Consider the following 144,179-nt stretch of genomic DNA (forward strand, 5'->3'; position numbering starts at 1 on the left):
TGACCCAGCGTGGGGCAGGAGTGGTGGCTGCAGGTAGGGTGGGGGCATGAGTCACACGGTTGGACACTCACCCAAGCCCCAGCAGTTGCTCAGGTGAGGTTCAGACTCCATCTCTCGGACCCCCCCTCAGCATCATTTCCCAGTGGGTGTGGAGGAGGGGAGGGCTGGCAATCATATGTGTGCTTCCCTCCACTCCTCCCTCTGCAAATGCACCAGCCAGTGCTGCTCTTGTGTTGTAGGCAGCAGCGGCTGGTGGTGGCAGTGGCAAGGGGATGCTCTGGGGCCCAGGCCAGGTGCATGGAGGCGACAGACAGGGGCCGGGGGATGCTCTGGAAGAGACATGGGAGAGGGGCAGCAGGCAGGACTGGGGGAGAGACCTGTCTCCAAACGTTGGTGGAGTTGGGCTCCTGGGCCCTGAAAATTCCTGGAGCCCGGGCACCACGGGCCTATACAACTTGCCACCCCTAGGAAAAGCTATATAATGTGGGAAGTGACATCATCTGCTGTTCTTCACTCCCCCACAACTAAATACCTAAGAGAAGCTCCGGAAGAAAAGGACTTGGAATGGGGGTGGGGAGTCCAAGCTGCAAAGCAAGTGCAGCTTGTGCCTTGAGACTCTGCAAGCCTGCTTGTATCATCAGTCAGGGTGAGAAACTGCTAATTCATAAACAATCTATCTAGTATGTTAGGCTTAGTTTGAGATTTTGTTTATTTGCTAGGTAATCTGCTTTGATCTGTTTGCTATCACTTAAAAATCACTTAAAATCTATCTTTTGTAGTTAATAAGCTAGTTTTTGCTTTATTTAAACCACTGTGCCTTTGAGCGAAGTATCCGGGGACAAATCTCAGATTGGTTAACACAAGCATATTGTGCATATCTTTCTCACATTGAGGGGTGGGCAAACTTTATGAGCTTACTTTGTACCGATCTTTGTACAGTGTAAGATGGTACAATTTTGGGTTTATACTCCAGTGGGGGAAGCGGGGGTGCATGCCTGGGAGCTGGGGGTTATCTTGCTGTAACCTCTCTATTGTTGGTTCGTGCAGTGGCTGGACAGAGAGCCTGCATGTAATTGCAGTTGGGTGTGTTCCTGCCTATGTGAATGCTGGTGGGAGTGTAAGATCAGAAGTGGTCTGCAGCTTGTCACAGCAGCACAGTGAGAGAGGGAGCCCAGGCTGGTGAGTCAGAGGGCTCAGTGGTATCCCAGTTCCAAGTGGCACTCTGGGGGGAACCCATCACATGTACTCCATCCATTTCACCTCCCTCCCCGAACCAAACACCTTTCCCTGTCCCTGTCCAGGAACTCGTCTCACGAGAGCCTATTATGACAATAGACAGACCATCTCCTCAATGTAGGAGCCATAGAACCAGTGCCCCTAAATCTAGGAGGCAAAGGCTTTTACTCTCACTATTCCTGATACCCAAGAAAAAGGGAGGTTGGAGACCCATACTAGATCTCAGAGTGCTCAACAAATTTGGCAAGGCTCAGAGGTTCAAGATAGTCACTTTGGTGAGGACCATTCCAGTGTTAGAAAAAGGAGACTGGTTCACGGCCCTCGACCTCCAAGATGCTTACTTCCACATTTCAGTTATACCGGGTCACAGAAGATACCTCAGATTTACACTTGGCCAGGACCACTACCAGTACAGACACTCCCTTTTGGACTCTCATTGCCCCCCAGAGTATTCTCCAAGGACCTCTCTGTGGTGGAGATCCACCTACGTTCCCAGGGCATTATGATCTACCCTTATCTGCACGATTCACTCCTCAAGGTGTGTTATTCATCAAAATCAGGAAGTCAAGAGCTAATATTTCTCATGTATAAAAACAAGTGGGGGAAAACCCCTAAAAAACAAGTAAAATCCAAAAAAACCTTTCAGATTTTATATATTCTAAAACATCAGAAAAATGGCACAACCCAATTTTTTCCATGTAGGTCTCCTTTAAACAATGTGAAATTAATCCCTTTTGCATAAATTACAAAATAATATCTATAATTTCAGCTTTATAATTACATTTTTATTTATATTAATTAAATTGAGATATCACCAGATTGGTATTGGAGAGAGGCAAATTTGAATGTAGAATAAGAGGTAGTTGACAGGTAGAATGGGGCGGGATAGAAAGGCAGAATGGGTAAATGTCTTTTTATTTTTAAATTTAAACCAAATAAATTGCCCCGTTAGTAAACATTATAAAGGAAATAAAAAAGAAAATAGTTCTAAATGCTAAACACTAAATTTTAGTACATATAAAACTCAAATGTCTATAGCTATTATCTTCATAAGTGTTATTTTTTATAAATATTGAGATCTGATCACTAGAAGTACACCTTATCCACTTTTTATATAAAAGGTATTAAACAAGAGACAGGACAATGCAACTCTGAAATGTTCACATTGTATGTTTCAGGTTGCACTATATGCTTTGTATTGGAAATCTTAGCGCTTGTGTAAAGGACAGCAAAGTACTGTATAAAAGTTAATACTTTGCTCTTTCTCATGCTTCCAAGGTGTGATTGTCTGAGTTGCTGCCAATGATGAATCATATTTTATATAGATAAATGACAAGAAAAGTGACTGTGTGTGTGCAATAAGCTATTCTGAAAAATCACCAGTTCAGCTAGGAAAACCAGGAGACATCCTGGGATGAAAGAGCATCTCAATGGTAAATGTATTCAATGACAATGACCTCATACAAAAAGGTATGTTGAATTTAGACCTTAAAAGGGAAGTTGCTTTTGTTTTGGGAAGACACTAGACTGCCCTTACAAGTTCTGTACTTATGAAGTGTAAATGTTGCATGATCCTTCTGACTAGGAAGGGAGGTAGGTGAACACCTTCCCCCAGAGAGAAATGTAAGAGGAACCAGGACTCCATTCCCCCTTCCCCACATTTACATATGCAAAAATACCTGTCTGGCTGTGTTAGGGGGCCTCCCGGCACAAACTCACCACACCCAGCAAATGCTACAGTGCTGCTGATGGGGAATCTGTGAAGCAGCCAGAGCTGCTACCAAACTCTCTGCCTGCCTGGACTCTGATCTTCCCCAATGACTTTTGCTACATTTTGAGACATTGGCGTCTCTGGCGTTTTGGAGCACCCCAGGAGAGGTGGGAGGCATTGCCTTTTTCTCCCCATCCCACGCCACATTCAATCTAACCCATGTAAAGGCAGAGGGGGTGGAAGGGTGAGGGAGGTTAAAGGAGACTAGTAGCAAGTGGCTCCCTTCCTGTAGTGCTTCAAACGTACAGCCCTATTACAAGGAGCAGAGAACTTCAGGGAAGAGTCCTGCCCCTTTCAAAGGTGACCCTTTGAGGGAACTTAAAGGGCAGGTTGCTCATTCAGAGAAGTAAAATCACTCAGGTCATATACTGGATAAGTAGAGTAGCCAAGTAAAAGTGTCAGCTCTCATTCCTTGATGAGGGTGAGGGGGCATTCCCTGGGGTTGGGGCTCTCCCTTGGCTGGTATGGGGGGAATCTCCCCAGGTCCTGGGTGTGATCCTCTGGGATGAGAGCTCCCTTAGTATGTGGGGGGCAGGTAACCTCTCTGGCTGTATATCTTGCTATAGCAGTGGGTGTTTGCAGGAGTGGGGAGGGCGTTCCCTATAGGGATGGCTCCCTCAAAAGCTGGGTGTATAAGGGGTTCACTGGGGGAAGTGTGGGATGTGTATGGAGGGAAGGACTCCTTGGGGGAAACGGAGGGTTGTATAGGGGGAAGGGCTCCCCGGGGTGGGGTGGTCACTGGGGGGTAAGATGTGTACACGTATGAGACAGGTGATATAGGGGGCAGGGCTCCCCGAGCCTTGCTTGGGGGGGGGGGGTATATAGCGGCAGAGCTCCCGGGGGGCGGAGGGTTATTCCGCTCTCGGCGTTGCCCCGCCCCGAGGAAGGAGGCGGTGGCTGGGGGCGGGCCCGTCCGACGCGGCGGACACTGACCCAGAGCCCGCGCCCCCCGCAGCGGGTAAGGGGGGAAGGGGATGGGGGCAGCCGAGCCCTTCCCCACCTCAACGGGGCCTGCAGCCTGGCGTGGGCCCGGCCCGGGCTCCCCCGCCCGGGTGGCCCGCGTGCCCGCGCTCGTTGCGAGCTGCACCCACCCCCGCCCTGTATGTCCCGCCGGCGGGGACGGGCCCATCTCCGCGCTGCCCCACGCCGAGCGCCTGCGGCCCCCGCGAGCTGCCAGGGGCACCTCTGCGCCGCGGGCCCTGCCTAGGCGGAGGGCTGGTCAGTGTCAGTTCAAAGTAACTTCCCGCCCAGGCCAGGCTCCGTTCCCGGCCACGTGAACGCCGGCGGCTCTGCCCGGCCCAGCACCGCCCTGGAGATCCGCACGCGCACAGCTGGGGGGGGGCTGTTCACAGGCGTTATCCCGCCCCTCCCATGCTTCCCCCGCGGTGGCCTGTCAGTGCTCTCCGTTTTCCTTTGTAAAGCAGGTAATTGCAGCGGCCGTGCTGCGGTTGGCTGTAATCACATGGTGGCGAAGCCTAGTGGGTTGCTCTGTAGGATCCGTGATCAGGTTTTGATTGTTGACCTCGCTGTTTTTCTCGTAGTCTCTGGCACTTGTGTTTTGGTGACGGTTTTGAGAGCTTTGGCCCCTAATTAAAAGGGATTCCTGAACTTAATGTGGCACGTGAGTCGGGGGGGGGGGGTGTCTGGTTTTGACCTCCAAGCCACAGAACATCTAGTGAACACACTGTCCGTGTAAGATCCTTCTTTGGAACTTTGATTCGTTCCTTGTCACCAGAAGAGTGAATGACAAATCTGATTATCTACCTTTAATGTTGCTTTTCAAATTTCCATGTGAAAAAATAAGAAATACTTCCTTTAACTGTCTTTGTGTGCTGTATGGGCCTGTGTTTTATTTTCACAGAGAATACGCAGGGATAACATGTAACATTGTTGGATATGGATTGTGTCAGTTGATCTTTTCCTTCTCCTCTGGCTTAAGCACGGATCTGGCAGGCAGAGAAAGGAGGCTTAGCTCTAGGGGGGGAAAAAGGATGTACACCTCTACCCCGATATAACGCTGCCCTTGGAGCCAAAAAATCTTACTGTGTTATAGGTGAAACCACATTATATGGAACTTGCTTTGATCCGCCGCAGTGCACAGCCCCACCGCACTGGAGCACTGCTTTACCCCATTGTATCTGAATTTGTGTTATAGCGGGTCGCGTTATATCAGGGTAGAGGTGTATGTGTAAGAGCAGGTAAGGGTGTAGTCGGATGAGGGAGTAGGTGTTTGGTCTGTGTTGCTGTTTAAATCTGTTTTGGATTTTTAAATGAAGGAAGATTAATTGAATTCTAGGCACTGTAAGAGGCAACATTTACTATTGCAGTAATTTTTGGCAGTAGTATCAATTTATGCCCACACCAAGATAAATAAACACATGCCTTTAAATTAAATGAGTGTAGAATATATTACATGGAGCTGCAAAATACAGCATAAACATTTTCTTTAAACAGGCACCAAAAATAAAAATCGGGGACTGGCCTGGATAGCTGAGGATGGCTAGATACAGTGTGAAAAAAGTAGGGCTTGGTAGCTGTCGACAAGTGAAGGGAGGGCCAGGGGTGGGGTGGGGTGGGGTGGGGTGGGAGGGGGGGAAACATTGCTCAACTCTTCTGCTTTGATTTTCTTGCAATACTTGGCTGTGCCTCCTTGCCTCCAGCTTTAAGAACGTCTGTTCTGTAATATACAACAACTGCTGCCTAATTTTATCACCAGTACTGATCCAATGCTCAATTGTAGAAGAACATTGAACTGTTTGGAGTTCTGTCTTTTAGTGATTCAATGAGAGACAAAACAGAGACCCTGTTTGCTTGTGGTCACTAAGTCCTCAATTCTCCAAACATGCATATGATTAAAGTTATCAACCTGCCCAAGTGTTTGTTTACAGGACTGGAACCTACAGATCACATGGAACTTTTTATAAAAGTAGAGATTAAGACCTTAGTGTTTGGACCAAACTCCAACTTGGGTAATCACGTTAACACTCAAATTTCCCCTGTAGTTACCACTGTATATCCATTTTTTGCTTAGTGCCCTTTGTGGTTTTGTGTCATTACTGCGTGCTGATAAATGGCTACTACAGTCAAACCAAAGGGTGAGTAAAGTGATCCTTATACACTTGGACTGTAAAATGCTCTGGGATCTTTCAGGATGAAAGGTGTTAATATAATTGTTACTAATTCAGAAATGAACCTGTTAGCAGCTTTTTACTTCTAATTGTTTTATTATTATTATTTGTATTCTGATAGCAGCTGGGAGCCTCATTGGACCAAGACCTTGTTGTTCTAGATGCTGTACAAACACAGAGCTAGCAATGTGACTATTGCCTATCTATAGTTAGGACTGTTTTTAACTTTTTGTTAGGCAGTTGTCTAGGCAGCAAGTAGAACAGATAGTAGAACCCTACTCTGGCTCCTATTTTTGGGGAGCAAGGGTAGTTTGCAAAATGAAGGTAAATGATTACTAAGTACTGTTTTCCCTGCAAACTTTCTTTTTTCTTTCTTCTTTACTTTTCTGACAGTAAGTGGAAAGCAAACACAACCAAGAATCAGAACTGGGAAAGTGAAGAGAGAGTCTGGGATAGACACTTAAAACTTCTTTCACTAAACAAGGGTACTCCACCAGGGAAGTAGATCTCATCATGGAATGGACCACCCAAACACCCCTGAAGGAACCTGCTTTAATACAGAAAAAATAACCCCATTGATCGCACTCCCCTAGTTGTCTCCTTCCACCCCATGCTAGAATCCTTTCAGGGTATCATTATGCAATGAAACAACCTGTCGTGGACTTGATGGTGTCCACATTCTGAAAGAAATCTTTCTCAACCCCTCCCCCCAACCCCCCCGCCATTTCTGCCTTCAAACAACCTCTCTCTCCCAACCTTGCCATGGTCATCGTCAGAAGCAAGCTCTCCACAGGTCAGGACACACTGACTCAACGCGGTGCTAGAACAACAGATGCAAACCATGCAGACATATCTATACTGCTGTGATGATCAGTCCCCCCCATCCGTCCCCCCTCCTTTCTCCGCAACACACCTTTCAAGATCCATGAGTCCTACACTTGCCTATCAGAACATGTGGTGTATCTCATCCAGTACATCAAAAGCCACAACAACTCTGTGGGTGAAGCTAGACAATCACTATGCTCTCAAATGAACTCATGGACAAAATACATCCTATCACCTGTGGGCAAACCATTTCCATGAAGTGATTGCTCCATATCTAACCTCTCAGTTCTCACCTTCAAAGGAAACCTACACAATGCTTTAAAATTATGAGCCTGGAATTTAAATTCATTACGCTACTGGACATTAAAAACCATGGACTTAACAGAGACCGGTTTATAGCTCATTACAACACTCTGTAATATGCCCTACTACCTGCTAACCCTTAATTGCCCACTTCATTTTAAGTGGCCTCCTACAGCATGTGTAGATCCCCTTATGCTTAACAATCTGTCCCACCTTCTATTTAGCTTGGACACTTTGCTTACCTTTTCCAGTCCTGAAGAAGAGCTCTGTGTAGAGCACTGTGCAGTGTTGCCCATTCCACCAATATAAGTTGGTCCAATAAAAGACCTCATCTCACCTATCTTGGTCTCACTGAGGAATCAATCAAAATAATAGGGGGCGGGAGGGAAGGTGGAATTGAAGTTTGCATGACATAACTATATAGCAGGCAGTGGATAGAGAATGCACTGGGACTTGGAAACCTTGGGTTCTGTTCCTGACTTGGCCTCTGGCATGCTAGGTGACCACTCCTTGTCTGTTTCCCCATCTGTAAAATGGTGATAAGGACTCCTTTGGCAAGTGCTTTGAGATCTATTGATGAAAAGTGCTAGATGAGACAATGATATAGTCAAACAGTATTGCATTTTTATAGTTTATATTAATATATATCCCAATTAATGGAAAAAGTTTTAAATATTTAGGTTGGTATTTTCAAAGAAGCTAAGGGAGTTTTAGAATAGAATGGGAGTTGGGAACCTAAATTCCTTAGGCTCTTTTGAAAATCCCAATCTTAATTATTTTAGTCAGCAGTCTGTGTACAAATAAGCACACCTGACAGGCAAGCAAAATATGTTAGAACATAGATATGCCACCAGAGGGAATTTTTTTTATGCCCAGATTGTTTTGAAATCTCTGATTGCTTTGATTATTGTTTACTAGTTGAAATTCTAAACATATAGACTTGTGTGCATGGGGTGGAGGGGAAACAATTTAAACTATTGTTTTGAACAGCAGGCTTGATGTACAAAATACCTAGCCCTAGTGGGAGAACTTTTGCGCGTTTTATGTTTTTGCATGGTGCTCTGATTACCCGAAGTCTTAATCACAAATTTCCTATTAATTGTGATATGTTATTTTCAGGGTCACCTAGGTGTTACTGAATTTTGCAATTTTGTTTAAAATAGCAACAATAATACATACAATAGTAGCTCAGATGCCCAAGTCTGGTATCCTGCCTCTGGCAGCAGCCACAATTTGAAACTTCAGAGAGTGATGAGAAAACCCATAATGCACTTAGCAAATTGTACAGTTCTGTATGTGGGAGAATAATTCCTCCTTGGTAGCTAGTGGTGGTCAGTTTACACCATGGAGCATTAGAATGGTAAACTTTCTTAGATTATTTTTTTCCACTGAAATAAAGAATTCAAATTAAAACGGAAGACACCAATTATTTGACTGGGAGACATTTTTTAATGACTAAATAGTAAATTGTCAAGAGGTAGTTTCTCCCAGCAAAACAGGTGCCTTAGCATTATCTGGTTTTTAAAGGCTGAATCATTAGATGAGTTGATCTCTCGTGTGTGTGTCCCTTGTGTTCCTAGCATCTATAGCGGGGTAGGCAACCTATGGCACGTGTGCTGAAGGCGGCATGCGAGCTGATTTTCAGTGGCATTCACACTGCCCGGGTCCTGGCCGCTGGTCCAGGGGCCTCTGTATTTTAATTTAATTTTAAATTAAGCTTCTTAAACATTTTAAAAAACCTTATTTACTTTACATACAACAATAGTTTAGTTATATATTATAGAAATATAATATATATTTTAGGTCTATTATAGAAAGAGACCTAAAAATGTTAAAATGTATTACTGGCACGCGGAACCTTAAATTAGAGTGAATAAATGAAGACTCGGCACACCACTTCTGAAAGGTTGCCGACCCCTGATCTATAGCATCCCTTTGTTTCCTTTTATTCCCCTGTTGGTCATTTTTTATCCATTTTTTGTCTCTTGTTTTATGCTTAGAATGTAAACTGTTTGGGGTAGCATATAGCACAGAGAGGTACTGGTCCGTGACAGGGGCTTCCAGACATTTCAAAAATAGAAATAATAAATAATATGTATAAGACTTGATTTACTATAATATAGCACTTGGCCTATTTTTTCAGTGCCCCTCATATTACTAATACTTTGCAAAATAATATATTAATGTAATGCTTGCTTTTCCCATACAAGTGTTCGGTTACTACTGGCAATGCAGAGCTAGTTACTATTTTCTTTCTAAGGAAGAAATTAAAAATAATTTTAAACAGGAAACAAGTAATTAGCAATTAAAATGATATCATGCTAATAAAAAACCCGTAAATGTAAAACGTGACCAAACACTTATCACATTTTGAAACTGGAAAGTGAGTGAAGAAAGCATTGGGCTTTTAAACAGTTTCGGAGTATAGTGTCACCTACAAAAATCGGTTGGAAATTCTGTGTGTTACTGTGGGATTTTTGTATTTGCATATGGTTTCTTCCTTGCTGAGTGTTCTACAGTAGAAATTCCTGCTGCTTGCATTAGGTTGCTCCATGCTGTAGCTATATTCACAAGCAAAGCTGGTTTGGGTTAGCTGTTGTGCTTCTTTACCATTTTTTCAAGTCATTATTTGTAAGTAGTTTGTGCTTTCATAACTAATTTTGGTTTCACCAGTGCTTAAAATGGGGGCTGGGAGAGAGGAAGAGGCACAACGCATCACAGGTGTAGCAAAATGAATAAATAAACTCAAACCTGTTACTGAAAGATACTTTAAACTCTGTTTTACCAAAAATGCTGCTTCCAGATTAGGATAACCCCCCCCCCCCACACACACACACACTTTTTTCAGACCACTTTAAGTACTGGCTTTCACCCAGGGGTGCTGGAAAAGGGTGAGCAAAGGGGGAAGGAGATGTAGAGGAGTGAATGGGGGGGGGCAGGGTCTTGAGAGGAAGGGGGAGTGCGGGGAGAAGGGCCAGCACGGGAGGGTGGGGCTACGGTTCGGGTTCATTTTCAGGGAGTTTCCGCCGCTCCTGCTTTCACCCCAAATAAATTTATTTTGCTAATTCTAAAAGAATTACAGGGTAGATAATAGAACTGTTTTATTTCTGAACTGACCATTCTAGTGGAATTGTGGAGGGTTTTTATAATTGAGCCTCTAGTGGTTTGAAAATGAAGATGCTACTTGGCTAAATTGGCTGATCACTTGGCCTGGGAATACTGGTGTCACAGGTTTTAGTCATGCGTGTAACTTTTTCCTTAACATTAATGATTGCTACTTGCAGGGCACTGTTAATCATGTGCAACGAACAAACTTATATTTAGGAGTCAAGACAGATCTCTCATTCAGTACCCTCTGTGGACTTTATTCTTTAGTCTTTGTGCAGGCAAAATTCTAATACTGCAGGATAGGGACCTATGTGGGAAGAATAGAAGCAGCTCTGGTTTAAGTGGGTGGGAATATCAGGAATTGTTGCGTAAGTAATCACGAAGGCTTCCGTGCTGCAAATTGTGCACAAACAGACTCCTAGCACAGTTTGTTTGACTTTTGTGAGGCTTCATGAACAGCACAGGGTCTGCCTATGGGCAATGCATAGTGGGATCCAGGAGTAACCAAACTGCTTACATTGCCCCCCAATAAGTGTAGATCATGGAAAGGCTCTTGTGGCTAGCCTCGATTTGACTCTTTTCGTATGTAATTATGTGAATTTCCTCTACTCTTTGTTAAGTAGATAAATAAAAAAGTGAAACTGTGCAAGTACACAGTAATACATGACGTACTCAAATGATATCTGCAAAAAAAACAGCAGTACTTGTGGCACATTAGAGACTAACATGTATTTGAGCATAAGCTTTTGTGGGCTACAGCCCACTTCATCGGATGCATGTAGTGGAAAATACAGTAGGAATGAACACCCACCCACCAATGGGTGTTACCATACACACTGTAAGGAGAGTGATCAGTTAAGGTGAGCTGTTGTCAGCTGGAGAGAAAAAGAAGTTTGTAGTGGTAATGAAAATGGCCCATTTCCAGCAATTGACAAGGAACTGTGTGTGTGTGGCGGGGGGGTGGGGGCGGAGAAGATTAGCATGGGGAAATAGTTTTACTTTGTGTAATGGCCCATCCACTCCCTATTCAAGCCTAGTTTGATGGTGTACAATTTGCAAATTAATTCCAATTCAGCAGTCTCTCCTTGGAGTCTGTTTTTTTGTTTGTAATATTGTGACTTTTAGATCTGTAATCAAGTGGCCAGGGAGATTGAAGTGTTCTCCAACTGGTTTTTGAATGTTATAATTCTTGATGTCTGATTTGTGTCCATTTATTCTTTTACGTAGAGACTGTCCAGTTTGGCCCTTTTTGCAGATACACACTAACACAGCTGCTACTCTGAAACCTGTCAAATTATATCGTATTTTTATATTTTATATAATTACAGTAAAAGGCATAATTTTAAAAAGTAACAATTTATTAGAGCAAATGCGTGAAGTCCTACTTTACTGAAGAATAAGTAGAAAGACCCTGAGGAGTTCCTTTTTAACCCTGAAAACATAAATAAGTGAATTGAGATAAGGGAAATATGATCTTGACAAAGGCCCTGACATTGCATACACTTTGAAACATGTTTAATTTTATGCACCTAAGTTCCTTGAATTCAGTGGGGCTTCTCTTGTTAATAAAGCTGCCCACGGGCATAAAATTTTGCAGGATCAGGCCCCAAATCAGGAAATTTGTCTGAAGACATTGGCAACCGCAGCACCCTCAATTGAGTGCACCTGTGCAGCCCTATTAATGGGATGCAGGGGTCTGTGCTGCAATATCCCACTGTGGATTTGGTAGTTAATTTTTGGTGAATTATTTAATATGTGAATTTTTGTGAGCGAATACAATATTTATAACATGGATTAGTTTTAGTACACACGTAATGATTTTACAAACCACATGGGCTGTTATGAGATGCTTTGTTGCTGTTTAATATCAATGAAAATTTGCCAGTTTGATGACTTTGTCTATCCTTTTTATGCCATTGCAAAGAACTAAGAACTTAAATTTTTAAAAAATCCAAGTGTGGATTGCATTTCAGAGGAGAAAAGTTTTTTGATAAAAGGACAAAACAAATTTAAGTGACATATTTTTAAATGTTTATTTCAGAGATGTAATAACAGTGAACACTTCCCCAGGATTTAAATTTTCAAACTTAATTCAAGAAATTAATATATTTTTCCTTGTTTTAGAGTTTAGCTAGCCTGGTATTTTTAATTTAAAAGAAAATAATGATGCTGCAACTGAATTGAAATGATGCAAAGAAGGCACATTGATGCACCTGTGGCAGGGAATCTGCCTTTGATATAGCTTGTAATGGAATAATCTGAAGAGCAAAGTACAACATTGTGATTTGAAGGGGCGCCAGCTTGAGGGGAGGAGCAGGCAATTCCAAAGTGGTTTACTCTCTCTGTTAGCACCTCAGGCATTTGAAATTCATGGTAGGGAGACATATTACAGCTTATCTGTAAGGCACCATGCCCATGGATATGCTGCTGCCAGCTGCCGTTTGCTCAGAAAATTACTGCTTAGACCAAGAAAGGACATTTTAAAGCTTAAAGCCAAGAAAAATGGAGGGACCCCCCCCCCAAATAAAGCTCTACTCCCATCTCATGTGCTGAGCAAGAAAACTATTTACGTGACAGATTTATTTTCAAGATGACAAAATCTGCGTGCCTGTCTCTATCACTGTCTGTATTTAAATGCCAGGGTTAGTCTCCACAGTCGAATGTGAAAAAGCCCAGATGATCCCTTGTGTTCTTATATGGTCTAGTCTTCTTCAAATCAGTGGATCTGTCAGAATAACAGGCCCAGAGTTTTATCTGCAGCTAATAAAAATTAGGAACAGACTGTTATGTTTGACTATACACTCAGGAGGTGGGGTCTGCTTTGTATTTTAATAGGCTGTGACTGATAATTGATTATTATATCTTAGGTGTATCTCCAATTATTAAATTATCTCCTAGAACTGGAAGGGACCTTGAAAGGTCATTGAGTCCAGCCCCCTGCCTTCACTAGCAGGACCAAGTACTGATTTTTGGCCCAGATTGCTAAATGGCCCCCTCAAGGATTGAACTCACAACCTTGAGTTTGGCAGGCCAGTGCTCAAACCACTGAGCTATCCCCCCCATCATTTTTAAATAGAAGGCAAATGAAATAAAAATAAATGAGATGCACTTAAGTCACTGGCATTTCACACAACCACGGTCAGTTACGTGGCCCGGACGTGGTTATATGAATGGTATCTTGAGAGTGTCTGTGTCTAATATTTATACCAGCCTTGCAAAATTCTGCTTGGCCGGGGTCAGTATTTCATCGATGAGCAAATAGAATATTCTGTACCACTGAAATAAACTAATGTACCTCATCTATATAATTATTTATATGATGCTAATCACCAAAGTATCTAGGTGTGGATCCACTGGTAAATTTTCATGATAGTTATGGAGTACTGCCCTGGACAAAAATGCATGCTGACAGGAATATATCAGCTTGAATATTTTTTGTTGTGGAGATGTTCCCATAATTTTATGGTGTTAGGATGGGTTGATCACTGATTGGCAGTATTTTTTAAGGGGCTCTTGTATACCAGGATTTTTAGCCAAATTTTCCTGTGAGGTTGTGGGAGGATCAATGAGATTTTATATTCTTTAGCTAACTGTATTGTCTAAAGTGTAGCTTTGGGACATATTACCCGCTGGTGTAAATCAGTGTAATTCTGCTGTCTTCAGTGAAACTGCACTGATCTACACCATCTAAAGATTTGGCCCTTTAAGTTCATGAATTAGGTTGTGATCTCACACCTGTACAAATCTAGTTTTAGTGAAGTTACTCCAGATTTCCCCCAGTGCAATATGATCAGAATCTTGTCCTATATTTCTAGAATTCAGTTTTTTTTTCTGGCTTGTCTAGAAAATGTAATGTAATCTAAGGGTCAAACTGGCCCTCATTGTGCAAGTATCAATGTCTTGTCCTTCAGTTTACTAACTTTACTGCATACTTGAAGGTTCATACATTAAACTGCACTGCTCAGCACTGTATTGTACATTCTAATAATTAATGAGAAATGGCTCAAGTTACTGATGGTTTCAGCAGAATTTACTGTGATCATATGTAACATCATCTATTATTGATGTATTGCAGGAATATAAGCAATACAAGAAGAACTCACAGGGATTCCCTAATGAAAGTTATAATCATTGTTTTATCTTAAAAGTTATTTGATATGGAGAAAGTGTGTCCTCCACATTTTTAAAGGTGTCAGCATGCCTGCTTTGTGCAGCCACATGCTTTACCAGATTCCTCAAAGTGACCCTTTCAACTTGTTCATGCGTAAACTTGACCAGCAGTACCACATCTCTTGAAGGATCCTGATGTGCTTTTTGAACTACGTACAGCCTTGCCTATAGTGTAGCTGCTTTTCGAGTGTAAGGTGGCATTTGGGGACAACTGGCACACAGCGAGAGAGAACAAGAAGTTTTGGCAGAAGACACCAGGGAAAACCCCCTATGCTAAGTGCTGTGGGATTTTTATTGGGAAATAGGACTCTAATTGGCAAGGACTCATTCTAATGAACCATACAGAACTATGGGATGGAACTTAGTCTATCTGCTATAGTCTAGTAAGGTGTGGACCTGTTGTTCAAGACAGTTTTTAGGTATTTCAAGCTTGATTCTTAGAGCACTGAGTCATCCTCTCTGTCATTAAAAACAACACCTGAACTTCAGTTATTTGTTCTGCAGAAGCAAGCTAACAAAATCTCTGACCAGAGCGCTACGCTTACTCTGATTCATGATCCTCGAAGATCAATAACAAAACCAGAAGGATATGTTGGCTTTATCTGATTAGAACCACAGCAAAAGGCAGTGACCTCCCCCCCACCTAAATTGATGGGAAAATTTTAAATATAAAAGTCTAAAGACGATTGCAGAATTATTTTTGTTAAAATCAAGCTTCCTTTTTTTTTTTAAGCTAGAGCTAAGTGAAAAAATTAACAGCTAAAAATGTGGGTAGTGTGCGCTAATCTCTGATGTGATTTATACCAAAAAATTGTTTTCCTTCCTCCGTACAAAATGTGATTTGCTCATGCTGAATAACTGTATTTTTTTATTTCACTTTGTTTTTCTTATGCACACCATCATGGTATGATTGGGCAAGTAGATTTTGTGCCTGGGCTGGTAAATTTTCAGGATGATAAATGTTAATTGTAACCAATTATAACCTTCTATGAAGTGATTTTTTGAATATCAGAATTGGAATACCCTGAAAAGCACATTTTTGAATGAGTATACAAAACCGTTTACTGTGGCGATACTTGAGCCTGTATATAATAATGGTCTCTTAACAATATTGTTACTCTCAAGCTTGCATCCTTATTTTTCTCAGTAGTTAAATATAAAGGTGTTTTCATACTACAGAGCCAAATTATCAAAGCTATAATATCATAGACAATAAAGTACTTTAAAAAATCCTTTTAAATCACAAACCTGACATGCATATCTCTTCCTCTGATCTGTTGCTTTAATTACCCTTAGTTCACAAATACAATAGAAGTATTTTTTTCTAGCATTCCTAAAGCACATTTTTTATTTTATTTTTTTTCTAATGGGATTTCAGGCTCCTAGACTTTGATGTGATGCTTTGAGGCACACATATCTCCTATATATGATGCCTGGGCAGTAAGCAGCTGAATGGGCTTGTGCTCTGCCGTCTTGTAGTTTTTAAGCAATGTAGCAGCAAATAACTTTAAGCATATGAAGACGGTTTTGAAGTCCAGCAGTTATCTGGGAAAAAGAACTACATGGGAATATAACCTTTGTCTTAAATGATTGTCTGCCATTTTTGTCAAGCAGCAGAGCAGACTTGAATGTGGCTTGCTGTGCGGTAATTGCACAATCATAAAATGCTACTATGCAACTTAATATTTCTGTTTCTTGAATAAAATGGTCTGGCTAGCAGATCTGCAAATGCCAGGTTTTCTTGTTCGCATTGCTTCTCACCTTTTAGCACCAGCGGTTTAAAAGAAAAGTTTTTCCAGTGACAAGCCATAATTTAAAAAATGATGGATGCATAATAGGGTATAACAGCTAGAGATTTTTTTTAGGACACATTTGAATAGTTCTATTTCCAAATTTTACTGTAGAAAAATAGTAGAGTGAATCTACAGCTATACACTGCAATTCTGTAGTCATACCACTCTGCTGTGGTCCTATATATTTTAACCAGCTAATTAGGGCCATGCTTGGTTGAATATTTAGATGGAAACTGTGTCATGGAAACTGTTTGGCAGTTCAGCAGTGGGACTCTTCACTTTGTCAGTACTGAATCAGAGCCCGGGTATATTGTTAGGGGCACTGGACTGTTGTATGAGACATAAAACATGAGTTCTGAACCTTTGTGTCCATTAAAATTCACATATTACTTTTTGCAAAAGTAAGGGTGTTTCCTGAGTTCTGATTTCTCCAGGGTAATTAAATTCTACCTACCTGCATCTCTCCTGCAGTTTCAGTTGAATAAAGTATTTTTTTCTTCATTTCTTTTCTTAAATTTCTGTGTAGTGCAACTGTACATTAAGTAGCTACTGCAGAACCGGTTGCATTTAAGTATGGAGTAAAGCATTCTCCTAACTTCCCTTACTTTAAGTGCTCATCCAAACATTCCTGTATGTCTGCACTATGAAATTAGGTTGATTTTATAGAAGTCGATTTTTAGAAACCGATTTTATACAGTCGATTGTGTATGTCCATACTAAGCGCATTAAGTCGACAGAGTGCATCCTCACTACCATGGCTAGCATCGACTTAGCTACCCACAATTCACCGCTCTATCCCACAGTTCCCGCAGTCTCCGCTGCCCACTGGAATTCTTGGTTAAGTTCCCAATGCCTGATGGGGCAAAAACATTGTCACGGGTGGTTTTGGGTACATGTCATCAGGCCCCCCTCCCTTCCTCCCTCTGTGAAAGCAACAGCAAACAATTATTTCTCACCTATTTTCTGGGTTACCTGTGCAGATGCCATACCACGGCAAACATGGAGCCCACTCAGCTCACCATCACCGTACATCTCCTGGGTGCTGCTGGCAGATGCAGTACACCAGTGGTCTCCAACCTTTTTGTGGCCAGTAGCACAGTCATGTTTTCAGAAGAGTGTGGCGGGCGCCAACAATCTTTCTAGGCTTATTTTCTGTTTGTACATTAAATAATACGAAAAACATCATATTTAATATTACATAATATATGAATCTATAAGATAAAAAGGGTAATTTTACATGTAAAAGGTATTAATTAAATTATTCGGCAATTACTCTTTCATCTTACCATGTGAATTTGCTCTTTTTTATCTACAAAATATTTTACAAAATAAATATCATAAACAGTTTTCATCTTATTTATTTTAAAAAAAGTAAAACATTGTTGAACTGCTGGTTCAAACATATTTATTATTCTTACTTTAACATAGAATGAAGCCTGCAGCCCCGGAGTTCTCTGTCCCCGGCAGGGGCGGGGCTGCAGCTTCTCTCCGACTTCGAAGCCGCTGCCCCGCACCTGCCAGAGACAGAGAACGCTGGCGCCTGTAGCCCCGGAGTTCTCTGTCCCCGGCAGGTGTGGGGCCGCAGCTTCTCTCTGGCTTAAGCCGCGGCCCTGCACCTGCTGGGGACAGAGAACACCAGCGCCTGCAGCCCCGGAGAAGCCGAAGAGAAGCCACAGCCCCACGCCTACGAGGGTCAGAGAACGCTGGCGCCTGCAGTCCCGGAGAAGCCAGAGAAAAGCTGCAGCCCCGCGCCTGCCAGGGACATAGAGCACCGGCGCCTGCAGCCTGAGTTCTTGGGGCCGCAGCTTCTCTCCCCTGCTGGGCACTAGGCGGGCACACAAATGCCCCGGCGGGCGCCATGGCACCTGCGGGCACCGCGTTGGGGACCACTGCAGTACAGCATTGCTACACAGCAGCAGCTCCTTGCCTTTGCGGTAGATGGTTCAGTAGGACTGGTAGCCATTGTATGTCTCCTGGGTGCTCCTGGAAGACCTCAGTGAGGTCAGTCGGGGTGCCTAGACAGATATGGCTGTCCTCCTCCTAGAGCACCGAATGGGGAGCCAGAGACTCCAGTCATTCTCTTCTTTAAGTTTCGTCTCATGGAGACTCAGTCCTGCCTGGAATATCATGCCAGCTGGAGGCTTCTGCCTCAGGCTGCTCTCCCAGCTGGCAGCACTGCGCGGTTGCATCTACCCCAGCCTACCCCTTGCTCCCAGGGCTCATGAAGCCTGGATAGTAGTAAGGAGCAATTCAACTATAGGCTGAGCAAGTGCAGAATGGTGGTAATAAAAGTAACTATTGGTTTTTAAACCATGCATTCTTATTAATTAAAAAAATGAGATAATAGCCACACTAAAAATCAAACTGTTTTGAATGACAGCCTCTGTTGCTGGGCATCTGACACTTCATGCATTAAGCTGTGCCTATCAATTCTAATCTGTGATAACCTCAGGGACGGAGATGATGGGCGGGGCGGGTGGAGCGTGGAAACATTCTCTGCTCTATGATTCTGCAGGGACTGCGTGGTCACCTGTGCTGCTGAGTTCGCCATGCTGACCAAACAGGAAATGAAATTCAAAAGTTCCTGGGGCTTTTCCTGTGTACCTGGTTAGTGCATCGGAATTCAAAGTGCTGTCCAAAGCAGTAACAGTGGAGCACTCTGGGATAGCTGTCGGAGGCCAGTACCGTTGATTTGCGTCCACACTACCCCAAATTCGACCCAGCGAGGTCGATTTTAGCGCTACTCCCCTCGCTGGGGAGGAGTACAGAAGTCAATTTTAAGAGCCCTTTAAGTTGATGGAATGGGGCTGGTTATGTGGACGCATTCATATTAAAATAGACCTAACGCGGCTAAATTCGACCTAACCCCATAGTGTAGACCAGGGCTTAGATAATGAAATGTGTTTATAGATCCTTGGATGAAAGAAACTGTATTCTTACATATTTAAGCTTTAGTTTAAACCATAAATAAATGTAGTAGTTTTAAATCTGGGAGAAGGGTATAGTGGGGGACTTTAGAAATAAAATCATTATCTTAGAAACCACATCTTGGACAGCTTTGAGGCCATGTATCGACTAACCCTAACATCACCCCTAGGAGGTAGCTAAATATTATTATCCCCATTTTATAGATAGAGAGATGGATAAGGATGTGAATTTCTGAAGTGCTGAATGACTGATGTTAAAATCAGTCGGAGTATTGCAACCTCATGAAATAAACCCATAAATTATTGTAAGGTTCATGGTCGCATAGGTAGTCTGTAACATAACTAGTGATAGAACCCAGAGCTCCTGACTGTACTCCTCTTTAGCCACAAAGTTATCCTCCTCAACTATTTGTATTATTTCCCATAGAACTGTCTTAGACTGCAACGTATGTGTGACTGGCTGCTAAGTATCTCCTCTTAGACGCCTGCAAAACAAACAAACAAACAAAAAACAGTATCAGCAGTTAAAATTGTTGAATTACTTGTGCACAACTTCCCTCAAAAGAACTTATTCCTTTCTCTCTTTCAATACTAAGATATGGTATGTAGGAGAGAGGGTGCAAATTGTATCTTTTGCTGAAAACCATTAATGGCACACCCATTTAATCAGAGCAGTTGCTGGGGAATAAATTCAGCGTAGTTGATTTCACTGACTAAAAACTGTATAGATGTTTGTACCCGGTGATGTTTGCAAACCTATTTACAGTAACTAACAGGTCCAAGTTGGTGTGTGTTGACCTTATAGTTAAATCGGTGCAGGCTTTTTACTAATTTAATGCTACATCCCTGCCATTAAACAAATGAAGCAATGTACTATTCAGAACTGTTTTAATGGTTTATACCGGGGTTGGCAACCTTTCAGAAGTGGTGTGCTGAGTCTTCATTTATTCACTCTAACTTAAAGTTTCGTGTGTCGGTAATACATTTTAACCTTTTTAGAAGGTCTCTTTCTATAAGTCTATAATATATAACTAAACTGTTGTTGTATGTAAAGTAAATAAGGTTTCAAAATGTTTAAGAGGCTTTATTTAAAATTAAATTTAAAATGCAGAGCCCCCCCCGGACCGGTGGCCAGGACCCAGGCAGTGTGAGTGCAACTGAAAATCAGCTCGTGTGCCACTTTCGGCACCTGTGCCATAGGTTGCCTACCCCTGGTTTATACAATGCTTATTTTTATGTAACACATGAAATAAGTGTCAGCCTCCTGGCACAAAGTGTAAGGATTTGACAGTTGAGATGGTCATTTTATTGACTAGTTTAGTTTATTTCTACTGTGTGACTAGTTAAGGCAGTTCTACTGTATATGCATGTAAGTAAACTAGATGTTTTATATTTATTGAAAGTTTTAAAGGTATTTGAAGCCATATCAACAACAGAACTCAGTAAATTTGAAAAGAACATGTGTCTACATTGGGGTGACATAAGGTTGATTGCTCAAGAGAAAGTTGTGGTATTTAAAGTTCTTTCTCCTGATCTTGGTACTGGAAGATTTTTGCCATTGATGTAAAGAGTCAGAGCTTGGGGTTGGTTTTTTTTTTTTTTCAGGAGAAGGAGGTGTCTAGTCAGTTGCACTGCAGCTTGAACAGCTTTTGTAGAACTTATGATCCATTTCCATTCAGGCCTAGACCCTTCTCAGTAGTTTCTAAAACAAGCACATTTGTTTTTCAATTCTTTAGCTCCATCAGTACAGCTGAAATAGTCCCCGTTGGGGAAAAAGTAAATTGCCCAGCCTTGCCTTGAATCTGGAAGATCAAATCCTTCCTTTTTTATAATAGTAGTTAAAGTTAACATTTCCCTTGTATTTGATTTCTCTCAGGAGCTTAGATGAAAAGGCAGTTAACACTCTTCATTCTGTTCTCTTTGCTAGTACTCTGCTTGATTTTAAGCCTTTAGCTAATTAATGTCATGCAGAAAGTTGTGTGAATGTGTGCCTTGTCTACACCTGAGAATAACCTCATCCAGCAGTCGGTGTAGCTATACAGCGGGTCCCTGGTATACATCTTCCCCTCATCCGTTGTTTTGGGTATCCGTTGCTCATCAATAGGGGAACGTGTTCTAATTTACGTTGGTCCTGATCTGCATATCTGGATAGGAACTGACATGAATTGGAACATGTTCCCCTATTGTACTGTACAGTACTGTACTTGCCTGTACTGGCCACATTCAAGGTTTATTATCTATGGAGGACGTTCTCCATGCTGATTAAGGAGACAGCAGGTGAAGGAAAGCCCAGTGTAAAGGAGTTTTGGAAGTCCTACAGGATCTTGAACGGTGTGGAAAATATTGACATGTCATGGGAAGAGGTCACTTTGCAACGTATGAATGGCATTTGGCGCCGTGCATGGCCAGATGCTGTCCAAAACTTCGTGTGATTTGATGCCGTTCCTGCTCTCAAGCAAGAAATTGTTTAGTTGGCAAAGGATGTCGGCTTCAAAAAGGTGGAGGAGGAGGATGTACAGGAGTTGTTGGGAGTCTCATGCTGAGCAAATGACAAATGAGGAACTGATTGAGCTGGACTAACAACGGATATCCGAAGAAAGCGAGGAGGAGGAGGAGGATGTAGGGCAGGAAGCCAGGAGTCTGACAAGAAAGAATCTCTCCTGTTTCTTTGGATTGCTGGATGAGATGACGGAAATCATATAGAGCAGTGATCCTTTTCATGAACGGTGTGCCAAAGTCTGCAGGGCTCTCAATGATGCAGTGGCTTGCTACAGGGAGATCTGTCATTCAAAGATTCATGCAGGAGAGCAGATGTTGATAAAATCCTTTTTTAAGATTTTTGCAACCAAAAAGCCAGCCACGAAAAAGCCAGCTCAAGAAAACCCAGCCGCCACCTCTACCTAAATTTAGTGTAATTGACACTGTTTTATACTGTATTGTATTTACTATATTAAAATGTTCTATGTGTTTGAACAGTGTTAGTAGGGTCCTTCATTATTTTATTCAATGTTTTATATGTATAATGTGTACTTTAGAACCTGTCCTAAAAAGGTACACAGTTTAGGTGAAAAGAGCATTTTCATAGGCGAGTGTGAAGTTGTGAATGCATTCCTCCCCTTATTCCATTATTTCTTATGGGGAAAAATTCCCCGATATACATCGTTTCAATATCCATCGCCCTTTTCAAGAACACAACCCCAGTGTATACAGGGAACCCCCTGTGTTAGTGCCGATCTCTATGCGTAGACAGCTTGAAGAAAGGATAACACTAACTCAATTGGTGCAAATCCTTGCCTGCCTTGTTCTGTGTTTCGGGGTCAGCACTGGGTCAGATACCCTGACCGCTGAATCAGGGCTGTTCCTGTGGTCATGTCTACACTACAAACTTTGGTCAGCTCACATTATGTCAGCATATATCTGCTGAAATTTGTAAATCACTCAGGCATGTGCATATTTGACTACTTGCATCGGCATTGTGCATGTTTACCTTGAGTGCTTGTGCATGGTTGGAGCACCCACGGAAAAAAATTACGGGTGCTTAGCACCCACCAGCAGCCAACCTCCCCTTCCCCCCCCCACTCCTGCACACCGACGGCCCTGCCAATCAACTCCTTCCCCTCCCTCCCAGTGCCTCCCGCTGCAGCGTGGAGGAGCCGCTGGGAGGGAGGAAGGGGGAGGAGCGGGGACAAGGCGTGCGTGGGGGAGGGGCGGAATGGGAGCAGGAAGAAGCAGGGTGCAGCCTAGAGGGAAGGGGTGAAGTGGGTGTGGAAATGGGGTGGAGCTGGGGTGGGAAGAGGTAGGTGGGGACTTGGGGGAGGAGGAGGAGTAGGGGCGGGCCTGTGGCTGAGTGGGGTTCAGCACCATTGGGAAAAATTAGAAGCTGGCTCTTGCACTGGAAGGGACCTTGAGAGTTTATCTATTCCAGTCCTCTGCACTCATGGCAGAACTAAGTATTATCTAGACTGGGGCTCTCAAACTAGAGGTCGGGACCCCTCAGGGGGTTGTGAGGTCATTACATGGGGGGTCATGAGCTGTCAGCCTCCACCTCAAACCCCGCTTTGCTTCCAGCATTTATAATGGTGTTCAATATATAAAAGTGTTTTTTTAATGTACAAGGGGGAGTCGCACTCAGAGGCTTGCTGGGTGAAAGGGGTCACCAGTACAAAAGTCTGAGAATCCCTGATCTAGACCATACCTGACAGGTATTTTTCTAACCTGCCCTTAAAAATCTCCAATGATGGAGATTCCACAGCCACCCTAGAATGTCTTCGGGGTCAGTTTTCTGAGGAACAGCAAAAAACAATTCAAGGTTGTTGGTGTTGGTCTTGGAGCTGCAGATGGTGGAGTGCTGCTTCTGGGCCTGAGAAATGAACACTGATTGGTGGGATTGCATCATAATGTAGATTTGGGTCAATGAGCAATGGCTGCAAAACTTTCAGCTGCAGAAAGCCACATTTCTAAATCTGTGTGCTGGGCTTGCGTCAGCCCTCCAGGGCAGGGACACCAAAATGAGAGCTGCACTGACGGTGGAGAAGGGATTGGCATTTTATTCCTGGGAGAATTCTGTACCAAAAAATTAAAATTTCTATGTACAATATTTTAAAATTCTGCATATGTTGTCAAAATAACACAATGTAATCATGCCAGTTTCAATAATTTATTTCAAATATCTGTCAGCAAGTATTTCTGTAACAATACAGACAACAAAAAAGATTCAGGAAATGTTTTATGACAAATAGATTGCTTACTAGGCATATTAATATAGAACTTTGAGTAATAATTAAGGCTACATTTTAGTCACTGGTATTTTTAGTAAAAGTCATGGACAGGTCACGGGCAGTAAACAAAAATTCGCAGCCTGTGACCTGTCCATGACTTTTACTATATACCCCTGACTAAAACTTTGGCGGGGGGCCTCTGGGGAGGGAAGCCTGGGTGCTGCGGGGGGGAGCGGCAATATGCAGCCCAGGACCCTCGCTGGTGCTGGGGCAGGGAGGGGTGCAGGCAGCAGCGCACGGCCTGGGGCCACATCTGGTGCTGGGGAGGGGAGGGTTGATGGGGCCAGCAGGTTCCCTACGTACCGCTTTCTGCCTCCCTGCCTTCTTTGAGATCTCTCCTTATCTAGCAGGCCTATACTGGTTGCAGTTGTGAGTGCCTGCCTCCACGATAGTCAGCTGTGAGAGCTGCGTGAGGGTGTGGTCAGGGTGCTTGCCTGTAAGCAGGAGAGGCTCTCCTCCCTTCTGCCTCTGCTCAGTATGCGGTTTGTAGACCCCATTACACTGCTTCCTGTGTCCTGTTGCCTCACAGGTATTATGGAGGGGAAAAGCTGCCACTAGGGTGGAGATAGAGCAGCTGATTCCTGACTTTGAACAGCTAGACACAAGGGTACAAGAGCCCAACTTGGAGTTGTGTGGTTGCTGAAGGTAGGAAAGAGCACTTTAATGGTCAGCCATGATAGTGTTCTGTATGAGTGTTTTATGGGCATAGAGCTTTGGGTGCTGCTAAGAACTGGGTAATGCTTGTTGTACGTTTATAAATGTGACTAGGTGTTTTCCTGAAGCTATGCATTATGTGGTGCTTGCTATATGTTTACAAATACTGTTTGCTTTGAGTACCGCTATGCATTATTGCAGTATTGGTTGTGAAGTAATAAAGATAATTTGATTCTCCAAAAATAGAACTTTATTGAGTGGGGGAAAAACCAGTGTGGAAAACCAGTATGCAACCCTCTTTTCCCCCCCTGCTCCCCCCCTGGCAATGTTATACAAATTTTTAACATAACTTAATAGGTGAAAATATAAAATTAGAAAGGAAATAAACATTAGTACATTTGAGTTAGACCAGCAGGGACTCTTCTGCTGGACTCCCCAACTCCTTGAGTACACAAATATAGTCCATTGTACATATACCCCAACCGTGCTTCTCACAGGTCAGTGTACATAAACTGTGTTTTCCTTGCTGTCTCCTGGCACGGAGTGGAGGGGTAATTGCACTGGGATGCCACGTGGTATGTTAGGGGAGTTTAGGGAGCAGTGACCATGGTGTTCTCTAAGGCCTGCAAAGGGTGGAAAGTCTGGATTTTTAGACCTGTAGGTCAATCAGGGTCTGCAGCATTTGGGTTTGCTGTCTCAGAAGACCCATGTCCTGATGCATTTCCCTCTTCTTGTCTTGCTGGGACTTCTGGGCCTTTTTCTTGTCCTCCCTTTTTCCATGTTGTCAGACACATTGGCCTTCCAAGCCCTTTGGTCACAGTCCAGTGCAGCAGTGGCTTGAGAATCTTGCAGAACATGTCCTCCCTAGTCCTCTTCTTTCTATTTCTCCTGTCCCCCAGCCTAACCCAATAGGGGAATAAGAAGCAGATGTCAGCTCTACTTCTGTTTGTTGTGTGGTATGCAGATCCTTGTAGAAGTGGCAGGTCTGCTTCATAGCATGAGATCTGTTGTTGGCCTCTTCAGCCTTGTGGTATGCCTGGTGAAGTTCCTTTGCTGTCACGCAGCACTGCTACTGATCCCTCTCATACCCCTTTGCCTGCATCCCCCATGCAAGCTGGTTGTAGATATTCACATTTCTATGGCTGGTCCATAGCTTGCTTGCACAATCCTTTCTCCACACAGGCCCATGAGATCTAGTACTTCCTGTTTACTCCAGCCGGGAGCTTGTCGCAGTTGGGCAGTTGCACACAACAAGGGTGAGCTGCTAGGTGTACTCACTAAGGTGGGCAATTCGGAAAAGGCTTTTCAAAAACATGTGGGGAGGGGGCATGGATTGCATCTGTTCTCTGTGACTTTGAGGCAGTGAAGTTTAAAGTTGCGAGTTTAAAGCGGTCACTGTCGCAAGGAACGGGGCATTGTGGAACAGCTGCTGGGGGACCTTTGGGGTCAACACAAGTTATATATTATCTACTCCTGATAATATATCAGGCATTCTGCGCCAAAAAGGTGTAAATTCTGCACTCAATATTTTAAAATTCTGCAAATTTTATTTCTCAAATAAATGTGGAGGCTGGGTGCGGGCGGCTCACTGGGGGATCCAGGTGTGTGTCGGGGATCTGGGTACAATGGTAATGGGACTATGCAGCAGAGTCCAGGTGAAGGTGATTGGGGCTCAGTGGGGGGTCTGGGTGGGGGGCCCAGATGCTGATGGAGTGGGGCTCGGGGGAGGGATCCAGGTGTGGCTGGTTGGGGCTCAGTGAGGTTGGGATCCAGGTGTGGCTGGTTAGGTCTCAGTGGGGTTGGGATCCAGGTGCAGGTGCAGAGGGAATGCGGCTCTTTGGGTGTGGGGGCATGAGTCTTGGTGGGAGGGTCTGGGTATGAGGGGTTCGGGATCCATGGGGTTGGGTGGGTGGAGGAGCAGCTCCTTTAGAGGGATCCTTCCCTTGGCAGCTGAGGAGCAATGGGTGCAGGAATCTGGTGTAAGAGGAGTTTGAAGAGCTTCCTGCAGCTGGGGGAGAAACTGGGGGGTGGGTCTGACCCAGCCCCAGATACCATGCAGGGGTAAGAGGAAGTCCCATCCTCCCCATCAGGGGCTAGCAGCTGAGCCCCGTGCAAGGTAGGAGCCACCAGCTGGGTTTTCCCCAGTCCCGCCTACTGCCTCACAGTGATTTACCTGTCTGCCGGCAGCCCTGGGCACCCAAACCATACTGCTGGGGAGGGTTGCATGACTGCTCTTGTGGTTTCCCTTTGCTTTCCTGTCAGAAAGTCATTTTTCTGCGGGGAAACAAATAAATCTGTGGGGGGCATAAATTCTGCACATGCACAGTGGGGCAGAATCTTCCCAGCAGTAAGTATCCTCACTTGCACTGTGTTGGTCTCAGTAGGTCGACCATGACTCTCTGCCATTTGTGGAGGTGGTTTTATTGCATTGCTGTAATGGAGTGCTTATGTCAGCCAAAGAAAAAGTTGAATATAGACATGTGCACAAATAGTTCTATACAAGGTGACTTGCATCAGCCTACCTTTGTAGCGTAGACCAGGCCTGAGTCTTAGGTTCATTTTGAGAGTTTTCCTCTCCTGGCACAAAAGTAGTCTTTAGATACTTAATCTGGAGTAGATACAAATACTGTGTCACATGAGGAAGCTAAAAATCTCCTCTTTCCAGTGGCATAAAGCTTCAGCTCCTAGCCATGTGGTGCTACAAAATATTGGGGTTAAAATTGTCATGATTTAACATTACAGGAAAGCTGTTATGTGCCCCAGGATTGAATTTTGCTTGAATTGGTGTGCAATAAGTGGAATGGGGGGAATCTCCTTCATTTGGGGAAGATTTTTTTGTTTTGTTTTTAGTGGGCGCTATCTAAAGCTGCTCAGGGGATTGGAATCTTTGTCCAGCAAAATTTGGCAGATTAGAGATGAAGGGAAGAAGATTATATTGGATGCAGTTAGACCACCAGGGACTCTTGTGCTGGAGTCCCCCACTTCTTCGTATAAAAGAGAAGGTGCTGACAGCATGAGGGCACCTCCCCTTTGGAATGCATCTCCCTTCCCTCCCCTGGTCTGAAATAGCCTAAGCCTGCTTGCCTTCCAGGCACGCTGCAAAGCTCATCTATTTGAGCGGGCTGTCAGGAAGGGCTGAAGCCCTTGGGGTGGGTTTTCTGTTTGGGGAGTAGGTGGGCTGGGAGGTTTAATTCATATGGGGCCTGCTGAGTGTTGATTAGGATGCAGTGTGTGGGTGGTAGGAGGAGGTGCTTTGTAACTCCTCATTATTGTGTGTTTAAATTGATGTCAGTGGAGCTTAGAGCTCTGCATGGGTGTTCTTTTGTGTGGAGCTTTTAAGTCAAAATGAAAATAAATATATGGTTTGTACTAGCAGTGCTGTCTGGTTATTACTAATAAAAATGTACTTTTTGAGTGCACCTTTAGAGTCTGAAGTATAAATCTGTGAAACCAGGGACTGAGCTTTCCAGGACACGTAGAAATCTTTCCCAGGTGGGAAGCAACCATCCACTTCTGTGGAATATAAATACACTTTCATTAAAAATAAATCCCATTTATAACCTTCATGGGGGAAAAAGAAAGCTATGAAGCATGAACCAAGTATAACCAATGCAATAATGTCTTCCTAAGTCTGCAAAGAAACAGCTCTGGTGTCACTGCCTCTACTGGCAGAAGGGAGCATGGCTGCTGCTGTTGTTCCTATGAATAGGGAGCCCCAGGAGGAGTGGGGGACACAACCACTCCAGTGGAGGGCTTTGTGTGTTTGTAGTGCTGACATCACCTGCCATCTGCACACAGGGCTCTGTGGAGGCTTGGGCTGGGGAGGAACAGCATAAATTGAGTTACTGGGCCAGGTGATGCCCAGTAATGACAACTTGTCCTGGTTTGAACTGATTTATGGGGTGGGAGTGGGGCAGCTTTGATTAATTTGCCACCAGTATAAGGGGGCAGCAGAGTTCATCCAGCACTAGCTAAGTAATAAGAATACACCTACATTCTTAAAGTATAGGCCTTTGCAAACACTCTTGAATATCTATATCGTAACAGGCGAATGCTTAGACAGGCTAGCAACAGGGTGGATTGATTGAGATCACTGATTTTAATCATGATTTAAATTATCAGTTGTAAATGTGTTTTGCATTTGTACTTTTTAGTTATTTTCCTAAAGAAAGGTTGATTCTTATTGGTCAGGAACCACTGACGTGTTGATTTGCAACTAGATATAGTCTTTGCACTAAATATGGTGCTGCTTCTTCGAGTGATTGTTCATGTCCATTCCGTGCACGCCAGCTAGAAGATTTTCCCCTAGCAGTGTCCGTAGGGTCGGCCTGGGCACCCCCGGAGTGATGCCTTCATGGCGCCCAGTATAGGACCCCGCCGACCCTCCACCCCCTCGGTTCCTTCTTACCGCTGGTGACGGCTAGCGGGAACTTTGCTCGCTCTTGCAGCAAGCACTTCAGCAGTGTCTGACAGACCTTAGTTGTATATAGTTCTCAGTTTAATTGTTGTTTCTCTATTGTTGGTTGTTAGGACGTTTCTTTCCCCCTCCTGGGGTATGCCCGGGTCTCCAGGGTTTAAGCTCTGTGAGGCCTGTGGCAAGCTTATGCCCAAGAGTGATCCTCACTCTTCCTGCCTGCGGTGCCTTGGTGAGAGTCACCAGGAGGAGAAGTGCCACAGCATTTGCAAAGGTTTCTACCCCAGAACTCTTAAAGACTGAGAGCAGAGACTGAAACTCTTGCTAATGGAGGCAGCGTTGAGACCACAATCTGACCCGGGACCCACTGACCCAGCACCAAGCACCACCTCCTCGGTGCACAGCGCTCCGGCACTAACTGTGCACAAAATGGGCCCGGCTAAAGACTCTAAAGCCCACCAGCACCACTCACCATCTCTGGAGCCAGTAAAAAAGAAGAGGCCAGTGAGGGGCCACTCAGCGGTGCCCACAAGCGGATTGGGACAGACTGCCTCCTCCTTGCTCCTACCCAGGGTTTCGTTGACTCCTGCCCCGGCTGGGGTTCAGTCAAGTCCAAACACCTTCCCATCCCCCTGGTCACCGGGCCACTGAGGGGACATACAACCACCATCGATGCCGGAAGTGTTCAAGGCTTGATGTGCCTCCTAGTGCCGTCCTCCCGACAAAGGAGGGATAAATCGCCGGCGACCGCACGCCCCCTGTTCCACTCCAGGGGTAAACTGGCCATGATGGCCTGTCAATCTCCATCTCCAGCACTACCCGCGCAAATGCAAGAACCGCACCGCTCCCCGGAGTTGGGGCACCAATCGTTAGCGACTCAGGGTAGTGCTCCTCCATGGTCTTCCTACTCGGAGACCTCGGAGTCAGAGGTGGACTCTAATCGCTCCAGCAGATCGCGGAGCAGGAGGCCCAGGTCACGACAGAGTTACCAATCATACCTGGCACTGTGGCAACAACAATGGCATCCCCTGCCCAATGGCCCTTCTGGACACCCTGGGCTTACCATCAGAGTCAGGGCCAAGTTCATGGTCCGTGGTCCAGAACGGCATTGGTGTCATCAGCATCCTTCGTCCCACAGTCAGTGCCGGCACTGCCAGGGGCAGCACCGCCATCTGGGGTAGCGGCACTGCTGACTCAGACAGCTCCAGTACCGATACTTCAACTAGCTCTGGCACTGTTTCTCCAGACAACGGCACCGCCGATGGCTCCGATTCCGACCCTACTGACACCGTCGACCTCAGTAATGCTGGACTTCTTGGCCCCGCCACCAACCACGCTGCTGAAATCTCCATCAGCTCCGGCCCCGCTGATTGAACACTGGGTGCTAAGGGACCCCAGAGGTGCCGAGGGTAGCGAACAGGGCCCGCTACATGTTCTCTCATCCTCTTCCTTGCCTGACGAAGTGGATGCGGGGACATCTACATCGACTGTCTCAGGTCTGGAGGACAACCGTGTTCTTCAACAGCTCCTGAGGCAGGCTGCCCACAGTCTGGGGATACAGGCAGAGGAGGTGGAGGAGGATGTAGACACTGTCATTGATATCCAGGCCCCCTCAGGCCCATCCAGGGTTGCGTTGCCACTGACACATCTCTAACTATAACTGACACATCTAAAAATCTGTGGCAAACACCCGCTTCTCTGGCCCCTCCAGCCAAGAAAACTGAGCGACGCTACTTCGTTCCCTCTAAGGGTTATGAACATCTTTATACCCACCCTCCCCCAGACTCTTTAGTGATCAATGCAGCCAATCAGAGAGAATGCCAAGGTTTTTGGGGCACCACCCCAAAAAAAGGTCCAGTTTCTTGGCATCCCTATTTGGCCAAAAGGTCTACTTGACTGGGGACTGCAGCTCCAGATAGCCAACTAGCAGGCTATAGTAAGCCGCTGCGGGCATAAAACCTGCTCGTCTATGGCTAAGTTTGCAGAGCTCCTTCACCAGGAGGCTTGGGTGGAGTTCTCCACATTCGTGAAGGAGGGGAAACTGATCTCCAGAGCATCACTATAAGCGGCTTTGGATGCAGCCTCCCGCACACTGGCCACAGAGGTAGTGATGAGACAAGGCTCCTGGGTGCAGGGCTCCGGTCTGCCACATGAGGTCCAACAGATGATTCAGGACCTTCCTTTTGAAGGATCAGCTCTCTTCTCTGAAAAGACAGATAAGAGACTTCATAGTTTGAAGGACTTGAGAGCTACCTTGCGCTTGCTGGGACTTCACATGTGGCTATCCAGCACTGGCATTTTGGACCTCAGCCTGCCCCTCGGCCTTATCAACCACAAAACTGCCAGGACGTTCCAGATAGGTGTAACAGGAGTACTAGGAGAAAACAACCTTCCTCCTCTGCGCAAAACTCTGGCCAGCCAAAACCCACACCTGGACCTAGACCACCCTTTTGAGGGTATGGTCGATGATGGCTTTACAGTACGATCTCTGGATCCTTCCCATCTTACCTTCTCGTCCCATCTATCCCCTTTCTACCAGGCCTGGTCCTGAATTACTTCAGACTGCTGGGTGCTCTGCATGGTAGATAGGGGATATAGAATTGGATAGCATATCCCCTGCCCCTCCCCACCCCTCTTCCCCATCCCTCTTCAGGGACCCCTCTCACGAGCAATGTCTAATTCAAGAAGTGCAGTCCCTCCTCTCGGTAGGGGCAGTGGAGGAGGTTCTTCAGGAGCTAAGGGGCAACGGGTTCTGCTCCCGGTATTTCCTAATAGCGAAGGCCAAGGAGGGCCTCAGACCCATCCTGGACCTGTGACAGCTCAACAAGCATGTAAAGCAACTCAAGTTTCACATGGTCTCACTAACCTCCATTATCCCCTCTCTGGATCCAGGAGACTGGTATGCCACCTTTGACTTGAAGGATGCGTATTTTCATATCGCAATAGTCCCACATCACAGACGCTACCTCAGATTAGTGGCCAGCAGAGGCCACTGTCAGTCTGCTGTCCTCCCGTTTGGACTGTCAGCCGCCCCCCGAGTATTCACGAAATGCATGGCAGTTGTTGTGGTGTTCCTGTACAAACGCCAGATACAAAATTTTCCATATCTCGATGACTGGCTAATCAAGGGGCACTCAAGAGCCCAGGTGGAGGCTCAGGTCGAATTTATAAGAAGGACCTTCCTCGAACTAGGTCTCCTCATAAATGAGGAAAAAACTACCCTGTCCCCGGTGCAGAAGATAGAGTTCATAAGCGCAGTCCTGGACTCCACCTGAGCCAAGGCGTACCTCTCAGAAGCCAAGTTTCAATCACTGCGGGATATCATACAGGGCCTCAGACAGTTCCCACCCCCTCAGCAAGGAACTGCCTAGGACTACTGGGGCACATGGCTGCATGCACCTAGGTGGTGCAGCACGCCAGGCTGAGACTGCGTCCACTCCAGTCTTGGCTAGCGTCGGTGTATCGGTCAGCTCGAGACACTCTGGACTGCATTGTAACCGTGCCCCACCCAGTGTTGGACTCCCTTTTGTGGTGGCTCGACCCGCAGGTGGTTTGCGTGGGAGTGCCCTTTGCCAGCCCTCAGCCCTCTCTCTCTTTGGTGACAGACTCCTCGGATCTGGGCTGGGGAGCTCAGCTAGGGGACCTGAGCACTCAAGGCCTCTGGTCTCAGACGGACCTCGCTCTATACATCAATGTCAAAGAGCTGAGAGCGGTGCGTCTGGCATGCTACGCTTTCAAGGCCCACGTGCCGGGCAGGTGTGTCTCAGTCTTCACAAACAACACCTCGGCAAAGTTCTATATCAACGAACAGGGGGGCGCACACTCCTCTCCCCTGTGCTGGGAAGCCCTCGCACAGTGAGACTTCTGTGTAGAACACTTGATCCACCTACAGGCGTCATACCTCCCAGGGGTTCAGAATGCACTGGCGGACAGCCTCAGCTGGACCTTCCATGGCCACGAATGGTCCCTTCGACCAGATGTGGCGAACTCAATCTTCCGATTCTGGGGCTCTTCCCAGATAGACCTGTTCGCCAATTGTGGCAACAGGAAGTGTCAGTCATTCTGCTCCCTTAGGAGTCACAGCCTGGGGTCCATTGGGGATGCCTTCCTTCTCTCTTGGGTGGACCACCTGCTCTATGCTTTTCCACCTATCCTGCTGGTCCACATGGTGCTCCTCAAGATCCGCAGGGACCGGGCTTGAGTTATACTGATAGCACCGGCGTGGCTGCGCCAACACTGGTTCACCTCGCTCCTGGAAATTTCAGTGGTGGCTCCACTCATCTTACCGCTGGTCCAGGACCTGATCACACAGGACCATGGCAGACTCTGATACCCAAATCTGGAGTCCCTTTACCTTACAGACTGGATGCCCCATGGCTAAGCGCCACGGAGCTGTCATGTTTGGACCGGGTCAAGCAAGTCGTCCTGAGTAGTAGAAAGCCTTCCACCAGGGCAACGTACCTTGCCAAGTGGAAATGTTTCTCCATCTGGGCCGAGCAACGCTAACAGTTGCCTCTCCTTGCCCCCATACTGGACTACCTCCTGCATCTAAAACATCAAGATCTGTCCCTGTCATCAGTAAGGGTCCATTTAGCCGCCATCTCCGCCTTCCATCCACTCATTGGATGTACACAGAGCCGTAGCCTTCTATATAGAGAGTACTAAGCCATTTCAGAAGTCCGTCCAACTTTTTGTGGCTGTGGCAGATAGAATGAAAGGTTTCCTTGTGTCCTCTCAGCGTACCTCGTTGTGGATCACATCTTGCATTAAGGAGTGTTACAGCCTGGCGAAGGTGCCCACCCAGCCGATTGCTGCCCACTCCACAAGGGCAAGGCGCAGGAAATAATTCTTGCTAGTCTGCACTGATTAGGCCTCAACAGTTTTATTGTGTCCAGGTTTGGGCGCCACATTTCAGAAAAGATGGACAAATTAGAGAGAGTCCAGAGAAGAGCAACAAAAATGATTAAAGGTCTAGGAAACGTGACCTATAAGGGAAGATTTAAAAAATTGGGTTTGTTTAGTCTGGAGAAGAGAAGACTGAGGGTGGGACACGATAACAGTTAAGTACATTAAAGGAGGAGGGAGAAAAAATTTCCTTAATCTCTGAGGATAGGACAGGAAGCCATAGGTTTAAATTGCAGCAAGGGCTGTTTTAGGTTGGACTTTAGGAAAAAATTCCTAACTTTCAGGGTGGTTAAGCACCGAGATAAATTGTATAGGGAGATTGTGAAATCTCAGTCATTGGAGATTTTTTAAGAGCAGGTTAGACAAATGCCTGTCAGGGATGGTCTAGATAATACTTAGTCCTACACTGAGTGCATGGGACTGGACTAGAAGGCCTCTTGAGATCCCTTTCATTCCTACAATTCTGTCCTCCAGACAGTTAAAATCCTTTTAAGTTCTGTCAGTGCTCCAATGCAGATATCGTCTCTATTTGTCAGGAACCTACCTTGTTGTATCTAGGTTCCCCTGCCATTGGGATTACCTAAGTATAGATGGCTTTGCCTTGTTATTTAGCTGCATGTATAGCTCTTTTTGACATCTAGAATTTAAGCATGTTTTTTATTTTGTGGTACTTCTGGAAATGTGGATACAAACTCAGGATTTCCTTAGATGTATGGTGTTTTGTCTTACTGATGCAAAAATGTATGTTTTGTGAAAAACATTAAGACCATGAAGGTTTTGGTGATAGCTCTCAAGAGCAATCATCTTGTTCAGAAGACCATTTTAATTTCTGGTAGCGTACTTTCCTACATTTTCTGTTTCCAGAACATTATTAGGGGTGTGTCCATAGATTTAACTTCTGTACAGATATAGGTTTTTTTATTTTAATACTCAGCTGGCATATATTCTCATGGTGCTGTCTGCTGATCCCTTGACATTTTACTAATGTTCCAGTGATGGATATTCTGAAAATGGTAATTCATTATTTATTATTGTGAGAAACAGCTGTGGAATACCTCTCTGAGGCCAGGGTTATTTTAATCGTTATTTTTCCTTTAGGGTGAAATGCCGGTCAAGATCTTGGTGTGCAATATCTCTCACAATGAAGAGCCGGATACCTCTTGTTCTCCTCGCCTGCGGCTCCTTTAACCCCATCACAAACATGCACATGCGTTTATTTGAGCTGGCAAGAGATCACCTTCACCAAACAGGTCAGTAGGATGGAATTTATGCAGCCTTCTTGGGGAACATAGAGTATTTGAAATGAAAGGGAGGTTGGATTTTCCAGTCTCGGCACTAAGGGCTGATTGGCTGTTTTAACATTTTCTTTTTCATGGTCTTATTTTTTGCTAATTAAGTATGACTCTTTGATAACACACTTGATGGAATGTTTAATAAAGAAATTCTAATGTTGTTACCTCCTCCTGTTGAGTCTAGTTACCCACTGTGGAGATTTTATAACAAGGTGTTCACACAATTGCAGTTTGTTTTTTCAACAGTTTTAAGATCTCATTTGCAGTGGAAATTTGCTGCAGACTGGGTCTGGTGAAAGGGCACCCTTCTTTGGAACAGAGAAGAAGAATTGATGTTGAAATTTCGGGATTTTATAATGAGGTAGTAATTTAATATGAAGAAATGGTGCAGTTTGCAGTTTTGACTACCAGGTAAAAACTGGGAAGGTGGCGGAGGGGGGAAGTGAGATTCATTACCCATATTCATTAAGGGCTAGACCTTTCCTCCCCTAGCAAAATAGTCTACATGAGGGACAGGAGGTCAAAATTTCAGCAAGCTAGGAAGTCTCAGCAGCTAAGCGGAGTGGCTAGTGGCCTAGAGAATCGGCAGTCTAAAAGAAAGCAAGAAATCTGAAGCAGCATAGTGTTGCTATGAAGGAAAGAATCCCAAAATTGATTAACTCTTAATTCCTGAGTGCTTTCTCCCAGAAATTGTTAGGGAGTGGGGATAAGTAATTGATTGGAAATGGCCAGGGGACAGGGGGATCTAAGGAATGGGTAGGGAGATAAGTCATTTGAAAGTGGTTGGAGAATAGCATTAGCAGGAATTGTTTGGTCAAACATAGGGATCCAGAAATACTGCTAACCTGCATTGGTTAGAGAGCAGCATTTGCATGCTAATAGTATGCTTTGAGAGGAAACAGAGTGATTTTCTGGAGGGAGAATTGCTGAGCTGCCTCTGTACTAAAGGGTTTCAATCCTCTAGGAGCACCAGAACTAAATGGTTAAAAGGAGTTTGAAGTTGGCTTCCCCTCTTTTGGGCTACTGCTCCCCCTGCTGTACAGTTGGACAAAGAGTATGGGCAGGGGTAGGAGTGGGTCATGACTCCATCTGCTCCAATATGCAAGGCAGCAAGCTGAGGTGGTGTGAAGTGGGAAACAATCTGATACTGGAACAGGCCAGTGGCTGATTGCTTTCTCTGAAAGAAGGGCTGAACCTGGAAATGAATTATGACTGTCTGAAGCACAGTTCATTCCTTGGTCTGCTCTAAGGGCAGTGCAGCCAGGCACTGCACCTCACTCTGGCAGATTGTTAAATCGTAATTTAGCCCAAATTTTATTAGAAATATACCTTTGGAAGGTTGGACTGAAAGTTTTGCTTTGCAGTGTGACTTTCAGTTCTTTGATGTGTGATAGTGTTGAATTGAAATTGGATGAGTTAGGCTGTTGTCAGTGTGATGAGTGGTGGAGTTAGTGGGCTAATGTTTGGTGATTGGTACTGTGAGGGATGTAACTTTTTTTTTTTTACTTTTTCATTTAATCAGTGTTGACACAGGTAATTGAGTAATGCACATTGTATAGTACATACTTCTGGTAAAACAAATAGACCTGTTCACTTATTTCTTTTACTGTTATGATGGCGACCTTCTAAGTATCTTTTGTTAATGCATAGAGATTTACTAATATAAATAGTCTAAGCAATAAAGGGGGAATATTTATCTCTGTCATGGTTTTCTGTAGCACCATAACAGTGCTTTCTAAGTGCTTCCCAGGTAAATTAGATCTGCATACCAATAGCTTTGTGGAATCTTCTCCCAGGGCTATGAGAAGTTTTACTTTGAGGTAACTAGATAGATTTAAAAAATCATTCCGGCTGTGGTAGGGAACTCTCTAAGAGAAGGGTCTGGCAGCATGCCCTAGACATTGGTCACACTCTGAGTTAGTCTCCTCCAGAAGCTTGTTTCACAGTAGAATCCCTCTACCCAGAAAGCTTAAATGCTTCATCCTTCTCTGGAACAATGCAGCAGACAAAGTGGAGTGCAGATATCTGGGCAGGATGTCAATAGAGATGTGCTTGCTGATGTAACTGAGTCCTGATTGATTGATTGGCTTGGAAGATGAGGACCATGACCTAGAAGCAGACTGGAAACCTATGATGGGTCAGAGTTCAGTGGTGCTGTGTCACAGAGGCCTGTTTCACTAAAAGGGGACCGTGATCTGCTGTATTTTGCATTGCTTCCATCTTCAGACACAGATACAGGAGTTGTAATAATGCTCTCTATGGGTAACAAACATAAGGAATCTGTGGCATGGTCCTCTTCAGAAGGTGTGAAGTTGCTAGCAAGCTGAAGGTAGAAGAAAGCATTTTTGGTTACTGATGCTACCTGGCTGTCTATGCTCAGTGATGACCCAGAAGCTATATAGCAGTTATGCAATCGTATGCTTCAATTTCTCTTCACAGTCCTGCTTCACTGTTATGAATGGCATGAATCACCCTTGTGCATACAACATAACTGACATCTCTGGTAATTTTTTCCCATCTTTTTGCACACCCCTTCAGTTTCAAATGCAGTCTCTGTATTTCTATTTCACATACTTTCCCACTTTAGGAATGGCATTTTATTGAGTTCCTTTAGATCTTTAGTGATAACTGCATTCTCATCAGCACATGTCAAGTGATTCATCCATTTGTTAATATCAGTAGACAAATCTTATGAAATCACTTCCTAAAGACAGTAGATGTGTCTACATGCCACTGAATAGCTATGGGAATAATGCATCTCAGTCTGGGTTTTATCTTTTCCCATGTGAAACCATATTTGACTTGTCACAAATCCTCACACATAGTTAGATTTTTTTTTTCCATATGTGATACAGCTCCTTGTTCTGCAAGTGTCTTTAGGAACTTGTGCTGATTGTGTAAAAGGTATTTGGCACAATCTGTTAATGCTAATTCTCTCAGATGCTCATGTTCCTCTGCCATCTTTATAGTTTGTATGGGATTCACGTGGTTTCAGTAGACAGTGAGAAAAGCCAATTCTAGAACCCGCCTGACATTAGGTGATTTGAAATATTTTTGATAGTATTCTGGTTTGTATATCTTCTGTTGGTTGGTGTCTCCTAGCTGGGTGCTCCAGACAAGCTCAAGAGGGGTGGCAGACAAAAGAGAAGAACAGTGAAGATCAGTGAAGCTGCAGGGACCCCAGATCCATTCACCCAGCACTCGCCGTAAACATGTTGCTGCATGGTAAAACTCCCATTTTGGCCCCTAAGGTAGCTGGCTGCAGGAGTAGCTGGCATGTAAAAGATTGCAGGCTTTGACAGCCTCTCTTTTCTGCACCTGTGACTTTCCTGTGGATTTCCCTCAGTGGATTCCCCTCTCACTCTGAAGCATATTGTCTTCAGGAGAGTGGAGGAATGAGGAGGATGATTGGAGTTAACAGACAGGGTTTTGAGAGGAGAAGAGTCAGCAAAAAAAAGAATATGGGGGAAAGAAGGAAAGAAAGAAGGGGGGGAAAAGTGAGAGAAAATGGACTGAAAGAAGATGAGATGGTTGCTGTGGTGTTAGGACATTGTTCAAGGGGGATAGGGAGGTGACCCAACAGAGAGGACCAGCAAAACCAGTTGGGAACAACTTGAGTTACCGACTTGTATACGTGTGCAAAAGCTTTATTGTAACCAGTATTACTTATTATTCACACCTTGCTGCTTCTTCATGGCAAAGTATGATTGCTGCTCTTTCCCCATTATTCAGATGTACGTCATGCACGATACCTCAAAAACTTACAAAAAGCATGTCTCTGACACACAAGAGTCAAATCAACCTGTCTCCTAGCTCTTCGCATTTAACAGATGATACTAGAGATATTTTTTTCCTCTGTTTCCCCAATATATCCTGGTTTCTTCGATATATTCTCATGCAATATATTGATTATAGAGGCCCTTCTTACATTTATTACTAGTAGCTAATAATCCATCAATAGAGTATCATAATATCATAGATGCAACAAAGAATCCTGTGGCACCTTATAGACTAACAGACGTTTTGCAGCATGAGCTTTCGTGGGTGAATACCCACTTCTTCGGAAGCAATATCATAGATGTTGCTCTGTCCTTCTGTGACCAAAAGCACCACTATAGTCACACACTACACACTTGTGACCGAGTGCTGGGCAACAACAGTTGAGCCACTACAACTCTGATTAATTACTAGAACAGACCTTTATTAAAAATAGCTGTGCCTAATTGATGGGCTGAGGAGAACTAAAAGGCCATATGAGAAAGGGGGTTGCAAAGAGATACCGGGGCGGGGAGAGAGATCTCTCTCCCCTGCTTGCCTTACGACTGTAGTGGTAAGGCTATATGGTGTGTAAGGATGGTGCAAACAAATATTGTTAATAAAGTGCATGGGGTGCTTTACCAGCAAGAAGGTTTCTGAGCTGTTTGTGTGCTTGAGCAGAGGCAAGAGCGAGCTGGCCCTGCCACAACACCATTTGAATAATCTTTTGTAGACGAGCAGACTCACCCCTGCGGCGCCTCCTGCGGGTCTGTTCCAGGAATTAATTCTTTTTCCAGCCAGGAGTGCCCTCTGCAGGCCAGTGATCCGCCTGTCCTCTGGCCCCGTGTCCCTCCCTAGACCCCAGTGCCCCTTTAACTGGGGTGCTGCTCCCTTGCAGTACCCCACCAGTCTGGGTCTCCCCTCCCTGGGGAACCCCCAACCCACTAGCCCCACTTCGCCTCAGTGCCAGGCTGCTGCCAGTCATCATCTAGCCCCAGGCCCTGGGGCAGACTGCAGTATCAGCCTACTCATCACTGGCAAGGTTGGGTTTGGACCTGCTGCCTTTGCCTACCCCCGGGCTGCCCTCTGCAACCCCCAGTACCTGTTGGCCTTGTGCTAGGCTGCAGCTTGGGGCTTTCCAGACTGGAGATCCCCAGCTCCTCTGCCTTTCCCCAGTGCTGCTCCATTCAGGTACCGTTTAAACTCCCTGCAGCCAGGCCCCTCTCCCTCTACAGGCAGAGGGAGACTGTTTGGGCTTCTGACTCTCACAGCCTCTTATAGGGACCAGCTGGGCCTGATTGGGGCCTGGCCCCAGCTGTTACTGCCTTCCCCAATCAGCCGAGGCTTTCCTTCCCAGCCCCAGCCCTCTCCCAGGGCTGGTTTTAACCTTTTCTGGGCTGGAGCGGGTGACCACCCCGCTACATCTTTGTACAAAAATATGCTTTGTGAGAGTATCGTCCGAGAACTAATAATTCAGTGGTCAATATGGTGATATGTAAAGTTATAAATTCCCCCGTATGATGATATTGGCAAACATTCAAAACCAGACAGCCCTGCTTAAGCAAATGTTGTTAGACAGGTCCAAGGAATGTCTGTTTATTTCAGTTTACATATAAGTAATAAATGGGGTATTCAAGATGGCAGGAAACAGAACAATTTGCATTATAGCAAACACAACCACAACGGAATGAAAAGGAGGGGAGTGTCTGCTTGAATAAACATGATTTTGAAGGGGAACCCTGAGAAAAATCCACTTCAAAGGTTCATGGGACTATAAAAGAAAGAGGAGAACCTCAAGTCATCTCTCACCTAAGAAGATAAAGGCACCAGCACCTTTGAGCCTATGGGAGAGATCCTGACCAAAGAAAGTGTCAGTCTCCATCTTGCTGGAAGACGGGGGGTGAAAAAGGCCACCTTAAACAAGGCCTTGTACCAAAATTGATATTGTTTTAGGCTCTTATGTGTTTTCACATTTAATTGCTTGTAACCATTTCTAACTTTTTTATACTTGAATTCACTTAAAATCCTATCTTCTTTTGATAATAAACTTGATGGGTTTTTTTTTAATCTAAACCAGTCCAGTGCTGTGCATAAACTAAACTGTTTGGTAATTTCAGTTAAAGCAACAAACTGTTGAATATTGACTCTTTACATGGGGCGATGAATCGTAATAGCTGAACTGTCTAGAAGAGGGCTGGACTTTGCAGAACACATGTTTTGGGGAAAATCCAGGACTGGGAGTGTGTTGGGGTTGCCCTGCAAGTGGTAACCAAAGCTTGTGGAAGCTAGAGTGTGACTGGTGTGTTGGTTGCGAGCTGCTGGATTAGGGCTGCAGCTATACACAGACACCGAGGGTGTGACCTGCATCCAGGAGTGAAAGTAACTTAAAGGACTTGCCGGTACTCTGCCGGAGGAGGGGCGTGGCCTCCACCGGAAGAGGTGGAGCCTCTAAATCCCTAGGCCCTTTAAATCAGGATTTAAAGGGCCCGGGGCTAGGGCTGTGGTAGCAGCAGCTGGGAGCCTTTAAATCACCCCCTGAGCTCCCAGCTGCAGAGGTGACTGGGAGCCCTGGGGTGCGGGGGCAATTTAAATGAGGCGATTTAAAGGGCCCGGGGCTCCTGCTGTCACTACCCTCCAGGGCCCTTTAAATCGTCTCCAGAGCCCTGCTGCTGGAGCCCTGGGGTAGTGGCGGCAGGGCTCCGGTGGCTATTTAAAGGGCCCGGGGTGGTAGAGGCAGCGGGAGCCCCGAACCCTTTCAATAGCCACCAGAGCCCTGCTGCCGCTACCCCAGGGTTCCGGCAGGCTCCGGGGGCTATGGGCCCTTTAAATTGTCCTTGGAGCTCTGGGGTAACAGCAGTGGGGCTCCAGCGGCAATTTAAAGGGTCCGGGGCGGTAGCAGCAGGAGCCCTGGGCCCTTTAAATCACCACCCGAGCCCCGCAGCCGCTACCTCATGGCTCTGGCAGCAGGGCTCTGGCAGCAATTTAAAGGGCCCTGGGCTCCAGCCCTTTAAATTGCTGCCTCAGGAAGCCGGTCCACTCGGGTATGGCGCACCAACTCTTGCCGGCAGGGGTGGCAGGTTTGTAGAAATTTTGGTGGTGCCCAGAACCTGCCCCTGCCCAAACTCTGCCCCCCCCCAAACTCCACCCCCTACCTGCCCAAGACTCTGGGAGGGAATTTGGGTGAGGGAGGAGGTCTGGGGTGCAGGCCCTGGGCTGGGGCAGGGGACTGGGGTGCAGGAGGGGTGCAGGGTGCGGGCTCTGGGAGGGAGTTTGGGGATTGGAGGGAGGGGGAGCAGGGATGAGGGCTGTGGGGTGAGGCTGGGGGTGGTTTTGGGATGTGGCTGGGGATGAGGGGTTTGGGGTGAGGGAGGGGACTCAGCCCTGAGGCAGAGGGTTAGGGTGAAGGGGATGAGGGCTCTGGCTGGGGCTGGAGATGAGGGTTTTGGGGTGTTGGAGAGGCTCAGGGCTAGGACAGAGGGTTGGAGTGCGGGGGGGATGAGGGCTCTGGCTGGGGGTGTGGGCTCTAGGGTGGGTCAGGGCTGGGGATGAGTTTGGGGTGCAGGCAGGCTGCCCTGGGACTGGAGCCAGAGAGGAGGACTCCCCCCAGTCCTCTCCCTGCTGGCAGCAGCGAGCTCTGCGGTAGGGACCCTGTTGTCCCCCCTGGCAGCACAGTCACCCCCACCCCACTGTCACTGCACGTGCTCCTAGGGCCCCTCTCAGGTCCAGGAATCCCCCTCGCCTCCCCTGTGGTGGGTGCCATGCTGGGGGGTGGGGGGATGGCTGCCATCACGTGTGCGCCTCCTCCCCGCTGCTGCCCCTCACTGTAGCCTCACTGGGGCAGCCCTTTGCCCAGCGTGGCGCAAGAGCAGTGACTGTGGGCAGGAGGGTGGCTGTACTGGTGGAGGGTCCCACTGGAAAATGAAAGGGTCTGACGGGGAAGGGCAGACTGCCCTGGCAGTACTGGAGGGGGGCACTAGGACCCTGTGGTGGCAGTTAATGCAGGCGGGCAGCATAGAGCTGCAGAGGATGGGGAGAGACAAACGCTCTGCTCCGGGACCCAGAGAGGTGCATGGGGGCAGCAAAAGGGGGCTGGGGCACACTCAGGGGAGGCGCGGGGGGGGCAGCAGGTGGGGCCAGGGGGGAGACCCGGCCTCAAACATTTGTGGAGCTGGGCTCCCGTACCCTCAATTTTGCTGGAGCCAGGAGGCAGAGAGGGAGAGAATGCTCCATTTTCTTTCCGGTAGCTACTGCACTTTTTCTTACTGGTCCTCCGTACCGGCCCGTACCCACTTACTTTTACCTCTGCCTGCATCTTAACAGACTGGTTATGAGCAGCACAGGTTGGGAGCAAAACATTGCGTGGCACCCAGAGTTACCGGGCAGCTGGTGACACAGCCCCTCACTGGTCTGAATTGCACCCCAGAATGTGACACCTTAACTCCTCTAGTTCTCTCCATTCCTCGCTCTGTTCCAAAAACAGCATCTCATCACGCACTGAACTCAGTTTGGAGACTTCCAACTCACTGCCCCTTCTGTTCTAATTAATCCCTCATCTACCTTGTGCTACTTTATTGTTATCTACTGTTGGGTGATGAGACAGTAACTATGACAGATTGTGGAGCATGTCTATGTCATCTTATGAGTTCTATTTTGGGTTAGTGAATGTCTTGTTATATTTCAGCCTCTAGTCTGAATGAAACCTTTAGTGTGGCTTTGAGTGTTCATTCTTGACACCTAATGGACAGTCTGTGTCTAGGAAGAGGTGACAGAGTCATTAAGGGCCATCAACACTGAATGGCTCTACCCCAGCTGAACAATGGGTTTGCAGCTAGCAGGGGCAATGTCTTTTGAATGACTGCCCAGAAGCTGATGGGAACTGGAGCCTAGAAATTTCCAAGTGGAAGCACAAGAAGAGAAAAGGTGTCACAGACTCTTTGTTTTAAGAGAGAAATGCTCTCTAAGGCTATGTCTACACTGGCAGAGTTTTTTCACTGAGAGTTTGGTTTGCAATCAAAAAGCATTCAAAGAAAATCATTGTTGTATGTTCACACTGTTATACACTGTTGGCACTGCGTGTCCACACTTGGGGCAGTCACATCGACAGTGAGACCAATACACTGGGTAGTTATCCCACAGTTCAGCTCTCCACTTTCTGCCAGTAGGTGTTGAGGGAAGGCAGAGGGGATCGCAGTGCATCATGGGTCCGGGCTCAATGTCCCACGATGCATTGCTTTCTGTCCCAGCATTCCATATGTTTGTCTTCGGTTAATGGCATTTTTAATGTCCCTTGTTTTCTGCTTGCCCTGCCATGGAGCCCACGCTGCTCTCCACTGCTGTGGTAGCTACCACTACCACATCGCGAATGGCAGTGGGGTTAGTGTTGAAGCTCCAAGGTCAATGGGAATCACAGTTGTCTGAGGCACTGTCTGACATGGATAGGAGCAACATTAGATTGCTTTTGGCCACAAGTGAACATGGTGGAATGTCGCTTTTGGGCTCAGAAAACTAGTACTGAGTGGTGGGGTCACATAGTTAGGCAGATCTGGGATGATGAGCTGTGGCTGCAGAACTTTCGGATGCAGAAAGCCACTCTTCTGGAACTGTGTGCTGAGCTCGCCCCAGCCCTGCGGTGCAGGGACACCCAAATGAGAGGTACCCTCATGGTGGAGAAGTGTGTGGTGATTGCAGTGTGGAAGCTGACTACTCCAGACGGCTACCAGTCGGTCATGGATCAGTTTGGAATGGGGAGGTCAACCGTTGGGACTGTATTAACGCAAGTGTGCAGGGCCATTAATTGCATCCTGCTGTGAAAGACTGACTCTTGGCAATGTGCATGAAATAGTGGAGGGCTTTGCAGAAATGGGTTTCCCTAACTGTGGCGGGGTGATAGATGACATATTCCAATTTTGGCACCAGATCACCTTGCGACAGAATACATCAATAGGAAGGGGTACTTCTCCATGGTGTTGCAGGTGCTTGTGGATCACTGTGGCCGTTTCACTGATATCAGTGCGGGAAGGTGCATAATGCATGTATCTTCAGGAATATCAGCCTTTATAGAAAGCTGCGAGCAGGGGCTTTCTTCCCAGACCAGAAGATCACCATAGGGGATGTCAAAATGCCCATAGTGATCTTGGGAAACCCGGCGTATCCCTTAATGCCATGGTTCATGAAGCCGTACATGGAAAACCTAGATAGTAGTAAGGAGTGATTCAACAATAGTCTGAGTAGGTGCAGGATGATCATGGAATGTGCATTAGGCAGATTAAAGGACCGCAGGTGATGCCTTTATGGGAGGTTAGACCTCAGTGAAGAAAATATTCCCATGTCCTAGCCACATGTTGCATAATATTGTGAAGGGAAGGGCTATTAGAGGGGCACAACAGGGGGGCAATTCAAATCAGGGAGGCTTCGAGGAAACACTTTGAAGATGAGAACCAGTAACACTTGTTGCCATGCTTGGGACTGCAATGCTTAATGAAGTCAAGTTTTGCTAGACCAAGAAGCACTTGTAATTGTTCAGGCCAAGGATTCAATGTAAGCAAAAGATTACAGTGCTTGTGTATTTGCTGATGCTTTTTGCTAGCATAAATTGCGTGGAAACAAATAGAGTGCTTATCTTTCAAGTAACTTTGCTTTTATTGCAAAACAAAAAAGCCACAACAGTGCGCACGCACACACACACACACACAGACAGACACATGCACGTTCTCAAGGGAGAGGAGGTACCAGGGGAGGGCTGACTTTCAGAGCTGAGCTATCATTTGTGAAGATGTCTGCGGGGGTGAGGCGCACGGTAAAGCAAGAAGTCCCAGAATACGGAAAGGAATGTGTGGGTGGAGTTTGCGGCGGGCATGAGAGAGCGTTCTGAATGTGCTCAGTCTGCAGCGTTATGAGGGACGCAGCATGTCGGTTTGCCCCTCTAAAAATGTTTATCATCCTCTTTGCTGCATCCCTACTATAGGCCTTATTTTTCTTTTCTTTTTCTGCTTGTCGCTTTCCTGCCACTGCCAGCATTCACTCTTCTCTGCTTCTGAGTGAAGTAGCACCTCCCTGAACATATCTTCCTTGCTCCATCTTGGGCACTTTCTTATCTGGCTGTGACGCTCAGCCAGTGTGTAGGGGGTGCCTTTCAAAGACAGATCTGGAGAAGCACAAGGAACAATACACAGAAGCATGATTGTTAAGTATACATACAGCATTGAAACAGTTCAGTAAAACACACCACTGCTAACATACCAGTCACTTTCTTGCTGACCCTAGACAAGCACACATGCCGGCAAACACCCCAAGCATGATGAGTTTACCCCGGGGCATCGAAGAAAAGCAATATTATAGGGTCTCGGGGCACTTGACGGGGGAAAATATTCTAAAGATTCCCATCCTTTTCCACAGGCAGGGATCATTGTAGCAGACATCTCACTCTTGAGGGTGACCAGAGAAGCAAGGATGCATCTACTACATGCTGGCAGCTTCCGCCTTGGTCCCAATGCTGCTTGCCTCTGTGCCGCTTTGGTCCCTCCTCAAGTGATTGCAGAATGGTGCGGGAAAGTGCCCCTCAACGAGGGGAAGGAGCAAAGCAGCTCTGCCAAGGAGCCTTCGGCAGGGGATTGCTGAGTACCTCCGGGAAAGCTTCCTAGAGATTTAGACTGTAAAGCTGAATCCTCTGAAATTACACATTGCAGTCTTGAACAGTGTTTTTCTTCTCTGATTTCTTCTCGCTGAACATGAAAATATTCCTTATGGGGTAGAGCTTTTAAATACAGCTCTGGTCCTCAAGTGCCCTCTTTGGAGACTCTAGTCCTAATGCAAAGTACATTGAAGTCAATGGAAAGACTCCTTATCATCCTTATCTGCTTCCTTTGTACCCCTTACATTCAGTCATGTTGGTGTTGTTCACAGTGATCACTTCAGTCAGGAGAATTTCACAATTGGGATCCCTATAAATGGAACCACAATGCCTTATTATTCACATTGTTATTTTCAGGATGGAGGTTTCATGCTTCATTCCCAAACAAAACACTAGTTTTCACAGATCACAAGATGCTGCTTTTCCTTTCTTCTGTCCAAATCCAAAAGACCCTGTATGAGTGAGATGGTGTTTTGAGAAAATGTGATGTGAAAATTGTGATATAAGCAGAAAGTAATTTTTATTTTATTATAAACTTGATGTGTAGAAAGCACTCTTTATCTAAGGACTGTCCCCTTCAGAAGATCTTGATACTTGTTCATCCTCAACTACTAATCAGCTAAAGGTAGGGGGGCTTTAAAGGCCACAATAGCCAGAAGGATTAAGCCATGTAGTGCTTGGAGGATTCATGTCTGACTAGACTCCTACATGGTGCCCATCACCATACTAACTTCATGCCGTGTATATGTTAATGAATTTATTCCAACACCCATCTGTGGTAGTGAAGGGAAGAGATTTGCAAGGTTACAGTAGGGTCTTCCACTACCACTTTCACCAGTGACTCAGTAACTTACTTCCTTTTCTAAATATGTAGATGACATAGCTATCTCAATGTTTTTCTTCTCATGGATTGCTGTTTCTTATTTCCTCCCAGAGGATTATCTGACACAAAAGTGAAAAATGTTGTCTGCCTGTTAGGTTTTTTTTCTTCTTCCCACTGCCTTTTTTTGTACTTGACAATCTCTTCCTCAATTTGTTTTTGAGTATAAATCTGGAATGATATCCCTTTATAATACTTTTTTAATTTGTAAAGAGTATTGGGTGACTAATATCTCAGCTTTTGCGAATGGCTGTAGGGCTAAAACACTGGACATCTAATACTGCTTGACTCAGTTAAATATAATCTCTACATAAGATAAAGAATTTGGCTTAAATAGAATGTTGAAAAAATATGGTTTTCATTTCACTGACATTAATATGCTGAAAGGTCTCCAAGGAACAGTGCTGCTCTTTTGTGGATTAAATGCAAACTATAAACATTACTTTAACATAAGTCTTTTATTTTGTGATTTAATGTATGCATAGTCATACACAAAGAATTGTTAGAAAAATTAAATAATCCAGTTAGCTAGCTGGGTTCTGAAAATCAAGCAAGTGTCTTAGTAGCTGGGTTTTTTAATGAAGAAATAAAAATATTTTAATAAATATTTGCTTGAGTGTGCATCTATACTTTAATAATTAAAATACAAGATTACATCTTTATTGTTTCCAAATGGACATGAGTATTCTTCACTATGAGGTGTTGAGCAGCTGTCCCCCAAAAGGTGACTGCATTTCAGTTGTGAACAAAGGGAGTGAGTGTGTGTGTGTGTGTGTGTGTGTGTGTGTGTGTGTGTGTTAAAAAAAATTGTAAAATTGATATAAGCTGTTCTTGCAAAGATTTACACATGATTAACTCTATGCACTGTGAGTAGTCTCATTGAAGTGAAGAAATATTGACTCTGTGCTCTCCCTCTTCCAAAAATCACCCAAATTCTCCCAAACCAAGCTCCTGCCTGCTATGATCATGCACTATGCTGCATTAATGTGAATGGACAAAGTAATCTCAGGTGGATTTTAAATGAATAGAGCAACTGTGCATCCCACCAAAACCAGGAATGTCTTTTGGTTGATCCCAGAGGGATTTACAGGATTTTTTTTATTTTGACCTGCTGCTGTAAACCCCAGAAGACTGGCCACCTCAAGGAGTTGCCAACTAGCTGAGTTGGTGAAAAGGACAGTAAGCTGGGTGTGTATGCGTGCACGTCTTAGATCTGTCGCATATTACAGTGGATAGGCTCTTCTGTGTAGTGCCTCGCGCTTCAGGCAGCACGCAACTTTCCAGCGTCACCTGTCCTGTCTCTCTTCCGCCTGGTCTGTCACCAAGTGATGTGATATAATCTGAAGGGAATGAGGAACACTCACTAAATCTGTTTCTTAACCTGTTCAGGTTGGGTCCTTCCTGCTGCACTTGCAAAAGGCCCCTGGATATCAGTCACCAGCTGTCCACTGCCTACTAACAAATTTAGGGGCCCTTTCCTGTACTAAACCTGAATCCCAATTCACAAGGAATTTCCCTTAATTGACGCTGAGCAGCTCTGGATATTTAGTGGAAATAGCCTACATCAGGTCTAGGGTGAAAGAGTACATGTTGCTTGAGAAAGGTTTGTTTTGTTTTTTTGGTCTGGGAGTTATAATGTATTTAAACCAGTAGCCGTAATGCGGTAAAGGAAAATGTTTGCTCCCAGGTGTTGGGTCAGTGTCAGGTTTAATTAATGTCACAGCAGTTACTGCTGTGAGTTTAACTTTGATTTTTCCATTACAAATGTAAGTCGGGAGAATTAAATACTACATGATAAAGTATTTCAGTGAAATCTAGAGGTGAGGTTGAAGTATAATCTGTAGTAATTCTGTTTAAGCCTGCAGCAGTGCCATCTTCAAAGCTCTGGAGTTTAGAGAGGTGCCAAGCAACATAAAATAAATATATAAACTCTTTTTGTTATGTTTTTAATCTTGGTTTAATTTAGAAGACTTATTAATCAAGTGAAACCATTTCAATAGAGAGAAGGAAATTTTCCACAAGATGAGCTAGAAGTAGGACACAGAACTCTTGGTATTGGTAATAGCTAATATAATATGCATTTCCATTACACATCCATACTGACATACTGCTAATTTAAACTCTCCTGTATTATTGGGAAAGTTCTATTTCTGGCAATTAATGTGGAAAAATAATTGGTTAGATTTAAACTGTAGGGCCTAATCCTCTACAGGCATATGCAGGTGTAACTGCATGAAATTAATAGGAATTTCATTAACTTTGTCAGCAGTGAATCTGGTTCCTACAGACTAATCTAGATGATGCTAAATTAGTACCAGTATTTAGCAACTTTATATTTTCAAAGTAGTGTACAAAGATTACATGATTTACTCTAATCCAATTAAACAAGTTTTTTATTGAGATAAAGGTAGTAGAGCCCTGGGACTATTTTTTGTTTTTGTTTTTTGTTTTTCTTTAAATCCCGCTTCCATCCCACACCACAATTCCAACTCCCCTCCCCCCCACATTCCAGCATTGTTTCTTGTATTTTTATCCCACTCCACCTGCAGAAACCTTAGATCCCATAAATGCTGCAAGAGAGACAGATTCCCCCTATCCTGCTACTTAACAAAAAAAACAAACCCACCCAGACACACAACGTGGTTGGTTTTATTTATTTTATATACAGATATATAATAAAAACCAAACAGAATTTAGACAATTTTTACCACTAGAAGGATAAAACAAATCTTGCTTAAACCATGTAAAAATACTTTAACTCCTGTTCTAATAGACATCAAATCTTTCTTTCCCTTGTTTAAATGTAGGTACTAAAACCTTTATTTAAAAAAAGAACAACTTGCTTTACATTGCTGAAATTCTGTTTGTCAAACTACTGTCATGTGTATATCGCACAGAATGTCAAAACAAATTGCACCACAATTTTGCCTTAAAAGGTGCAGATTTTTTTTAATGATTATAAAAAGTAAGTTGTGTTTTTTAGAAATGGAAGCACCGTTGTAGAACTTTGAAACATACCAATCAAGTTATTTATATGTCAGGATTATTATTGCTTTTTGAAAAACATTTAATGGAAAAATTGTTCACAGCTCTAGGGTTTTAGATAGAAATTTTTTTTAAGAGGCTCAAACTAAATCAGTAACAAGGTCAATTTAAACAGCCAGTGTACTTAAACTTGTATTTTATTTTGATTTGTTTTGATTTGGGGTTTTTTGCCCACCCAATCCTGCCTGCAACAAAGTACATTTTACCTACTCCTGCTATTATGTTATGGGGTCCTCTAGGACCCCAGTCCTACTGCAGGGCTGTAAAAGGTAATTTTGCAGACCCATACAAAATTCCTTGCAGAGCTGCTGTCTAAATTCACTGTTACTTAGATCACTGCCTTCCCTGACCTTGTGACCATCCTAGTGAAGTCTTGTATCATTAAAATGACTTTTAAAAGACTAATTGGAATGGACCTGGTGACATCTTGAACTTAACACACTTCTCTAAACACTCTGCCTTTCTAATACCATTCTGATGGTTATGGGAAGTGGAGATGATCCCAAGGACCATAGAAATAAGTATACTTATGATGATAATCAAAGAAAGACTGAAGCAAGAAAAGAATTTAATCTTAGATTTGATAAGTTAGAGAACAGACAAAGGCAAAACAGGAGTATCAGATGGAAGGAAGAAAGGGAATCACATGACACTCACATGTGAGTTAGTTAGCAAAATCCTAGAAGGAGGAAAAAATAGCCCAGTATGTTTAGACCAGGGATTAGTCAATTATTTTTTGTCAAGGTCCAAATTTCTTGGTCAGGCCATAGTCAAGGGTCCAGACTCCAGGGAAAATAATAAAAAACAACAATAATGATAATAAATAAAATAAAAAAAGATTTTTGGGGTCCATTCAAATGCATCTGGTGGTCCAGATTTGGCCCACGTTCCACCCATTGACAATGCCTGATAAACTACAGCACAGTGAATAACAGCCAGCTTCTGGATCGGGGTCCCCAACGCGGTGCCCGTGGGTGCCATGGCGCCCGCAGGGGCATCTTAATGCGCCCTCATCCTGGCCCCCGGGAGAGCACCCGCTGAAATGCCGCCGAATTTCAGCGGCATTTCGGCGGGGACACCTCTTGATGACGCCACTTGCTGTCAACAAGTGACGTCATCGCGAGGTGTTGCCGTCGAAATTCGGCAGCATTTCGGCGGATGCGCCACTGCTGCAGTGGTCCTTCGGCTGTGCCCGCCAGCCAAAAACGTTGAGGACCACTGCTCTGGATCTAGACCAGGGGTCGGCAACCTCTCAGAAGTGGTGTGCCGAGTCTTCATTTATTCACTCTGATTGAAGGTTTCGCGTGCCAGTAATACATTTTAACATTTTTAGAAGGTCTCTTTCCATAAGTCTATAATATATAACTAAACTATTGTATGTAAAGTAAATAAGGTTTTTAAGATGTTTAAGAAGCTTCATTTAAAATTAAATTAAATACAGAGCCTCCTGGACTGCTGGCCCCAAAGTACTTACAGGTTGTTGTTTGTTTGTCCAATGACTTATTGTCCCATTCAGTGAGAAAATTTGCTACCCTCTGGGACCTCAAGTATGTCTATCCTTTGTTTCTTTTCAGTCCCCATCCTCCTTTCTGTCCCGTCTCATCTGTGTGTGTGTGTGCACGCACATTTGTCATTTTGACCTTCTGTCTGCATTTTCTTCCCTGTAGTGACCCCCAATTCCCACTGCTTGTAGACTTTACTCCCTCTTATCCCTTTTATTTCTTTGTGCAAAAATCTTAGATTTCATAATCTGAACCTGTCAAGTGGGCCACATAATGCATCCAGTGGGCTGGATCTCGCTCATAAGCTGTATATTTGACACCCCTGCCCTATGCTATTACAGTAAGACTAGCTAATGAAAAGGGCTCAGAAAGGCAAAGTTCCTTAAAGGAACACAAATTTCAATTTTTAAAGACTTACCCTACTACCTGTTAAATGAAGAGGTAGAGAATAATGGTAACACTCTGTTAAGCAACAATCTGATATGGATGGGAATTCCCCTTGAGACTGTGTGTCTCAAGTATCAGCCAGCAGATTTTGTGGCAGAATTCTAGTCCATACTATCCAACACCCACCCGCCTATTATCTCACCCGCTGGAGCTCTGCTGATCCCTTCCCGCCACACAGTCAGGCTAGATTCAAACTGACTCAACAACTCGGCTTAAAAAGTACCATGAGCTCTTTAGGAAAATGGTTCTCTATCTTATCTGGACACCCTGCTTCCAGCTCAAACCCTACTCCCATTTAGGAATGGGAAGGGCAGGATCATTTTGACCCCATAATGCTCATTTTCAAATGCCATGAGAGTCTTAACTCCCAGATTGAGAATCCAGGCTCTAGTTCATAGAATATCAGGGTTGGAAGGGACCTCAGGAGGTCATCTAGAACAGCCCCCTGCTCAAAGCAGTACCAATCCTTAGACAGATTTTTGCACCAGATCCCTAAATGGCCCCCTTAGGGATTGAACTCAGAACCCTGGGTTTAGCAGGCCAATGCTCAAACCACTGAGCTATCCCTCTCCAAAGACAATTGAAATCAGAGAGATTCCTGTTGGCCTCAGTGGGCTTTGAAAGAGGCCTTTCATGTGGGTGAGGCAAGGGGATGGACATCAGAGTCCCTTTTGGGGATGAAGAAAAGAGTCATTCAGTCATGGGTACATTCTGACAACAAGGAACCCAAAAGTGTGGAGCCATGTGCACTCATGTTTGTAGCTCTCAGCCTGCCCCAAAGCCAGAAATTTACCATAAGAAACTGTGAGGGAGAAAATATCAGCTTAGTGAGACAGACCATGGAGAAATGACCTCTGAATTGTGTCAGTTAGCCAAACCAAGGCAAGGTCACAGGTTAAAAAAGTGGCTATTAAAACGCACACCCTGAGGAAGTAATTGGGGTAAGCAGTAAAATGTGACTAAAGATTCACCGACACTTAAGGCCCTTAGCTACCCCCTTGGGACTTGGCTGTTGACTTAAGTGATAACCAGCTGCAAATGAATACTAAGTGATTAATGGGACTTGACATCCATAAACTAAACAAAAGAGTTTTGAGCCTACAGTACCAGAAGGAAAAATACTTACAATTTCCATAAAATTGGTACTTTGTTCTAATATAAATTATTTCATTTGTCCATTTTACAAGTAATTTGTAATAATGTTTATTAACTGACAACAATTTATGGCTACTTATAATAAATGAATACTAAGCCAAGGCACAAAGACAGAACTGGGGGAGGGAGAGGAATCAGATCAGTATCTTAAATGTCTGTATATTAATGTGAGAAGTATGGGGAATAAGAAGGAAGAACTCGTAATGCTAGTAAATAAACACAATTATGATATAGTTGGCATCACAGAGACTTCGTGGGATAATATGCATGACTGGAATATTGATATAGAAGGGTACAGCTTGCTCAGGAAGGATAGGCAGGGAAAAAAGGGAGGAGGTTTTGAGATATAGATATATAGAAAGAATGTATACACTTGGACTGAAGTTGAGATGGAAATGGGAGACAGACTTGTTGAAAGTCTCTGGGTAAGGATAAAAGGGGTAAAAAACAAGGTTGATGTTATGATAGGGGTCTACTACAGACCATCTAACCAGGAAGAAGTGGTGAATGAGGCTTTTTTTTTAAAACAACTAACAAAATCATCCAAAGCACAGGACGTGGTGGTGGTGATGGGGGACTTCAACTACCCAGACATCTGTTAGGAAAATAAGATAGCAGGGCACAGATTATCCAACAACTTCTTGGAATGTATTGGAGACTTTTTTTATTCTAGAATGTGGAGAAAGCTACTTGGGGAGAGGCTGTTCTAGATCTAATTTTGATAAATAGGGAGAACCCAGTTGAGCATTTGAAAGTGCAAGGCAGCTTGGGTGAAAGTGATCATGATTCTAAGGAATGGTAGGAGGGAGAACAGCAAAATAAAGACAATGGATTTCAAGAAGGCAGACTTTAGCAAACTCAGGGAGTTGATAGGTAAGATCCAATGGGAAACAAGTTTAAGAGAAAAACAATTGAAGACAGTTGGCAGTTTTTCAGAGAGACATTATTAAGGGCACAAGAGCAAACTATCCCAAGACCATACTGGCTTAACCAGGAGATCTTGAATGATCTAAAAATCAAAAAAGAGTCCTACAAAAAGTGGAAACTTGGTCAAATTACAAAGAATGAATATAAACAAATAATTCAAGTGTATATAGGGACAAAATTAGAAAGGCCAAGGCACAAAATGAGATCAAACTACCTAGAGACATAAAGGGTAACAAGAAAACATTCTACAAATACATTAGAAGCAAGAGGAAGACCAAAGACAGAGTAAGCCCATTACTCAATGTGGGGAGAATGACAATAACAGAAAATGTGGAAATGGCAGAGGTGCTTAATGACTTCTTTGTTTCTATTTTCACCAAACAGGTTGGTAGTGATTGTACACCTAACATAGTGAATGCCAGTGAAAATGGGGTAGGTTCAGAAATTGAAATAGGGAAAGAACAAGTCAAAAATTACTTAGGCAAGTTCATAGACTATCAGGGTTGGAAGGGACCTCAGGAGATCATCTAGTCCAACCCCCTGCTCAAAGCAGGACCAAACCCCAGACAGATTTTTTTGCCCCAGATCCCTAAATGGCCCCCTCAAGGATTGAACTCACAACCCTGGGTTTAGCAGGCCAAGGCTCAAACCACTGAGCTATCCTTCCCCTGTCTCCATGTTCCCCCCCCCCCCATGAAGTTAAATGTCTTCAAGTCACCATGGCCTGATGAAATGCATCCTAGAATACTCAAGGATCTGACTGATGAGATATCTGAGCCATTAGTGATTATCTTTGAAAAGTAATGGAAGACAAGAGAGATTCCAGGAGACTGGAAAAAGGGCAAATATAGTGCCCATCTATAAAATGGGAAATAAGGACAACCCAGGGAATTACAGACCAGTCAGCTTAACTTCTGTACCAGGAAAGATAATGGAGCAAATAATTAAGGAATCAAATTGCAAACATGTAGAAGATAATAAGGTGATAAGAAATAGTCAGCATGGATTTGTCAAGAACAAATCATGTCAAATCAACCTAATAGCTTTCTTTGACAGGGTAACACGCCTTGTGGATAGTGGGCAAGCGGTAGATGTGGTATATCTAGAATTTAGTGAGGCTTTTGATACAGTCTTGCATGACCTACTCATTAACAAACTAGGGAAATACAACCTAGTTAGAGCTACTATAAGGTGGGTGCATAACTGGTTGGAAAGCTGTTCCCAGAGAGTAGTCAGCGATGGTTCACAGTCATCCTGGATGGGTATAATGAGTGGGGTTCCACAGGGATCAGCTCTAGGTCTGGTTCTGTTCAATATCTTCATCAATGATTTAGATAATGGCATAGAGAGTACACACATATAAAGTTTGTGGATGATAGCAAGCTGGGAGGGGTTGCAAATGCTTTGGAGGATAGGATTAAAATTCAAAATGATCTGGACAATCGGATCAATGATCTGAGGTAAACAAGATGAAATTAAATAAAGACAAATTCAAAGTACTCCACTAGGAAGGAACAATCATTTGCACACATGCAAAATGGGAAATGACTGTCTAAGAAGGAGTACTGTGGAAAGTGACCTAGGGGTCATAATGGACCACATCATTCTGGGATGTATTAGCAGGAGTGTTGTAAGCAGAACACGAGAAGTAATTCTTCCACTCTACTCTGCGCTGATTAGGTCTCAACTGGACTATTGTGTCCAGTTCCGGGTGCCACATTTCAGGAAAGATGTAGACAAATTGGAGAGAGTCCAGAGAAGAGGAACAAAAATGATTAAAGGTCTAGAAATCATGATCTATGAGGGAAGATTGAAAGAATTGGGTTTGTTTAGTCTGGAAAAGAGAGGTCTGCGAGGGGATATAACAGGTTCTATGTACCTAAAAGGTTGTAAGAAGGAGAAAAAAAATATTTTTCCGAACCTCTGATAGGATAAGAAGCAATGGGCTTAAATTGTAGCAAGGGAGGTTTAGGTTGGACATTAGGAAAAACTTTCCAACTGTCAGGGTGGTTAACCACTGGAATAAATTGCCTACGAAGGTTGTGGAATCTCCATCACTGGAGATTTTTAAGAGCAGGATAGACAAACACCTGTCAGGGATGGTCTAGATGGTGCTTAGTCCTGCCATGAGTGCCGGGGACTGGACTTGATGACTTCCTGAGGTCCCTTCCACTCCTATGATTCTAATTACCATTATCCATTTCCCAAATTATATATATTCTTTGTGATGTTTGGGTGTTCTTTTAGCTTTTAATTACTTTAAGTAATTAAAATATACTAAGTAATTATTACAACTATTTTAATTATAAGTAGCCCTTAGAGAACATAAGTAAATAACAAGCGACTGTTTCATTTTGGATCAGTAGGAACTGCATATGCAAGGTACCTTTGAAAATCAAGCCATTTATTTAGGTGACAAAAAGGTTTTGGTGTAAAAGTTTAGGCACCCAACTACAAAAACATTGGCCAAAGTCCATTTATTGCAAAGGGTTTAACCCATCTAGCTGAGACAAAAAAAAGTGGTAACTAAATTTCAGAGATTACCCATGTAGATTGTTTATACAAAAGAGACTTCTGAGCAGGCCAAGAAAGGGAAATTGCCATAAGGGTATTGTCAATCAGAAATTCTCTATTCGCCAGGAGTCAGAAGACAGGGAGTAGTAATCTCAAGGTACAGTTCCACTCTGAAAAGTGACAACATAAAATTAGCATGTTCTTACCTGATTATTATTTATATTCTAGTAGTGCATAAAGACCCCAACTGAAATCTGGGACCCATTGTATTAGGTGTTCTCCCAAAGAGGTTGCAGGGTAAGTAGATAACACAGACAAAGGAAGCATTATTTTACCTGTAGTTGAGGCCGAGAGAAATTAAGTGAGTTGCTTATAGTCACACAGGAGGTGTATACTAGAGCCAGGAATTGAACCCAGGTGGCTTGGGTTTCAGTTGAGCTCTTTAACCAGAAGACCATTCTTTTTCCATTTCAATGTATGGATTCAGAGTCATATGTTTACTTTATTGCCTGACATTAGTTTTTAACAACTTGCTCTACCTCTTATCTCTGCAGAGCCAATATAGCTAAGGGCAACCTCTACACTCTGAGCTAGGGGTGTGATTCACTTGCTCATGTACCCATACTCAAACTGCCTCTCATCAAGCTAGCATGAGTATAAATTGCAGTGTGGCCCCAGCAGCACAGGTAGTGGCAGTGGAGACACAACTGAGTCAGGTTAAGTACATACCCACCATTTTCAGGCAGGTTTGTACTAAACTTTGTTAGTTTAAAGTAAAAATTGATTTTTAAAAGCCCATGTTAAATACAAACACTAGGACAAGCAGTAATTGTAAAGCTTCAGGGTGACCACAGATGGCACCCAAAAGAAATTGATTTCCAAAGACAAAGTTTGAGTGCTCATTTCGGGGAGGAAAACCTGGAGAAAAATAGAATTCTGGGTTTTTTTAAGGATAATTATGGGTGATGGGTATCTTATGGTAAGCTCAGTTTAAGGAGAATTGTAAGTGGTAGGTGGAGTGTCAAGAATATTTGGTATCAGTGTATTAAAATGGAACTGAAGTCTTCTGGTGGAGGTTTGGAAACTAATCAAATAACCTGGGAAAGAAACAAGAATTCAAGTAGAAAGTAGTGCCACAGTTGAATAAATGTTTGTAAATCCTAGAAATGTAGGGCTCAAGAAGTCATCAAGTCCAACCCCCTGTACTGCAGCCAGACCAAGTAAACCTAGACCATCCCTGACAGATGTCAGGTTTGTTTAAAAACCTCCAATGATGGGGACTCCATGCCTTCCCTTGGGAACCTATTCCAGAGCTTAATTATCCTTACAGTTAGAAAGTTTTACCTAATATCTAACCTAAATCTCCCTTACTGCACATTAAACCATTACTTCTTGTCCCGTCTTCAGTGGACATGGCAAACAATTGATCATTGTCCCCTTTAAAATAGCCCTTAATATACTTCTTCTCTTAAGGTTAAATATGCCCAGTTTTGTTTTGTTTTTTTTTGGGGGGGGGGGGTTGAACCTTCCCTCATAGGTCGTTTTCTAAGCCTTTTATCATTTTTATTGCTCTCCGCTGGATTGTTTCTAATTTGTCCACACCTTTCCTAAAGTGTGGTGCCCAGAATTGGACACAGTACTCCAGCTGGGGCCTCATGAATTGCCTCCCATGGCTTACATATGACACTCCTGTTAATACACCCCAGAGCAATATTAGACTTCGTTGCAGTTGCCTCATATTGTTGACTCATATTCAATTTGTGATCCATTATAGCCCCAGATCCTTTTCAGCAGTACTACTGCCAAGCCAGTTATCTCTCATTTTGTAGTTGTACATTAGATTTTTTTTCCTTTCTAAATGAAGTGTCTTTGCACTTGTCTTTATTGAATTTCATCTTGTTGAATTTAGACAAATTTTCCAATTTGTCAAGGTTGTTTTAAATTCTAATCCCGACCTCCAAAGTGCTTGCAACCCCTCCCAGGTTGGTGTTATCTGCAAATTTTACAAGCATATCCTCCACTCCATTATCCAAGTAATCAATGAAAATATTGAATAGTACTGGGTCTCAGACTTGACCCCACTAGATACTCCCAGTTTGACAGCGTACCATTGATAACTTCTCTTTGAGTACGGGCTTCCACCTACTTTATAGTAATTTCATTTAGACCACATTTCCCTAGTTTGCTTTTGATAATGTCATGTGGGACTGTGTCAAAAGCCTTACTAAAATCAAGATCAGGTGGATTTGATTTTAAATCCATTGATTTAAATCATGATTTAAATCACTACTCAGGAAGACTAAAGTTAATCATGGATTTCTACATAAAAGTACATTCTTGTTGGTTGGTATAACCTTAATACATATTCTTCACAACTCAGATATAGATGTAGGCTTCATTTTTAGAAGGTACACACTATTCATTTTTAAAGTGATTTATTTTGAAAACTTTTCAGATTAGTTTTACAGCTAAATCAGAAAATGAATGATTGTTTGGTTACTTCATTTACCAAAGGTAATTGAAGCAGATATTTATGAAGTCATTGGGAGGTGAATTATCTCCAATTCAACAGGTTAGTCATTAATATTTGGAGGATTTTCTTGCCATGCCATACTAGAAGGAGAACATCACCAAACAGACATTTAAGTTGTTTTATTTAACTAAAACAGAAAAATTCAGAATACATAATATTATTCTTCAACAGCAAACATGTTTTAACAAAACAAGCATATGAATTTTTTGAATTTAGTTAAACATTCAAGATCTTTAAAATCAGGTTTGTTTTTGTTAAAATTGCTTTTAACTAAAATAGTTAAATGAAATATTAAAAAAAAAAAAAAGCTAAATCAACTATGTCAGCCAGGTCAACATGAGAAACTTAAAATATTGGCTTCTGCAGCTAACTCCGTCGTCTTCACCTTCATTTTCCTGTTTGTTCATAATCTGGAAAAGGAAAAACAAGCTTTCCTGGTTTTTCAGGTCCCAAATGAATTCGTCCAAAGGAAGAAAATATTCTTTCTACACCGGCAGAAGACGCTACTGCTGTTAAAAGTGAGATTATCACTTCAACAGTCTCTGAATCCAAGTGCTTAAATGACTTCCGCCAGTTCACTGGTGTGTCTTTCTTTAAAACATCATCAGCAAACATATATTTATTGAATGGTTCACTCTTAGCTCTGAAGTTTATTATAGTTGGCATTATGGAGGGATGGTTGCTGGATGTCCATGTCATAGACGACTCCTCTCCTTCAGTAGTTAAGGTTTGACTCTGGTACCAAGTATTGAGAATGTTTGCAAGAAAATGAGCTGGAGATAGTGCTTGTCCCATTTGTGTTTTTAATGCTTGTAATTTAACTCTGTCATTGCATATTTCTCTTTTTAAGATTTCACTCAGTTCCTTCCAGATTTCAACAGTGTCAGCAATAAAACAGCTATTTCTCTGCATTTTGTTCAAGGGTAGAGAAATAGGCTTCAGGGTACTCAGCATGTGTTCAACATTTCTCTTAAGTCCAATGTTGAGAACTTTGGCTGTGACAGTGCCATCTATTTTTTTCACAATTTTGTTCACAAACTGTCATCAGATTAGGCCATTCTTGATACAGTGCTCAAAACAGTCCACTGCTGAGTTCCATCACACGTCTTGTGGGAGAGTTAACTTGGTTCCTCCCACTTTTTTCAGAGCAGCTGCTGCAAAGTGGTTGTTACTGAAGTATTTTGCAATTTCAACAATATTAGCCTTTATTTCTGGAACACTGAAGTCTTGGCTAGGAGGTGTGTCAAATGAGCACTGCAACCATATGTTATTAGCTTGGGATTCTTTCCACTCTCTTCTAAATTTCTTCTCATCTTGGATACATTTGCAGCATTGTCTGTGACCAAATTGTGTACTAGACATTTTAATTTTTTTTTCAGGGTATGGCTACAATTGCAGCTGTACAGCGCTGGGAGTTAAACCTGTCTTCGTACAGCTGTGTAGGGAAAGCGCTGCAGTGTGGCCACATTGACAGCTACCAGCGCTGCAGTGTGGCCACATTTGCAGCATTTGCAGCGGTATTGGGAGTGGTGCATTATGGGCAGCTATCCCACAGAGCACCTCTTCCCATTCTGGCACCGTGAGTTGTGGGAAGGGGGAGGAGGGGGAGGGTCATTCTAGTTCCTGTCCCAACGCCCCGTGATGCATCGCTTCACATCCCAGCAATCCCTGTGTTTCCGTCCATATTTGGCGCCATCTTACCACGGTTTCTGTGCAGCGCGATTCTGTGTTCCGTTTCAGTCTGCAGGAAATGGAGCCCAAACTGCTGAGGAGTATGCTGACGAGTCTCGCCAGCACATCACGTTTGGCAGTTGAGCTATTCCTTAAGATCCAAAGTGACAGTGAGGAGTCCGACAATGATAGCGAGTCGCGTAATGCGTACGACACGAAATTGCTTGTGGCATTCACGGACATGCTTAGCACCGTGGAATGCCGCTTTTGGGCTCAGGGAAACAAGCACTGAGTGGTAGGATCACATCGTCATGCAAGTCTGGGATGATGAGCAGTGACTGCAGAACTTTCGGATGAGAAAAGCCACTTTCATGGGACTGTGTGAGGAGCTCGCCCCCACCCTGCGGCGCAAAGACACGAGATTGAGAGCTGCCTTGCCGGTGGAGAAGCGGGTGGCTATTGCAATCTGGAAGCTGGCAACTCCAGACAGCTACCGATCGCTCGCAAACCAGTTTGGAGTGGGAAAGTCGACCGTTGGAATCGTGTTGATGCAAGTTTGCAGGGCCATTAATCACATCCTGCTAAGAAGAACCATGACTCTGGGGAACGTGCAGGACATTGTGTCTGGCTTTGCACAAATGGGTTTCCCTAACTGTGGAGGGGCGATAGATGGGACACATATTCCTATTCTGGCACCACCCAACCTAGCATCCGAGTACATTAATCGGAAGGGGTATTTCTCTATGGTTTTCCAGGCGCTTGTGGATCACCGTGGGCGTTTCATTGACATTAACGCAGGCTGGCCCGGAAGGGTGCATGATGCATGCATCTATCGGAACACTGGCCTGTTCAGGAAGCTGCAGGCCGGGACTTTTTTCCCAGAGCGGAAGATCACAGTAGGGAATGTCGAAATGCCCATTGTGATCCTTGGAGACCCCGCTTACCCGTTAATGCCGTGGGTCATGAAACCGTACACAGGGAGCCTTGACAGCAGCAAGGAACGGTTCAACTACAGGATGAGCCGGTGCTGAATGACTGTGGATTGTGCTTTTGGCCATTTAAAGGGCCGCTGGCGATCTCTGTATGGGAAGCTGGACTTGGGGGGAAAACAGCATCCCCGTGGTTATATCCATGTGCTGTACCCTCCATAATATTTGTGAAGGGAAGGGTGAAAGATTCAGTCAGGCATGGACCTCCGAGGTTCAACGCCTCCAGGTTCAATGCCTGGAGGCTGAATTTGCACAGCCAGAGAGCAGGGCTACTAGAGAGGCCCAGCACACGGCTGTAAGGATTAGGGATGCCTTGAGGGGAGGAATTTGAGGCTGAAAACCAACAGTAATGTTTGGTGCCTTGCACAGGAGTGAAGTGCAGTGGTTACAATGTTAGTGGGAATCTGTGTTTGCTAAGCTGATTTGCAGGGCCTGTTTCTTTCCTGGGCTAAGGTATCTTTAACTTTATGCAATAATAAAGACTGTTTTCAAAGCCGAAAATTAATTTATTGAAAAGAAAATTACTTTATTGAAAGAAACACAACTTTTTGGGAATCTGAAAGGGTGGGGGGGTGGGGAACTATACAATCACAGATTTGCATATGTCCTGTCTGGAGTGCTGTGCAATGAGTGCTGCACTTCAGGATGGCTATACTGCATGGTGATGGGGGTTGAGTGCAGAGGGTAAGGGTCGTAGTTCTCAGGGCTGGTTGGTGAACATACAGGTATTGGAGGCAGCTAGTGGTGGTAAGAACCCGGATGTTGGGGAAGGGAGGTTGGAGCTGACATGGGGGCACAAGGGAAAGAGCTTTGGGACAAGGGGTGCAGAGGGGGGCGCGGGCGGTAGTGCTCCGCCTGCATGGCTACGAGCACCTGGATAGAGTCCGCTCGGTGCTCCAGGATGCTTATCAGCCGCTCCGTGCTTTGCTTCCTGTGCGCTGCGTTTTCCTTGCGGATCCTGCTTTCCCTCTCCCTCCACTCCTGTGCTTTTTGATTCTCTGTGAGAGAATGGTGCATCACTTCGTGCAGCATGTAGTCTTTGCTTTTTTGCGGTCTCTTCCGGAGGTTTTGCAGTCTCTCAGCCGGTGATAACATGGACAGCCGAGATCTCAAGGTTGAATCTATAAAGGCAAAATGCAACACTTAACAGAGGCAGCATTGTTTATACCAGACAGAGTAATTCCTCCGCACTTAAGGAGGGCACATACAGTCTTCACAATAGCATAATTTTCCCATCCCAAAGAGAGCGCACATAACCCACGGGAGCCCCGAAATGGTGAATAAGGGGGGCTGATTGTTTCAGGGCTGTACTGTCCTCTGGGTTTCTGTGCGTTGGGGAGAGCCAACAGCTGCAGGGGGCACCTACACTGAACACTATCCCAACATATTCCACAGGAGTTAATCCTGGAAGATATCTTGCTGCTGCAGGTCACCTGGGAAGCAAGGGAGGGTCTTCTACTGCAATGCGGATTCTGCCCTGGCCCCTATGCAGTTTACCTGTGTGCAGCAATGGTCCCTCCACCCCTCACTGCACAGTGGCACGGACACGTTAGCCTGACTGGGACAAGGACCACAGTGGCTCTCCCAATAAACCTGTGCAAGCGCATTGCCCACGCTCTGGATGAGACTTTTGAAGAGATTACCAAGGCTGATTACCGCGACGTGATAGACCACATCAATGCGCTATTCCGCATCTAGGCATGCATGCATGCAGCCCTAACCCTCCCTCCTCTCCTGAAAAATTTCCATCCTGAAAATAAAATCCGCTTACCGGGAACTCGCTCCTCTGTTTGTTCTCCACCAAGTACCGGCTGCTGCGACTGGCTACCTTCCTCCTGGTTTGAGAAGAGCTCCTGGCTGCATGTATACCCTCACTCTCACTTTCCTCCTCCTCCTCCTCCCCGCTCTGAAGTGTCCATGGTGGTCCTCGGAGTGGAGGAGGGGTCACCCCCAAGTATCGCATCCAGCTCTTTGTAGAAACGGCAGGTCACGGGGGCAGCACCAGAGCGGCGGTTTCCCTTGCAACCTTTGCAGTAGGCACTCCGCAGCTCCTTCACTTTAACCCTGCACTGCAGCGCGTCCCGGTCATGGCCCCTTTCCATCATGGCCCTTGATATCTGCCCAAAGGTATCGTAATTCCTACGGCTGGAGCGCAGCTGGGACTGGACAGCTTCCTTCCCCCAAACACTGATGAGGTCCAGCAACTCGCCATTGCTCCATGCTGGGGCTCGTTTGGCGCATGGAGGCATGGTCACCTGGAAAGATTCACTCATTGCACTCCACACCTGGCTGAGCAAACAGGAAGGGGATTTTTAACATTCCTGGGGAATTTAAAGGGCAGGTCGGACGGTTGAGGCCAGGGCAGTAGAGTTCAAACTGATGAGCAGAGTGGCTAGAACAGGCATTCTGGGATACTGCCAAATACTTCTGGAGGCCAATAACAGTGCTTTTGGCTGGCGGGGCCAAAATAGATAGTCTTTATTCCTCTTGTAGAAGTGGAGTACAACCAGCGCTGTAGCCAGGGAGATTCAGCGCTGTATGTGCCTTGCCAGTGTGGACGGTGAGTGAGTTACAGCGCTGTAAAGCCACCACCGATGCTGCAACTCTCAAGTGTAGCCGAGCCCTCCGTTTATTAGAGCTTTTACTGCTACTACATGTAAGTATTCTGCTGTGTGTGCATTTCCTGATGTATCAATTGTTTCTGTAAGGGAGACATTCCCTTCTTCTGTTGTCACACAAGCACATACAACAGGATCATCGTGGACATTGCTCCACCCATCAAGACTCAGGTTAACAATTTTACTTTCTAGACCACCTGCACACTGCTCAGTTTCTCTTTTATACACTTTATCCCGGAATTTGCCTGCGACATCTGCTCTGTTGGGTGGACTGTATCCTGGTCTTAATGACTGAACCATGTTAATGAAGTGTGGGTTCTCAACCATATGGAAAAGAGAGTTTGTTGCATAAACAAACTGTTGTGTATTTGGTTCTTGTGATAATAGAATTTTGTTGTTACTATGGCAACTGAGTTAGATTATTACGGGATAGCCCAGCCAGTTTTGGTTGGTTTTTGGTTAGTTCAGTGTGTGGCAATAAATGGCTGCTTTCAAGGTTTACAGCTCTCTGTGTCTCAAGTGATTTCTTCCTAAAACTGTTGCCCCCCAGGATATAACACAAACCAGGCAATTTTTTCATCAATTTTTTGTGATCTGCTGGTTCTTGTCACAAACTTATCTATGGTTGTTTCTGGATGAAGGAGATTTTTTTTTCTTTTTGCTACAGGTGATAATATACTGTGGCTATGTGACATACATGATGTGATTGAAACACTATCATTGGCAGATAACTCTGAAACTATAGAAAATGATGGTGATCTTGAAGGTGGATCGTCTTCAGAATCCTATGTGTTGAGGATGGATTCTCCTAAACAAAAGAAAAGTCAACGAAGTTATTTAATTATTATTACCATACTGCTCATTTAGTATTACTCATTGCATTCACTGACACTCAGTACTACTTTAAAGGCAAAATTGTAAAAGAAGATCTGCCTATTTCAACTATTTATTTTTTATCACAACTGCATCTAAAATGATAGTACCATAGAGTAATAACTACATTTTTTGCTCAAACATGAGAATTCAAGAGTAGTCCAGAAGGAACACAGGCAGTCCTTAAAGAACTATGAAATAAAAAAGTTTACCAAGATCCTGCATGTTCAGACATGTTCCTTTTGTCATCTTCAATGCAGCTTCCTCTTGTGAAGGAACACTTTTTCGTGTGCTTGTTCATGTCCATTCCAATCAGATGTGTGCGCACGCATGTGCAGGTTGGCCGGAAGATTTTTTCCCCTAGCAGCATCCGTTGGGTTGACGTGAGCACCCCCTGTAGTCGTGCCTTCATGACACCTAGTATATAGCCCTGCCGACCCACCACCCCTTCAGTTTCTTCTTACCGCCAGTGACGGTGGCTGGAACTTCCCTTAGCTCTTGCTCAGCAAGTTCATTCTTTATCTGGTTGTATATAGTTAGTTCATTACTGTTATTAGCGTTACTAGTGTCTTAGTGTAGAGTTTGTTGGGGGTTCCCCCCCACACACTCTGGTTCCTGGAGCCGTGGTTTTCAGTGGTACCTGGGTTTCCAAAACTGTGTGGTCTGCGCCAAGCGCATGCCGAAGAGTGACCCGCAGTCGCCATGTCGTGCCTGGGGGAGACCCATCAGAAAGATTGTTGTAAGATTTGCCATGAGTTTCATCCGAGAACTCTTAAGGAAAGGGAACAGCAGCTCAAAGCGATGCTCATGGAGGCAGCTCTATGCCCCCACTCCAACCCAGGCTTGGGAGCCCCGACCCCTAACGTGTCGTCTTCAACGCGGAGCTCCCCAGCAAGCTCGGTGCCGAGAAAGGACTCCTCACAAGACACTCAGCACTGACATGGCTCCTCACGGGGCCTGTCTGGTAGTTGGCACCGTTCCCACTCACCGGTGCCTCAAAAGAAGAAGCCGGATGATCGCTCTCCTCCAGCTAGGCCACGAGATATGCGACCCCAGGTGGGCCAGTCCTCTGGATCCCCTGCCGGGGCCGTGTCAACTCCTGCCCAAGTTCTGCAGTTGAGTCCGGCCCCGCCTCAATCACTGGCACCTATGCAGCAGCTGCAGCTCCCATCAGTGCCGGAAGCGTACCAGGCTGCTCGGGACTGTCCCTGCCCGCAGGTATATGGGATCTTGGGGAGCAATTACCACACAGATGGGGTGCCAATTAATTTTTTTATTAAAGGAAAAAGGAAGTGGTGGGAATTTAACAATGAAATACGATGGGATGGGGTGTATAGGGTGTTTACAATAGACAATGATGGGGGGGTTCTTACTGAACAGTGTAGGGAGTTCTAACAGTGGGGTACAGTAAGTGGGGTTCTGCACAATGTGATACAGTACAGTCAATAAGCAACTCAACTTTATATAGGAACAACTTTAGATACAGTGTGGAATGCAAAATGTACCAAAAGAAATGCAAAGTAAAATGGTAGCTTCAATGCAATACAAAGTATATCAGAAAAGTGGAGGCAACCAATGGGGTGTTATAACCACAAGTAAAATGTGAATCACAGTGCAATGATACAATATGGATGATAAGTGAAATTATGCAATGTAACAGTATAAAAGAAAATTAATGACTTAATTTGTGAGGCTGTGATAGCAGATAATCTGCAAGAGTGTACCTAAAGGCTGGGTCGAGAAACAGGAGTGGGGAGGGGAGTGAATGATCAGTGGCAACTGATGAGAGGAGAGTGCAGCTGCAAGCAGCGAGAGACTCTGATGCCCTGTGGGGTGAAGCCCAGAGCAGTCTTCAGGAGCCTGCGGGCTGGACATACGGGAGACAAGAGCAGCTGGAGCGCACTTAAGGGGAGTCTGGGAGCAGCAAGAGGGGAGGGCGCTGAACGTGCAAGCGATGGGAAGGCACGTGGAGAATGGGAGAGACGGCTGAGGGAAGAAACAGGTTGCAGCAGCGGAGAGCACTTCAGGGAAGCTGCGGAGCAGCGGGGTGAAGACAAACGGAGCAGTGTGATGGTGATCTTCGGTAGGGGAGGGGCAGTGGAGAAGCGGGAGCACGAACACAGGGGATACAGGGAGAGGCAGCAGAGAAGTGTAAAGAAGGGCTAGAGGGAGGTTTAAGCAACAAGCAGACACCCCCACCCCAAAAAAGGAAAGAAGCGGCAAAGGGTTTGGGAAGTTACACAGGGGGAGAAGCAGCAAGGGGTTTGGGAAGTTCGGAGGGTGATGCAGACGCGGGGGGAAAAGCAGCAAAGAGTTGGGAAGTTCAGGGAGAGTGCAGATACGGGGGGAAAAGCAGCAAGTGGTTACAACAGGGAGACACGGAGAAGTACACAGAGGGGGAGATTGGAGCGGGGGAAAAACAGACACGGGAAAGTTCAGGGAGAGATCGGGACAGCGGGAAGACGAATTCAAACAGCAAAAACCTTATCTATCGTCTAACTTAATCAAAGGCCTGGTCTACACTAGGCGTTTTAAAATTTTTTTTAGGCGTAAAAAACCGAGCCTTGAGCAAATCCACACTAGCAGGCACCTTTATATCTTTTTTTGGGCTTTCTTTAACTTTCTTCTGTCCTCCTCGAGAGGAGGAACGAGTAAATGGTATTAACATGGTCCGGATTTAGGATTGTAGTGTGGGCGACGTGGGCGCTGGGGCCTCGGTATGGCCACAGTGCCAGTGCACCTCTGGCTCTGGACATCTGAACTGGATGCAGTGGTGTCAGGAACAGGAAAAAAAAAAACTTTTTTTGAATTTTTCCTGTTTGCCCAGCGTGGAGCTCAGCTCAGCACGGGTGGGCGATGCAGTCGAAATCAAAAAAAAAAAAAAATCGCATGGACCATGATGTGATGATGTAAGGGCAGGCAAATCCGTTCGTCCTATCTATCGTTCAGCTCCCCGTCATCCATTTAAAAATCTCCAGACAAAAAGAGAGGCGGGACTCAGCAAGCAGCAGCGTGACAGCGTAAAGCGAAAGAAAAAAAAAGCCAAATGATGATCGGGATGGATGCGCATGGACTGCTGACTGCCAGCCTCCCTAAAAATTTCTCTTCTAATTATTTGCATTCTTGCTGCTCAAATGCTCAAACACAGTGGTCAAACACAGTGCCAGCGGCAATGGCCGCACCCCCACCCACCCCCACCCACCCCACCCCCCAAACAATCAGCGAAAGGTAAACATGTCTCCCTATCTTTTACACATCTTGCAGCAATGCTACATATAGCAGCACTAGTGCACCACTCTCCACCAACCCCAACATCCCTCCCCCCCCGACCAAAAGATGGAAATCCATATCCATCTCATGACATCCATCATCAGCATAAGCTGATCATGATCAAATGAAATGATCGCTTCTCATGATCAGGATCAAAGGACTGGGATGGGACTCGTCATCAGTCCTCGTCATCAGCCTAATGGCCTTGGCTTATGGTGGGTGGGGGGGGTGGATGGACAATGCTCATCAGGGGCTGATCATAGCAAGCCCCCACCCTTCATGTGTAAAGAAAAGATCATGTGTAAAGAAAACTAGCAGTGGCCATGCAGTGGGATGCTGGGCTGCTCTCCTGTCCTGTCTGACTATCATATTGTCTGCTGGATCATAGCACTTGCACTGCACTCACAAGTCAGTGTGTCTACTTCTTTTATTCTTTTATTTATGTTTTCAACCTTATTTCTTTACACATTCATAAGGGGGAAGAAGAAGTAGCCAAGAGAAATCAACAGGGAGGGAATCAACAGGCAGGTCCAACAAGAGGCACACCTGTGAATAGACAGGTCACTGATTCTGCTCAGCAGACTTCTACAGAGCAGGTGGTTCTCTAGCAGCAGCATATTAGGCAGCACAGATTCTATTTTCAGGAGGAGATTGATTAGAGGGCACCCTCATTTTTTTAATAGCCCCAGCACCTGGCAAAGGAGCGCTTTATGGCCAAGGCAGCCAATGGGCTAAAAGCGATTGGCTGTACAAATATGGCTAGTAACCACTCTTGGCTACAAATGCACTGGCTGAGGCACTAGCTGGCAAAAACAAATACAAAAGGACTGGTAGCCATGATCATCATCCTCATCAATGGAAGGAATTCAGGGGGGGTTTATGGCTGGTGTTAGTCCATAGCAATATGAGCTGCCAAGCAAAGCATGCTGCATGCTAGCTGTGTGCGCTTCTGTATGTGGCGCTGTCTGGCCGCCTGAGTACATCAGCAGAACAAGCAAAAAAAAAAGCCAAGCGTGCCATATGCCATGGCTCATCCAGGCCAAAATCCAGGAAAAAAAAAGCGCGAAAATGTTTGGAGGCGCTTGCCCAGGCAGACGGAGGTTTTCCCAGGCCACCACCGCCACACATTTTTTTTACATGATTTTGCCCCATCAGGCATTTTTCTCAATTTACCCAGGCGGGGGAGGGCGAGGAAGAGGGGGGGGGCTAGGGATACAGGAAATAGCTACCCACATATTTTTAGTCTACCGCTCACAAATCGAAGAAATCGCGCCACCACGATTTACCGTGTTTATTTGTTTTGTTTTTTTTGTGTGTGCCAAACTTATATAAAATGACAAGCAGCTAATACAAAGTAACAAAACAGGTACAGAATACAACCAGGCAATGGCTTTTTTAAATCTATCTATCTTAACCAACGACTAGGCAAAACAAAAAATATCACAATTCTAAGCAAAACTATAACAAGCAACTATACGGAGCAACAAAACAGCAAACTATAGCAAGGCAGGTGAAACTTACAAGCGCTACAATCTTAGCAAACTATGACTTATTAGACTAAAAAGCAAAACCTATGGTGCACCTTATGCTATGGGGAAGTTAGAGGGCAGAGTGGTATGTGCCCAGGATACAGCTCCCAAGGCAGCCCCCAAGGAAGCCAAGGGATGGTGGCTGCAGCAGTGGATACGGCTGAAAGCAGTGAGCCCCGAAGCAAAGCCCACTGGAGCAGAGCTTAGCAGCGGCACAAACTTATTTTTAGCGGCAAAGCGCCGTGGAGTTTAAGAGAGGTTTTAAGACACAGACCAAGGTTTAGCTTGAGTCCGTGTGCTGGGGAAACAGAGCCAGCAGCTAAAATAATAAAATAAAAGTATAGAAAGTTTCACAGAGGGATTCTTACCAGTCCCCAAGGCAGCAGCAAAGGCAGAAGCAGCAACAACATCAGAAGAAGCAAGGAGGGCTCGGTATGGTCTCGATAATCAAGAGGTCTCTCAGGCAGCAATTCGTTCTTCTTGGGAGGGGGGTTAAAACAGGGGTACGCTCAAAAATAAAACGAGAGCGGAGAAAGGACCCCCCCAGAACCCCTGGCTGATCAGACCAGGCAGCAATGCAGGAACTTTTCTGATGTTTGTTTCAAAATGCCTGTTTTTTAAAGACAAACTCAGGCAGTTTCCCACCAGTAATCCTGATAGGCTCCCTCTGTCACAGAGGAGGAGACACAGGGAAAAACTGCAGGTGAGCACAGAGACGTGCCTGGGCAGAGTCCTGGACAATAGGTGTGAGTTCACACCTCAGGACTCAAAAGCACATGAGGCCTGTGACTCATGCCCAGGATCTCAAAAACACATTAAGTCTTGCAGCTCTGGACATTGCCTACCCTACACAAAGCCCAGGTTTAACAAGGTGATAACAGGACCAACCCTTTGAACAGGGCAGTGGTCCCACTTAGCACGCAGCACAAGTGGCCATTCCTTTGAGAAGAACAATGGCTCTTGGTAAACGACTTAAGGGGCCCTCCCTATGAGAAGGGCAGTGGCCCTGGTAAACAACTTAACAGCCAGGGAGGGGCGGCCACAGGAGGAGAACAAAAACAAAATGGAGTAAGGGGACAGCTGTAAGAAACAAAATGGAATAGGGGGATAGCTGTAACAGACAGGGACCTCCTCCATCTTACGGCACCGTTCTCACCTGCCATGGACGAACCTTCAGCACCGGCACACCCGTCCCGTCTTCCGGTGCATTTGAAGGGGAAGCAGGCGATGATGTCAAGACGCTCCCCCTCGCCATGTCCCTCAGCGCCTACCCGGACGGACAGAGAGCCTACCCAGTCCCCAAGCTTTCTACAGTCGAGAATTGGCTCCTCTGTGGTCTTCAGTGTCAGAGACCTCAGTGTCAGAGTTCAATTCCTATCGCTCTGGGAGGAGCAGAAGTCGCAGATGGAGGTCAGGTAGACACAAGAGACACCAGATGTGGCCTCCACAGTAGCAGAACCCACTTCAGTGGCCTTTCTGGATCCCCTGGGCTTTTCACCATGGCCAGGAACGAATCTGGGGTCCCCATTCTGCAACGTCTTCCATGGCCTCTGCCACCTTAGTTCCATCTTCCACTGCGCATCTGCCCTCCGGTGCCTATGGTCCCAATGCCTCTGGCTCCATCATCGACTCTGGCACTGTGCTCGGCTCCAACCTTGGCACTGCCCTTCACAGCGTCGACGCACCTGTTTCCCATGCCTGCACCATTGTCAGCGTCGACCTCAATGCAGGCACTGCCCCTGCTTCCAGTTGCTCCTGTGAGCGTGCTGATGCGGCTCCCTTCCATAGTGCTGATGGCAGCGCCGATGCGTGCTTCGACATCCATAGGCCCGGCACTGGCGGTGGCACCACTGCCTCCAACGCTGCCCCGAGAGTCATGTGACCCCTCTGGGGCAGATGGTAGGGAACTCCCACCTCCAATACATGCTTCCTCCTCTTCATCACTGGATGAAGCATTGGTGGGAATGGCCATAGCCCCTGCATTAGAGGACAATACAGTGCTACAGCAGTTGCTGCGTAGGGCCGCCCAGGGTCTGGGCATCAAGGCCGAGGAGGTGGTAGAGGAGGCTGATCCCATGGTGGACATTTATAAAGACCATTGTGGACACCAGTAAGACCCTGTGGCAGATGCTGGCTTCCTTGCCACCCACTGCCAAGGTATTTCATGCCCTCCAGAGGGTTCGAGCATTTGTACTCCCACCCGCCTCCAGACTCGCTGGTGGTTGATGAGGCTAACCAGCATGAGAGACAGGGCTTCCAAGGACAGGGATGCTAAATGCCCTTGACCTAGTGGGGAGAAAGGTCTGCTCGAAAGGTGATTTGCAGCTCCATATCACTAACCAACAGGCCATTGTGAACAGGTACTCATACAACACCAGTGCAGCAATGGCAAAGTTCACAGAACTTGTCTCTTTGGATTTCCGGTCTGAGTTCACAGCCTTGGTGGAGGAAGGGAAGCTAGTCTCCTGGGCTTCCCTACAGGCTGCGTTAGACGCTGCAGATGCTGCCACTAGAGTTATGGTGACGGGGTGGCTATGAGGCAGGGTGCTTGGCTCCAAGTTTGATGGTTACCCTACGAGGTCCAGCAGACTATTCAGGACCTCCCATTTGAGGGTGAGACTCTGTTTTCAGAAAAGAAAGACAAGCGGCTGCACAGCCTGTAAGACTCCCGAGCCACCCTCAAATCCTTGGACCCGCACACCTCTGCCACGCAGCTAAGATATTTCTGCTCACAACCTCCTCAAAGATTCCAGCAGCAGAGCTGCCAAGACGGTTCTCGGAGGAGGAACAGGAGTGGCAGGGGGAGGCAACACCTTTCCTTGGGTCAGGGCTCTAGCCAGCCCAAACCACCCTCTGGCCCTAAACCAGCCTTTTGAAAGTGCGGTCGAGGAGGACGCACCAGGTCATGGTCTGGATCTAACCCGCTTTTCCTCCCGACTATCCCTTTTCTACTGTGCGTGGTCCCATATAACCTTCGACCACTGGGTGCTTCACATGGTAGAGGGAGCTCTGAGCAGTGCGCCTAGCATGTCAGACATTCCGCCCTTACCTAACCGGACAATGTGCATCAGTCATGATGGACAATATGACTGCAATGTTCTATATCAACAAACGGGGGGTGCACGCTCCTCTCCCCTGTACCAGGAAGCCCTCATGCTATGGGACTTCTGTGTAGAACATTCAGTCCACCTGCAGGCGTCGTACCTCCCTAGGATTCAGAACAAGCTGGCAGACCACCTCAGCAGGTTGTTCCGCAGCCACGAGTGGTCCCTTCACCCAGATGTCAGAAGTTCAGTCTTCCAGAAGTGGGGATTTTCCCTGATTGACCTCTTCGCCACACGATGCACCAGGAAGTGCCAGCAGTTCTGCTCCTTCCAGAATCACAGCCTGGGCTCCACAGCAGATGCATTCCTCCTCCATTGGGAAGGGGTTCTCCTATGCACCTTCCTGCCAGTACTGCTCGTTCATAAGTTCCTGCTCAAGATCCGCAGAGATCATGCTGTGATGATGCAGTTCTGGCGGAACCCAACTGAGAGTGCCAATTCAGGACCAATTGCTCAAACAGGGCAGTTACAGCCCTAGGCTGGGGTTTTTCCACCTCTAAGGCAAACCAAACCAGCCAGACAAAAAGGACTTTGGTTTCACCCCACTGGCTAGCCACAAGTCACACAAGCAATTTCCTTAGACACTCCAGTCTCCCAGTATCACCACCAGTCCCACTCGTCCTGGGGATGAATGGTTATGAAAACCAACACCCAATAAAAGAAAAAGGTTCTCTCGATCCCAAAGGACCATGCCCCAGCCCCAGGTCAATATACACATCAGATCTTACCCACAAATCACGCTGTTGCCAATCCTTTAGAATCTAAAAGCTAAAGATTTATTCATAAAAGGAAAAAGATAGAGTTGAGAGCTAGAATTGGTTAAATGGAATCAATTACGTACAGTAATGGCAAAGTTCTTAGTTCAGGCTTGTAGCAGTGATGGAATAAACTGCAAGTTCTTCGAGTGGTTGTTCATGTCCATTCAAAGTAAGTGTGCGCGCACCGCGTGCACGCTAGCTGGAAGATTTTCCCTAGCAGCGTCCGTAGGGTCGGCCTGGGTGCCCCCTGGAGTGGCACCACCGTGGCGCCCTATAAAGGGGCCCACCGACCTTCTACCCCCTCAGTTCCTTCTTACCGCCGGTGACGGCTAGCTGGAACTTCTCTTGCGGTAGCAAGTCGGCAGTGTCCTATCTTTACCGTCTAGCATATAAAGTTGTATGATAGTTAGTCTGTATATAGTTCTTAGTTGTTGGGGGTCGTCCCCCCCCCCCGAGCTGTCGTTGCCCGCTGGGACATGCCCGGGTCCCCCGGGTTCAAGCTTTGCAAGGATTGCGGGAAATTCATGCCCAAGAGTGACCCGCACTCGGCGTGTTTAAGGTGCCTCGGAGAGAGCCACCAAAAGGACCGGTGCTCTATCTGTAGAGGTTTCCGCCCACGAACTCTTAAGGACAGGGCTCAAAGACTTAGAGTCCTCCTGATGGAGGCGGCACTACAACCACTCTCGGACCCGGAGCCAGCCGAGGCAGTGCCCAGCACGTCGTCTTCGGTGCGGAGTGCCCCGGCACCGACATCAGGACTTAGGGCTCAGCCCAAGTCGTCAAAGACCCGGCACCAGACGGAGTCGGGTCTAAGGAAGTCGGCATCAGTGCAGCACCACTCGCCTTCGCCGGTGCCTGCCAAAAGAAGGAAGCCGGTGAGGGATAGGTCACCCCACCAGGATCCGAGGCCGACGCCGTCCGCGACCACGAGTGGACAGGCTGGGCTACAGCCCTTGGCGGTTCCGTCGACTCCCGCACTGCAGAGAGGGCGGTCGAGTCCAGACCAGCCTAATTCTCCGGACCTCAGTGGAGACCTACACCCACCTTCGACCCTAGAGGTGTTCGAGGCGGCCTCAGGTCTGATGGGACTCGCGGCGCCGGTCTCTCCGCACCGCAGGGAGTTGCCCACGGTGGTCCGTCCCCCGGTACAGTCTAGAGGCAAACCAGCCATGCTGTCGCCTCCCTCCCCGCACCACGCCATGAGGTTGGCACCGGACCAGGCGAGAGGCCTGCCGCCGCCTCCGCACTGCTCTCCATCAGCACCGGGTGCCACTCCCCCCAGGTCCTCATACTCAGAGACCTCAAACTCAGAGGCAGACTCTTATCGCTCCAGCCGGTCGCGGAGCAGGAGATCGGAGTCGGGGGCGAGCTGCCACTGTTACCCACAGTGGCAGCAACAATGGCAGCCGCCATCGCAGTGGCCGTTTTGGACTCCCTGGGCCTACCACCAGTCGGTAGGCCAGGCATTCGGCCCACGATCAAGATCGGCTTCGGTGGCCCCGGTGCAGCTGTCTCCTCCACCGTCGCCGAGCAGGGGTGTGCCTTTCTCAAACGCAGCACCCCCTAGCAGGGCAGCGGCACTGGCGAAGGCTTCAGATCCAGCTCTGCAGGCACCGCATGATACACCAAGCCGTTCGCGGGCGACCCCGGTACTGGTCGTGGTACCGCGTTTAGAGGAACCGGCACCGCAACCACAGTACCGTGTGCCGCAGGACCCTGAGGGACGGCACGCAATGCACGAAGGACCGCTCCAGGTGCTCTCCTCGTCATCCTCCCTGGATGAAGTGGTCTCGGGCACGGCCGCGGCACCGGCCCTCGAGGACACGCGTATTCTCCAGCAACTGCTCCGCAGAGCGGCACAGAGCCTCGCGATCCAGGCGGAGGAAATCGAGGTGGATGCAGACCCTGTGGTGGACATCCTGGCTCCCACGGGGCCGTCCAGGGTGGCGCTTCTGCTAATAAAGTCTATAGCGGATACGTCCCGCACCCTATGGCAGACGCCAGCCTCATTGGCCCCTACCGCCAAGAGGTCCTTTCGTCCCCTCAAAGGGGCACGAGCACCTGTACACCCACCCTTCTCTGGACTCCCTAGTAGTGGATGCGGCCAACCATCGGGAGCGTCAGGGGTTTCAAGGGTCAACGCCAAAGAGCAGGGACACAAAAAAACTCTAGCTCTTTGGGCAAAAGGTGTACGCCACGGGGGGCCTCCAACTCCACATTGCCAACCAACAGGCGGTTGTAAGCCGATATGGTCACAACACGTGTTCGGCCATGTCGAAGTTTTGCGGCGCTACTTCCCCAGGACTCGAGGCAGGAGTTTTCGGCCCTAGTGGAGGAGGGCAAACTGATTTCCCGAGTCTCCCTCCAGGCCGCCTTAGACGCGGCGGACTCAGCCTCGCGCACCCTGGCCACGGGCTTGGTCATGCGGCGGGGAGCCTGGCTCCAGGTCTCGGGCCTGCCTTATGAGGTCCAGCAAACAATTCAGGACCTCCCTTTCGAGGGGCAGATGTTATTTTCTGAAAAGACAGATAAACATCTGCATAGCCTAAAGGACTCGAGGGCCACGCTTCGCTCGCTAGGCCTGCATACCCCTGCGACCCAGCGCAGACAGTTTAGGCCACAGGCGGCCCCCCACCCGTACCAGCTACAGACTCGCCAGGAGCCGAGTCACAGGCGGGGCAGAAATGGCAGGAGGCGCCCCCAACGCCACCCATCCGGCCAGGCGTCAAACCAGTCGAGGCCATCATCAGGGCCTAGATCCCCTATTTGATGGTACAGTCGAGGGAGACCTACCAACCGAGACTCTGGATCCTTCCAACCCTACCTTTGGGTCACATCTGTCCCCCTTCTACCGTGCCTGGTCCCGCATCACGTCGGACAAATGGGTGCTCCGCACAGTAGAGAGGAGATACTCTATCCAGTTCTCCTCACTCCCGCCCCACCAACCCCCCTCTCCGTCCCTCTTCAGGGACCCATCTCACGAGCAACTTCTAACTCAAGAGGTGAAGTCCCTCACGGAGGCAGGGGCAGTGGAGGAAGTCCCATGGGAGCTCAGGGGAACAGGCTTCTACTCCCGGTATTTCCTCATACCGAAGGCGAAAGGGGGCCTAAGGCCCGTTTTAGACCCGCGGCGGCTGAACAAGTTTGTACGAAAACTCAAGTTCCGCATGGTTTCCCTGTCCTCGATCATTCCCTCCCTGAATCCAGGGGATTGGTAGGCATCCTTTAAGTCGAGGGAGACATATTTCCACATTGCCATAATTCCTTGACACCGTCGATACCTCAGGTTCGTCGTGGCCGGTACCCATCTGCAGTTCACGGTGCTCCCGTTCGGCCTGTCGGCCGCTCCCAGGGTCTTCACGAAGTGCATGGCAGTTGTGGCTGCCTTTCTCCGCAGACGGGGCATCCAGGTGTTTCCCTACCTGGACGACTGGCTCGTAAAAGGTCGTTCCAGGGGGCAGGTAGAGACACAGATGTCGTTCATCAGGCGGACCTTTCTCGACCTCGGCCTCCTCTTAAACGAAGCCAAGTCGACCCTGTCTCGGACACAACGGATAGAGTTAATAGGCGCTGTTCTGAACTCCACTCATGCCTGAGCGTATCTGCCGGAATCCAGGTTCTATGCGATTTCCGAGCTCATCCTGGATCTGCGTCGCGCCCCGGTAACCACGGCGCGAGTATGCCTTCGACTGTTGGGCCACATGGCGGCATGCACCTATGTGCTGGCCCATGCCAGACTCCGGCTCCGCCCGCTACAGTCCTGGTTGGTGACAATTTACCGCCCAGCCAGGGACCCCCTGGACTTGGTGGTGTCCATTCCCATTTTGGTGCTCAGCTCGCTGCGGTGGTGGCTCGACCCGCGGGAAGTGTGCAAGAGTGTCCCCTTCGCTGCCCCGCAACCCTCCCTCTTCCTGGTGACGGACGCCTCGGATCGAGGTTGGGGAGCGCACGTGGGTCACCTCAGGACGCAGGGCTTGTGGTCGCCGGAGGACCTCGAGTTGCATATCAATGTCAGGGAGCTGAGGGAGGTCCGCCTGGCTTGTCTGACCTTCCGGTCCCACCTGGCCGGCAGATGTGTCTCGGTCCTTTCGGACAACACGGCGATGGTCTTCTATATCAACAAACGGGGGTGCACGTTCCTCTCCCCTGTGCAGGAAAGCCCTCACGCTGTGGGATTTCTGTGTTCTCAATGCCACCCACCTGACAGCGTTCTACCTCCCGGGGGAGCAGAACGGTCTAGCAGACACCCTCAGCCGCTCGTTACGGGGTCACGAGTGGCCCCTTCAAGGGGATGTGGTGCGCTCAATTTTCCAGCTCTGGGGCTTTCCCCGGTTAGACCTGTTTGCTTCGAGGGAGAACAGGAAGTGCCGACGGTTTTGCTCCCTCCTGGGGCGCGGCCGGGGGTCTGTGTCGGATGCCTTCCTGCAGTCCTGGGCGGTCGGTCTCCTCTACGCCTTCCCTCCATTTTCCCTGATACACAGGGTGCTCCTGAAAATTCGCAGGGACCACGCGAGGGTAATCCTGATAGCCCCGGCGTGGCCGCGCCAGCATTGGTACACGTCTCTCCTGCACATGTCAGTTCAGGCGCCCCTGACGTTGCCCCTGCTACCGGACCTGATCACGCAGGACTGGGGCTCCCTCCGCCATCCGAACCTCGAATCCTTTCACCTCACAGCATGGATGCTCCATGGCTGAGCCAGGCGGAGTTACAATGCTCCCAGCAAGTTAGGCAGGTGCTGCTGGGTAGCAGGAAACCATCCACTAGGGCTACCTACCTGGCAAAATGGAAGCGCTTCTCCGTATGGTCAGGCCAGCGAGGTCACGACTTGCTGGTGGTCCCAATCCCAATTGCCCTAGACTATTTGCTTCACCTAAGACATCTGGGCCTCTCCCTTTCCTCCATTCGCGTTCACTTGGCGGCCATATCCGCGTCCACCGACCCCTGCCTGGGACCTGAATCTGGTTCTCTCCATCCTCTCAGGGCCTCCCTTTGAGCCTCTGGCTTCGTGCTCCCTGCTATACCTGTCATACAAGACCGCCTTCCTGGTGGCGATCACCTCGGCCAGACGGGTGTCGGAGCTTCGGGCGCTAACATCTGAGCCCCCGTACACTGTCTTCTACAAAGACAAAGTCCAACTTAGGCCTCACCCGGCCTTTCTACCTAAGGTCGTATCCCAGTTCCACATGGGCCAAGATATCTTTCTCCCGGTGTTTTATCCGAAGCCACACTCCTCCAGCGAGGAGCGGAGGCTCCATTCCCTGGACGTCCGACGGGCCTTGGCCTTTTACATAGAGCGTACCAAGCCCTTCAGACGCTCGGCTCAGCTCTTCGTTGCAGTGGCAGAGAGGATGAAAGGCCTCCCAGTCTCCTCTCAGCGTATCTCTTTGTGGATTGCGACCTGTATCCGGGAATGCTATCGTATAGCTAAGACCCCTGTCCCGCCGGTCACGGCCCACTCCACTAGGGCGCAGGCCTCCTCTGCGGCATTCCTGGCTCAAGTCCCGACTCAGGAGATTTGTAGGGCCGCCACGTGGTCCTCCATTCACACATTCTCGGCTCACTACGCCATCATGCAACATGCGAGGGATGATGCAGCCTTCGGTTGTGCAGTCCTCCAGTCAGCAGTGATCTCCGACCCCTCCTCCTAAGGTTAGGCTTGTGAGTCACCTACTTTGAATGGACATGAACAACCACTCGAAGAAGAAAAAACGGTTGCCCACCTTCTAGTAACTGTTGTTCTTCGAGATGTGTTGTTCATGTCCATTCCAATACCCACCCTCCTACCCCTCTGTCGGAGAGCCGGCAAGAAGGAACTGAGGGGGTGGAGGGTCAGCGGGCCCCTTTATAGGGCGCTGTGGTGGCGCCACTCCAGGGGGCGCCCGGGCCGACCCTACGGACGCTGCTAGGGAAGATCTTCCGGCTAGCATGCACGCGGTGCGCGCACACCTACTTTGAATGGACATGAACAACACATCTCGAAGAACAACAGTTACTAAAAGGTGGGTAACCGTTTTTTCAAATCAAGTCTCTGGAGTACATCCCCAGCTGGGATGGGTCATCAGTCCCTTGTGTAGAGCTTCAGCTTGTAGCAAAGTCCCTCCAGAGGTAAGAAGCAGGATTGAAGACAAGATGGAGATGAGGCATCAGCCTTATATAGTCTCTTCCAGGTGTAAGAACACTTCTTTGTTCTTACTGTGGAAAATTACAGCAAAATGGAGTCTGCAGTCACATGGGCAAGTTCCTGCACACCCTGCTGAGTTACAAGGCGTATCTGCCTCCTCTCAATGGGTCAGTTGTGTAGCTGATGGTCCTTAATGGGCCATCAAGCAGGCTAGTCAGAGCTAACACCAACCTGTCTGGGATTTTTCCCAGAAATGCAGCACAAATTTGAAATACAGACAGTATACAGCCAATAGTCATAACTTCAACTACAAAATGATACAGACATACAGACAGCATAATCATAACCAGCAACCCATAACCTGGTGTTAGACACCTTATATGACCACCTTTACGTAAGATTTGGTGCCACTACAGGACCTTGGTTGCAAACCATGTTCTATATGGTCCCAGTTTATATCAATAACGTCACACGTGCTCAGGTCATACTGCTAGCATAGGCCTGGCCATGTCAGCATTGGTACACATCCCTCCTAGACATTTCTGTGGGATCCCTAATTATCTTGCCACTCTTCCTAAACCTTCTCACACAGGATCACGGACCTTTCCAACACCCAAACCTGCAGTCGCTCCATCTTACAGCGTGGAAGCTCCATGGTTGAATCCGTCTGAGCTTTCCTGTTCAGACCAGGTTAGACAGGTCCTCTTGGCAGTAGAAAACCCTTGATGATGGCCATGTACCTTGCCAAGTGGAAGAGATTTTCAATCTGGTTGGCGCAACACAACTCTCCCCCAACGCTAGCTTCAGTGCCACACATTCTGGACTACTTTCTATATCTGAAACAGGAGGGTCTCTCGTTGTCTTCTATAAGAGTGCACTTGGCTGCCATCTCGGCATTCCACCCGGGCATACAGGGCTGCTAAGTTTTTGCTAACCCCATGGTCAGCCGCTTCCTAAAGGGGCTTGGCAGGTTGTACCCACATGTTCACCAACCGATTCCTGCCTGAGACCTCAACTTGGTCCTCTCAAGGCTCATGGGGCCACCCTTTGAGCCTTTAGCAACATGCTCCCTGCTCTACCTCTCCTACAAGGTGGTATTCCTGGTGGCAATAACCTTGGCCAAGAGGGTGTCTGAGCTCAGGGACCTGACTTCAGACCCACTCTACACTATGCTCTCTAAGGACAAGGTTCAGCTCAGGCCCCACCCTGCTTTCCTCCCGAAGGTTGTCTCACAATTCCATGTGAACGAGGACATCTTCCTCCCTAAACCTCATTCTAACAACAGGGAACAGAGACTCCACACTCTGGCCATCCACAGAGCGCTGACTTTCTACATTGAGAGAACGAAGTCATCCAGGAAGTTGGTCCAGCTCTTCATGGCAGGATGAAAGGTCAGCCAGTTATGGCCCAGCGCATTTCATCATGGATCATGGCCTGTATCAGTGAGTGCTACAACCTAGCAGCGATTCCTGCACCTCCAATCATTGCGCACTCTACCAGGGCACAGTCTTCATCGACGGTGTTCCTGGCTCAAGTTCCTACTCAGGAAATCTGCAGAGCGGCACTGTGGTCTTCCATACACACTTTCTCCGCGCACTACGCAATCACCCGGCAGGCCAGAGACGATGCGGCCTTTGGAAGAGCAGTATTCCAATCAGTGGACAGCTCCAACCCCATGTCCTAGATTTGGCTTGGGAGTCACCTGATTGGAATGGACATGAACAAATACTCGAAGAAGAAAAAACAGCTACCTCTTGGTAACTGTTCTTCGAGATGTGTTGTTCATGTCCATTCCAATACCAACCCCCCTACCCCTCTGTTGGAGTAGCCAGCAAGAAGGAACTGAAGGGGTGGTGGGTCGGCAGGGCTCTATATTAGGCACCACGAAGGCGTGACTCCAGGGGGTGCCCAGGCCAACTCAACGGATGCTGCTAGGGGAAAAATCTTCCAGCCAACGTGCACGTGCGCACGCACACACCTGATTGGAATGGACATGAACAACACATCTCGAAGAACAACAGTTACAAGAGATAAGTAACTGTTTTTTCTCATGATGTTGTTTCATTCGGGTGACCAGGCCTTGCATTTCTTTGTTGCACTGTTTGCATTTTGCACGCATGCCTGTCTTACCCACAAGTAGAGGAACTTCATTAAAATATTCCCAAACTGGGTCTCTCTTACGGCCTGCTGCCATTATAGGTTTTCCCTTCTAGTGAGAGAATAGTATGGTAGATCTTAAATCAATGAAGGCTACACTCAGAAAGACCTCAAGATTTCTGGAATATGCTGCTGAAACAGTTTCACTTTTGTTTCTACTGCCTGTCCCTCCCTTCTCACATTTATCTCCGGACTTCTTCTCCTTTAGAAGATCTATTCCTCCCCAACAAATTTGCAGAGGAACAATAGGGTTGAGGTCTGTTTATTTCTCACCTCTCTCTCTATATATTTATTTATTTATTTAAAACATTTATTTATTTAAAAACAGAAAACCACAGTTTGAGAACTGCAAAACTAAGCCCTGGTCTACACTACAAGTTTAGGTCAAATTTAGCAGCATTAGATTGATTTAACCCTGCACCCGTCCACACGACAAAGCCATTTTTGTCGACGTAAAGGGGTCTTAAAATCAATTTCTGAACTCCTTCCTGATGAGGGGATTAGCACTGAAATCGACCATGCTGGGTTGAATTTGGGGTAGTGTGGATGCAATTCGATGGTATTGGCCTCCGGGAGCTTCCCACAGTGCACCATTGTCACCGCTCTGGGCAGCACTCTCAACTCAGATGCACTGGCCAGGTAAACAAGAAAAGCCCCACAAACTTTTGAATTTTATTTCCTGTTTGGCCAGCATGGCAAGCTGATCAGCACAGGTGACCATACAGAGCTCATCAGCAGAGGTGACCATGGAGTCCCAGAATCGCAAAAGAGCTCCAGCATGGACTGAACAGGAGGTACTGGATCTGATCGCTGTGTAGGGAGACAAATCCATGGTATCAGAACTCTGTTCCAAAAGACAAAATGACAAAATATTTGAAAAAATCTCCAAGGGCATGAAGGACAGAGGCTATAACAGGGACCCGCACCAGTGCCGTGTGAAACTTAAGGAGCTCAGGCAAGCGGACCAAAAAGCCAAAGAGGCAAACCACCGCTCCGGGTCAGACCCTCAGACATACCGCTTCTATGATGAGCTGAATGCAGTTCTAGGGGGTACCCCTACAACTACCCCACCCCGTACGTGGACTCCTGCAAGGTAGTCTCACGCAACAGGTATGAGGATTTTGGGAACAAGGAAGATGATAGCACACAGAAGGCAACAGAGAAACCATTCTCCCAGACAGCCAGGAGACATTACCCTCCCAACTCGGGCTCCCGGACCTTGAAGGCAGAGAAGGCCCCTCTGGTGAGTGTACCTTTGTAAATATAATACATGGTTTAAAAGCAAGCGTGTTTAATTTGCCCTGAAGACATGGGATGTGTTTGCGGCCAATAAAGCTACTGGAATGCAGTCAAGCAATATCTGTTCTTTATCTCTGTGTTATCCTCAGGAGAGTGATATCATTCATGGTCACCTGGTTGAAATAGGGACACAGTTTCTGCTGGACTATGTGACTGTGGCTGAAAAGAAATCATCCCCACTGTTAGCCACGCGGTGAGAGGAGGGCTGAAGCGATCATCCCAGAGAACTGGGTGTATGAGTGGGGGGGGGTAGTTGGGTTTGTGCTGCACGTTAATCCGAAAATCTTAGCCCCTCCTTTTAAATGGCCAACCCATTTTAAATGGTCAACCCAACTCTCCCTTTTTTTCCTCCCGCAGCTGCAAATGTTTCAACGCTACCACTATCATCTCCGTCCCGAAGGCTCGCACAGATAAGAAGGTGAAAAAATCGCATGCAGTCCTCTCGCACTAAAAGAGCCCAGCAGAATGCGTGGAGGCAAACAATGTCAGAGCCCAGGAAAGCACAAAATGAATGCGAGTACCAGAGGCATGCATGAGATGAGAGGAGGCGGGAGCAAGAGGAATGGTGGCGGCAGCGTGATGAGAGGAGGCAATGCTGAGGCTACTGGAGGATCAAACTGATATGTTCCGGCGTATGGTTGAGGTGCAGGAAAGGCAGCAGGAGCACAGACTGCCACTGCAGCCCAGATGTAACCAACTGCCCTCCTCCCCAAGTTCCATAGCCTCACCTAGACGCCCAAGATCGTGGTGGGGTGGGGGCCCTCTGGGCACCCAACCACTCCACGTCAGAGGACTGCCCAAGCAACAGAAGGCTGGCATTCAATAAGTTTTGAAGTGCAGTGTGGCCTTGTCCTTCCCTCCTCCCCTCCTCCACCACCCCACCTGGTGCTTCCCTCCTCCACCACCCCTTCCAGGCTACCTTGGCAGTTATCCCCCTATTTCTGTGACTAATTTAATAAAGAATGCATGAATTTGAAACAACAATGACTTTATTGCCTCTGCAAGCGGTGATCGGGGGGGGGAGGGGAGGGCGATTGGCTTACAGGGAAGTAGAGTGAACCAAGGGGGCAGGTTTTCATCAGAGAGAAACAAACAGAATGTTCACACCATAGTTTGACCAGTTATGAAGCTGGTTTTCAAAGCTTCTCTGATGTGCCGCGTGCCCTGCTGTGCTCTTCTATTTTCTCTGGTGTCGGGCTGCGCGTAATCAGCGGCTAGGTGATTTGCTTCATCCTCCCATCCCGCCATAAACGTCTCCCCCTTACTCTCTCAGATATTGTGGAGCACACAGCAAGCAGTAATAATGATGGGAATATTGGTTTCACTGAGGTCTAACCGAGTCAGTAAACTGCTCCAATGTGCGTTTAAACTTCCAAACACATTCTGTGCACATTCTGCCACCATTCTGCACTTGCTCAGCCTATAGTTGAACAGCTCCTGATTATTGTCCAGGGTGCCTGTGTATGGCTTCATGAGCCTTGGCATTAAGGGGTAGGCTGGGTCCCCAAGGATAACTATAGGCGGCGTGACAAAGTTCCTTCTCTACCTTGGTGGGTCCTGCACTTATTGGCGGATTTGCTCGCTTCAGAGATTCACCATGTGGGTCAGGAAACCGCCCAGGGACCTTCCCCTCTGGTAGAAGCCACAGTCCAGGTCAATTCCTCCTGTGTCTGATTAGGAGTTGGGAGGTTTGGGGGGAATCCAGGCCCGCCCTCTACTCTGTGTTCCAGCCCAGGGCTCTGTGGACTGCAGCTGTCTAGAGCGCCTCCTGGAACAGCTGCACCACAGCTACAACCCCCTGGGCTACTTCCCCATGGCCTCTTCCCAACACCTTCTTTATCCTCACCATAGGACCTTTCTCCTGGTGCCTGATAATGCTTGTACTCCTCAGTCCTCCAACAATAGACCTTCTCACTCTCAGCTCCTAGTGCCTCTTGTTCCCAGCTCCTTGCATGCACGCTACAAACTGAAGTGAGGTCCTTTTTAACTTGGGTGCCCTGATTAGACAGCCTGTCCTAATTGATTCTAGCAGTTTTTTCTCAGTTGGCTCCAGGTGTCCTAATTAGCCTTCCTGCCTTAATTGGTTCCAGCAAGTTCCTGCTTGTTCTGGAACTGCCCCTGTTACCTTACCCAGGGAAAAGGGATCTACTTAATCTGGGACTAATATATCTGCCTTCTAACACTCTCCTGTAGCCATCTGGCCTGACCCTGTCACAGCGGTTATTTTCTGGTCTGGAAAGTAAATCCCTTGCTGCAGCCGTTCAGACAGACCAGAGTTCCTGAAGATGTGAGCATCATGTATCTTTCCCAGCCATCCCACGTTGATGTTGGTGAAACATCCCTTGTGATCCACCAGTGCTTGCAGCACCATTGAAAAGTACCCCTTTGGGTTTATGTACTGGCTGCCTCGGTGTCCCAAGATAGGGATATGCGTTCCGTCTATCGCCCCACCTCTGTTAGGGAATCCCATTGCAGCAAAACCATCTACTATGACCTGCATGTTTCCCAGAGTCACTACCCTTGATAGCAGCAGCTCAGTGATTGTGTTGGCTACTTGGATCACAGCAGCACCCACAGTAGATTTGCCCACTCCAGATTGATTCCTGGCTGACCAGTAGCTGTCTGGCGTTGCAAGCTTCCAGAGGGCTATCGCCACTTGCTTGTGAACTGTGAGGGCTGCTCTGATCTTGGTATTCTTGCGGTTCAGGGCAGGGAAAAGCAAGTCGCAAAGTTCCATGAAAGTGCCCTTACGCACGCGAAAGTTTCGCAGCCACTGGGAATCGTCCCAGACCTGAAATACTATGCGGTCCCACCAGTCTGTGCTTGTTTCCCGGGCCCAGAATTGGCATTCCATGGCATGAAATTGCCCCATTACCACCACAATGTCCAAATTGCCAGGGCCTGTGCTTTGAGGGAAGTCTGTGTCCATGTCCTCATCACTCTCGTCAATGCGCTGCTGTCACCTCCTCGCATGCTTTTGCAGGTTCTGCATATACTGCAGGATAACGCGCGAGGTGTTTACGGTGCCCATAACTGCCATGGTGATCTGAGCGGGCTCCATGCTTGCTGTGGTGTGGCGTCTGCAGGAGAGCAGAGTGGCAGCGGAAGCGTGATGATGGTTTTTAGCCCTACTGCACCTTCTGCTGCCAGAGCAGGAGAGCAGAGTGGCAGCGGAAGCGGTCGTTCGATGACGATGGTCTGCAGCCCTATTGTACCTTCAGCTTCCAGAGCAGGAGAGCAGAGTGGCAGCGGAAGTGTGATGATGTTTTCAGCCCTATTGTACCGTCTGCTGCCAGCAGCACTCAGGACACAACAGCGGCGGCTGAGCTGAGCAGGCTGCACGCTTGCTGTGGTATGGAGTCTGCGCGGAAAAAAGGCGTGAAACGATTGTCTGCCGTTGCTCACACGGAGGGAGGAGCGACTGATGACATGTACCCAAAACCACCTGCGACAATGTTTTTGCCCCATCAAAACGTTGTGGGAGTTCAACCCAAAATTCCAATGGGTGGCGGAGACTGCGGGAACTGTGGGATAGCTACCCACAGTGCAACGTTCCGAAAGTCAACGCTAGCCTTGGTACTGTGGACACACTCCGCCGACTTAATGCAACTTAATCCGCTTAGTGGGGACACACACAATTGACTGTATAAAATCGCTTCCTAAAAATTCAACTTATAAATTCAACCTAATTTTGTAGTGTACACAAACCCTAAGCATCTCTGATGGTATCTTCTAGACTGAGCACTGAGTCCCATTGGGTAGATAGAAAGATTAACCTAAATAATCAGTACGGAAGCCCCTGGAACCCCATAAGATTGGGTCCCTAATCCATGAACTATTGGAACTAATTTACAAAACATTTTTTAAACATTACATGAATATATTGTCTCGTAGTATAGAATTAGAATTTATAATCCCTACTCTATGATGAGATATCTTTGAGCTATAATGTATCTTAATTAAAACTATCTTTTAGATAAGTTTTTTCCTCAAAAAGGATTTTATCAAAAAAATCCGATATAAATAAAAAAAATCTGATTTTTTTTTTAAATCATTGATTTTATCCACCCTGATCAAGATATCTCACTCCTATTGCTTCTCCCCATCCCCTAGGCAAGTAACGTTGTCAGAATGAAATTAAGTTGGTTTGGCATGATTCGTGCTTCACAGATCCATGCTAGCTATTCCTGTAAACCTTATTATCCTCCAGGGTACAAATTGATTAATAATTTGTTCCAGTATCTTTCCCGGGATCAAAGTTAATCTGACTGGTCTATAATTCCCTGGGTCCTCTTTGCTCCCCTGTTTAAAGAACCGATGTGTGTGTGTGTGTGTGTGTGTGTATCATGCAGTAGAAGGTCAGACCTGCTCAGGTGTGTGAACATACAAGTTACTACAGAGGACATAAGACCTAATTCTGTTGCAGCTAATGAAGATTCTTCTTTACCTCAATGGCAGCAATCTGTGGTTGTGAGAGCAGAAGATTCTGATTTTCATCATATGCAAATCTACTTCAGAATAAAGATCCAAGTGTGTACATCTAACAAAGACATGGTACTTTGTTAAGGTACTGCAGTTACAAGTAACTTACCCTTACTTGGATAATGTGATCACACTCCAGCTTGAGCTTTTAGTTCTTTTATTAAATATATTTGCTGTGGTATATAGTTTATAAAAGAACAAATATCTTCTGCCTTATTTTTATAGAAATGTTGGGGGGGGGGGAATGAACTGAAGCCCAGAAATGAAAATTGTTGTATAGTATGTTATAAGCAAAGTACCTTATAAAATGTAAATACAATATATCAGTCCATACAGTATTACAACTCCCTCCCTAACTGGGGATCTATTATAGCGCTATATTATCCAATAATTGATTTATTTATCAGTGTTATTAATAAAAATCTCATAGGTAGCACTGTAAGTTTACACAACATTGCAAATATTTTATGTACCTGTCATGTATTGTTCAACGCTTCAGATGAATTTTCACCATATGTAAGTGAAAATCTTTTCACCGTCAGGCTGAAGTGGATTTAATGACACTTACTTTCCAACTCCACAGACTGCATTGCCTATGAGGATGGTTTAAAAGAGAAGGTACTTTAAGCTGGGTTTTTCAAAGCAAACAGGCATGCAAATCGTGTTGAATTGTAATGGGATTTGTGTGCCTAATTCCCTTAGGCTCTCTTGAAAATCTCACCCCTAATATATAAAATGAAATTGCAATCCATTATCTTATAGTGTCATGTTCAAGTATCAGAAATGAATTAGGAGGCTCTCAGGATAGCCCTCTTTATAGAATAATAGAGATTGGCTGCAGCAGGGTGATCTGATTTTTTTTCTTTATTCAGTAATGTCAGTTATAAAGAGATCTGTTTTTATTTTATTTTCTCCCCATATACCATAGAGTACCTATGTTAGATTCATAAAGATTTTAGCACGATCATTTGTATTTATTGAAACATCTCTATTCTGCACTCTGTTCTTATCCATTCTAGGGACGTGAAGCTCATGTTGGTGCTGCCTTTCTCTGCTGATTCTGTTTTGGATAAATGCTATAGGTTTTGTGGGAAGATTTTATCTACTTTTATTTCCTGACTTGAATCTGAGGCTGCAGAATCTGACTATGAGAGCTTATAGCGTTAATGATTTCATTACATTACAGTAGTTGGAAAATATGGGCATATTTTCACATTTAATTAACATGATCAACCAGATGGAAAGCAAGCTTCATGGCAGATAAACTCGGCAAGGATGTTTTTCCACAGTGTTTTAAGTCTTGTTTTAAAACACCTTCATCACCCATCCTTTGCTATACAAAAAATAGAATTTTTGAATCGACTGATTTGCCTGGTTTGTGCTATTAAACAGTACAGCAGAAAACTGCTCCGGTTTTACATAATGTAATTCTTGCTTTAGCCTGATGAGGAAGCACAATGATCCTGTTAAATGGTATGCATGAGATGCTTGGAAACAAACTCTGGTCAATTAAAACATTCATCATCTAGGCTGTCTGAAAGCTGCAATGGTACAGTTACTTGAACTAAAAATTCATTAACCTTCTCTTCAGTGAGCTTGATCATCTGCATTATAAATGACAAACATTTCTATTTGCAGGAAGTTAAATACTCATCCAGCTTTCCTTTTAATATTGTCTAATGGAGTTAACATTTCAATAATAGAACTTTGAAGAGTATAATCACAGAAGAACAGGAACATTACTTTTTAGTGTTTACATAAATTGCAGTTTCCTTTTTATCACCATTTTTAAAAAATGATCTAAAATGCTGATTTTCTTTCTTATCTTCCCAAGGAAGGTACCGGGTGATTGAAGGTATCATTTCTCCGGTCAGCGATAACTATGGAAAGAAAGGCTTGGTTTCAGCAAGGCACCGGGTAGCTATGGCTCAGCTTGCACTGGAGACATCAGACTGGATTAGAGTGGATCCATGGGAGAGTGAACAGGAGAAGTGGACTGAGACTGTAAAGGTGCTAAGGTAATTGTGTTTATTTTTGTTCATGGAGTTGCCAGAGGTCACAACAGATCGCAAGGAGTAGCATTGGTCATGTCTGCGTTTTAACAGGGCTACAATACAATGGAAAGGGCAAAGATGTCTGTATGCTCACTAGGGCAAAGTACTAGTTTGGTAGCCCTTTTAGACCATTCACCTAACCTGAAACAACGGGAAGTGATTCATCCTTGACCAGAGAGATGAAAAGCCTCTTAAGGATTGTTCATGTGTCATCTGCTTTGTGATAAGGATGCTAGGTCTGTGAGCAGTGAACACTCATGAATTAAACTTTTTTCTCTGAGCAGGATTCTCAGTCTGGAGTCTAGTGTTCCCTACTGCAGGGCAGGTGGAGCTCCCCAAGCTTTCAGGCTTTTTTAGTCTATAAGAGCAGTAGTATTGGGTTGTGGCCCAAGTCCCCCAACGCACACCCTTACACTAGTGGTCACACACCATCCAGGACATTAGCTGCCACCATGAGAGCTTTTCAGTGAGTTCCTTCTTGATTAGAGTCATTGAAGGAGCTCCATGCCAAAATCCATGCCTCTTCATGTGTTGCTCCAGTTCTTCAATACAATCAGCACTGATCCTTCCTTGGGGTCCTTTTCTGCTGTGTCCCTGCCGTGCCTTCCAGTCAGGTCCAGTTCTTTTTGCTGTTAAATTTGTTTTCTGTGCCAGGACCCGAGTGGCTTCTGGGGCTGAACTTGGAGCAATCTAAAGTTCTCAGAATGGCTCTTTGTTTCGTTTAAGAGAAATTCACTGGACACTGCCATCACTAATAGGAACATGTTACAGTGATATGCCAGTTGCATTTCACACTGCTATGGTGTGGCTGGCCTGAACTCAATAATGATGTCAAGGCACATTTGATCCAAGGTATGGTGGTTTCCTCTGCCTGCCTCAGGGCTGTTTCCATCTTACACAAAGCAGTTATGTAGTCCTCACTTCATAAGCTTGCGAAGTACTGTTGCTTGGATTCAGTCTGTGGGGAAGAATCCTACTCTGGTCGCTCAGTACTGCAGGGGTGTAGGGGAGCCCAAACTCTCCCACCTGCCAAAATTTTGTTGGCATGCATCTTGAAAGCAATCAAAAGGTGACAGGGTTTGGTGTGTATCTTACCTCTCTCTTTTATATTCTTCTCATTTCTTGGCTTCAGCCTTGTTCTTGCTTCCTGTTGCAGTTATTTATGGTTTCACATTTGATCTTTCTTCAATCTCTGAGAGGGAGAATTCTTCCCAGGTGCTATAGTAAGAGAAGATTGCTGTGTAATTTTGCTTCTCTAAAGATAGCTTTTTGGCAGGATTTCTTCAGGGTGACAGTGGGAGATATTATTTTCTACTTAACCATGAACTGACTGTAAAGTTCCAAGAGAAGCTGGAGGTGGTGGGAGTGGGGGTGGTGTGAGACCACCAGTAGTAAAATGACATGTGCCTCAGTGTACTACTCCTGACACTGGGGATTTAGAACTTGAGAGTCTGGGGAGTGTCTCCTGTCTCACATTAGGAAGCACAAGAGCCAGCGGTGAGACTCTGACCAGAATAATGCTTTCAGAGAAGCCAAACTACTAGGTAAGTAATTCTTCCATGTTGGCCTTGATGACAGTTCTAAAGTCTGCCTGGCATGCTGGAAATGCATATATCTGGATTCTAGTAGAGTTGGGGGGGGGAGAAACAAGAAAGAAGTCAACAGTTAATCTAGAAATGTCTTTTGAGGGGACTTTTACTGGATTTTTAAACAATTGATTTTGGTGGATACAGCTGATTAAGGAACAAGTTTTCAGCCATGGTCTGAATTTTCATGGGCAAAATATGTGTATGCATATGTTCACAGGTGAAAAATTGAGTGAGTTGTCTGAAAATTAAAGTACCTGTACATGTTTAATCTACAAGTTTCTGTGATGACATACCTACACAAGTTTAAGAATATTGATAATTTTCATTATTTAAAGATCTTATCCACCTAGGAGGATAGAGAGTAAGGCTATGAAAGCACTAAGCCTTTTGATTGTGGTCTTGATCATCACTTTTAAAAAGGAATGCTATCAGTGTTATAGGCCCCACATCTACTATTATTATTTACATACAGTGCCTATAAATGACACACACACTTACCTATGATGTCACTGTTCTCACATGCAGAGTGTGTCCCCTAAAGATGAAACCAATATCTGCCCTCCAAAACCAGCGCTTGAATGGTCTGATAACCAGATTATTGATTCTGAATGACCTACACATCCTGCCTCTTAGTCTTAAATTTTCAAAACAGTAATTTTGGGTGCCTCACTTTTTAGATGTCTGACTTGAGACCCATTAAAGGGGACTGGTTTTCGATTGAGTGCTCAGGACTCAAATTGGGCACCCCAAAATTGAGGCACACCAAATCACTAGTCACTCTAGAAAATTGTCCTTAATTTCTCCAGGTAAGTTTAAGAAATTAAGTAATATTAAATATGCATTGTTCTTAGGTCACATGGTCTAAATAGGTTAAGAACCATGTGGCTGTGAGAAATAGAGAAAAAAACTCTTCGCCAAGGCCCTTCTGGATGGATTAGTACAGAGAAGTGAAACAGGAGGCTAATATAACTTACAAACCAGTCTACTTTCTTGAACTTCCACTAAATTAATTAAGCTATTTTTGCCCTCAGTACTATTTTGGCAGCATGTTTATCAGTTCAAACCAGTGCTTTGAAGGATCTCTTACTGAGACTCTCAACTAGTAAAACCCAGCTCTATGGCAGCTGCTGTTTTTTACAACCACCTTAATTTGCTGTGTCCTTTTATCTGAAACCCTACAACTTCAGCCACCCCCCCCCCCACACACAAAAATAAATAAATACATTATGGTGGGTGGTATCACAACATGTTGCATTAATATAGTAAGAGTTTTATACTGTAGATTGATGCCTTGCATTATATATTTCTTCAACTCTTATATGCTTACAAAAAAAGGTTTGATTTTTTTTTTAAATTACATTGTAAAATAACAGCACAAACCATTACAACTGTGTTTTATATTGTTTGAAGGGGAGAAACTTAAGTCACTTCTCTGAATACTACCAGGAGAGATGTCAGGGATCACCAGTTAATTTATATATAACATATAGCCCGAATTAAGGAAGAAGTGTTACCCTTTAGTCTTACTGACCTCACAGCGGTGGTCTTAGATCTGCTGTGCTCACAGATGGAGTGGGGTAGTAGGGCTGGAGGCAGAGTGAGGAGCTGGATAAAAACAGGAATTAGGAGTGGAGAGTGAAGCAAGAGAGAAATAGGATAAGTGAGAAGGAGCAAAAACCAAAAGAGAATGCAAAGAAGTAAAAGACTGACAAAAACAGAGTAGTAAGAGAGAAGAATGCAGAAATATTTACTTGTGGCCTCACTAATATATTGTAAACTGGAAAAAAAAATTCTATTGAACATCAGGGAACTGGACTTGGCAAGCTGGGGATTGGGAACAGTGTACATTGGGGTTTACAGAGCCCGTAGAAAGCCATTGATGACCCTTTTATCCAGGCCCTCATCTTCCCTCTAATATCTTAAACCCCTGCATCAGGAGTCCCATTCCAACAAACCTGCTAATGTCCATCAAAATCGAGCTCACTTCTAATGTTCATTAAGAGATTTCATTCAATGGAGAATCTGTCTTCTCAGGCAACTTTGGATAAATTTCTCACCCTCTCCTTACTCTCTCACTGTTGGTAATGGTGCCTAGGACATGGTTGGAGGAGGATTCTTGTAGGCCAAGTATATTGAGGAGTGGAGTTTGCAGCTCTATAAAGGCAATCTCTCAGTTTGGCAAGCCTCCCATGGATCTCCAGATGGGAGCCCCATTCTAACAGACTGTAGCTGGTCTGTTGGATTGGGACTCTCACTACTAAAGATAGTCAAGTTGCAAGGAGACTGGTGTCAAGGAAGCACAAAGGCAAGTAGGAGTGGTAAGGGCTGTTGACTGGAGAGACAGCAGGAGGGCTGGCGAGGCAGTGAGGTGAATGTAAGTTGCTGGTGGATCTGGGCAGCTGCGTCAGCCTGTCTTTGTAGGGTTAAACTCAGTTATGACACACAAGGGAAAAACTCCCTTTGCATTTAAATTTAAATTTGAAAAGTAGCCATATCTGGAATCTTGTGAGAATTATGTGTTTTGGAGTTTCTGGGGACTGTGGCTCTTTAACTAAAGGAAAGAGGAAAATAAATAAATAAATAAAAAGGTAGGCTCTTGGGGAATAAGCTTTGGAAAAAAGTATCATTTTTAAAATCTCCTCTCCAAGAGTGAATATTTTAATAAAATAATAATAATGGAAACTCTGTGTTTAATATGGAAACTAAGTGTAACAAAGTGAAAAATGGAGGGATTTTAATTCTGCTTTAAGCAAAAATCTCAACAATGCTTTAAATGTGGAGTTGCTACCATGGCTGCCATAATAAGTATAGGGCTTTAAAAGGGACTGGGGACTGTAACCGGTACATGTTAAGTACCATTGATACTAATCTTCTGACGTAGCGAATGAATATGGTGAATTCTTCACACATCTCATTAAAGTCTAAAGTGCATAAAAGCAGATTGTGTTCTAGAAGCTGAAAGTGCCAGGTAATCGCTTTGTGTATCTCTGAGAGGATTACCTCACACCAAAGCCTTTATTTTAACACAGGCACCATTATAATGAGTCGCTCAGATCGCTCCATTTCAGGAAGGAACTCATGAGAAACAATTGGCCCACAGAAAGAGCTACTGAGGATTTCCTTTCTTCATTGGACCCAGGTTTGTTTGTTATGGTAAACAGTGATCCTTGTTTAAGAAGTGAAACCAATTCACCTTTACAAGATTAACCTAACTGCGGTGGGAAAGTTGGACATAGTAGCTCATTCTTCTGATGGTTGGAGCTTTATGCCAAAAATAAACAAGTCCAAATGCCTTCAGGACTGCTGCTGCTGCGTCTTTGGTTGTAGTGACTGCCATATTGAGATACACTTGTACTCCATTTGGGGTTGGTATTTTCAGGTTTGGGGTTTCTAATCCTTGATCAATCTTTTAAAAATCTGAAATATTTTCTCTTGAAGCTGTAACTGTGAGAATATGAGTTGCTATCATGCAGATCTTACATGGAGGGAATGAGCCAAAAATGAGGAAAAGGTTCAAAAAAGATATTGAAAGATATAAAATTACTTCTAATTGTAATACTAACATTGGACTATGTGCAAGAATGATTCAAAAAGTGCATATGTAGTCCCCAGTAGTATGTTAATAATATGACTATCCATTATTTATTATTACTACAGGTTGGGGAAGGAAAACTCTAAAAATACTGATATTAAACACAAAATAAATGCTCTACTTGGGGATTTTCTATTTCATCATTCTACTGGGTCTGTGGTTTGTTGAGACACTACTAGATTTCTGAGTGTGTTTACTTTTTCCCCCACAGTACTTGCAACATTTTTTAGGCATAGATAATCTCTCTTCTCTTACATTAAAGTTTCTCATGACGATGTAAGGGCTTTAAAAGCTTCCACTCTTCCAGTGAGCGCTGCCTAGAGGAAGGTTAAGTTACATGTTGACAGATTGCCCAGAAGAGAGTCACAGTGGATCTGTTCTTCCTCATCTTGAGTTATGCACAGAATAGGAAGAAGTTGCTTCTCTCTCAAACCATACACTGTGTTGGATGAATTCATCACTCATATCTGTGACTGTGAAGATATTCTAGCTTGGCACTTCCAAACGATATTTCTTGCTGCGAAGAAACCTCTGGAATGCCGAGTTTTTTGTGTTTCATCTGACTTTCCACTTGACCCCACAAGGAGAGATCGAAAACTTTCTGGTTATTGCATCCACTGACTGTAACATCCTTACGTAGTCTAAGGAGGTTTAATTAACCACTGATGTGTGAAGGATTCACATTGGTAACTGCCACTGATATAAATGGGTTAACAGACTGCTGCATGCAACTGTCTTTTGGCAACTGTAAGACTATTCTCTGTAGCAGTTGTGAATTGAATAATGTTCTGGGTAGCACTTTATGTAACAGTAAAAGAAAAACACTAATTTTCAAACGGCCCATTTAGTTTCCCATAAAGTCTTTCTCAGTTTGTAGGTGATTTACAGTCAACAGGCCAGATTTATGCCTGCAACCAAGATCCACTCAATGCAGCGCAGACTGGGTGGGGCAGTCAGGATATGTCTACATTGCAGCTAGAAATGAGCCTCCTAGCCTAGGAGACAGACTCAGACTAGCTGAGCTCGGGGTAGCATGCATCTGTCTACCCAGGCTGGTAGGCTTGCTCCCAGCTGCAGTGTAGACATACCGTCAGGGAGCTTCACGATTCTCTGCCCATCCCCAGACACAACTTAGAGTAGCTAAGGATTGCTCTAATATATGCCAGCTGGAACTATCTGGAGATAGTGGGAGCACAGTGTGATCTGGTCACTCACCCTCAGGGACGGCTCTAGGTATTTTGCCGCCCCAGCTTGCCTGCAGGAGGTCCCGGTCCCGCAGATTCGGCGGCACGCCTGCGGGAGGTCTGCCGAAGCCACGGGACCAGCGGACCCTCTGCAGGCATTCCGCCGAAGGCAACCTGCCTGCCACCCTCACGGCAACCGGCAGAGTGCCCCCCATGGCTTGCCGCCCCAGGCACGCACTTGGCGTGCTGGTGCTTGGAGCCACCCCTGCTCACCATCCCCTCCCTCTACACTGGGCTGCTGTGGAGGATGGCATAGTTGTTGCCTGTGTCGTCTCTACACTCTCTAGGAAGATGCAGGAAGTTTCTGCTCCCTTTGTGCCACATGACCGAGAATCTGGGCCATTGTCAGCATTTGCCAAGATTTGTTACACAACCTTGAACAGGAAGTCGCTGCAGTATCTCAGTACTCCTGAGAGAGAGAGAGAGAGGTTAGTAAATGCTGACATTTTAGTGGCAAGTGAATGTAACTATAGAATTCTCAGAGCCATCTGAAAAAGTAGAAATGGGTTCTTTTGGGCTTTTCACCATCTTTGCAAAAAGGTTTAATAATCAGAATCTAATGGCAGATTTGTGAAGCATGATGAAATAAAGTTTTATTTTGCATACAAAAAATATAAAGCAAAATTCCAACAAATATTTTGTTTCTTTGCAAAAATGTATGCAAAGCGACACCTAGGTTTTTTTGTACAGCCTGGTCTTCATAATTTTGTCCCTCGCTGAAGTAATCTGTTTGTACTTAATGTACATTGTAAATAGAAGGGGCCAATGAGGACAGATACAGACATCTGGATTTTAGACCAAATGACTACAGTTTTATTAATTCTGCAGTGGTATAGCTACTCGGTGCAACCCATCCTGGCAGCAATAAAAAGGAGGTCATCTGCCTTCCCCCTGAGCATCCCAGCCGCAGGACTTTACAGCCACCTAAAAACAAGACCTTATCAGAACCTGCATTATTCTCAACGTATGTAACCTGTAATGGTCTGAAAAACCCTCTGGCCTCATAAGATGCCTCAGATTTCTCTCACCTCCAGCCCTTTTCCTCAGGGTTGCGATGGTGATGTAAAATGAAGATAATAGCTGCTGAAAAGTTAACTGTCTTTGAGTATCTTCAAATTATTTGGATGGCACTGGAACTTTTTGCTGTACTTTAATTATTTATTTAACGATAATAGTATTCTTTTCAAAACTATAGTAAATACTATAACAGTATTGTCTGCTAATAATTTTCAAATTGTTTGCTAATAATTTGCTTTGAAAGGACTTAGAAATTATTTATGGTGGCTGATGTCACTTTAATACTTCCCTCATTCCCTTTTATGATGTTCTGGCAGGGTTTCACATTCTTGATAGAATTAAGATTCACATACAATATTTCTTTTCCTGCTTATAAGAGACACTTGATCTTCATTTCATTTGAAATTGAATTCCTTGCATTTCAAGTCTCCAAGTTGCCGTACATGAATAAATTTGTTGTCACCTTTCAAATGCTTTTACATGGCTTAGTCCAACAGCAGTCTTTCTTAATTAAAGCTTGCTGGATCTTAAATCCAGCTCCTTTCTTTGTGTTAATGATTCTTTCTCCTTTGACTAACCCCGTCCTTCTTCCCTGAATGACATTGCAGAGTGTTGTAGTTCATTTCTGTCCATTATTGATTCAGACACACCAATCAAAAACTTGCAAAAATTTTCCCAGTCTTACTTCTTTTTGGATTTATAGAGACATGGCCTGAAATAAAGGCTGTTGTACTCATCAAAAATTGGAGCACTGGTTTGTGGGCATTTGGGCTTTAGATCTATTATCAATTGTGGAAGGTGCAGATCATTATTTTGCAGGATGTCCTTGAAAGTCCAAGGACATTTTTTTTTCTCACTTCATTGCCTTTGGTGGGGAGGAAATGTGCTGGTTATATTGGCAGCCTTTTGTTAAACTAGCCATTTGTTAAATTTGGACTCTAGTCCAAGATTTGCTTCCTCTTTCAAAGGATTTCTTATTCTATTTGGATATTTTCTGTGAGGATGGATAGTGTGTTGTCTGTAGTTTGAACTTGTGGCAAGCTTGGTTGTTTAAAGTAATCTGTCAAAGGGGCAGTGGATGTACATTCATTGAGAGAATGCTACGCACAAACCAGCTAAAGCTATAAAACATTCTGTGATGTAGTATCATATCCAATACAGCCTGGGACACAGGCCAGAGTCTATTCAGGATTTTTTTTTAATTTTACTTTATTTTGGCCTTTTATAATAAAAAAGCCATCTGCTTCATTTTAAACAGAAAATGTTGCTACCTTCTAATGAGCCACTCACAACTAGAGACTCTTTCATGGAAGCTTTATTGTGTCATATCGCACTGTAACTCCTTTTTGAATTGTGCTGTTAGCCAAAATTCAGAGACTTTCAGGTTGTTTCAGATAGGTGGGGAAATTGATGATGGAGTTGTCTATTTCTTTGATGCAGTTCTGTTTATTTACAAGTGTGACTGGAGTCCCAGGGGAGCCAACTGAGATCACTCAATTAGGGTGAACTGCAGACTGAGGCAGGCAATCCCCAAAGCTGGTGGATATTCCAATTCTTAGATTTACCAAGCCAGCAGAAAACAGCTTCTGTAACACCTCACTGGTTACTCAGAAACTAACAACACAGTTCCCTTAAAGAAACTCAGCCTCAGGCCTCCACCCAGACACCCAAGTCAAAGATGATGAGAATTACTGAAAATCTTATTCATCATATAAGAAAGTTCTATCAACCCCAAAGAATCGGACACATTACCTCCCAGGTTAATGAATCTTCCAGATCTTAGCCAAATACACGCTTACAGCCAAATCTTATTAACTAAACTAAAATTTATTAAAAAAGAAAAGAGAGAGAGAGTATTGGTTAAAAGATCAGTATACATACAGACATGACTACAATTCTTGAGATTCAGATTCATAGCAGAGATGGTGAGCTTTGTAGTTGCTAAGAGTTCTTTCAGATTAGTTCACAGGTTATAGTCCAAATGTTTATATTGAGGGTAGTCCAGCCTTGTGGCTTAAGCTTCCCCTGCATGAAGCCAGGGCCATCCCTAGCAATTCTGGGGCCCTATGCACCCCCTCCCCCCGTGGGAGGGGAGCAGGCAGGCCTCTGCGGGGGGGGGGGGGCGGCAGGGCTGGCATGGGAAGCAATGAGGAACCACCCCCCAGCACTCACCAGCGGCAGGAAGTGCAGCTACCCAGCCCCAGCCGCACTGCTGGTGAGTGCAGGCCTGGCCCTGCTGCAGAGCACAGGGGAGTGGGGGCAGAGCTGGGGGGGAAGGGGCAGGAAGAGGTGAGGCAGGGATGGGGCAGGGGCCATGGAGAAGAGCCGGAGCAGGGGCTGGAGCAGCATGCAGCTGCACAGGGCACCAGGAAATGTGCCCCAAATTTCTTGGTGCCCTATGCAGCTGCGTACTTTCAGTATGGGTATGGACGGCCCTGCATGAAGCATCAAGCAGATGTGAGATGAAAAGGATTAATACCCAAGGCATCTTTATACAGTTTCAGGCCTTCTTGTGACAGCTCAGAGTCCTTCAGCAAACAATAGGCAATTATGGGTACTTTTGAAGTAGATCCATTTCCTAAGCATTGCTGGTAATTATCCACACAGATTAACATAAGGCAATTGCCCGTTTTCCATCATTCTCAGGTGATTTGCTGTACATTTCAAAGAGACATGAACATGACGATATTCTGTGTTTACAGTTAATTTAAATGTTAATTTTCCCTTTTGATCTCTGAATCAATAGCTATAGTAACAGATAGATAGCCATAAAAACAGTCAGTTCCTAACATTTGACAAGATGTAAGTACACACATACAATTAGTATCACCTCCAATTTTCTAACAATACAGGTTTGCATTTCAAAGTTCTAGTCTATCTAGCATGGAGTGGCCCTAATTACCATTCACACACTTTTCTACCGTGTGTCTAGTGATTGACTCTGGGTCAATTAGCCTGCAAGCTACTTAACTCTTTCTGGCCATACATCACACTTTGTACAAGATTTGTTGCAATTATATAACAGTGGTAGCAACAATGATTTGCATGATCATATTTTAATTAGACAACATCACAAGAAGAAATTACAAAGTTCTGTGTCCTTGAACACAGAGGAATCAAACAGGAGATTCATTGCTCACAGTTCCAAGCCTCTGTCAACCAGCACTCAGCCCAAAAAGCTCTCTAGGCTTTTACTCAGGACTGTGTTTCCAGTGCTTATTCTGCTATCTCCTTGGCACTCTGCTCCTTTCCTTTGTGTGCGTCTGAGGGGTTTCCTCAATTCATCTTGCACTCACACAGATACACCTCTCCAATTCAATCAGTTCCTTGCCTCTGAATTTATTAGATCATAGTCAGACCACCGCCTCTTGTGCCACATGAATCTGACTCCTTCTCCAGACTTGTTTGTGGCTTTGTTTTGGGTGGAGGCCCCTGTTGTTTCAGCTATATTCCATAAAGGACCTCAGTTGTGAGACCTAATAGGTCTACCCATAACAGGACCTTTTAGTTGTCTTTTTAAATAAGCAATGGAGCTTCTCAACAAGCATCAACTTCCTGTTCCATAAAAAGCGACAAAGAGTCCTGTGGCACCTTATAGACTAACAGACATATTGGAGCATGCATCTGACAAAGTGGGTATTCACCCACAAAAGCTTATGCTCCAATACGTCTGTTAGACTGTAAGGTGCCACAGGACTCTGTCGCTTTTTACAGACCAGACAAACATGGCTACCTCTCTGATACTTGATTCCTGTTCCATGTGTACTGTGCTGGTGACATCACAACAGTTCTGGAGAAGGAGACAAGGTGAAGCTGTAGTTTTGTAGTATGACACAATTCCTGTTTAATATTAAATACTTTTGAGTATTAACTACTTTTGAGAACTGCACAGTACCATGTTAATAAAATATCCTTTTTTATAATGCTGAAAGACATTCAGACTTTTCTTAACTGCTTGGAAAACATGCCAAGAGTCTAAGGGCTGCACCTAAATCACCTAAAATGGAGCAAGTTTCCTGGCTGCCAGAATCAAGATGGTGCATTGCATGCAGGGTATTACAATCTCTGCAGGCCATACTTCCACATTAAAGATGAGGGTGGCTACTGGTTGCATTGAGCTAAACTTGATTGCCCATCCCTCTTTTATCTTCGTGGGCAGATTCTAGCTCCGATTCTGTCCAACACCTGCACCATGCATGTGCAGCATTTTGCTGCTGTTGTTTTTCTTCGTAATATTGCAGAGCCTCTTTTAAATGCTTACGGCCCATTTTACCCAGACGAATGTTCAGGGGTTTCAAGTTGCCAGCCCACCCACCTTACATGGCTGTGATAAAGCTGGTCAAGAATTTTTGATTTTAGAAATTTAACTGACAAATGGCAAGAATTTTCTGACCTTTTTTGACCAGCTGTAGCACATAGAGACATTGACACCTGAAATCCTCAAGGGGGGCTGGCAGAGGTACTGTCCCCATTCCCCTGTGGGTGTTGCCGGGGGAACGTCACTTAAAGTTCTGTCTGGGGCTCCATAGAAGCCTGTCAATGAAGGCTCCTTGGATATGTGCTGAATCATCTCTTGGTTTGCCTGGCCCTGCTCCCTCCTGTGCTGCCAGTGCTCACTTTTTGGTCTGCATCTATTGTCTCCAGGTTCCTTGGAGTAGCGGGTGCTCCAGGGGGATTTTGTTGGTGAACTCCTGATCCTTTTAGACTTAACACTGCTCTATTGGCAGATCTGGCCCTAAAAGTATTAATTAGTACTTATAGCTTTTTTCATCTTAAGAATTATGTGCATCAGCTCGATGTAAGAGTGATACAGCAGACCTCTGTGTAAAGTTCTCCTTGAAAGTAAGGTAAATTCCACCCATGCAAACAGTAGCCTTGCCTATATAGGGTGTATGGAGGCTGGCCAGCAATGGCTATAATTGGGTCAAATCCCTACAATAGGCAAAGTCTGAGACACAAACAGGTTGAGACTTACCCAAAAGCTCACTGAGAATCTGGGCTAGAATTATGAATTTCTGTCTCACAATCCTGTGCTTAGTCTGTCTGGGCTTTATGCCACCTTACCTCATATTCCTAAGGTTGTCTGACAAGGTTTTGGTTGCTTTTAACTTTGCCAGGCTTTACGCTTTCAGGGTGAAATTTGCCATGCCGGGTATCTGTTTCAGGTTGAACTTTGCTGGAAAATTACAGCAAAAACAATCCAGTCATTTCTAGCAGCATTTAACCCAGGTTAAAAAAATTCTGGTGGCCTTTTCTTTCAGAGACTCTAGTGCCTCCATGCTTTGGAGCAGGGACTTGATATTTGGCAGGGAGGTGACCTTTATGTCATGGATGTTCCTTTTGCCACCCCCATGAAAATCTGCCTAAATTTGGCTGAATTATAAGCCTCTGAAAAATTGCAGTTCACAAGTACTCAGTAGAGACTTGTTAGAGCTTTTCAGTTCTGTTTCCCAAAGATTTTATCCAGCTGAGAGCTCATCAGATCTTTCCCTGTAATTGCTGCTCCCTACCATTGCAGACAGGACCAGGTTGGGCACCTGAATTGAGAGCAGGGAGTCTGTTTCTCCTGTCCTCTCAATATGCCCCAGGGTGCCCAAGGAGCATGTGGGGGGAAATTGCCTGTTTTAAATGCAGAGGGGACAAGAGCCAGACCTAGCATCAAGGGGCGGGGACGAGAGGCAGGGAGAGTAGATTGGGACAAAAAGTCTGGGTGCAGGAACTGGGATGGAACTGGTAAGGGATGAAAGAGGGGAAACTGGGTAGGGGGTAGGAGACTGGGACTTGTTGGGCAAATTGACTAGGACTGGGAGCCAGGGAGGGAAACAGAGTGGTGGGGCCTGGGAGCGACACTGGGGCTGGTTGAACAAAGAGACTGGAACTGGGAACCAGTAGGTCAGGGGGGAAGAGACACAGATCTGATGAGGGACCAGAAATCAGGAGAAGAACTGGGAGTTGCTGAGCAAAGAGAGAAGGTAATGGGTGGTGGGGGCAGAGAAGGTACGAGGCTGAAACTGATATTTGATGACGAGCTGAGGGAGCAAGACTGTGGGTTTGGTAAATATGAGGTTGGGGGTCATTGGAGGCGGGTGGGGTGGGGTGGGGAGAGACAAATCAGGTGAGGAGCAGAGGGCAAGGAGATTGGAGACAAGGTGTTGGTGGAAGATAACTGGGAATGGTTGGTGTGACAGGGTGGGTCACAGAAACCCCCTTTGGGACTGCCACCTGATGTGCCGAGACAACCTCTGAGCCTGTTTTCCCTGCCAGCTTGGGGGTTCAGTGCCCTGCCGGGTTCGAGCCAGACGTTATCTTGCTACAAACCCAGACCCAGGTCTGAACCATGTCCCGCAAAAGCTGCAGGCCTAACTGAAAACAGCTTAAGAAGTATTCCTGTCTCCAGCACCCAGATGCCCAGTTCCCAATAGGGTCCAAACCCCAAATAAATCAGTTTTACCGCTTATACAGGGTAAACTCATAAATTGTTCGCCCTCTATAACACTGATAGAGAGAGATGCACGGCTGCTTTCACCCCCCAGATATTAATACATACTCTGGGTTAATTAATAAGTAAAAAGTGATTTTATTAAATACAAAAAGTAGGATTTAAGTGGTTCCAAGTAATAACAGACAGAACAAAGTGAATTACCAAGAAAAAATAAAACACACAAGTCTAAGTCTAGTACAGTAAGAAAACTGAATACAGATAAAATCTCACCCTCAGATATTTCAATAAGTTTCTATCACAGACTGGACGCCTTCCTAGTCTGGGCACAATCCTTTCCCTTAGTACAGCCCTTGTTTCAGCTTAGGTGGTAGCAAGGGAATTTCTCATGATTGCAGCCCCCTTTGTTCTGTTCCACCTCCTTATATAGCTTTGGCACAAGGCGGGAATCTTTTGTCTCTCTGGGTCCCCACCCCTCCTTCTAAATGGAAAAGCACTAGGTTTAAGATGGATTTCAGTACCAGGTGACATGGGCACATGTCCTGTGAGACCTCAAGCCTTCATTCCTCCAAGCCTGACTCACAGGAAGGCCTGGAAGCAAACAGAGCCATCCACAGTCAATTGTCCTGGTTGATGGGAGCCATCAAGATTCCAAACCACCATTAATGGCCCACACTTTACATAATTACAATAGGCCCTCAGAGTTATATTTCATATTTCTAGTTTCAGATACAAGAATGATACATACATACAAATAAGATGACCACACTCAGTAGATCATAAACTTTGTAATGATACCTTACAAGAGACCTTTTGCATGCAGCATATACCAGTTACTTTATATTCACACTCATTAGCATATTTTCATAAAATCATATAGAGTGCAACGTCACAGTTGAGAAAGGAGACTGGGAGCAGGAGAAGGAGTCTGGATGGGAAAACGGGGGCTGGGATGAGGAGTAGGAAAGACAAGATTGGGCAGGGACAGATTGGAGGAGATGGAGCTGCAGGGGTCAGTGTTGGTCATCCTAGAGCACACTCCTCTGAAGAGCTTGAAATGGGAATCCAAAATTCTGAGTCTCACCATTCCTCCGCTGGCAGCTAATGTCTGTGAAATCCACCAACAAAAAGTGTCCCATCCTCCTGTAGTGCTAGTTCATATAGAAGATGGCAGCCTACTACTTCTATTATTTACTCAGGTAGCTCAAGTGGCAGAGGTCTGTGTGGTGGATCTAAAGGTTCCAACCTTGTTGATGACCCAGTTGGGTGTCAGTATAATGCAACATGATGGAATTTGTGGTTTTTCAGTTTGCTTTTTTTTAAAGAGCTAAAAAAATATGCAGAAAATAAACCAAGTTAAAAGAACATGATTAAGGTTGTAAAGTCAGTCTTTTAGAAGTTAGGAAATGCATAGTTAATGTTCCTGGTGCAACCTAAATTTGATACGGTCTTTAATTAGATGATCACTCATCTGCCACAGGACAATGGCCTCATTCTGTGCATATAGTGGACTTGCTCTGGGAATAAGTCAAAATTGTGTAGTAAAGGAGACTTGTCTGTCAGACCCCTGCTTCATTTGTTGTGGAAGTTAGAAGGTGTGTAATGAATGAGATAGAAGGTTGTAGGAAGAGAAAAGATGATCTCATGGTTAAGGCAGTTGAATACTATTCTGGAGAATTAAATTCTATCCCTGCCTCTGCCACAAAGTTCCTATGTGATGCTAGGCTAGTTATTGAAACCAGACTTTTCACAGGTAATCACTAATTGTGTGTTCCTTGTTTTATGAGTACCTGATTTGAGGGAATGGTGTCTGGTTTACTGAACACTCACTGTTGCAACTGAAGTCAATGGGAGTTGTGCTTTGAACATATAAAACACTATATAATGCTACATATGGTCCTAGGCATCTCAAATTGGAAACCCAAAATTAGTAGATACTTTTGACCTTAATCTCTCTCTGCCTCAGTTCTCCAACTGTAAAATGGGGATAATGTCTCCTCAACTTACAAAGGTGTTGTGAAATAAATTAATGTTGGTAAATTATGCCGGTGATGTGCACCCTGGAAAAGCCCATGAGGAAAGTAACGATTGTGTCTTTCGAGCAGGGTTTGAATAGAGTGCAGTAAATAAAGCAGGGGGCCACACATTGAACTATTATGAGGGGGAAAAATGAAAAGCTGCTGATTAGATGAGCCCTGTCCACTCTGTGTACTGAATGAAACTGTCTTGTGGGGAAAAATTGTGTATGATGAACATGTAATTAACGACTGTGTCATAAAGCATATGCGCAGAGGGGCTACACTAAGGTTCACAGGCAACCTTAATTCAGGCATTTCCTAACTTTTGGGTGCTTGACTTTGCAACCTTAATAATGTTCTTTTAACATAGTTCTTGAGTGTGTAATTGTGATATAAACCTAACAAAACATAGCAGAAATGTAAACCATAAACAGTTACTTTGAGAATAACTGTAATGAGGTTCTGAGATAAACCAACTAAAGGAAGAACATTCACATTAGAGTAATTCTGGTTTGTCCTTAATTCACCACCTCTTGCTTGTATGGTTACTAGATCCTGGAAAAATATGTGATCTTACCTACTGCGAGGACTGATGTACTCCCACGCAACAGGGTGAATTAAGGGCAGTGACAGCCTTAGTGCTGAATTTCCTGGTCTTTGGGTTTTTGTCCATTATTTTAAACTTTTTTTAAAAGGTTGATTTAATATTATTAGATTTTATTACTCCTAACCTATATTTAGGAGATGATGCTGAGATGTACGATCGGTCTCTAATAGCCTTACTTTACCAGTACACAACAGTAATATTAATCTTGGTTGCTCTGGAAAAATGCTGGAAGTTGGCTTGGTCAGGAGTTCTCTGGAAAAACAGAATGACTTCACAGCTGAGCGATATCATCACTCCCCAGTGCATAGACGAAACTACTAAAATGCTCGTGGGAGCTGTATGCACTCCAGCTGCCTGATCCTTCACTGTGGAAGTCAACAGGAGTTTTCCCATTAACTTGAATATAAGATCAAGCCTATATTGAGTAGTGAATAGAACCTCAATGGGTGGAGTTCTAGTTTCTCAATGTATCCAGCCTAATACCCTATGAGCCAAATTCATGCCCTTAAATACCCCTTGATTGTATTTCATCTTTGTTGCTTATAAAAAAAATACTGCAGTAACTGTCCTTTACAATCATACAGATGACCTTTTAAATCCTATGGGCCAAGATATAGTTGGCCCACGGAGTTTGGGTTATGTTCTTATGTTCTTATGGGTTGTTTTGGGATCTGACTGGTGATTAGACAGTGGACCTCTGTCTCAAATTCCTTACTCTTTTTCCAAGCAGAATATTTCATGTAACTTTTCAAAAGAACTTTGGGTAAAATACCAGAAATAAGTGAAAAACTTAACCTCATCCCATCAACTTTTTTTCATCTTTAATAAGGATCTTCATAAAACTTCCATTTGTTTTTGCTTTTCAGTTTCCCCAGAGTTAAAGCTGCTTTGCGGAGCTGACATTCTGAAGACATTTAGTACACCTAATCTCTGGAAGGAGGAACATATTAAAGAAATAGTAGAAAAGTTTGGTTTGGTGTGTATTAGCCGTGCTGGCTCTGACCCTATTCAGTACATCAGTGAATCAGAACTTCTAACTCGATTCCATCACAATATCCACCTGGTCACAGAATGGATTCAGAATGAAATCAGTGCCTCGCATATACGACATGCTCTATGCAAAGGACTAAGTGTGAAGTATCTCATTCCAGATTCTGTCATTTCCTATATTAAGGACTATAATATCTACACAGAAGAGAGTGAGAGGGAAAAATAAAGGGGATTTAACTTCAGCCTATGAAAGTACACAACACAACAATAAACACACTAAATGATTGATGTTTGTATTCCACCAAATGGGGAGAACACAATGGCATTTATTTTTGGAAAATCCCTGCAAAGCACAATCTTTGTGTATGGAGGAAAGTGAAGTAGGTTGTGGGGAGCTGCAACTAGCTATACTTCTGAAAGTTTGTAGAATAATTCAGAACAGTTTTTGTTTTACTGCTGAGTTCATGCTTTCCTAAGCTGTTATGTGCAAAGGGCTATCGGTTTTAAGATCTCCACTAAGAGTTAATTTACATTACATTTCTTCTGTTTTTAACGCAAATATTAAAATCTTTAGTAATTTTTGAGGGATTCTTGTGGTGACTTAAATTATCTCAATGGCTGTAGTTAGTGCTTTCCTGTATTATAATCCTCTAAAACCAGAACTGTTTCAGTTTGAACGTGTCTTGGCCATTCGCAGGCAGTAAGAATAAAATTGTCATATTTCTTTCTCAGGAATATTTTCAATAAACTGCTAAAATGTACATAGTTGTTGCCACATTTCTATTTTATAGGATCCCGAAAGAAAAATGATTTCACTGTATCACTTAATACCGTTCAATTTTGTGTGTGTGTATATGTTGGCAGATCAGAAATAAAGCCCTGATTCAGGAAAGCACTTACGCATGTGCTTAAGGCCCATTAATTTCAATCCAGCTCATAATGAGATGTTTAAAGGGGGTTCTTTGCTTTCCTCCTGAGTCCAGTATATGCTAGTCCAGTCTCCCTGGCATAATTTAGAGCAGCTATAAGGGAGCCTCAGCCACGCCCCCTATGTCAACATCAAGAAGAGGGAGCAGCACTGGAGCTTCTACACTCTCTTTCCTTGCATTCAGGTGAGAATATCTAAACAACCCACTTGATTCCACTGTTCTTGTTCCCTTTCCTTCTGCAAGAATAGTCCCTAGAGATGTCTAAGCACTTCTGAAGCCTAGTAATGCCAGCCAAAGTTTTGAAAGATTTTGTTAATAATTTATGGGAAGTGGTGAAATGTATCTACCGCTTTCCCTCAAGTAATCTGTGAGTTTTCCCAACTCAGCATTCTGTGGATGTCCTGTATAAAATCATACAAATTCAATACAATGATTGTTCACACTGTATGCTCTTTTGGTGTCATGGGATTCATTTTAACAATGAGATTGTTTTGCATTGGCTTTCATAGCACACACATGCTGCATTCTACTTTGTGTATAATGCTTAGAAGTTTGCAATAAAAGAGGATATTTTCCAAAAATCTGTTTCCTCTGTACCTGATATGGGAAGGCCTAATTCAGCTGTGTCCCCTGAATTACCAGACAGTTCATAGTTGAGAAAATACTTCTAAGGAAAAAGAATAAAAGAAACAACAAATGCAGCATTAACTGGTGATATGATCAGATATTGTTGGTTATAAAATGTGTTTGGATAGTCAGGTGGCTATATATATTTTGAATGGTAGCAACATTTTGTTTGCTAGACATAATTACATAACTCATATAGTAGCTAGATCGGGGTGGACAAACTACGGCCTGGGGGCTGAATCTGGCCCATCAGCCATTTTAATCTGGCCCTCGAGCTCCCACTGGGGAATGGGGTCTGGGGCTTGCCCTGCTCCGGCACTCCAGCCAGGGAGCAGGGTTGGGGACCACTCCACGTGGCTCCTGGAAGCAGTGGCATGGCCCTCCTCCGGCTCCTATGCATAGGGGCAGCCAGGGGCCTCTGTTCCGCATGCTGCTTCCGCCCCAAGCAGTGCCCCCGCAGCTCACATTGGCCGGGAACCACAGCCAATGGGAGCTGCAGGGGCAGTGCCTACGTCTGGGGCAGTGTGCAGAGCCGCCTGACTGCGTAGAAGCTGGAGAAGGGACATGCCGCTGTTTCCGGGAGCTGCTTAAGGTAAGCTCCGCCCGGAGTCTGCACCCCTGCAGATCTCCCCACACCCCAACCACCTGCCTCAGCCCCTTCCACCCTCTGAACCCCTTGATCCCAACCCAGATCACCCTCCTGCACCCCAAATCCCTCATCTCCAACCCCACCCAGAGCCCACAACCTCAGACAGAGCCCTCACCTCCCCTCCGCACCCCACTCCCCTGCCCCAGCCAGGAGCCCCCTCCTGCACCCCTCCTTTCTGGCCCCACCCAGGAGCCCTCACCCCCTCCTGCACCCCAAGCCCAATTTTGTGAGCATTCATGCCCCACCATACAATTTCTATACCCAGATGTGGCCCTTGGGCCAAAAATTTTGCCCACCCCTGAGCTAGATACTATGTTGATGGGCATCTTGTTTACTACTAATAAGAAAGTCTGATGTAATTTGAAAGGGATATGTTTTTTACCTAAAACAGTGGGTTATTGCTTAGTATAACTGTGTGCAACTTGAACTGTAGTGTTTCTATAATGAATAATGCAGTGAAAGTAGTTAGGATGCCTACTGAGTAGCTGTTCCTTAAATGTCACAATGGATGCAGTAAACCAAATGCATTCCTCCACGTGCTGGGCTAACATCTTACAGATCCCATCAAATTTAACTTTGCTGTAGAAGACTCGACAAAAGAAAGGGAGGGAGGGATTGTGTAAGCTGCACTGCCTCAAGAGTGGACTCTGGAGCACTGTGGCTTTGGCTGTTTCAGTGCATGTTAAGCATGGGGTAGGTAGTCACGGAGTAATTTAAACTGCAGTAGTGCAACCATGGCACTATTTTGTCGTATCCCATATCAGCACTGGTGTTGTATCCTGTGAGAAGCATTATAGCTCTCTGGGCACTAGGGTGACCAGACAGCAAATGTGAAAAATCGGGACAGGGGTGCGGGTTAATAGGAGCCTATATAAGAAAAAGACCCAAAAATCGGGACCATCCCTATAAAATCGGGACATCTGGTCAACCTACTGGGCACATATTGCAAGATTCATAACAATTTACTGTGCCAATTTATGCTCACATTGGCAGGTGTTGTGGGACAACTTATCTGCCCTCTCTGGTGACTGCATGCTGATACATGGGCTTGTTAGTGGCCATTTTTCTCCTGTATCAGACACTAGACGTGAAGATGGAGAAACTGCAAGTAGGACACTGAGCGGGAGCTGAGCAGAGTGATAGTCCACTTCCAGTGACAAGGCTATTTGGAAGGTACTGGAGAATCATCATGTCTTGATTGTTGTGACTATCCTTGGCTGCACATTTTCACTGCACTTCCCTCAGTAGCAATACATTACCTCTGGATCTGCCCTATAGCTCAGGGAGAGGTCGCTACTATATGATGTAGCACTGATAGAGACGTGTAGCTGTTTAATTTTCATATTTACATAATCTGAAATGACAAGGTTATAAATTAAAATGACCTTTGGGTGTTGACATGCATTTTATACTTACAATAACGCTTGGTATGTACTATGGAGATCTATTTGGATATGTCATTTAGCTCTTCGTTAGTTCAGATCTTTGCAGCAGGATACCCTTTGCAACATGAGTCAAGATAAAGGGTCAAGGAAGACATTTGCTGTGTTATTTGCGTCTGATTTCAGATGCAGTTTTCCCACTCCAAAATCAGATTGACTATGGTCCCTTTGTCTTTGAGTTGCAAGATTGGAGTTGGAGCATACATGTCACCCTGTTGCATCAGGATGTTATGCACAATTATTACATTTTATTTACTCGACATACATCTTTTCTGAAGACCCAAGAGGATATTCACCTGTTATCAGTGAACTTCCAATGCCTGAGGGATCAAGAATGATGTCAGCCTGATTGCCCCTGCCCACTGTTGCATTAGGAACATATGAATATAGTATTTGCAATACTGCATCATGTCACATTGGTACAGCAAGTCTGTTTGCAATGTCAAGCATCTACTTTTACATGATGCTTTCCAGGTGACATTCCACCTTCTCCTTATAACCCACTGAGCTTATCATGCAATGCTGTATATGTAGGGAAAACATTTCTTACTAGTGGTGATTTAGCTTCTGTCCAAAAGCATGAGATCTGATTAGCTGTATTTCAGCTTGCACAACTACAACTGGTATACTTGGTCATCAAATTCTCTAGCCCCCTTTAAAATCTAGCTATGCTGTTTAACTTGCATTAGTGGATGCCACAGGCTGGTTACAGCTTGTGTGAAGTGTTTTATTTGCTTTTAAATTGATAGCCATGACCTGTCCCTAAGTGTAGGAAGATTCTACAATGTCAGGTTACTTCCTTCAAGCAATGATATATTATTGTTTGAATAATCTGGTACTGTAGCACTAACTTTTCACTTGCTCATTGCAGCTGTATTTAATGTCTCCTGAAATGCTTCTTGTTCCAGTGTCTGAACATGGTTTGCATTCCCTTAACTAATAGCACGCTCTGATTAATAAAGACATGCAGCACTGATGAAGACATAAGATAACAGGAATTGGCCATTATGCTCTAATAATAACCTCTGCTGAATAATGACTGGCTTTTCCTGAGCCATCAATTCACCAACCAGTCAATATCTGCTGGCATCACGCCTCGCTTGAAGATGACTGTATAATCATGGCTTATTACTAAACTCTAAAACAGAACACACAATTACTTTCACTAGTAGAGTTTGTGTGAGCCTCTTCAGAGGGGAAGAGAGAAAAAAAAACACTGAAAATATTCTCAAATACTCCAAAGAAACAGGATTTCAATTATCTGCAGAAGCCACCCAATGTGTCCACTATACCCAGCCACCTATTGTAATGTCCATCCACATGCCTAAACCAGCCATCTTATTGCAGCGTAAAAGGGGAGGAGTAATGTGGATAAAATGGATACCCTGATAAGCAGTGGCCTTACAGCCATTGTATGGAAAGTGAAAGTTCTATTCCATTTAAATGAAGCCATCTTGCTGTCATTATAAATCTGAAAGGTTCAGCTTTGTGGAAGGATTTAATGGTAACCCTTCAGCGGTAATCGGATTAGAGGGGCTCGAATAACTGCATGGTCTGAAGAACAGATAAAAGAAACCAGAGTTCAAACTTGCCACAGAGGACAGGCATTGAGCTGTGTGGTGCAGAATCAACTCGCTGTTCTGAGGCTTTGGTTTTGGCTATCATATACCCCAGAAATGCCTGCAAATTTCAATGGTTACTGGAAAATGCTTAGCAATGACAATTTTGAGGAGTATCTGAAAGCACTGGGTAAGATTCTTTTCATGTTTCTTTAGCAAATAATCAATAAAATACCACCTATCTTAATCTTGGGTTGGATTTGATTTCTTCTGGGATAGTCCCAGCCACAATTTTCATGCATTCTTAAAAAATGCTTTCTTCAAAAAAATGATTACGTTGTCTTATGCAAAGTTTTGTTTGATTTGCTTTAAGTAACCTGTTTGCTTTTTACCTTGCTATCACTAATCTATGCAGAGATTCAACTACAGAACTTTAAAGGGCAAGCAAAAATTATTCTCTCAACATTTAAAAAAAAATTTGAGAGGAGAAAGTGAGTGTATGTAGGTGGAAAAAAACCAAAATGTGCTTGATGTAAAAGTTTGTGTGTATGCAGTTGGCAGGGAGGCACGTAAAATGCTTATTTCTATAGAAGTGGCATTTTTAAGTAATCTAAATGAATTTGATTACTTATCTCAGTAGGAATTAGTAATGTCATCTTTCCTTTCATCTGTTTGTTTAGAAACATGCCTTTGTTGTGGTATCAAATGTAAAGGGTACAAGGTTTTTTCCAAGCAAGCAAATTAATTCACGTGTAATGAACTTTAGTAAAATAGCCAGGGAACTCTTTTTATTTGTGTTTTGGTCCATCCCAATCCTCTCAAGTTGTACAAGTCTTGTATTGTTGTAGATTTGTGGCTTTACTGCAAATCCTTTTGTTTTTTCTGTTTTGTTTTCAGATGTAAACATTGCTGTGAGAAAAATTGCCAACTTGCTAAAACCTGACAAAGAAATCATTCAGAATGGAGATCATATGATCATTAAAACGCTAAGCACTTTTAGAAACTACATCATGGAATTTGATGTAGGAAAAGAGTTTGAGGAGGATTTAGCAGGGGTGGATGATCGCAAATGCATGGTAAGAATTAGAATGGTTACTATTGCATGACAAAAAAGATTAGAAATAATTAGTAATAATCCTAGGTCTTGCAGCAGGATGCAGAGGCAAGACATTTTCATATGGTTGTTCTTAGAATTTTTATTTTTGTACTTGACAGCTTCATTTAGACAGGGCTGCAAACTGTTTTTAGCTTGTCTTTACAATAAAGGAATGTTAATGTTAAACTTGAATGTGAAGCTATTTCTTTTATTAAAGAACAGGCACTAAGTTAAAATTGTCTCCAGTATAAAGTAATTGGGAGTGATATTTGCTATTCAAAAAGTAATTTACAACCAAATTCTACCACTCTTATATTGAGCAGTGCTTCGCCACAGAAGCAACCCTGTTGATTTCAGTGGGGTAATTTACTACTTAATATGAGCAAGGGTGACAGGACAGAAGCCCCTAATGTTTAGGAACTGGTGTCTTTCCTGTCTGTGTGTGTGTGTGTGTCTCTCTCTCCCCCCCCCACTTCTATGGTGTTGGTAAGTTGTATAATCAATTGCTTGACCACACTCTGGTTTGTTATGAAATATAGTCAAGAGGCCATAACCAATGCCAGTCAGGTTTATTGCTCTAGGCCAATAATAATATAGTACAGGGAAAAGGTTCTATATGGATGATACCATTTTCCAGGAAGCTGTCTCATGCACCATTGTTATATTCACCTTGCGCTGAAGGTGTGCTCCTGAAGTTACACCCCGAAAGCCATCTTTTTATCCCCTACCTGTTTACCAGTAAAAGGTACTGTGTATGTCATCTGAAACCAGATTTAACTGATCACCTTTCTACCTGATTTTTCTGGTAGCATGATGTACCTCTTATTTTTGTTCTGAACACACGTGTTTGAGGTACTAAAGAACACGAAGACACCTCCTAGGTTTGTCCTAGGGTAGTCAGCTTGTGAGGGGAACTCCCATTCTGTTGCTATAATACATTAATCATATGTCCTGATCCTGACAGCTTTCCTATCTACTTAAGCCATAGCTTACTTCAGCTATGCAAAGTGGTATTGAATACTTAGCATAAGTGAACAGGAATATAATAAAGATATAGGCCAATTTAGACTATTTAACTGCTATATTTATGCTTAGTAATATTTGTGCTTAATATATATGGTGTGGATAATACATGTCATCAATATAATATATATGTAAGTAGCCAGCATATATTGGTCAACGCTGGAGAGTTTCACTACACTACAGACAGCAGGCTTAACACATCCATTTAACAAGACAAAACCAGAGCAAATCTTAGAGTAGGTAAGTGGCTCCAAGAGCTCTCCCTTGTGAGTATTTACAAAATATTGTCTCTGGCAAGAGGTATCTCATGACCAATAATACCAATTAACAGAAAAGGCTCAAGAATCTCAAGCTACTTAGCTGAGTCAGAGACTGGATGTTATCTCTCCCATTAGTCCGAGGTCATGACATCTCTGCAATCTCCCAAAGTGCAGGAATTGCTGACGAACTAAAGAAAATTATTTTACCAGCGGTTGTAGCAGGGAAACAAAGGAGAAATGAAATAATAGGCTCCCATTCTTAAAAAAAATACCTGGCCAACTCTGTGACTGATCAATATTCTTCTCTGACATCAGGATGTAGAAGTTTACTTTTGATCCAGCAACGGCAGGAAAAGGAAGGTTTATGAGATCTGGTGAAAGGGAATGGCTAGATATGTGGCAAGCCACTGCATGGGCTAAACCTTCAGTATTCTTTGCTTCAGAACCCAGACACCAGGGGGAAAAGGGCATTTTTTCCTCCTTCCCTCTTCTCTCTCCCCACAAAAGGTGGTATAATGTAGTACAGCATTTCTAGTTACTGGCAGCTCCTTAAATCAGGGCATAGAAACTCAATAGAGAGGTATACAACTATTGCAGCTTGATTGACCATGTGTGGTTTGCATGAGTCACACAGTACTGACTGAATTCCCAAAGACTTGTCCCAGAATTCACTGGCCTTGCTGTAATACCTGGGATGGATTACCTGGGTGGCATCATCTGCTGCAATTGTTCCAAAGTTCCCGTCAGGAATCGGGGAATGTACCTGAGATACGACACTTTCACCAAATCCGTGGTCTTACATCTTGGCCACCAATACTGTAAACAATCTATAACTGCAGCTCTGCAACTAAATACGTTAGTAATGTTAGCCTCATTATATCTGCCATAATTGCCCCGGGTAATAGTGTAGTTTATAGTTTAGTGCTTCCTATGGAATTATACATGGATTATTTTTTTAAGAATGAGATCCCAGCTCTCCTACATCATAGGAGAGTTGCACCCTGGAACTGTCTCAGGTTGTTTTGCTCTCCAGGCCCTGAGAACAATATGCAATGCGGTGCCAACAGCCTTTGAGTGACTAATCACTAGTCTCTGGGCCAGATAGTTTCTGTCCCTGGCACAAATGAGGGACGGCACAAGAAGCACAGGGACTGTTCCTGCCTAGTGTTCCTGGGGGCAAGTCACTCCGAAGGGAGCAGGGAGAAGGTGGAATTTGGCCTTGATTCCTCCTCTCTTCCACACTGGCATGAGCTGGGAAGGTGAGCATGGCTTCACCTTCCAAATAGATGCTGCTTCTTGCACACTTCCCCTGTGTGCTGGGAGGGATTGTGATTTGAGTATCCTGAAAGTAAGGATGGTTCAGTGTTTACGACACTGAACTGGGACTTGAGATAACAGATTCCATGTAGGACCTTGGGCTAGTCACTGAATCTCTTTGTGCCTCAGTTTCCCATCTGTAGGCAGGGGATAATACCTCTTTTTATCACAATCTAAACAGACAAGGCAAGAGTGGAAGTTTTTCAGGGAAGACACTCTCTCTTACTATGAGATGTTTACTGGGGCCTTTTGGCATGTTAGTACTGTTAATAAATGATAATAGAAGCACAACCTGGCCTTGTATGAGTACTTCCAAATGAAGTAAAATCAGGAAAGTGCTGTAAGCACAGCTGTGCAGCAACAGAAGAGGATTAGGGGAACTAAGAAGGGGAAGAACTTACCCACAGTGGTGCACTCCATTCAAGTGGAAGGTTCCTTTTCTGTTGCTAATGCCTTTTCACATCTGGAAAACTAGGCTGAAGCCCAAGTAAATATTGTTTTAATAGAAAAGTGGTTCAAGTAAATCCTACACTGAGATGATGTACTAGAAGCATACTACAGAGATATTGCCTATGAGGTACCAGAAAGTTCAGTTTTGAGAAAATTCTTGTTGGTAGTATGCATAACTGTGTTGGATGTAAGCATCTAATGTAAAACTTCAGTGCTTTGATGATATCTGTTATAAATAACTAGGTAGTTGCAGTGGTTGTGAATAACATCTGTACAACAGCTCTCCTTTTAACTAACAACTATCATTTTCCTAGATCTTATCTGCTTGCTGAGTCCCCGACTTCTCAGGAGCGTTGCCAACTCTTGCAATTTTACCTCACAATATTTAGTGTTTTTCTTAAAGCCCCAGCTCCTGGAATCATAGGCCTATATCAGAATCCCCTGTGATGCCACTAGTCCACTGTGTGTAGATTATTTTTAAAAAGCAGATGAATTAAGAGATAATACAAACAGAGTAATTTATATTGGTACATTATGAGCATGTAGTTTAGATTTTGGTCATATTTCCATAGGGAAAATGTAACCTTGACAGGTAGTGGAGTAGTTAGAATAATTCCAAATTTTAATAGCACCTGTGATGAGGAAAGACGAAAGAGATTGAGCTGATTCTTATTAGAGAACAAAGACTTTGATGTGGCTTAAAGGAGGTACAGAGTGTACAAGTGGGGTTGGTATTAATGAGCTAGGTGCTTCATCGTTTTTTTTTCCCTTATACTCTGCTAAAGTATCAATATTGATCACTGCTAGAGGCTGGGCTTGCTGGACCAATGGGTCTGATTCAGTACGGCAAATCCCACATTGCTAGGAAAACATGGGAAAACCGAGATGGGTTTATTGCTGATTTAATCTGGTCTTGCCCCCTGGGTTTCTTTTGCTCCACTAGGCTGTGCCAAGATGGTTTTATAAAAACCACTTATTGGACATCCCTCAGGATGACTGCAGTAGTAATATCTAGACAGATAGTAGCAGTAATCACTTGAACATCTCTGGGACACACGTAGCCAGCAGAGAGGGAAAGTCTTGAAGCCAGATATGTCTTTTGCCCCCACTACTCCTCTTGGAAGGCTGTTCCAGAACTTCACTCCTCTGATGGTTAGAAACCTTTGTCTAATTTCAAGTCTAAACTTCCTGATAGCCAGTTTATATCCATTTGTTCTTGTGTCCACATTGGTACTGAGCTTAAATAATTCCTCTCCCTCCCCGGTATTTATCCCTCTGATATATTTATAGAGAGCAATCATATCTCCTCTCAGCCTTCTTTTGGTTAGGCTAAACAAGGCAAGCTCTTTGAGTCTCCTTTCATATGACAGGTTTTCCATTCCTCGGATCATCCTAGTAGCCCTTCTCTGTTCCTGTTCCAGTTTGAATTCATCCTTCTTAAACATGGGAGACCAGAACTGCACATAGTATTCCAGATGAGATCTCACCAGTGCCTTGTATAACGGTACTAACACCTCCTACTGGAAATACCTCGCCTGATGCATCCCAAGACCTCATTAGCTTTTTTCATGGACATATCACATTGACGACTCATAGTCATCCTGTGATCAACCAATACTCCGAGGTCCTTCTCCTCCTCGGTTACTTCCAACTGATGACTCCCCAGTTTATAACAGTAATTCTTGTTATTAATCCCTAAATGCATGACCTTGCACTTTTCACTATTAAATTTCATCCTATTACTATTACTCCAGTTTACAAGGTCATCCAGATCTTCCTATAAGTTATCCTGGTCCTTCTCTGTATTGGCAATACCTCTCAGCTTCGTGTCATCTGCAGACTTTATTAGCACATTCCCACTTTTTGTGCTAAGGTCAGTAATAAAAAGATTAGTCCCAAAACTGATTCCTGAGGAACTCCACTAGTAACCCCCCTCCAGCCTGACAGTTCACCTTTTAGTACAACCCATTGTAGTCTCCCCTTTAACCAGCTCCTTACCAACCTTTCAATTTTCATATTGATCCCCATCTTTTCCAATTTAGCTAATAATTCCCCATGCGGAACCGTATCAAATGCCTTACTGAAATCAAGGTAAATTAGATCCACTGTGTTTTCTTTGTCTAAAAAATCTGTTACCTCCTCAAAGAAGGAGATCAGGTTGGTTTGCCACGATCTACCTTTTGTAAAACCATGTTGTATTTTGTTCCAGTTACCTCAATGTCCTTAACTACTTTCTCTTTCAAAAAATTTTCCAAGACCTTGCATACTACAGATTTCAAACTGACAGGCCTGTAGTTGCCCGGATCACTTTTTTTCCCTTTTTTAAAGATAGGAACTAGGTTAGCAATTCTCCAGTCATATGGTACAACCCCTGAGTTCACAGATACATGAAAAACTCTTGCTAATGGGCTTGCAATTTCATGTGCCAGTTCCTTTAATATTCTTGGATGAAGATTATCTGGGCCCCCCAGTTTAGTCCCATTAAGCTGTTCGAGTTTGGCTTCTACCTCGGATGTGGTAATATCTACCTCCATATCGTCATTTCCACCATCCTACCATTATCCCTAAGCTCCTCATTAGCCTCATTAAAGACTGAGGCAAAGTATTTGTTTAGATATTGGGCCATGCCTAGATTATCCTTAACCTCCACTCCATCCTCCATGTTTAGTGGTCCCACTTCTTCTTTCTTGGTTTTCTTCTTATTTATATGGCTATAGAACCTTTTACTATTGGTTTTAATTCCCTTTGCAAGGTCCAACTCTATGTGACTTTTGGCCTTTCTCACTTTATCCCTACATGTTCTGACCTCAGTAAGGTAGCTTTCCTTGCTAATCCCGCCCATCATCCACTCCTAGTAGGCTCTCTGCTTTCTCTTAATCACCTCTCTGAGATGCTTGCTCATCCAGCTTTGTCTACAACTCCTGCCTATGAATTTTTTCTCCTTTCTTGGGATGCAGGCTTCTGATAGCTTCTGCAACTTTGACTTGAAGTAATACCAGGACTCCTCCACCTTTAGATCCCCAAGTTCTAAAGTCCAATCCACTTCCCTAACTAATTTCCTTAATTTTTTTTTAAATTAGCCCTTTTGAAATAAAAAACCCTAGTCACAGATCTATTTTTGTTTATCCTTCTATTCAGTTTGAACTGAATTAGCTCATGATCGCTCGAACTAAGGTTGTCCCCTACAACCATTTCTTCTATGAGGTCCTTGCTGCTCACCAAACCAAATCTAAAATGACATCCCCTCTTGTTGGTTCAGCAACTACTTGGTGAAGGAATCCATCAGCTATCACATCTAGGAAAATCTGAACCCTATTACTATTACTAGCACTTGTCCTCCAGTCAATATCTGGGAAGTTAAAGTCTCCCATGATCACACAATTCCCATTAGTATTTACTTCATTAAAAACATTAAAAAGGTCTCTGTCCATATCCAAATCAGATCCCAGTGGTCTGTAGCACACCCCGAGCACTATCTCAGGGGAGGCTCTAGTAGCTTTCTTCCCCAATGTTATTTTTGCCTAGACAGACTCTTGTCTTATCCATTCCATCCCTTCTTATTTATTTACAGTCTACCTCATCATTGATATATAATGCTACTCCACCACCTTTGCCTTTATTTCTGTCTTTCCTAAACAGCACATACCCTTCAATACCTGTACTCCAGTCATGACTATTATTCCATCATGTTTCTGTTATCCCTATAATATCTGGTTTCACTTCCTGCACCAGTAACTCTAGTTCCTCCATTTTGTTACCTAGGCTCCTCGCATTGGTGTACAAACATGTTAATTTTTGCTGTCTGGCTTTGATCACGTTCTTTACCCAATTAGGCCCAGATGTTCTACCACCAGTATCACCTATTAGAATGGTATCTACACTACCCTTCCTCCTTATGTCCATTCTCCTGTCCACAGCTGTATCCTTTCTTACTTCGTTTTCTTCCCTCTCAATGTTAAAATCCAGTGTGGAGATTACCTGAACATCTCCCAACCATCTCCCCCCAATTCCTAGTTTAAAGCTCTCTTAATCAGTTGTGCCAGCCTCCATACTAGAAGTCTATTTCCCTCCCTACTCAGGTGAAGTCCATCCCAAGAGAACAGTCCTCTGTCCATGAATACCTCCCAGTGGCCATACATCCCAAAGCCCTCCTTATAGCACCACTGCCTGAGCCATCTGTTGATCGTCATAATCTTGTCACACCTTTCTTGCCCTTCTCTTGGAACAGGCAGAATTCCACTGAAGATCACCTGAGCCTTGATTTCCTTAAGCATCTTCCCCAGCCTGGCAATCTCCCTTGATACGTTCCAGCGAGAATCTAGCCCTATCATTCGTTCCCACATGAAAGACAATCAGTGGATTCTTTCCCGCTCCTGTTAGGATCCTCTTCAGCCTCAGGTCCACATCCCGTATCTTAGCACTGGGCAGACAGCACACCCTTCTGTTCTCTGGATCAGCTCTGGTTACAGGCCTGTCTATTCTTCTCAGTAAGGAGTCCCCAATCACGTAGACCTGCCTTTTCCTGGTGACGGTGCGATTCTCCCATCTATCCCCTGCTCCCTTTGGCTGCAAGTCCTCTCGATTCCTATTCACCTTTGCAATCCTCCGCAACGCATCCCATATCGTCCTGGGGCTCATATTTGGTGGTGTTATCTCCATTGACTCTTTCCCTCTTCTTATAGGACTAACTGCTCTTCTCTTCTTTCTTGCCCTCTCACCTTCAGCAACCACCTGCTGTGCCCCTTCTTCATTTTCCAACTCTGCAAACCTGTTCCTGAGCTCTATTTCTCCTTCACTGGTCCGTCTTTTCCTCTGCCTCGTTCTCTTAGTCACATGCTTGCACCGTCCACTTTCCTCACCCAGGAGTCTCCCCTCAGAGTTCTTTGGTCCTGCTTCCATCTGCAAGTGTGAGCTTTTCCATTCAGACTCCTCATGTCTTCGCTCCATCATCCGCTCGAACCCCCTTCTAAACTCAACCAGAGTTTCCACCTACATCTCCAGTCCTCAGATTTTTTCTTCCATCAGCTCTATCAGGCGGCACTTCATGCAGATTAAACTTTTATCAGGTACCCCCATGTACATGCCGCAGCTTCCACATCTAGTCATCCTCATTGTGTCTTCCACTGCTTGGGTCATTACAACTGCTGCCTCTGTGTCTGTCATAGGCTTCCCACCTAAATCCTGTAAATCTGGGAAATACAAACCAAACCAAAACACCACCACCCACAGCAAAACAAACCAACAACAAGCACCAAGACACTGCTAGAACACTGCACGCTCCCTTCAGTAGCCTGTTTGTTCTTCTGCCTGCCTTTCTTAGTCTTTCCCCAAACTCCCACTCAAACTCCCCTTTTTACAGCTCTGTTTCCTGGCTCCTGTGCCACTGCAACTGTCTATACCACTGCCTGACTGGCTGGCTACCTTTATAGAACCTCTAGTCAGAGAAGCCCCGCCCCCTAATCAGGGCTCAGCTTTTCTCCCAGCACACTGCCCCTACCAGCCTCCACATATACAAATATCTTCTCCTCCAACAGAAGTCCCACTCAGACTCCCCAGTTTATAGCTCTGTTTGCTGGCTCCTGTGCTGCTGCAGCTGTCTATGCCGCTGCCTTACTGGCTGGCTACCTTTATAGGACTCCTAGTCAGAGAAGCCCCTCCCCCACATTACATAAGGTGTGAAGTTAATTAACAAGTATTTAGGCAGGGTCTAGTCCACAGTATTACTGGATTCTACAAGAGGAATGAATTGTTGCTAATCTATGTTATATCAGGAATCATAATTAAGACCATATCTACCTGAAAAGCAGGCACCCTGTAATTATAATCACAGGGGTTTCAATGGGACTACTCAGAGAAAAGTAGTACTCAGCACAAGTCTGAGGCTCATTATCAGTTGTGCCATTTTAATGAGATGTGTTGAATAATCTGCCTCTAAATCCGCAGCCCTTCCACTTGACCCCTACGTTGATTCATGTGTCTTGTGTTCCTGCCTCCTTTTCTGATTCTGTCTTCCTGTAACAGTTCTCCTTCCTCTGGGCTCCTTGCTCTGTGCTTTCAAGTATGCCCTTACATCCCCATCTTGGGAATAAAACATCCCTCAGTCCCCATCGTCTCTCTACCATTCTATCTCTGGGCTTGTTTCAAACACTGCTACATTAATGTACACCAAGGAGCTTTTGGTGCACACCAACAGTGTCCATATGGGCCAGTTAGTGTGGGACACACTAGTGCGCACTAGAATTTACAGCCCTCTGCTGCAGAGCCCACATTCTGGCCAGTTTGTCTTTCAGTAGAGATTTGAGCTGGCCTATAAGGGTATGTCTACGCAGCAAAGAAAAACCCGCGACTGACCCATGCCAGCTGGCTCAGGCTCGGGCTGTAGGGGTGTTTCATTCAGGGCTGGCTCCAGCTTTTTTGCCGCCCCAAGTGGCGAAGGAAAAAAAAGAAAAACCCAATTGAGCTGCTGCTGAAGAGGAAGAGACAGAGTGAAGGACCCGCCACTGAATTGCCGCCAAAGACTGAAGCGGAGCGCTTGAGGTGTCGCCGAAGAGCCGAACGTGCCACCCCAATCATGGACGGACTGCCGCTCCTTTCTATTGGCCACTGCGGGCACCTGCTTCCTTCGCTGGTGCCTGGAGCCGGCTCTGGTTTCATTCCTGTATAGACTCCTGGGTCCTGGCTGCAGCCCGAGTCTGGAAACATCTCACCTCGCAGGGTCCTAGAGCCCAGGCTCCAGGCTGAGCCTGGAAGTCTACACAGCAATGAAACAGCCCCACAGCCGGAGCCCAGAGCACCCGAGTTGGCTGGAATGGGCCAGCTGTGGGCGTCTAGTTGCTTTGCAGACATACCCTAGTTGAAGAAACATGTTCCAGAGTCCTATAGTGGCAGATTTCTGTTGCCAGGTGCCAGAACTCAGAAGAGCACCCACAGCAAGAGAGGGACATTGTGGTACACCCTACCAACCTGTTTGCTTTGAATTAACTTTTGGTGCTGCAAAGTGAAGCAGAAGACAGGACACTGAGGGCTGGATCATGGTAGTGAGAGTACAAGTGGGAAAGGATGAAATAAACAGCTCCATTGTGTGCATACACAATGTATGTAGATGCTCACCCTGCTCTATCTAGTGTGCTAAAAATAGCAGTGCAGCCACACGAGTACAATCCTGATTAACCCCTGTGTACACACTTGAGAGGCTAGCCCAAGCTGCCACCCATGCCACCACAGCCACCATCCTATATTGAGCATGCTAGCTCCAGAGTGTCTGTCTATCCATGCTGGGAAACACCCTCCCAGCTGCTGTGTAGATTTACCCAATATGGCTCGGAAGCACAGGCTCAACACACAGACAGTTCCACTAGTGGGATACTGTAATCCTGGTCCAATTCTCCTCTCTGCTTCTGGGAATATTGTTGCAAGCTTTGACAGGGTGGCAGAGGTGCATCTGCCACGTACATCCTAGGAAGAAATCTGGCTGAAGAATCCTGAGGGTTCACTGTCAATAGGAAACACTTTTGCAGCCCTTCCAGCACAGGCTCCATCTCTAAGCCACATTCTAGCTTACTGGTCCACTTTCCCAAACCCATCGGAAGAGTCTCGAGGGGAATGGAAGACAACTTTCAAGTGCCTTTGATTTCTATAGTCAGGTCAAAACGCAATACATACATATCCATAGACTAAATGACACAACTGTTTCTACAGGCTGTGCATGGTCCTTCTGTTCACAGACAGGCAAGCTCTTGGCACCACTTCTTTAGCTACAGTTCCTGCCCACCTGGATCATTTCCAAGCTGAAAGGAGAAACCAAACATTTTAAAATTCTTTGTAGATACTGAAAAGCTTTGTATACTTGGGATGAGTCATTTGCGGAAGAAATGTATTTCCCTGCATCAAACTTCTGTTTTTCTTGGACTTCTGGCAAGTCTGTCATGAAACTCATTGATCATGTTATAAGAGCATCTCTTAGGATACAGCATTGTCTTACTACTGTAGACCACTTGCATTTTGAGGACCTTGTTGGAAGCCAGTTTTGCATACTTTCTCCAGCACAACACTGGTGCTGTTCAAGAAATTGTATTTGTCTCTGGCTTATCAAGGTTCATGATTGTGAAAAAAAAATTAAAAATGAGCCACACAGACAGGCAAATAGGAAACATGAAGAAACTGATTTCCTTACGCGTGGTTCAGCCTTCATGTTCTTCATGTCATCATCATCTTCTTATGCTGTGTTCAGAGCATGTAGGACTTCAACAGTTTGGGAACCTAACAGCTTTGTTTTCTTGGTGTTTCCATAGAGGATTCAGCTTCCTGGATTTCATGTACATTTGAAGTAAGCTGGAAAATAAAAAGTGCACACATTTTTTATTCAGAAGGTCCACTGAGAGAAACTGCATTTTCAGGGGAGTGGGTTGCTTCATGCATTACCAGATTAAACTCTCTGTTACAAAGTAGATAGAAGGTCTTGTCTAGTTTAGTTCACTGGTTCAGCTCTAGGCTGTCTTTTTGCTGACATTGAGAACCATGAGCAGGAATAGGACAGTTACAGTTAGGGCAACACTTATTATGAGTTTGCTGTTCAATGAGTTTTTGTGTATTTATTGAGATATCCTGAATCTTCTGGATTTTTTATTCTCCACCTGTACTCGGTATTTTTGTATCAGCCTTTGCCGTCAACTAAATCTCATCCAATGATTCCTGTTGTATGACTAGAGAAATGTCAGAAGAATGTCCATGTGACACTAACTCATACTCTGTCACTTTAAGTGTACTCTGTTTTGATTAGCTTGTCTTTATGTCGCTGGTCTGGTGGTGACTATATCACCCACGTTGTCTTTTATTTGCAGAGGAGCTATGTCATGGTGTAGCGGGGTGAGCACCCGCTCCAGCCCTGAGGGGGTTGGAAAATCCCTGCAGAGGGGTGGGGCTGGGAAAGGGAGCAAAATCCCAGCGGATTGGGGGAAGTGGCTGCAGCTGAGGCCACGCCCCAAACAGACTAACCGGGCCTTATAAGAAGGCCAGGGCAGCCAGAAGCTCAAGAGTCTCTCTCTGCTTGTAGAGAGAGAGGGGCCTGTCTGCTAGGGAGGTGAGCAGGGTACTGGAAGTAGAGCAGGGCTGGGGGCAGGTTAGAGGAGCTGGGGAGCTCCAGCCTGGAAAACCCCTAGGCTGCAGGCCTAGCTGAGGGCCTAAGACCAGTACCGGGGCTGCAGCTATAGAGAGAGGCAGCAGGTCCAACTCAACCTTGCCTGTGATGAGTGGTATATACTGCAGTCTGCCCCAGGGAGTGGGGCTAGATGGTGACTGGAAGTATCTTTACACTGAGGCGATGTGGGGCTAGTGGGTGGGGGTTCCGCTGGGTGGGGAGACCCAGAACCTGAGAGTGTGGGGGTACTGCCAGGGGGGAAGCAACCCAGAGAAAGGGGCACCGGGGTCCTGGGAGGGACACAGGGGCCAGCAGTAAGGCAGATCACCAGCCTGCAGGGGGCGCTCCAGGATGCTGGAAGAGCTAATTCCCATGGATGACCAGCAGGGGGTGCCCTAGGGGTGAGTCCACTCCCTTACACATGGGTTCAGAGGAGGCCTACCATTTCTTCTCCTCACCCAAGTCCATCTTCTGTAATTTGCATTTTTCCAAAACAACTTGTAAAGAGAATATTTTAATGATTGCTTCGTTCCCACTGTGTTCACAATTTCTGTGTAGCAGTTGAAATATTGTCAAAATATTGTACAAGAAGGTAGATTAATGGATTGTTTCAACTAATCTGTCATTTCTGGAGACATAAGTTCAAATTCTGACATAGGTCAAAAGGGAAAGATGAATTTTCTGCTCCATGTTTGATCACGTCAGATAATGACCATAATGTTGTTCATTTCAGCAATAAACTCTGGGATTCCTGGTATTGGGTCTGCTCCAAAGCTATGTAGAGAAGAGTGAAAGGGCAGAGGTGCTGCAAACTTTTGTTACCTTAAATAACAAAACACAGAACCTCAACCTAAACTTTTTTCCTAATCAAGGCATATTGCCTGTGTTTGTCACTGCCGGGCCTTTGCTGCTAGTTTTCTCAGCTTCAGACACGTACCCTTTTTCTACTCTTGGGGTCTGGTCTGGTGAGTCAGCAACAATAACTCTGCATTTCTATGTAGTGCCCTTGACGTTTGCGCAGTTTTTCCTTGCAGTGTTCTTGGCTTGCTTTAAATGTCACACAAGGGGCTCATCCTGCAAAGTACTGAGCACCCTCAACTATTACTGGCTTCACTGAGGAAGGAGGCATCTCACAGAACCAGACCCTGAATTAAATCGCCTCCCTTAAAGGCAAGTGAGCATTCTGTGACTGGAAAATCAAAGTATTTTCTGTGTCCAGGATTTATTTTTATTATTTTTTTACACCAGTCATGACCTTCCAGCATTCTATAACATGTAAACCCAACAATACTTGTATAAAAAGGTCAGATTTCAATAATTTACTTGTAGTTATGCCTGTGATCAAACAGCCCACCCCTAACAGTATAAACTAATTTAAGATGGGATCACCTTCGCAAACCTGTCTGGAGCTTTTCATTGATTCATTTTACTGAAGTACCTTACTGGGTAAAATCACCTGTGTCAACAGTTTGGCAGATGGAACTTTCTCCTGGAAGCAATTTTAGGAGGGCTTGAATCGTTTGAAGTTCAATGCTGGATTCAAATGAAAATTTGTATTGTCTTGGGCAACTTCAGTGTCTGTTACAGACTGTTTATTAAATATTTGAATGGGTATGTTGCTATCAGTTTTCTGTGGGCTTATTAGTAGATATGGTTTTGGATTTTCTTAGGATAGCTAAGTATCAGAGGGGTAGCCGCGTTAGTCTGGATCTGTAAAAAGCAACAGAGTCCTGTGGCACCTTATAGACTAACAGACGTACTGGAGCATGAGCTTTCGTGGGTGAATACCCACTTCATCAGACTACCCACAAAAGCTTATGCTCCAATACATCTATTAGTCTATAAGGTGCCACAGGACTCTTTGTCGCTTTTTAGGGTAGCTATTTAGCCTGAGTAGTTAGCCAGCTTTTAGATACCAACAGAATTACTGGATTGAGAAGGACTGTGCTAGCTAGGGAATGTGGCATAGTCTTGGGTCACTGCAGCCATTTGCTGCATGGCAATATAAAAACACCTCTCTGAGTGGTATTAGGAAGAAAAACAGACATGCCTATGCTGTAGTCCCCTAAGGGAAGGGAAATCAATAACAAATTTTTGATGAAAGGCAGTAGCTACAATTCACATCTTTAGATGCTACAAGGTAGGATTCTTCTTAAACGTCCATTGTTGTTCTTGATCAGGAAAAAAAATAGTTCTTTGATCTTTGAACAATCCATGTTATTGTCTTTTATTCACCAGTAAGATATGCCATCAGTTTTAGATTATACGCTGTACTGTGCATGTGACCACATTAGGGATAGTACAACAAGAAACATTCTGGAAAGCCAGTATCAAAGGCTTTTGCATTTGGGCCACAAAGGGAAAAATATCGTTTTCTGATCAAACAGTTTTGATGAATACTGGAGTAAATCTCAGAAGTTGATATTTGTGACCCCATGTCAATATGATTTGTTACTAAATGTAGGAATTGCGACTGACCATACTTCCAAGAAAACTACTATAGTGTGGTTGCCACTGGGGGAAATACAAAAGGATAGTCAATAGGTGTGTTTTTTGGTTTTACTGAATGTTCCAGTCATAAATTTACTTTGGCCCACACTTGAAGACAATAGTGTTACTGCTGAAATGTGCACGTGTAATGTGTATTCTGGGCTTTCCTTTTCAGGAAGATGATGTTCCTTTGGATGCATATTTAAATTACAATGTTCATAACACACAAACAGATTAGGCAATCAATTTTTTTTTAGTGAATTAAACACCAAAGCAAAATTAAGACATTTGAAGAAAAGCAGTTTAATTGAGACTATACAGCTCAGCTCATCAGGAATACAATATAAGGCAAAAGACGGTTAAACAAACCTCAGAGATAGAAGAAGAAAGATGTATTTGCCTTCTGAGTGTTTAAAAGCTTGTGCTTTCTCAGACTTCTCCAGGATACCTATTTGGGACAATGGATACAGTATAATCTATTTTGTAGAGTCACCCCACACCTGCTCACTAAAGCACTCAAGTACTGTACAGTTAGAATTAAAAACATTGTAAGTAAATTAATAGTATTTAAAACCACTTTCTTGTAACTTGGAAATAGAAAACCCAAAGAGGCTTTAGCACAAAAAAAGTACAGGGAAATGGGGGCAAAATAGAACTATTACAGGTGCATAAGTTATTGGGGGTGACTTTAAAGATTGCAGTGTCGAATAGGGGCCTAAAATGTGAGCAGCTATTGGAGGTTTTGAACTGTGTGTGGAGAAGGAGCTGTGTGACTGCACACAGACACAGTACTATCAGGAGGACATCGCTACTGGTTTACCCTTAAAATTTCCATGGATATTGTACCCACTTTCTCTAAGCTGCATTCGATCCACAGAGGTTCAAGTGACTAGTCCAAGGTCACATTGCAGGTAAGTGGCAGAGTCAGAAATATAAGCAAGAAGTCACAGCTCAGTGCCCAGCTCTCATCACAATACCACTTAATTTCATGCATCCTAACTGATTGTTAATGGATACATTGAAATCACTTTAAGCCCTTTAACAAGCTCTTTTGTCCATTCTACCTTTTTTTATGACCTGCAAAAATGGAGTTTAACTAATCAGAAGTGCTGTGCAATTTTCAGGACAGGTGTTATCCCCCAGGTAAGCACATGTTGCTTACTAGGGAGTTCTGTGGGTCTGCAGTGCATATATCTACAGGTCTTGTCCTTCTCTTGGCAGGCAGATTTCTTTTCCTTTTGTTGCTAATGTTCTGTGCCCTGGTTAATTTTCAGTCATTTAAGGGGGTCTTTTCTTTTAAGAGAATGAAAAATGTTAAAGAAGGTTTAGAGGGTTCATTTACTATTTGCAGTAGAAGCAGCAGCACAAGTAGTTATGAATATGAAAATCTACATTACATTTTTGGAATAACTGGGTGTCTCCCAGCCAAGAGTCACTGAAATATTCTAAGTATTGCTGTGATGCTTGGAGTTCCTTCCCTGGACCTGAAGAAGAGCTCTGTGTGGTTCAAAAGCTTGTCTCTCTCACCAACTGAAGTTGGTCCAATAAAAGATATTATCTCACCCACCTTGTATCTCTAAAATACTCTAGTTATACAAAGAATAAATTAGTTTATAGTGGAAAATAACTGTTTTATCTTCCAATGTAAAACCCAGCAGGATATTTCCATAGCTTCCTTCTGAATCATAGACATGGAGCTTTTTTCCAGCATCTTTAATCTAAGATTTAAATGTTTTAGAAAGCAGGGAATCCCAGGCTTCAGTGAATTGTTATTAATTTATGACATCAAGATTTTAACAGATGAACCCGGCTTAAAATTTTTCACCCAAAGACCCCAAACTCTATCTCCACATCTCTCTCTAGCCTATTTCCTATTGAGTCTGTCTGTTAGATGTATGTGGTGTCTAGCAGATGGCATTATGCAACAGGCAGCAGCAGTGCAAGCTTTCTTCGTGCTTGTCCACATGGTGGGTAGTGTGCTCTACAGGGGAGTGATTTCTAAAGTGCATTAATGGGTTGCACATTAATTGTTCCATGCTGGTACAGTTGACTGTAGTGCTGTTTGAAACAGTACTGCATTAAAGTGCACTAGGGAATCTCTACTTGGACCAATTAATGAGCAACAAGGTAGCGTGTTTTAGAAATCACACCCCTGTAGAGCACATTGCTGCACTGTGTACACTAGCCCTTAGATAACCCTGACAACGTGCTGATCTATCTGGAAGGACTAATCCAGGAGTAGTTCAGTATCCATGCCCATTCATTCCTCAGCCTTTCTGGTGAGACTGCCAAAAAGGGACAATGAGCACCAAATGGCATTGTAATTTTTGCAAAGTGCATGGATTCCACATTAGCTTTCAGTCCATAGAAGCCTAGTTCACTCAGGACTGTTTTTGCCAAATAATTAAGCAGTGCTCTCTAAACAGCGTAAATGGGTAAATACTTTTTCCAGTTACCTAGTCATTAGGGGGCATGACTCCTAGGAAAGCTTGTAATAATGGAAGTATTCTGAGCTAACTTTGGCATCGCTTTACCACTGTACACAGGAACTATTGTGTTTGTTTTACCTATTGGTAAACAATAGACTTCTTAGTGGCAACAGCTATATGTGTGAAAGATAACCAAATACAATAGAACTTCACAGTTACTAACACCTCAGGAATAGAGGTTGTTTGTAACTCTGAAATGTTTGCAACTCTATGCAAAACGTTCTGGTTGTTCTTTCAAAAGTTCACAACTGAACATTGACTTAATACAGCTTTTAAACTTTACTATGCAGAAGAAAAGTGCTGCTTTTAGCCATTCTTATTTAAATGAAACAAGCACAGAAACAGTTTCCTTACCTTGTCAAATCTTTTTTTTAACTTTCCCTTTATTTTATTAGTAGTTAACATTTAACACAGTACTGTACTGTATTTGCCCCTTTTTGTGTCTCTTGGTATTGACACCTCCTCATCAATTATTGGGAGTGGACCACATCTACCCTTACTGAATTGGCCTTTAACATTGGTTCTCCACCTGTAAGGTAACTCCCTTCTCTTCATGCGCCAATATATATTTATGCCTATATCTGTAATTTTCACTCCAAGCATCTGAAGAAGTGGGTTTTTTACCCACAAAAACTTTTGCTCCAATAAATCTGTTAGTCTTTAAGGTGCCATCGGACTCCTTGTTTTTTTGTTGTTGTTTTTTTTTGCAGCTAACCTGGTCACCTCATGGAAAATAGAAATAGATCTCTTCTGTTCCAAAAATATTGCCCTATTTCCACTAGCTCTCAGTAGCATTTTCTCAGTTGCCTTTTTTTTATCAGCGTTAGAGTTTGAGCTAAAGGGAAAACCCCCAGTGATAAAATACTACTGATTAAGATTAATTCTCCTGACATACCAATTTCTGCTACCTCTGGAACAAAGATGAGGAGAACATGGTGTTCTTCTCTAATAGGTTCTATTCTCTTTGAATTCTGTAGGAAAATGAGCACAACATAAGGTCAGAAAGGATTTGGTTTGCTTGCACCATTCAAGTGCATATCTATATCCATGCATCCAAAGAGAAGGCAAAAAAGACTATTGGGAATTCTAAGTAATAAAACTGCTGGATTAATGCAATCTCTTGCCTCGTGCCTCTGGTGGGTCATGCTAAATCACCTAAAGGAATGTCTAACCTTGTTTGGTAAAAAGGAACATAAAAACATTGCATTTTCTGAGCTCAGGCAGAATTTTAATCACCTTAGAAAGCTGGGAAAAAATAAAGTTGTCTCCCTGTGCTGCTAGAAAGATTTCTTTATTTTCCCCAGCTGAACTAGACTAGAGAGGAGTTATCAGCCCTCTTACAAGTTAGACAAAGATGCATAAAGTTTATTATTGTTGATGTGAGTATTGGATGAACATAACACGATTCTGATCTTACACTGGCTTTACACCTATTTAATTCAACTGATTTAAATGGAGTTATTCCTGTTATACATCAGTGTAAAATGAGAATAGAATCAGGCCCAGTGTGTTGCTGCTTTGTGTCTTATGATTTACATTACCTGTGCAAACTATATGTAGTGAATTATTTAGTCCATAAGTTTAGCCTTTTTTGTGTCTATAAGTTATCTTCACATAGCGGGCCCATTTTTACAGATTTTTTTCATTATTCAGAATTGTTTGACAGATTTATATGAATTTATTTCAGACTATGAATTGATGACACATTATTCACTTTGATTAGTTGCTATTGGTTGCCTAAGTCACCAACTATTGTTTATGCTCTGGGATTGGATGACTGAAGAATTTATAAACCGATGAAAAGGAATCAAATAAATTTTAAGAAGGCCACATTCACCCTCCTCGCAAAAACCATGGCAACAAACACAGTTTTTACAAGTATGTTTGAGATTTACCTAATCTGTGAATAAAAACCAAAAACAAATCCCTGGTACGATGTTCCTAGGAATGAATATAAAGTATTGTGAATGCCACCAAAGTGAATTTACAGGCTTTATTAGAACAAATATTTGGAAACTTATTGTTTGCCATATTTGTTGAACTTTAATTAATATTCATAGGTACTTGTTCTACAGTGAGCTTTCATTGGGACCACACCTGTTCCACTTGCAGTCAGTGGAAAAATGCTCCCCTTGACTTCATTGGGGGGTAGGACTGAGCCTTTTATTTGTAAATTTTTTTTTTTTTCACTGAAGTGATTTTCTATGCTGCATTGCAGGCCAAACAGGCTTTAACTTTCACTGTGGCTGTGCTTGGCGAAACACAGTTATCGGGTCAGTTCCATTCTCCACTACCCACTGTGCAATGGGAAGAATGTACTTCACTCAGTTCTCTAGGAAGGTCAGTGGGCCAGATCCTCAGCCAGTGTAAACCAGTATAGCTTCAGAGTCTAGCTCATTAATGCAAATGAATGTTTGTTTTGTTTTGAAGTAACCCGCCACAGCCACCACACTCTTTGAATGCCTTGATATTGACCTTCTCTAATTTTTCTTTTTTTATAGAATATTTGTGGCCTTTATATTTATGTAGATAATTAAGGTGCAGATCTTGCCCTCGGTTTAATCCATTGTCCTCCCCATTTGTCGCTTAATCTTGTTCCTGTTCGTCACAAACTGCTTCTGATTAGTTCCAATACAATTTGATTAGTTCTTCTATGGTACAAAGACTTCTGAAAACCTGCAAAAGTCAAGGTAGTTAAAAATAATGAGAGGTTGTTGATTTGTTTTTTCCTTAACAAGTGTCCCTTGAACATGTCCTGTGTATTCCCCAACATTTCTTAAACATCTTGCTTTAATCATTTCCATTAGTATATTTCACAAGCCCACATAACCTTCCTACTCTTCATTTACTAGTGCGTATGGGGGTGTATAGAACAATGTTGCTGATTGCCATGGCAGCATGGTGCATATCTGCAGCTTTCATTAATTCTTAATGGAAGGGTTCAGGCCGCAAGGAACCCACGAGTAAAGGAAGCCAATTTAATCTTTAATGGAAATTGGTTTTAAAATAGACATTGCAAAAAGAGACAAATGATAACTAGTGTTGTGCTTGTGAATCTCATGAATGGCTAGAACATCTTAGAAGGTCAGATTTTCTGACTGGCCATTTTAACCCTTTGTGACTTATTTCACAATAATTTTTATGCATATCTTCTCCTGTCAGATCAATGTGCTAAATGCTGGAATCAGTAGTCCTTCATGTAGTAGGGCGTTAAGACAGTAAAATGTAGGTGGTTCTTTATGAATGTGATGTGCTACTGGATTTATTTTAGAGGGAAATACCAAAACATTTCTGAATGCATTGTAAAAAATGGAGACTTTTAGCAAGGACAGTTGAATAGTTTGTCTTCAGAGACCCCATATGGCTAACAGTGCCTCGCCTACAATTATTTACCCTGGCAATCTTTCTCGTGATTCATTTTCTATGCTTGTTTAGTTTAAAGCTTCCCCTGGGTAGAGGCTGCCTGCTGTACCCAATTTATAGATGGTGGCTATCATGGTTATCATTTAAGAATTAATTGTTTGTAACAGACACATTCTCAAAAAAGAATAGCGATGAGTAGTACTTAAGCCGTATTCAGTGTTCAACTCCTGAGCATGACAAATTTAGGCTGACTTCTTTTTTTTAAAAAAGCAAGGTGGAGAAAGTGAATTTCCATAACGTCTGTAGAATTAAACCCTTTCTCCATTTTTGACTGCTCACAAAGGCAATGGCTTCAAGGCTTTCAAGATCTGCATAGTAATTCCTTACTTTTTTAGTCCTTGGACTCGGTTCTCCACTCTGTTACACTGGTTTAAAACCAGTATTATTCTACCAGTGCTCAGGGTAACACTGGTGTAAAACTAGCATAATGGAGCAGAAAATCAGGTCCTTTTTGTTTTTATATCACAAAACAATATTTCATTTCAATACATCTAGGGTGACCAGATGTCCTGATTTTATAGGGACAGTCCCAATTTTTGGGTGTTTTTCTTATATAAGCTCCTATTACTCCCCACCCCCTTCCCGATTTTTCATATTTGCTGTCTGGTCACCCTAAATCCATCATACAGTGTTACAAGGAAAAAAACCTAGTAGTTGCCTTTAAAGATAAATAAGCTGTACTACCTTAGGGCCTGATCCTGCAAATTCTTACACATGTGAGTTGTTTTACTCGTGGGAGAAGTCCCATTGAACTACTCAGGTTATCGTGTATAAGTGTTTGCGGAACTATCCCCAACCCAGCACAGCCAATGGGACTTACGCCCCTTCTTAAAGTTAAGGGCATGTTTGAGTGCTTTGCTGAATAAGAAAGGGTTGCTGAGCCAGGGCCTGAAAGGGTTGCTGAGCCAGGGCCTAAAAGGGTATTTAATAAAACAAAAAATGTAATAAAGGAAATCTGCCATAGTTTCAGCATCTCCATAACTAAAGAAGGGTCTCCCAGGCCGAGATGCTACTTCTACAGAAAGTCCTGACTGATGATGTCGGACAGCCTGGGACATGAACTGCAGCTCAGCATTTGGATACCCAGGAAAGGCTTAGACAGTTATCGTTGGGTACCGCTGATTATTATTTTAAGGCAGGGTGTAGTTGGTCCCAGACATGTGTAGGATCTGAAGGAAGGATTGTGGAGGCCACCTAGTGATGGGAAATGGAAGTTGTAGAAGGTCAACGTTTCAGGCCCTTTTGGAAACATACTACTAGTCTGAGCACATGGAGCACCCTGTGTGTATAAAAAAGGGGAGGGCAGTCATACATGTACGTTAAGGCAGCTTTTTCTGCTGACCTTCAGGGTCAGCATTTGTGAAGAAATCATGTAAAGAGTGCTTATGTTACTGAAAAATCATAGCTCTGACTATACCATGTGGATTCTTACAACAGCTTTAAGAGTCTCCTGCTTTTCTGATGTATTGAGACACCCAGCTTCATTTCCTGTGGCTCAGGCTTTTCCATCAAACTACATTTAATTGTTCTTTTTAATAACTTCAAGCAGCTTAACAAAAAGTGTGTGTGAGAGATGTACTCTTCTCTTCTTAGTAATGTAATAGAGACTAGTGATTAAAATATCTATTCTATTACACTGAAGTTTTCCTTTAAGGAAATTGACTCCACCTAAGTGTAATAGATGAAACTGAATGCCATAGTAATGCTTAATAACATGTATATATTTTGCTAGACTAACGTGAGTTGGGATGGAGATAAACTTCTTTGCGTACAGAAAGGAGAAAAAGAAGGCCGTGGTTGGACCCAGTGGATTGAAGGAGATGAAATGCATCTGGTATGGTCATATAGCATGTTTTAAAAGCCATAATTTTTCTCTTATTTATTCAAGTGGATGAAAGTAATAGCATGCAGCTTGCCGCACATTATCTTGGCTTACCGAGGACTAATTAAACATTGGTGTTGCATTTGACTTGCTTCTAAAGGAATAATTTCATGCAGGGCCATTATTCTCTCACGCCCCTTTTGCAAAGAGCAATGTTCTAAATTCAGGCAATCTTTGTGTTAACTGTCTGCTCTCAGATCTATTCATTTAAATTGTTTGCACAGAAGAAGACATGTCATAGAAATATCCTTCTTGCACTCAGTGATATAAACAGTATGAGGACTGATGAAATTCTGTATCCAGCAGCATAAGCCATAGGGAGAAAAAAATACCATTGTTCTTTTTAATTATGGGCCAGAATGAATTCTGGCTTAGAAAAATAAGAGAGCAATTATGTTTTTAAAATGCCGTGTTCTTTCTGACTGTGTCTATATTTCCTAGTTAATAGCAACTAACATAAGTTTATAACATTTGTTTTTCTGGATAGAGGTTCATAACATCCTCTTTGAGGCTCACCTGATGTGGTAAAATGTTCTTTTCCCACTGAAGGAAGCAAATGAGACCTCTAGTCCCACTCACCATTCAATTCACTAAGCACCTAGGAGTGTTCTGTTTAGAATGCTGACTCCCTGTCTCCAGATCAGTGTATCAGTGCACAATGCTATCAGAGATGTCTGCAACAGCACCCAGAGCCAACTGAATGCCACGGTACTGCATAGAAAGGTCTGCAAAAGGTTAGGAGGGAAAGAGGCCTAGAAACACATTTAGGTCCGTCCCATGTAATCAATTTATTTTCTCAACACACTGTCTAATGCCTTTGTGTGTGACCTCCGTGGATGATACCATGGCGCCATTGAAGCCAATGGTAAAACTCCCACTGACTTCAGTGGGGTTAAGATTTCACCCACACATGCATTTTTCAGTCAATATAGCCTCATTGTGCCCAGTTTTACATCACTTGGCATGCTGGCCTAGAGCTACCATCTTTGCATCAAGAAATAATGGCTAGGAATCCCCGTTGAGCCTGCTAATCCTGCTTCTGAATCAATCTGCATGACAGCTCTTCCTTCAGTCATTCGTTCCCTCTGTGGAGCTGAACACGTGCTGCCTCAGTAATGCTCCCAGACCTTGCTGAGGAGAGAACTTAATGGGGGGGGTCAAAAGTCAAAGCTGGATCTCCCACTGACATTGCAGAGCACTTATTGTAGGGAAAACCAGCCAGTTCTTGTTGTTGTCGAGGTCCCCATTCCTACCTATGTCTGGAGTATTCAGGCTCCAGGCAGGGGTAGTCTGCTAGGGGCCATGGAGAAAGGAATCCTTGTCACAAGACTGCAGCACAGCTGTGGAGTCCCGCTATGTTTATCTATAAGGACATGTGTTACTCCATCCCTTTTCAGCAAAACAATTACATACGTGCTTAAGTGCCATTGGCTTCTCAGCATCCAGACCTGCTCCTTCAAGGGCTTTCTGGGCGATTGGGGAGGGTTCCTAGTCAAGCAGACACATAACCAACATTGCCATTTCCAGCTCAGCATGACGTGCCAAATCACATTATTTTGTACCTGCCAAGGACTGACACTGCTGTATACAAAATACCCTGGGTGGAGAAAGTCTCTAAATTGCTTTAATGCCCAGTGTTTTCTTATGTACATTTTGTCACTTATATGTTTCACTAACTCAAAAAGGCATCTTCAGTCCCATTGGAATCCTCCTTGTGGCCTCCCCTCCTTAGACTTTTTTTTTAAATAAGGTCAAAACCCCATGTCTTGTAAAAACTTTTAAATAATTGAGATCTTCAGGTCTCTGTCATTCTGAGAGCCCTTTGGTGCCAAGGTGAATTTCCATAAACATATTTTATGATACTTCAATAATTATTTTATGATCCTATTGAACTTTACACAATGATCCAAATATTAATTTAATCCTTTGCACAGTTTTATAATATATTGAGTGTTATGCCTTGGGGTTTAGTAGTTTCTCACCAGATGCTTGCACTCTGCTAGTTGTCTGCTCTGAATTTTGTGGTATGACAGTCTTCTTTCCTTCTTTTTTTTTCCCCCTTCCTTCCTCAAATTCTATTTCACTACAGTGACTTAAAACAGGCACTTATCTGGCCATTCTCCAGTTCCTTCTGAATTTTATAGCCTTTTTCTTTTGTATTGACTGTCCTAGCAGTTTGTGGGTGTTTTTTTAATCAGTAGATTTCATAACTTTACTGCATGTTCCTTCTTCCAGATCATTGATATATCAAAGTGAACAAAATTGGTTCTAATACCAATCCTTGTAGAACTCTACTAGTTGTTTCCATTCATCCTGAACTGTGTCCTCTTACTAGTAACTTTGAAATCCAGCCATCCATTCAAGTAGCTCAGCCCAGTAATACACTTACTGTCCTAGATTAGTCTTTTCTGTGATACTATATCAAAAGCTTTCCTTTAGTCCAAGCAAATTATTTTCATGACTTCCCTGTCAACTCTGTCTCACTCCCTGAAAATGTTCAATAAGACTTTTTCAAAATTTTCCTCCAAGTTAGGTCTCTAAGTTCAGTTAAGTCAGAAATGTCTAAGTTCAGCCCTTTCCTATCCCTCAAGAGGTTTTCTCAATACTGTCCCCACTGCTGAAGTAAAGTTTGTGATGCTGTAATTTGCTGGATCTTCTTCAGAGCACCACCTACAGTGGCTATCATTTTAAAATGACCATTTACCACATTGTGGTATTTATCTTTATTGCTGTATTTCCTATATTTAATGTGGAAAATACGGCAAATAGCATAGTAAATATAACTACTGCTTATGGGAGATGTCCAGTTTTTAATTATATCCATTCCATCTCTCTTGCTATGTCCTTGATGATTTTGGAACAGATCCTCTTTGCTTGTTCCGTGTCTTAGGTCCCGGTCTTGCAAGCTGCTGTGTGTGGGTAAAGCTCTGGGCGGGAACAGGAGTCTACCTATGCAGAGCAGCTTGCAGGATTGGAACCTTAGACTTCGGGGTGAAATCCTGGCCCCGTTGAAGTCAGTAACAAAACTCCCATTGTCTTTAGTGGAGTCAGAATTTCACTCCAGATGTTTAATATCTTAATTATCTGTTCAGGCTTTATCTTGATTTTCTTCAGTAGTTTCCTTCCTAACCAATCTTCCTTTGTGAACACTTGAGCCAAACTTTGCCATCTTTCAGAGGCCCCAGGGTCTCCTTTATTTTACTTTATATTCCTTGTGTACTTGAAGGCTTTTTTTCTGTTTCTCTTTTCCTCTATCTAAAGTATTTATTTAAATAATTGTCTAGTTGTATGCAAGCTTCCTTTTCCTTCATTTGTTTATCTAATCATTTTATATGATTTACCTTCCTTTTAACTGCAGTCCTATTTTGTACATGCCTTTCTTCCTTGATCATTTTCTGCTTTCCTTCCTTCACCCTCATTGGTCTTTTGTATTCCTGCAATATCCATTGCTAGATCATGGGCATTTATTAATTTATCTTTGAACACATTTCATTTCCTCTTTTGTTTTATTGTATTGATTTAATTTCTTCTGTTCTTTGTAAGTTTTCTCAAGTAAAATCAACAAGCAGATCTGAAAAAGCAAGCAGTGGCCATTTCCTAATCTCTGCCCACTTGTGACCTCAAAATGACGAGCTACTTGCAGCATATAGTGCAGATTTTCATAAAATGGTTGTTCCTTTTTGGGTGCTTTGATCAGCAACAAAAGTGTTACTGTGTTCTTATTTGGCTTTATCATGAACATTCTTTAAGATAAACAAGGTGTTCCATACTTCTCCCAGAGCTGTTCTTTCAAGATGGGTACACCCAGAAGTAAATATCACGGCATCTGTTTACATGCTGCAGTTCACGCTGCAAAGTTTATCTCTGCAGCTCAAGTGGCTAGCAACTGATTTTTTTTTCTTTTAAAGTCTTAGATTCTGAAACGTAACAAGGCAGACACCAGGCAAAAGTGCTGGATATCCAACCAAGCATGCTCCACTCAAATCCAACCTTTGGGTAAAATCCTCTGTCATATAGAGCACTACAAAATGCACTAGAGATCACTTCTAAATTGCTTCTTCTCTGCCCCGTCAGTTCTCCATTACCAATTATCTTCATGGAGTTATCCAAAAGTAAATTAGGGACTGCACCCTTCTTGGTTCCTTCTTTTACATAATGTGTAATGAAGCAGAAAGGTACCATGTCTACTGACTGTTCGATATATTTCTTCCAGTTAATTTGTCAGAGTCTGAGGCAATTTTTCAGCTGCCTTCTGTTTTTGGCACTTGCAACTGATTACCCATGCATCAGTGGGGACACAGTCCTTATGCATATGCAAATACTTGTTTTTGCTCGTGTAGCTTGGGGGGTACTATTGAATTTGCATATGCAAATATGCTGCTTGTATGCCCACAACAGATAAATGTCCATTTTGATGGGTGCAAACAGTTGTGTGCAAAAGTGGACAACAGTGGAATCCTAGGCTGGATATTTGGCCCTTGTACTAATTATTAGCTTTTTTCTTTCCACAGGTTATCCAATTTCAGTTATTGTTACTGCATCATCATACATTCCTATTATCAAATTACACACTTGTTCCTTAATTTGAATCCACCGTAATTGTCCATCTAATATTTGACTTAAGCATATAAGTAGGTGTTTTAGAAACTGACATACACACGTGGATGTACTGTGTAAAAGTCACACTTACGACTCATCTTTTCTTTTCAGGAAATAAGAGTAGGTGGTGTCAAATGTAAACAAGTCTTTAAGAAGGTACAGTGAACCTAATCTGCCCATTGCTGATACAGAGATGAAGACGAACAGAATAGAATGTATGGATTTGCTACCAAAGCTCCACATGCTCTTAGTGCCCAGAACCCCGTGAACATCTGTGCACATGAAATTAGAACCGTGTAGTGCTGTCTGCAAAAAGGATTTTTTAAAAGAAATCATTCTAAATAAACACAATCATTTTTAGAAATGCCAATTAAAGATACTGAAAATCATAAATCTCTGTGTGTGCCTTACTTTCTGGTCGACCTTAGTCTGAAGTAGTTTAATATAAGTGGGTGTGAGGGTTTTAAAATATTGTTATTGCTGTTTCTCATTTACACTAAGGCTACTTTACGTTGCAGTAGTCATGTGAAACAGCCTTAAGGTGGACTTTCTTTATAAGATCTTGTTGTGGGGTATAAACCACATAGATAAACAAAGGGGTTAGCAGCAGCTGACTCAGATTAGCCCACCTGGCTGTAACTGGAGGGTGTGTCAGGCTTGGGGAGGAGCTGGGAGGTCTTCTGATGAAAGGAAATGAAAATTACTGGGGAGAAGGTCCAGGGGAGACCCAGGACAGAAAGGCCCAGGAAGGAGAGGGAAGAAACCACAGGGAAGCCAGCCTCAGGGGTAGGCCCTGGGAAAGGGGCTACATTCTAGAGAAGTAGCCCTGGGGATCAGTTTTCCACAACAGGAATGGAGCTCCGGAGAACCTGGAGGGATTGAAAGTTCAAACCCAGACAGACGAAGGTTGCTTTAGCAGTGCTTGGGGCTTCCTGAATTCTGTTGGGAAGAAGTCTGGAACCCCACCCCAACCCCTGGGAAAAAAGAGAATGGGACTGCAGAGGAGCTCAGGACAGATGGAAGATGCCATGTTGATAATTAGAGTTGTGTGGGACATTCATACCCAAGAAAGGGTGAGACTTTAAAGTGACCTGGCTAGAGGATTGAGTAATGAGAAGATGTAGACCACTGCAGGGCCAGAGGGACAACTGGCAGGGTACGTCACAGGAGAAGTCCCTACTACACCACATCCTGCCACAAAGGGACATGCTAACTGGTGAGTCCCTCTTTGACAGACCCCTTTTCAGTGCTGGAGATTATAAAGGGCCATTCATGTAAATGTGGATCAGATCCAAAGTATTTTGTGGTTTTAAAAAAACAAAGATTGTTACTCCACTGAAGTCAATGCCAGTTTTGCTATTGTCTTCAGTGAGCAGGATTTCACCTAAAATGTTGTAATAGAAGAGAGATTGTAGTTTCTGAAGCTAAGCAATGTTGTGGACTAACAGGAAAAATAGTACTTAAAGAACGAAGAGTACTTGTGGCACCTTAGAAACTAACAAATTTATTTGGGCCTAAGCTTTCATAGGCTAGAGCCCACTTCATCAGATGCATGCAGTGGAAAATACAGTAGGAAGATTTTATATATATGAACATGGAAAAAATGGGTGTTACCATACCAACTCTAATGAGACTAATCAATTAAAGTGGGCTATTATCAGCAGGAGAAAAAAACTTTTGTAGTGATAATCAGGATGGCCCATTTCAAATAGTTGACAAGATGTGAGTAATTTTTTTTTGCTGATACAGACTAACACGGCTACCACTCTGATACTTAAAGCTTGTGACCAAGTGCCAATCCCTTTTTAGGGATATTATCCAAGGCTTTGCGCATTGATTTTGCTTCTTATTTCAAAGAGGCTAGCAGGTAGCAGTGCTTCTATATCCTGGGAAATTTCCCAAAATCTGGGAATTTTTGAGTAAAATGTTTTGAATGAAAATACCCAGTTTCCCAAGTTGAAACACTTTACTCACAAATTCCCAGGTTTGGGGAAATTTCCCAGGATATAGAAGCACTGTAAAAAACTTTATCTGGGAATTTTTCACCAGATTTGGAAAATGTTTACCGCTAGGTTGGGAAAAGTTGGCATCACGATAAAGAAGCACTGGCAGGTAGGTAGATAAAACTACAAGGAAGTTTTTACTGTGGCTGCTAGAAATTGTGCATAATAATCTCCTGCCGTATAGAAGATTTAATGCACAAGTAGTATTTGTAACTTTGATTGACATACCAGAATATTCATGTTCTTGTGCTTAGGGAGGAGTAGAGCACAGCACCAATCTGACAGTGATTAAATCTGTTTAAAATTAAGCATATTAAAAGTAATTGAAAACTTATATCATTTCATTATTGGAATACCAATGCACTGAAATGCTATGGTACAGTGTTTCTCAAAGGAAGGTCCGTGGGCCTCGCTGCTCAACTCCTCCTGTTCAGCTGCGAGGGGCGGGGAGGGGACGTGCCCGGGGGAGGGGGTGGAAAGAGGAGGGCATGGGTGAAGGGGGGGGGAAGGTAGGATGGGGTGGAGCCTTGGGGGAAGGGGTGGAGTGGGGGCTGGGGCTGAGCAGGGGACTCAGTAAAAAAAATTAAATTAAAAAGGGGGTCCTTGGGTTGCTAAAGTTTGAGAACCGCTGCTATAGTAAATTAGACCCAACTGCTGCAAGGTGATGAACACCATCAATTCCCATTTAAT

At 44.4% G+C, this 144,179-nt stretch overlaps 2 protein-coding genes across 6 annotated transcripts; both read left to right on the forward strand.

Moving 5' to 3' along the window:
- The first annotated feature begins 3,863 nt into the window (after window positions 1-3,863).
- NMNAT3 (nicotinamide nucleotide adenylyltransferase 3) lies at window positions 3,864-108,876 on the forward strand. 5 transcript variants are annotated; one of them, XM_039486963.1, is made up of 5 exons: window positions 3,864-3,965; window positions 35,111-35,262; window positions 90,400-90,583; window positions 95,238-95,347; window positions 107,992-108,876. In XM_039486963.1, the coding sequence occupies exons 2-5, from the start codon at window positions 35,154-35,156 to the stop codon at window positions 108,339-108,341; spliced, it is 753 nt and encodes a 250-aa protein (XP_039342897.1). In that variant the 5' UTR covers window positions 3,864-3,965; window positions 35,111-35,153; the 3' UTR covers window positions 108,342-108,876. The 5 variants fall into 5 exon arrangements, with proteins under 5 accessions (XP_039342897.1, XP_039342900.1, XP_039342901.1 ...); XM_039486966.1 differs by lacking the exon at window positions 3,864-3,965 and adding an exon at window positions 4,112-4,225; XM_039486967.1 differs by lacking the exon at window positions 3,864-3,965 and adding an exon at window positions 4,361-4,431.
- A 4,275-nt stretch (window positions 108,877-113,151) lies between these two features.
- RBP1 (retinol binding protein 1) lies at window positions 113,152-141,849 on the forward strand. The gene is made up of 4 exons (XM_039486931.1): window positions 113,152-113,511; window positions 114,219-114,397; window positions 136,738-136,839; window positions 141,598-141,849. Exons 1-4 carry the CDS (start codon window positions 113,439-113,441, stop codon window positions 141,649-141,651), a joined length of 408 nt encoding a protein of 135 aa, XP_039342865.1. The 5' UTR covers window positions 113,152-113,438; the 3' UTR covers window positions 141,652-141,849.
- Window positions 141,850-144,179: the final 2,330 nt, after the last annotated feature.

The sequence above is a fragment of the Mauremys reevesii genome, linkage group 9 (genome assembly GCF_016161935.1).
Source record: "Mauremys reevesii isolate NIE-2019 linkage group 9, ASM1616193v1, whole genome shotgun sequence".
Lineage (NCBI taxonomy): Eukaryota > Metazoa > Chordata > Testudines > Geoemydidae > Mauremys > Mauremys reevesii.

What these genes read in the sequence shown, in the direction of transcription:
- NMNAT3 (XM_039486963.1), top strand. Translation starts at nt 35,154, where the DNA reads ATGAAGAGCCGGATACCTCTTGTTCTCCTCGCCTGCGGCTCCTTTAAC. An exon ending in AGATCACCTTCACCAAACAG is followed by an intron (nt 35,263 to 90,399) that starts GTCAGTAGGATG and finishes TATCTTCCCAAG; the next exon opens with GAAGGTACCGGGTGATTGAA. An exon ending in CCTTTCTTCATTGGACCCAG is followed by an intron (nt 95,348 to 107,991) that starts GTTTGTTTGTTA and finishes TTTGCTTTTCAG; the next exon opens with TTTCCCCAGAGTTAAAGCTG.
- RBP1 (XM_039486931.1), top strand. Translation starts at nt 113,439, where the DNA reads ATGCCTGCAAATTTCAATGGTTACTGGAAAATGCTTAGCAATGACAAT. An exon ending in GGAGTATCTGAAAGCACTGG is followed by an intron (nt 113,512 to 114,218) that starts GTAAGATTCTTT and finishes TTTTGTTTTCAG; the next exon opens with ATGTAAACATTGCTGTGAGA. An exon ending in AAGGAGATGAAATGCATCTG is followed by an intron (nt 136,840 to 141,597) that starts GTATGGTCATAT and finishes TTTTCTTTTCAG; the next exon opens with GAAATAAGAGTAGGTGGTGT.